Consider the following 144179-nt stretch of genomic DNA (forward strand, 5'->3'; position numbering starts at 1 on the left):
TTCCCTAAGTACCATTAGCCGGAATTACAGGGGAACAAACAGCTTGTTCTCAGGAAGGTTCCCGGGAGCTGAACCTTGATCAGCCGCAATCTCAGAGACTAAATCAGAATCAATAGAGGAAATGATTATACTTGGAGGCAAAATACAAGCAGGATCTTCCTCCGAAGGAGGGCTGGCCATGAAGCTACGCGATGGTGCATCAGCCTTAATATTTTTAGACCCAGCCCTAAAGGTAACCAAAAAGTTGAATCTGGTAAAAAATAACGCCCATCGAGCTTGTCTCAGGTTTAGCCTCCGGGCAGATTCTAGGAAAACCAGATTCTTGTGGTCGGTAAGGACCGTTACCTGGTGCCTAGCCCCCTCCAGGAAGTGGCGCCACTCTTCAAATGCCCATTTAATTGCTAAGAGTTCGCGGTTGCCAATATCATAGTTACTCTCAGTGGGCGAAAACTTCCTGGAGAAGTAGGCACAGGGACGGAGATGGGTGAGGGACCTGGTACCCTGGGACAAGACAGCCCCCACTCCCACCTCGGACGCTTCAACCTCCACGATAAACGGCTCCATTTGGTTGGGCTGAACCAGCACCGGGGCCTTGATAAAGCACTTCTTAAGGACCTCAAAAGCCTGGACAGCCTCAGGAGGCCAGTGGAGGAGATCAGCACCTTTGCAAGTAAGATCTGTAAGAGGCTTAGCGATGACCGAGAAGTTAGCAATAAATCTCCTGTAATAATTAGCGAACCCCAGGAAGCACTGTAACGCCTTCAGGGAAGCAGTTTGGACCCATTCCGCCACAGCCTGGACCTTGGCGGGGTCCATGCGGAATTCATGAGGAGTGAGCATTTGGCCCAAAAATGGTATCTCCTGCACCCCAAACACACATTTTTCGGTCTTCGCAAACAGTTTGTTTTCCTGAATGACCTGGAGCACCTTCCTGACATGCTCAATGTGGGAGGACCAGTCCTTGGAAAACACAAGTATGTCATCAAGGTACACTACAAGAAATACCCCCAGGTAGTCTCTTAAAATCTCATTTATGAAATTCTGGAAGACCGCGGGAGCATTACACAACCCAAAGGGCATGACGAGGTATTCGAAATGACCTTCGGGCGTGTTAAACGCAGTCTTCCACTCATTCCCCTCTTTGATGCGGATAAGGTTATAAGCCCCCCGTAGATCAATCTTAGAGAACCATTGGGCCCCCTGAACCTGATTAAAGAGATCAGGAATCAAAGGAAGGGGATACTGGTTCCTCACAGTGACCTTATTCAAGTTACGGTAGTCAATGCATGGCCTAAGACCACCATCCTTCTTCCGAACGAAGAAGAAGCCAGCACCTACCGGAGAAGTAGAGGGGCGAATGTAACCCTTGGCCAGGCATTCCTGGATATACTCTCTCATGGCTTCACGTTCGGGACAAGAGAGATTAAATATCCTACCCTTAGGGAGCTTAGCTCCTGGTACCAAATCAATAGCGCAATCGTATTCTCTATGAGGAGGTAACACTTTGGAGGCCTCCTTAGAGAAAACATCAGCGAAGTCCTGAACAAACTCAGGTAGCGTGTTCACCTCCTCAGGGGGAGAAATATAATTAACAGAAAAACATGACGTCATGCATTCATTACCCCATTTGGTAACATCCCCAGTATTCCAGTCAAACGTGGGATTATGCAACTGCAACCAGGGAAGGCCTAAAACCAAATCGGACGATAATCCCTGCATTAACAGTACAGAGCACTGCTCCAAATGCATGGAGCCAACAAGGAGTTCAAAAACAGGGGTATGCTGCGTAAAATAACCATTAGCAAGAGGAGTGGAGTCGATACCCACTACCGGGACAGGTTTAGGCAAATCAATCAAAGGCATAGCTAGAGACATAGCAAATTCCACAGACATGATATTAGCAGACGACCCTGAATCCACGAAGGCACTGCCGGTAGCAGACCTACCACCAAAAGAGACCTGAAAGGGAAGCAAGATTTTATTACGTTTCATATTTACGGGAAATACCTGTGCGCCCAAGTGACCTCCCCGATGATCACTTAGGCGCGGAAGTTCCTCCGGCTGCTTATTCTTACGCCCAGGACAGTTGTTCACTTGATGCTTGTCATCCCCACAGTAGAAGCAGAGACCATTCTTCCTGCGGAACTCTCTACATTGTTGGGGGGACACGGAGGCCCCGAGTTGCATAGGTACCTCCGAGTCTTCCGTGGAAGAACGAAGCAACGGAACCTCGGGAGGCATCATGGGGGAGTCAGAGGAGAAAACACCAAGACGTTCAAGTCGTCGTTCCCTGAGACGTCGGTCAAGTCGTACCGCTAAAGCCATAACCTGGTCTAGGGAGTCAGAAGAGGGGTAGCTAACTAGCAGGTCTTTCAGGGCGTTCGACAGGCCCAACCTAAACTGGCACCTTAAGGCAGGGTCATTCCACCGAGAAGCTACGCACCACTTCCTAAAGTCAGAACAATACTCCTCAACAGGTGTCTTACCCTGACGTAAGGTCACCAGCTGACTCTCGGCAAAGGCAGTCTTGTCAGCCTCGTCATAAATGAGTCCGAGAGCAGAAAAGAAAAGATCAACGGAGGAAAGTTCAGGGGCGTCAGGAGCCAAGGAGAAGGCCCATTCTTGGGGCCCCTCCAGGAGCCGGGAAATAATTATACCCACCCACTGTCTCTCAGAACCTGAGGAGTGGGGCTTTAAGCGAAAATAGAGCCTACAACTCTCCCGAAAGGAGAGAAAAGTCTTCTGGTCCCCTGAGAACCGGTCAGGCAACTTGAGGTGGGGTTCAAAAGGTGAGGTGAGGGGCACTACCATGGTAGCATCAGGCTGGTTGACCCTCTGAGCCAGGGCCTGGACCTGTAGGGAGAGACCCTGATTTTGCTGAGCCAGGGTCTCAAGGGGGTCCATAGTAGTGTCAGCGACTAGGGTAGACTAGGTATATGGGCTTGTGAATATGTAATGATGGGGGTAGGGAAACAGACAAGTGAGCCCTAATCTACCCGCCACTCAGTCCCTGCCTACTTGCAACAACCCGCCCTAGGCGACGGGGTACAACTGGGCGACGGTCCCTACACTCAATAAGTGCACGACAGACAAACAGACAAGGGAACACAGAACCTAAGGGAAACGGGGCAGTTGCCCACGGCAACCTCGTGAGCAACAAGAGTAGTAAACGAGCCGAGTCAAACCAGGAAAGTACGAGGTGCCAAACGCAGAGCAGGAGAGTAGTGAACAAGCCGAGTCAAACCAGGAGAGCACGAGGTACCAAACGCAGAGCAGGAGGGTAGTCAGCAAGCCAGGGTCAATACGAAGCAGGGACAAATAGTACAAGAAGCTGCAGCAGGGCCAGGAAACCAACAGAGAAGATTCACAAGAAAGGAGGAACAGGAAAGGCAGGTATAAATAGACAGAGGGCGAGAGGTAGCTCCGTCTGGCCAGGCTGCGATAGGCTCTCCCACTCCTAAGCCTGCCATCCTGAGTGGTGGAAGATGGAGTCAGTCTCACAGACCTAGAAGCAGGTGCAGACTGATTACCTATGGGCGTTGATAAAGTAGCTGTGCCTGGCAGATCCTTTACACAGCGGGTGGGTATAATTATGTCCCGGCTCCAGGAAGGGCCCCAAGAATGGGCCTTCTCCTTGGCTCCTGACGCCCCTGAACGTTCCTCCGTTGAGCTTCTCTTTTCTGCTCTCGGACTCATCTATGACGAGACTGACAAGACTGCTTTTGCCGAGAGTCAGCTACCTTACGTCAGGGTAAGAGACCTGTTGAGGAGTATTGCTCTGACTTTAGGAAGTGGTGTGTAGCTTCTCGGTGGAATGACCCTGCCTTAAGGTGCCAGTTTAGGTTGGGTCTGTCGAACGCCCTGAAAGATCTGCTAGTTAGTTATCCCTCTTCTGACTCCCTAGACCAGGTTATGGCTTTAGCGGTACGACTTGACCGACGTCTCAGGGAACGACGACTTGAACGTCTTGATGTTTTCTCCTCTGACTCCCCCATGATGCCTCCCGAGGTTCCGTTGCTTCGTTCCTCCCCGGAAGACTCGGAGGTACCTATGCAACTCGGGGCCTCCGTGTCCCCCCAACAACGTAGAGATTTCCGCAGAAAGAATGGTCTCTGCTTCTACTGTGGGGATGACAAGCATCAAGTGAACAACTGTCCTAAGCGTAAGAATGCAGCCGGAGAACTTCCGCGCCTAAGTGATCATCGGGGAGGTCACTTGGGCGCACAGGTATTTCCCGTAAATATGAAACGTAATAAAATCTTGCTTCCCTTTCAGGTCTCTTTTGGTGGTAGGTCTGCTACCGGCAGTGCCTTCGTGGATTCAGGGTCGTCTGCTAATATCATGTCTGTGGAATTTGCTATGTCTCTAGCTATGCCTTTGATTGATTTGCCTAAACCTGTCCCGGTAGTGGGTATCGACTCCACTCCTCTTGCTAATGGTTATTTTACACAGCATACCCCTGTTTTTGAACTCCTTGTTGGCTCCATGCATTTGGAGCAGTGCTCTGTACTGTTAATGCAGGGATTATCGCCCGATTTGGTTTTAAGCCTTCCCTGGTTGCAGTTGCATAATACCACGTTTGACTGGAATACTGGGGATCTTACCAAATGGGGTAATGAATGCATGATGTCATGTTTTTCTGTTAATTCTATTTCTCCCCCTGAGGAGGTGAACACGCTACCTAAGTTTGTTCAGGACTTCGCTGATGTTTTCTCTAAGGAGGCCTCCGAAGTGTTACTATGTGTTATTGTTAAGTGTTATTGCGCTATCGATTTGGTACCAGGAGCTAAGCTCCCTAAGGGTAGGATATTTAATCTCTCTTGTCCTGAACGTGAAGCCATGAGAGAGTATATCCAGGAATGCCTGGCCAAGGGTTACATTCGCCCCTCTACTTCTCCGGTAGGTGCTGGCTTCTTCTTCGTTGGGAAGAAGGATGGTGGTCTTAGGCCATGCATTGACTACCGAAGCTTGAATAAGGTCACTGTAAGGAACCAGTATCCCCTTCCTCTGATTCCTGATCTCTTTAATCAGGTTCAGGGGGCCCAATGGTTCTCTAAGTTTGATCTACGGGGGGCGTATAACCTTATCCGCATCAAAGAGGGGGATGAGTGGAAGACTGCTTTTAACACGCCCGAAGGTCATTTTGAATACCTCGTCATGCCCTTTGGGTTGTGTAATGCTCCCGCGGTCTTCCAGAATTTCATAAATGAGATTTTAAGAGAATACCTGGGGTTATTTCTTGTAGTGTACCTTGATGACATACTTGTGTTTTCCAAGGACTGGTCCTCCCACATTGAGCATGTCAGGAAGGTGCTCCAGGTCCTTCGAGAAAACAAACTGTTTGCAAAGACCGAAAAATGTGTGTTTGGGGTGCAGGAGACACCATTTTTGGGCCAAATGCTCACTCCTCATGAATTCCGCATGGACCCCGCCAAGGTCCAGGCTGTGGAGGAATGGGTGCAACCTGCCTCCCTGAAGGTGTTACAGGGCTTCCTGGGGTTCGCTAATTATTACAGGAGGTTTATTGCTAACTTCTCGGTCATCGCTAAGCCTCTTACGGATCTCACTCGCAAAGGTGCTGATCTCCTCCACTGGCCTCCTGAGGCTGTCCAGGCTTTTGAGGTCCTTAAGAAGTGCTTTATCTCAGCCCCGGTGCTGGTTCATCCCAACCAAATGGAGCCATTTATCGTGGAGGTTGACGCATCCGAGGTGGGAGTGGGGGCTGTCTTGCCCCAGGGTACCAGGTCCCTCACCCATCTCCGTCCCTGTGCCTACTTCTCCAGGAAGTTTTCACCCACTGAGAGTAACTATGATATTGGCAACCGCGAACTCTTAGCCATTAAATGGGCATTTGAAGAGTGGTGCCACTTCCTTGTGGGTGCTAGGCACCAGGTAACGGTCCTTACCGACCACAAGAATCTGGTTTTCCTAGAATCTGCCCGGAAGCTAAACCCGAGACAAGCTCGTTGGGCGTTATTTTTTACCAGATTCAACTTTGTGGTTACCTACAGGGCTGGGTCTAAAAATGTTAAGGCTGATGCACTGTCACGTAGCTTCATGGCCAGCCCTCCTTCGGAGGAAGATCCTGCTTGTATTTTGCCTCCAGGTATAATCATTTCCGCTATTGATTCTGATTTAGTCTCTGAAATTGAGGCTGATCAAGGTTCAGCTCCCGGGAGCCTTCCTGAGAACAAGCTGTTTGTTCCCCTGCAATTCCGGCTAAGGATACTTAGGGAAAATCATGACTCTGCACTATCTGGCCATCCAGGCATCCTGGGTACCAAGCACCTCATTGCCAGAAACTATTGGTGGCCTGGGTTGCCTAAAGACGTTAAGGCCTACGTCGCCGCTTGTGAAGTTTGTGCTAGGTCCAAGACTCCCAGGTCCCGACCAGCGAGCTTACTATGTTCTTTGCCCATTCCCCAGAGACCTTGGACCCATATCTCCATGGATTTTATCACCGATTTGCCTCCATCTCAAGGCAAGTCGGTGGTGTGGGTTGTAGTAGACCGCTTCAGTAAGATGTGCCACTTTGTGCCCCTCAAAAAACTACCCAATGCTAAGACGTTAGCTACCTTGTTTGTCAAACACATCCTGCGTCTCCATGGGGTCCCTGTCAATATTGTTTCGGACAGAGGGGTACAATTTGTTTCATTGTTTTGGAGAGCCTTCTGTAAAAAGTTGGAGATTGATCTGTCCTTCTCCTCTGCCTTCCATCCTGAAACTAATGGCCAAACTGAGAGGACTAATCAGTCTCTAGAACAATATTTAAGGTGTTTTATCTCTGACTGTCAATATGATTGGGTCTCATTCATTCCCCTCACCGAATTTTCCCTTAATAACCGGGTCATTAACTCGTCAGGGGTCTCCCCCTTTTTCTGTAATTTTGGGTTTAATCCACGGTACTCTTCCGTTTCACCTGGTAGTTCCAACAATCCCGAGGTAGAGGTCGTTCATCGAGAACTGTGCACAGTCTGGGCTCAGGTTCAGAAGAACCTAGAGGCGTCCCAGAACATACAAAAAACTCAGGCAGATAGAAAACGTTCTGCTAACCCCTTGTTTATGGTCGGGCATCTGGTGTGGCTATCGTCTAAAAATTTGCGCCTTAAAGTCCCGTCCAAGAAGTTTGCTCCCCGGTTTATAGGGCCGTACAAGGTCATTGAAGTCCTCAATCCTGTCTCCTTCCGACTGGAGTTGCCCCCATCTTTTCGAGTACACGACGTGTTCCATGCCTCCCTCCTTAAACGCTGCTCCCCATCCTTGGCTCCCTCGAGGAAACCTCCGGTCCCTGTTCTCACCCCTGAGGGGGCAGAATTCGAGGTGGCCAAGATTGTGGACAGCAGGATGGTCCAAGGCTCCCTCCAGTACCTGGTACATTGGAGAGGATACGGGCCTGAGGAGAGGACTTGGGTACCCGCCCGGGATGTTCACGCTGGGATATTGATCAGGAGGTTTCACCTTCGTTTCCCCAGTAAACCAGGTCCACTTAGAAAGGGTCCGGTGGCCCCTCATAAAAGGGGGGGTACTGTAAAGGATCTGCCAGGCACAGCTTCGGGGTTAACGCCCATAGACAATCAGTCTACACCTGCTTCTATGTCTGTGAGACTGACTCCATCTTTCACCACTCAGGGTGGCAGGCTTAGGAGTGGGAGAATCTATCACAGCCTGGCCAGACGGAGCTAGCTCCCGCCCTCTGTCTATTTATACCTGCCTTTCCTGTTCCTCCTTTGCTTGTGATTCTTCTCGTTTGGTTTCCTGGCCCTGCTGCAGCTTCTTGTACCATTGTCCTTGCTTCCTATTGACCCCGGCTTGCTGACTACTCTCCTGCTCTGCGTTTGGTACCTCATACACTCCTGGTTTGACTCGGCTTGTTTACTACTCTTCTGCTCTGCGTTTGGCACCTCGTACTCTCCTGGTTTGACTCGGCTTGTTCACTTCTCTTGTTGCTCACGGTGTTGTTGTGGGCAACTGCCCCTTTCTCCCCCTAGCTCTGTGTACCCTTGTCTGTTTGTCTGTCGTGTACTTATTGAGTGTAGGGACCGTCGCCCAGTTGTACCCGTCGCCTAGGGCGGGTCGTTGCAAGTAGGCAGGGACTAAGTGGTGGGTAGATTAGTGCTCACTTGTCTGTCTCCCCACCCCCATCATTACAGTGAACAGTACTGTTATGGGGGGGCACTGTGTGGCCAGTACTGTGTTAAGCCTATCACAAGCCTGAGTGTTGCATGATAGTTGCTGTTAGTCTCTCTTTTGCGCTTTTTTAAATCTCCCTGTTATTCAAGTTCCAGAATGCCCCTGCAAGTTCTAGAACACCCCTCCTGACACAATATAAGTGCCCCCTCAGTAACCGTGCCCCCTGCAGATAACACCACACACAGCCCCCCTTGTAGATAGCGACACATCTCCCCCTTGTAGATAGCAACACAGCCCATCATTGTAGATAGACACACAGCCCTCCTTGTAGATAGCCACACAGCTCCCCCATGTTGTAGATAGCCACACAGCCCATCCTTGTAGATAGCCACACAGCTCCCACTTGTAGATAACGCCACACACAGCCCCCCTTGTAGATAGCGCCACACACAGACTCCTTGTAGATAGCCACACAGCTCCCCCTTGTAGATAGGGCCACACAGAGCCGCCCCTTGTAGATAGCGCCACACGCAGCCCCCTCTTGTAGATAGCCACACACAGCTCCCCCCTTGTAGATAGCGCCACACACAGCCCCTATTGTAGATAGACACACACAGCCCCCCCTTGCAGATAACCACACACAGCCCCCCTTGTAGATAGCACCAGTCCCCCCTTGTGGATAGCATTACACACAGCCCCCTTGTAGACAGCCACACCCCCTTTTAGATTTAACCCCCCTTCCCTTGTAAGTAACGCCACACAGCCTTCTCCCCCCTTCCCTTGTACTTACTGCGGAGAGCGGTAGCCTATCGCTACCACTCTCCGCTCTGCCTGACACGACTCACCATCAGGAGGAGGAGTGGTCTTGAAGTGAAGCGGCCCTACGGAGGATCACTTTTGACTGGGCTCGGTGACGGCACAGGACTGGACCAGTCCAGTCACCTTACCTCATGTCAGGTGACTGGATTGGTTCACTCCCAGCACCGACCTCACTTGGCAGCGGCCGGCCTGCATATTTTCAGTTTCCGCAGAATTTGAAATATGCCCGGCCGCAGCCTGTTATTCCTTTTTCACTGCGCATGTACAATTTTTTTATGGAAACGGCAGAAAAAAACACAAATTTTTGCGTACTGTCCATAAATTTATGGACGGTTGGCAACTCTGGTTTAGGCCAAAACGCTGCGGCCAAAAATTCCACAAACCAAAACTCTTCATACACAGTGGTTTGGCTTTTGGCATTTTTGTAGGGTTTTTGGGTGAGGCATTTTTTTTCTATCTTTTTTTCCCCTATAGGCTTCTCTAAAACACCAGGGGGAAAATGCGCCACTACGAACGCATATAAAAACTCCTTAAAAATAATTATAACAGATGTTGTTGTGTGGGTATAGGAGGCCTTAGATCACCGTTGGGTTCTTTGGTAACCTGTTTGGTTCACCTTGGTAACCTTTAAGTTCCTGGGCCTCAATGCAAATTCTGTAACCTGGCCCCTTACCCACCATGTCCCATTTATAATACTGATATCTTATGTGGCAGAGGGCCCTCAGGCACCATGACCATGTGCGACTGCTATCTCTGCACTTTCTATAGCTCTGCCCCAGCTGGCCCACCATAGGACATCTGATGGGCCTAAGTTTTGATGCTATAAAGTGGCCTAGCCACAAGGAGGCAATGCGGTCAGGCAATAAATAATCACATCCGGATCTGTTAGTCACTTTCTCTCAATAACAGATGAAGCAAAGTTTATTGTACCATTAATTCCACAAACCAAAACTCTTCATACACAGTGGTTTGGCTTGTGCCATTTTTGTAGGGTTTTTGGGTGAGGCATTTTTTTTCTATCTTTTTTTCCCCTATAGGCTTCTCTAAAACACCATGGGGAAAATGCGCCACTACGAACGCATATAATAACTCCTTAAAAATAATTATAACAGATGTTGTTGTGTGGGTATAGGAGGCCTTAGATCACCGTTGGGTTCTTTGGTAACCTGTTTGGTTCACCTTGGTAACCTTTAAGTTCCTGGGCCTCAATGCAAATTCTGTAACCTGGCCCCTTACCCACCATGTCCCATTTATAATACTGATATCTTATGTGGCAGAGGGCCCTCAGGCACCCTGACCATGTGCGACTGCTATCTCTGCACTTTCTATAGCTCTGCCCCAGCTGGCCCACCATAGGACATCTGATGGGCCTAAGTTTTGATGCTATAAAGTGGCCTAGCCACAAGGAGGCAATGCGGTCAGGCAATAAATAATCACATCCGGATCTGTTAGTCACTTTCTCTCAATAACAGATGAAGCAAAGTTTATTGTACCATTAATAGTGGACATGAGCTAATTCTATACAGCTCTAGAGTAAGCCCTCAGAATTAGGTTTACATACTTTTTCCAAAGACATGGAGCATTGGATTACTTTGATAATTTAATGGATTTAAAAATATATGTCTCCTAAATTATATTCACGCAGAGATTGAAAAAATTCGAAATGGTTCACAAACTTTTTAGCCTCACTGCCATGTATTTGTGAAACATAATTGAACAAGTTTAGTTATAGATTGTAAACAGGTGCATGTGCTTCATACTAAACCTACCTAGCGGAGTCATTACAAGTTTCTCATGAGATTTAAGAAGACTCTTGGTTTACAATAACAAACCACTATATAAAGTTTGTGTAGAGCGCTAATAGAATTCATATGTTATTACATGAAACCCTGCAGACACCGTCCAATCCAAGCTGGAAAAATGTTGTATCGTACATTTCTATTAGAATTCTATTAAAATTCTTCAGATGCTTTTACAGAGAAAACATAATCTCAGGCCAGTTCTCATAACTGGGACCATGATGTAAGCGGCTGTGGCCTGATACGTGACCAGATGCAGTTACTTCGAATTTTTCTGGTTCCTAAAAATAGGAGAGGATGTACACAGAAAGTGTGGAGAGAACTGGGGCTTATACATGTCCATTAATTCACTTAAATCTATTATGATTTGTGTCTCTCAAGAACATTTGTTTTTTTGTAATGTTTTATTTAGAAACAAAGCTATTTTTATCAGATAATGGTTTCTGGTACACGATGGGGAACTTGCTCAGTTTAAGTAATTGTTCATTTATCTTTTTGGACCACAAAATGAAGCGTATCTTAAACCTTTCATGCCCAGAGCAACATTTTTTACCAGTTGGAGTGCTGCATTCTAAAGCCAGGTTCACACACACAGTTTTTTGGTCCGTTTTTTTTTTTTTGTCAAACACAGTGGATACAAAAAAAGAAGATGAATCAGTCTTTTCTTTATACAGATATGTTTTTTCTGAAGGCGCTAAAGCAGAGTTAGAACAGGCTAAGGCTACATTCACTCGAGCGTTACGGATTTACGTGCGTTCCGTGTGCGTTGTGTGATTGCATCTGTGCAAAGCACATTTTTTTATTTTTTTATTTTCAAAAGAAATGATGTGCAAATCACACACAGCACAAGGATGTGCATCCGTGTACTGTACGTGGTTTTCACGCACCCATTGACATCAATGGGTGTACAGGTGCGTGAAAACACACCAATATAGGACATGCAGTAAGTTTCACGCAACGGACTCCCGCTGTGTGAAAACTCCTGCATGTATGAACAGCTTCATTGAAATCAATGGGTCCGTGTGCTGTGAGTGATTTCTATGCACATCACACGGACGAGTTTTACGCTCGTCTGAATGAGCCCTGAAATTAGTGGCCAGGGGGTAATTACTTTATGTTTGGTATAAAGTACAGTCCATTCCACCTGACAGGTACGTATTTATGCCTAAGCACCTGACGCCCATGCAAAACGCATTCATGACATGCAGAATCTTTAAAATTGGTGCATGTGGGTTCAGAGATGTGTGCACTTTTTTTTAGGGAAAATGAGTTTTTTATACTTTTTAAAAAAAAAAATCTTTCTCATTTCAATTGTTTGTATTTTATGTTTACATTTGACTGTATTTATATATTAATAAAACTTTTTTTTTACTTGGGTCACACAGGTTAGGCCCTGTTCACATCTGCGTTGGAGGCTACATTAGGGGCTTTTTCTGCAGATTCCACCGAAAATACAGCACATGCACAGCATAGGAGCATGGACCTGGCTGGTTCATTTAGTTTAATGCTGTGGCCTACCACCTTTGCACTTAAAAGCTGTTTTGGTGTCAGCATACCTCATAACCATCCCGGATAACGTGTCCCGGGCGGCTGGGGGTATGTTCTGCTGTCAATTGTATCCACGTCCGCAGGACACAGATACAGTTGAACCCAATTCTGAAGCAGGGAACCATCTGCTCCCTGCTTCTGAATTAGTTCAGAGCGGAGGAGCAGAGGGAGGTCCTCTGCTCGCCGAGGACTCCCCGGGCACAGCGCTACTTTAAGCGCTCTGCTCAGGGAAACCCTTGAAGTTACTGTCCATATATGGACAGTGACGTCAGTTGCTACTCCATAAGCGGAATCCCCGTTGTCGAAGATCTGGCCAGGGATTCCGCTCCTAAAGGAAACCCCTGAGGTCACTGTCCATATATGAACATTGACGTCAGAGGCTCCTCCTGGAGCGGAATCCCCGGCCAAAGTCGGCAACGGGGATTCTGCTCAAGGAGTAGCCACTGACGTCACTGTCCATACAGATGTAGCCATCTTTATCAGAACTTTTAATGCATTAAATACACAGTGGTGAGATGCTTTATCTTGACTTTTTCAATGACTTTTCAGTGGCTTTTTTTGTGTGATATCACGCTGCAGCAAGTTATCAGAGTCAAGATATCCATATGTGGACAGTAACGCCAAGGGCTTCCCCGAGCACAGCTCCCTCTGCTCCTCCACTCTGAACTAATTCTGAAGCAGGGAGCCGATGTTTCCCTGCTTCAGATTAGCGGCTATTCCTTGAGCGAAATCCCCGTTGCCAACGATCTGGCCGGGGATTCCGCTCCTAGTGGAAACCCCTCAGGTCACTGTCCATATATGTCAGGGGCTCCTCGTGGAGCGAAATCGCCGGTTAGAGTTGTCAACGGGGATTCCGCTCAAGGCGTAGCCACTGACGTCACTGTCCATATATTGACAGTGACATCAGGGCTTCCCTCTAGGAGCGGAATCCCCAGCCTATGCTCTGGCAGGGGATTCCGCTCCTAGAGGGAGTCCCAATGGCGCTATCTACAGGGGCAGGGTGGCACTATCTTCAAGGGGGTTGTGGCACTATCTACATGGACACTGTGGCACTATATAGGGGCACTATCTACAAGGGAAACTGTGGCGCTATGTACATGGGCACTATCTTCCTTGGCACTGTGTCACTATTTACAAGGGCACTGGCACTAGGGGCAGCTAAGGGGGCATTATACTGTATGGGGCAGCTATGGGGCATTATGCTGTATGGGGGAATTTGTTTGGGCATTATACTGCATGGGGGCATCTGTATCGGCATTACACTCTATGGGGGCATCTGTGTGGGCATTACACTGTATGGGGGCATCTGTGCTGGCTTTATACTGTATAGGTGCATCAACGGGGCAGTATACTGTATGGTGGCAGCTATGGGGGCATTATGCTGTATGAGGGAATTTGTTTGGGCATTATACTGTATTGGGGCATCTGTGTGGGCATTATACTGTATGGGGGCATCTGTGTTTGCTTTATACTGTATGGGTGCATCTATGGGGCAGTATACTGTATGGTGGCAGCTATGGAGGCATTAAACTGGATGGTGGCATTTAGAGGGCATTACACTGTGTGGGGCAGCTATTTGGTATTATACTGTGTGGGAGGCACTATGGGAGCATGATACTGTGTGGGCTGAACCGGGTGTGTATGGGCGGGGATTGGGTGGAATTAGAGGTGTGTCTTAAAATAGAAAAATATGTCCCTCTTTGTGATAGTTGAAAGTTGGGAAGTATGGTGTCAGCGTTATTTGTTTCATATTATCGTGTTAAAACGTGGCCAGATTAAATTAGCTTGTTTGGGTTTTCATCAGTCTGAAAGATAATGATTTTTTTTGGGGATCCTGGCATATCATTCCATTTATCACAAGCTTAAAAGGAAGCTCTGACTAGGTTTGGAGAAACTAAACCACCAGCATGCCATTATGCAGCTTGAATTTATTGTTTTAAACCTGCCCAGGTAAAAAGCACATTGCACACATGAAGTAGGGGGACAGTACACTGCGCATGTGTAGTGAAGCGAGGTGTACCATCCTGCGTATGCAGTTGTAAGTTACTTTACTAACTGTTGCCTAAATGGTTGACATGGACAGATTTGGAGCACTAACTGCATATGTGGTAACGCGGGCGCCGAGTCGCGGTGGGCGGGGCTCTCTGAGCTGAAGTTGGTATTCGCACCCTTTGGTCACGGTGGCGCACTTTCTCTCTCCCGCGCCTCGGGCCGCAGAACCAGTGAAATAAGTGATGCTTGTGGGATACACTGTTCTCTGTCCCCTGGGATGTTATGTGGTGTACCCCAAATAAGGATGTTCCAGGAGACGGGGTTCAATAAACTTTCACAGTAGTTTTACTGGGCACAATATGCTTGGTGGTTACTATTGTTACAGAGGCAATGTCTTTAAGTAGTATAAACATATCACAGGGTATTGCAAATGGTGGTACCTGCTTCACCTCCCTGAATCTGTCTGTAAATCCTCCAAGTGTGCTGTGAGTTCTGCTCCTCTTTCTTCTCTAAAGCCTAGAGTCCCTTGGGGATTCTAGGCTTTGTGCAAGCTCCTTGCTTTGCTCTAGGCACTCTCAGTAGTGTCCAAGCTCCTTGTCTGGCTTCTGTGCCACATGCAACACACACTGACCTGCACTCCTTTCACTTCCACATGGCTGTTGCTGATCCTCTCACAGAATTCCTCTCAGTTCCACATGTCTGCTGCAGCATCTCACTGAATCCAACTTTAGACACTTACTTGTCTGCTCTCCTCTGCCTGCACGCTGCTGCACACTTCTCCTCACTTCTGCACTGCTCTGCTCCACACACTGCACTGGTTGAGGTTTGTTCCTCTGTCCCCAGCTAGCTACACCCCTCCCCTCCCTCTGGAGAATACATCTTAAAGGTGAAGCAGCACATTTATGTTTCTGCTGAGTCATATAGGGAAGTGAATTCAGTAACAACCATGATTACAGAATAAAGCACATTAAAACCTGCATACTAAAGCAACAGTACAATGACAGTAAATAAACAGCAATTATTCTGGGTATCACATTCGTCCCCGGTAAAATCAGGGTCGTCCCCGACACTGTCTCTCCTGCAACAAAAACGGGACAAAAATATGCAATATAACATATTCACATATTAAAGGTAAACTTTGCATCATAACAGCAAATGTCCATAGTGCATTCCTGAAAGGCAAAAATATTAAGGCAATACTGTAAAACTAGTGTCTCACAATATATCCAGCAACAACGTCCATATGGCAAGACATCTTCTGGCGCCATTTGCAAGGCGCATGGTACAGCCGACAATCCTTGCGATGCACTTCAATAGACTCAATAGAGATGTGGCGCACCGTGCACAACATGGGTTTCAAAATAAAGTTCAGGACAGTCTCTTGGTCTCAAAAATCAAATCAAGGCTGCATGAGCCAACTAGGGGGTCAAATGTAACTATAGGGCTCCATAGAAATAGTCTGTAGCATAGACATGTCTATTCAGTCACAGTATCGTTCAGGCATTTTACCTTTGGTGGCTCTCTCCGACCTTCTAGGAGGATCAAAAGTAGTAGGGGGCTGAGAGTCAATAAGTTCACAATAGCTCGGAGCAACTTCTGGGTGGGACTCAATCGGCACACTTTGGCTAGGGACAACTTGTGGGACACCTAGTTGCATCCAAGGACCGAAAGGCCAGTCAAACAGGAACATATTACCTGCAGTTTCCATGGGTGACTCCAGTCTTCCCTCAGAGGGTGTCTCATCTGGAATGGTTTCCTCTCTAGAGTCCTTCAACAGGCAAAGTTTCAGCTGATTACAGTGTACCACCTTGGTACTCTCTACGTTTTATTTTCCAATCTCGTAGATTTCTATTTCTGGATGAGGAATGGCTTTCACAGTGTACGGCCTTGGTTCCCAATAGTCATCTAGCTTGCTGGTTCTGTGGTTCTTCTTTAACCAGACTCGATCCCCAACTTTCAAAGGTTCAGCATTGGCATTGGAATTATAGTCCTCTTCTTGTCTCTGACGTACGACTTTCATCCGGTTCTCAACCATTTCATTGGCTTCATTCAGGCGACGCTGATGCTCTGCTACCCAGTCTGTTCGTGGTAGAGGATTGATGGTATCGCTGACTTGAACTTCCATAGCTATATCAGACGGTAGTTTGCCTTGACGACCAAACATCAGGAAGTATGGCGTGTATCCGGTGGAACAATGGACTGTATTGTTGTACAAATAAGTTAGATCTGGAAGAAGAATGCGCCAATCTGCTCTTCGATGAGTAGGCACAGTTTTCAGCATTTCTATTCATTCTTTCGCAGAGTCCATTGCATTGTGGATGGTACGCAGTTGTTCGTAACTTCTTACAGCCATAGAGGGTGCAGAACTCTTGAAACAATTGTGACTCAAACGCAGACCCTTGGTCCATCAAAATCTGTTTGGGATATCCATAAGGTAGAACAAAGGTTTTCCAGAAGACTTCAGCTGTGGTCTTGGCTGTCAAATCCTTCACGGGCATTGCTACAACAAACTTTGTGTAATGGTCAATGATGGTCAGAGCATGGGTGAACCCAGTTCTGCTTGGCTCCAGCTTCACATGGTCAAGTGCAACTAATTCCAGCGTCTTATGACTCACAATAGGATGTAGTGGCGCTTTCTGGCCAGGTTGCTCTCGTCGGCTCACTGCACAAGCAGTACATTCTCGACACCATTTTTCAATGTCCTCTCTCATTCCAATCCAGAAGAACCGTCTTCTTATAGTGGCTTCAGTCTTTTGACACCCAAAATGACCAGACTGATCGTGGTAAGCTTCGAGGACTATGCTGGCGTCCTGCCGGGGCACCACAATCTGATTCACACGTTCATAAGTGATTGGATCTAGAGTGCGTCTGTATAGCTGACCCTTTCCTATGAATAGCCGTCTTCTCTGCCTTAACAGTTTGACCAACTCTGGATCGGCACTGATACGCTGACTCCTGCTGAGTTTTCTTCCAGATTCAAGAAGGGTTTTTAAACTTTCCAAGACTCTGCTTTCTTTCTGGACCTGAGCCCAATGTACTTTCTCTGTTTGTAGATTAAGAGGCACTTGTTTAGATGGGGGCGGGGTTCCTCTTCTTGTTGTTATGGCATTTTGGTTGGCAAATTGTGCATGACCACGCAGACCCATTCGTGTCCTGCAATAAATCATAGTCTCTGTACCTGGTTGCAGCAATATTGGTCGTCTGTCAGTCACTCGGACCTTGCAAATTTCTCCATCTGGATTGGCAAATTTCTGGTGTCCATGCGATAAGCGGAGAGTTTGCTGGATTACTCTTCTTTCTGACGATGGGGCTAAGCCCAGATCCTTCTTCAGGTCCACCATAAATTCTTCAAAACAGTTCTGCAGCACATTCATGCCTAGGACCACTGGGGGAAATTCGTCATCATGAACGTCAACCACTATCAGGCCTTGTTGTGGGAGTTCGGTCTGTCCAACTCTGACTGTTGGCTCCCAATATCCTTGATGGGGAATGATCTGTCCATTACTGGCTATAACATTAATCCATGTTTGTGGAGGTTTCAATAGCTGATCTAGCTTCCAATGTCATTCATAATGTGACACTTGTATTGTTGTCACCTGCAAACCGGTATCTAGCAATGCTGCAAACGGGATTCCATCTATCTGGATAGTGACCACAGGACAGCGCCCAATGTATCGGGGAATCCACTCTGACTGATATGGACCTATGCGCTCTCCTCCCGAGGGTTGGTCCTTGGCCTGGGGAGATTCACATTTAAATGCTGGCATTCTCGCTCAATGTGACCACTTTTCCTACAGCGCCTGCAAATGGGTCTTCCTTGGGAATCAAACTGGTCAGTGGGCCTTCTCCCAAAATTTCTATAACTGTTCCCACCGTGGCTGTAATGTTGCCTACCTCTCGGAGACCAGCGATCTTCATCTTGTCGGCGTTGCTGTTTAAGTTCTCTCAGCTCCCGGTACATTTCTGTCAGATCTTTAGCCAGTTCTGCAACCTGCACTTGCAACTCCTTTGCCACATCCTGCACCTGTGTCTGAGCGCACTGCGTGACAATTTCGTTGATGCCAGACATTGGCGCTGCACCGTTGGGGTTCTGTTCAGGGCGGGTTTGGACTGGGTTGGACTCTGATTCGGTCCCTAGGACTCTGATGGCCATCTCTTTAAAGTCTAGGAACGAGCTGTCCGGGTTCTGCAGTGCTAAGATTCTCAATTGCATCTTTGTAGCTTCTTTCCTTGCTCCTTCAACGAATTGATCCCTCAGGGTTCTGTCTGTATTCAGCACTTCATGTGGATCCACTTGTTTAATAGCATGCAACGCTTCCTGCAAACTGAGGGCAAAATTACGTAACGCCTCACCAGGCTGTTGCTTCGTGCCAAAGAACCGCATCTTTAGTTCAGAGATAGTCCGGTTATCAAAGGTAGTGCTCAGCCACTCAAAAATCCGTTCCACTGTCCGTTTTTCAGTGTGAGGCCAGGACTTCACCACCCTTAAGGCTGCTCCTCCTAACTGACTGATCAGCATTTCCACTTTTTGCTCTACGGTAACCGGGTACAGCCGGAACATGGCTTGCATCTTCTCCTTGAAGTCTCTCAGGCTGTTTGCATCTCCATTATAGTTGGGGAGCCAGGGCGCTCCAAAATAATACGGCATCGTTATTGGCATTGCGTGCGCTGTGCTGGGGTTCCCACTGCTGCCAGGCAGTTCATGATCTCCCTCCATCGACATCTTATCAGAGACCTTCCGGTCGTGCTGTCTTTACTTAACAACAGTCTGTCCCTGCAGACAATACGCAGCAAGAAAACAGTGCAGTCATCCACTTATTGTCACACACACAGAGCGATCTCACAGTCCTGCGCTCTCCAAGCGAATCGCGGCTTCCTTCACAAGATGGCTGCCGCAGAACCTCCTGTTTAAGGTCACACCTCGTGGTACATCCTGTTCGTGACACCAATTTGTGGTAACGCGGGCGCCGAGTCGCGGTGGGCGGGGCTCTCTGAGCTGAAGTTGGTATTCGTGCCCTTTGGTCACGGTGGCGCACTTTCTCTCTCCCGCGCCTTGGGCCGCAGAACCAGTGAAATAAGTGATGCTTGTGGGATACACTGTTCTCTGTCCCCTGGGATGTTATGTGGTGTACCCCAAATAAGGATGTTCCAGGAGACAGGGTTCAATAAACTTTCACAGTAGTTTTACTGGGCACAATATGCTTGGTGGTTACTATTATTACAGAGGCAATGTCTTTAAGTAGTATAAACATATCACAGGGTATTGCAAATGGTGGTACCTGCTTCACCTCCCTGACTCTGTCTGTAATTCCTCCCAGTGTGCTGTGAGTTCTGCTCCTCTTTCTTCTCTATACTGTGCTGGAAGGTGCGCTGCTGACTGTCCCAATCCAGTTGCACTATCACAGAGGAATGGTGTCCCTTGGGGATTCTAGGCTGTGTGCAAGCTCCTTGCTTTGCTCTAGGCACTCTCAGTAGTGTCCAAGCTCCTTGTCTGGCTTCTGTGCCACATGCAACACACACTGACCTGCACTCCTTTCACTTCCACATGGCTGTTGCTGATCCTCTCACAGAATTCCTCTCAGTTCCACATGTCTGCTGCAGCATCTCACTGAATCCAACTTTAGACACTGACTTGTCTGCTCTCCTCTGCCTGCACGCTGCTGCACACTTCTCCTCACTTCTGCACTGCTCTGCTCCACACACTGCACTGGTTGAGGTTTGTTCCTCTGTCCCCAGCTAGCTACACCCCTCCCCTCCCTCTGGAGAATACATCTTAAAGGTGAAGCAGCCCATTTATGTTTCTGCTGAGTCATATAGGGAAGTGAATTCAGTACCAACCATGATTACAGAATAAAGCACATTAAAACCTGCATACTAAAGCAACAGTACAATGACAGTAAATAAACAGCAATTTTTCTGGGTATCACACATACCCGCATGCTTGTAATTTAGTGGGTCCAAACCTATTTACAGGTTCCCTTTAAAGTAGATGAAACTCTTCAATAAGTGGCATCTCCCTTACTTTCCATCAGTCTGTATTTTCACATTCCCTGTCTGCAAGCTCTCTGTAAAATTCAGAATCAGTTCAGAAACATCTTCAGACTGGAACGAGCTTGTCTTCAGTAAGTTACAGTAACATGCTAAGGCCCCATGCACACGACCGTGCACGGCCGGCAGTGGACAGTTATCCACATTTGCAGACCATGCTCGCATTATAAAGTATGGGAGCACAGTCCGTAAAATAAAAAAATAGGACATGTCCTATATTTTACGGCAGGTTTCTACTACACGGACACTTTCCCGTAAATATACGGGAAGGTGTCCGTCGACCATAGAAATAAATGAGTCCGTAATAACGGTCCGTAATTACGGACAAAATCTACAGTTGTGTGCATGGGGCCTTACTAGAGACAAGGCAAAGAGGCGTGGAGGAGGGGGATGATACTGCAGTCTTTCTGCCGCAGGCTGCATGTGAGGCTTATGCTGTGAGAGGGGAGCAAGAGCAGCAGGGAGAGACAGCTGATTGGTCAGAGCACAGTTCTTACATTACACCAGAAAGAGCTTACTTGGCACAATTCTAGAGATAAAATACAGAAATGATGCAGATGGAAGGAACAAAGAACAGCAAATATGTAGGTTCTACATAACATTTCTGTCTGTAGTACATCTGATACACATCTACAGCTGCCTAAGGAGTGATTGGAATATTTGTTTGTAATGACAGACATTCTTTAACCGAATCCTGGCATATCATGAGATTCTAATAGCTGCTTCCTGTTACAAGGCAGCGAGGCTTTGAAGTTGCCTGTTTCCCTAAAGCATTATAAGGTTCACACCCAATCGTTGGCACTTGAAACCGTGCCCATATTATTATTGCCTGTGTAGGAAGTTGATTTTTTTTATTACACCAGAAAATAAATATGATGAAAAGGTTGAAATGGTCACTTTTCCAAAACCAACTACATACAACATTTGAAAAGGTAGGATGAACACTTCTCTATTATGGTCAGTGATCGAGCATTCTATGATTTGTTTCTCATGAATTCCTTATGAAATGTATGGGCCCATAGCAGTCTACCGGCACTTTATAATGGATCTACAGCCATGTGCATCAGCTCTAAACAAAATGCATTTTATATATTTCCCCACCATTTAACTTTTTCACTTTTTAACATGCATCAATTCCAAAAGAAAGAAGCACACTGCTATATAGGGCATACTAGTTGGTGCTACTGAATGTACCATTTGTTGAAACCTGTCACATTATTGATTGTTTCCCAACATATTTATACTGCTTAAAACCAGAATTTAGAGGAAATGCCATTGTTTACTTGTTACACTTACAATGGCTATTCCCATGTGACCGAAAAGTGCAGTCGTGGGACCTCAGTACAGGATCATGAGGGAGGAAACTGCTTTACAGGTTCCCAACCAGAAGTTGTTGGTATCATATTGTTATCTGTTTGTTCAAATACAGATATGTTGTCATGTTGTTACTATTCCTGCTGTTCTGTGCTAAAAACCACCCGTGGGTACTGATCGCTTGCATTGTAACAGACTGACCCCATTATAGCACAGACAGGTCGCCTATTGTGTACTGAATAATGGAGAATTGATACAGAAATAAAACAGGAAAACACAACCTTTAATAACAATCATCCAAATTTAATCTTTTCCTTCAGAAATCCAGGTTACAAAAAAAACCATAACATATCAAATCCATAGACACGTGCAAAAATAGGAATATTCTATAAATTGTTAATACAATTTTCAATATTAATTAAAATACCATCTTAAAGTTTGAAAATATATACAATATACATAGAATATGTTACCACTGAATAGCAAGATATTGTATTGCAATAAAAAGACCCTGAAATAAGTACATTTGACATAGAACAATGTTAATGTATATATCTTAAGACTGTTATTACTCTATAAATAAGTCATTTCTGACATCTGACATTAAATAAGTTATATATTGACCTATGAGTTTATATGGAATGAATATACACAACTGTATTAATTTAATGGAAAGTTTCCTTCCAGTTCACAGTGTAAGCTTCATGGGTCATTAATGTTGCCTTCGAAATTTCATTGTATATGAAAAAATGGTCACCTTCAATACTAAGATACTTCACTTCAAGTATTTAAAGGGAAAAAAAGCCAATATTTGGAAGTAGACACGTAACAAGAAATCATCTAAAGTGTCTTCATTCACACTATTATTAAAGAGTTTGTCCAGGATAAAGGGTCTACTTTTTTTGTTGCTTTCTAGAAACAGCTCCACACTTGTCCATGGGCTTTGTCTAGTATTGCAACTCAGCCCCATTCTCATAAATAGGGATGAGCTTTAAAGATAAATATACTGTAGCCCATTGACAAGAGTGACACTGTTTGAGAAAAAAATACTTTTTGCATCCTGGACAACTCCTTTATTCTGTCATGTTTCCATTGCTTTTTGACCACCTGTATTGTGTAGTCTTCTGTGGTAATCTTTTCTGTAAAAACAAAAAAAGAAAACCTAATAGTAATGTGACTGACCCCATTATTATAAGTCAATGGGATCAATCTGGATCCATTACATAACGGATCCACCCTAGCTGTGGCTCCATTAACAACAGAGGCTATGGTGCTGGTATAAACAGCCTTAAACGGCATCAGTTTATCACTACTGTATATCACTTTTTGGTTTTGTGAAATTAAACCAGTGCCCAGATTAATTTCACCCCTTAAAAATACATCATCAATATATCCAGAATCAGAACTCTTGTATCACTAATGGTGCTTTTCAGCTTTATCTTGTGTATCAAACATATGGCTTGACCGCAAAAATGTTAAGCTGGCCAGACATGATCTCTTCAATCAAAAGTGAAGGCAACATAAAAAACAAGGTTTTAAAGCACAATCCTGCAATTCCACATATTGCATTCCTCTAAACTGTCCAAGGCTTGTGCCTTCAAATACCATCAAGCAAAATAAAGAAAGCCATGGCTTAAATAAAATAATCTGTTCCTTATTAGTAAAGCATTAAAACCATCATAAGGGTTAGGGTTAGGATTATTTACCCCTTTCAGACAGCAGGTGATTAGTAACAGGTCTAAAAACCTTAGGTCAGAAACGTGTCCCAGTATGCTTATAATGGTTTGATAATGATAAAGAGTTAATTTTATTAAGATGCTGACTTTCTTCAATCTCCTCACTTATGAATCCAATGTTCTACTTAATAGTTTTTCAGAGGTGGTTCCCCTGATCCCACTACATCCTAGGCTTAAGGCTGGATTCACACGAGCGTGTGCGTTTTGCGCGTGCAAAAAACGCGGTGTTTTGCGCGTGCAAAAGGCACTTGACAGCTCCGTGTGTCAGTCCCGTATGATGCGCGGCTGTGTGATTTTCGCGCAGCCGCCATCATTATGACACTCCGTTTGGATGTTTGTAAACAGAAAAGCATGTGGTGCTTTTCTGTTTTCATTCATCCTTTTCACTGCTGTTGCGCGAATCACGCGCGTCCCACGGAAGTGCTTCCGTGTGGTGCGCGTGATTTTCACTCACCAATTGACTTCAATGGGTGCGTAATGCGCGAAATATGCACAAAGAATGGACATGTTGTGAGTTTTTAACAGCGGACTCACGCTGCGTAAAAATCACGCAACTGTCTGCACGGCCCCATAGACTAATATAGGTCCGTGCGACGCGCGCAAAAATCACGCGCGTTGCACGGACGTATATCCCGTTCATCTGAATAAGCCCTAATGGTCATCCTGTCTCATCATACAGTTCCTACAAATTCTATAACTGATATCTTCTATACTATCTGATATCTGATAATTGGTGCTTTAAAGGGGTTCTCAAATTGATAAATCCCACTTTCACACTTCATACTTCTAAGTTATGTTCACATCACGTTTTTTGGCCTATGTTTGGCCTAAGTTCCCAACGTATATGTTAAACGTAGATTGTAACAGATGCCTAACAGCAGCATTCGTCACCCATAGGCTTTAATGTTATCTGTTTTAACGCATACGTCATGAAAAGCTATTGAAAAGTTCATGATGACTGGACTCTGCAGGATGGAATAGTGTTGTCTACAAAGCAATTTCATATTTTTTTTCAGTATACTGGCCAGACGGAGGCCAAAAGGACAATCCTTTGGCCTGTGTCTGACAATGGATCCCTATGGACATTATTTAGCATGTACATGACCTTTTTCAATGTACACTCTAAAGGTAGGGCCAAAATGTCATGTGAACACGGTCTTACGAAGAGGGCATGTTCAAAGTGGACATGCCCTTTAACTGTTGTAGTTATATTTTATGTGTTTACTGCCTAAGGGCTCATTCAGACGAGCGTATATGTAGTCAGTGTGACGGCCGTTAAAACAATGGCCAGTACATGGACTCATGTACTTCAATGGGGCCGTTCACACGTCCGTTGTTTCAAAAGAGCGTGTGAAGAGTCAGTGAAAAAATAGGACATGTCCTATTTTACTGCATGTCACTCATCCTATGGTCTATGGGGGATCTGTGACAACGCGCCCCGCACGGGTGCACCTCGGACGTGAAAAACTGCAGTTTTTCACGTCGGAGGTTAGCTACGTTCGTCTGAATCTAGTCTAAAGTAGATCCAGTATTTGGCCAGCCTTACTTCATGAAGAGTTCTAACCTTCTATAGAGCCCATCTTGAAAAGTCACCATGCTGCAGTCTTTTGTAGATCAGCAATATGTAATAATATATAGAGTACTTCCATTCTGAAATTCTACAAAAAAAAATACATAATCTCTCCATATATCACATTCTTTGTAATCTCATCTCATGGAGAGGCCTTCTACTACAGTATCACTATGCTGAATATCACATTGAGAGTTACATAAACCCTGGAGATCTCCCCTCTTGTTTGATACACCGGACCTCGAATGTGTGGTACAAGCTTTATAAAACCATGAACTGATCGGCTACAGTACGGGGTCTTTCACTTACACCACAAAGCAAATACATACGTGCACCATATTCATATTTCCAGCATATTCTGCACAGTTTTTTTTTAGAGTTGGATGACAAAGTCGTTTATTTTATTAAACTGGAAAAACATTAAGTCATGCCCCAAGTCTGCAGATTTCTGAAGAATTCCATCGTGAGTGTTTACACTGGTTCTGTTTTCTGTCAATCCCATTCTTCCTGTCCCCTTTCCACAAATATTCTATTTAAGGACTTGTTTATTTTGGATTAGTGCCTTTACTAAATCAATCTGAAAACAAGCCACGTACAGGATATTTATAGGTCCCCCATGGTTCAGACAGTTTAGCACACTTAAAGGAGATATTGAAAATCACTTTGATATCAGTATAGTGACGTCATCACCTTTTTTTTGTCAATAAGACTATGGAAAGGGATACAGAAAGTACTAGGGCTGCACGGTAACTGGCTACACCGATATATGATATTCAGGGAATGTTATTGACTCTCAAGTCTATCTATTGAAACATGAAACGGGTTGTTAATATTAGAAAAAGTTTTATATTTTATTTTTTCAGAAACGGCATCAATCTTGTCCATGGGCTGTGAATTTCAGCTCAGTCCTAATCACTTGAAAGGAGCTGAGCTGCAATACCAGACATAGCCCATGGACAAGAGTGGAGCTGTTTGTGGAAAGAAAAAACAAACCATTTTTAGAATCCTATAAAAGCCCTTTAAACCTTTGTCTATACACACCCATATAGTGTTGGACTATAACCATTCTGATATAGCTTCATAAGGCCTTATTCACATGAGTGTGTTTGTCTTCAGTGTGCTGTTTTAACAATGAACAGAACATTGACCCATGCAATTCAATGGGGCTATTCACACATCTGTGTTTTTCCATGGAGAGTGTGTCTATTGCGAGAAACTTACTGCATGTCCTATTCTGGTCTGTTTTTGCGGAACAGACTCGCCCCTTGCAATCTATGGGTTTATAAAACTAAACGGACAGCACACGGACGACATCCGTGTGCTCTCAATTTTTCACGCATAAGTTGCTAAAGAAATGCAGAAAAAAAAAGAAACATTGAAACCAAGAAGTGGTTGCAGAAGAGGAACAGTGACAAGAAAAACTGATGACACACGGAAATTACACTGACGCAACGCGGACAATCCTATGCAAGGAAAACTGTCCATTTTTTTGCAGACGCAAATCGGACACGCTTGTGTGAATAAGGTCTAAATATGCTGATTCTAGCTCGGCCCAAAAATTTTCACATTAGAATTAAAATGTTGATCGAAAGTGATCGTCAGTGAAGTGATCAGTGAAGTAAATGTTGATCCTTTAAAAAAGCCGAATAGGTCCTTAGGGCTAGTTCACACAGAGTTTTTTGCTGGAGGAAAATTCCTCCTGCAAAATCTGCTCCAGGCGTTTTTTTTGCACAGTGGTTTGACAAAAACGTGTCAAAACACTCGTCGAGGCGTTTATTTTCCTTCTCCCACTGATTGAAATGGGGTTTTGGAGGCGGAAACCGCCTCAAGATAGGTCATGTCGCTTCTTTTTACCGCGAGGCACCTCCACCACCCATTGAAATCAATGGGAGGCATTTTCGGGCGTTTTTTGACGGTTTCCGCGCCAAAAAAACTTGTCAAAAACTCTGTGTGAACAGGGCCTAATATTGTGTTTTACGTTTCAGAATATCATAATTGTGTGGGAGTGTACACATATTTACAGAAGTGCTATCAAATGTGATTAGTAGGCCAGCTATTAGAGGACCAGCGTTGTATAGGAAAATGGCAGTTCAGTTTTCAAAAATGTTGAAAAGTGAGTCTGTAATTTGAACATCAAGGCTCCCACAATTTCTATCATAACTAGCCACAATAATCTAGAATGATGATATCTAAGTGAAATACAAAACCTAGCCTGAAGATATTGGAGGCGCCCTATATTTATGTCCCATCATACATGGTAAACGGCTTAATTCACACCTTTTCTTCAGCATATTTCTCAGTGCATTACCATCCAAATATATACTTTTAATTAAAATTTATATTAAAATATTAAAGAAATTATGTACAATCAACCAAAAAAACATACAAAAGTATAGGTTATTTTTAAATATTTGCTGGCTTTTTACAATACAATAGTTTTGAGATACGGCTGCATAGGATGCATATATGTACATTATAGACAAACTTTTCAATCTGGAAATAACTATTACCATTGAGGGTTATTAACAAATCTGTTCCACTTGTAACTGCGTGGAATATGAGATATTGTCCATAGCAACCAATCAGATTAAGGTATTTTCATGAATTTAAAGCAGGCATCTGATTGGTTCCCTAGACAACCCAACTTTTTGATATGGACACTTTAAAAGTGTTTTCACCAATAACTTCATCTTGTATGTGAAGTTTTGATGCAGCGTATTTATGTACAGTATACACTTATATATAATTTTTCTATTTAGTGCTCATTGTGCCTGTATATAATTATTTCCAGTATCTAAAGAACGACACCTCAGTGAGCCCTGTTTTGGAATGGTAAGTGAACAAGCACCATTTACCAAGAGTGAAGTTCTGCTCAAGAAGCCAAAGTTCTTCTTAATCCAAGTAGAGAAAAGTTCACTTAAACACTACCATGATACAAACAATGAAATCAATGGTGGACTTCTGGTGACCTGTAGCTACATGTGGCCACCAAAAAGGTCACCTATGACCTTCTGTTAAATAATCTTACAGAGTTGTTTTATTTGGTGCTCATCCAAGTGATTGATCATGATGCCATCACTCTGCCCCTGTATAGGGCCATAGGACAATGAGGTTATATAAAGCATAGTTAACCAACCATAGATAAAACTAGAATAGTGATCTGGTGCTTCCCAGTAAAATCCTTACCTTCTGAAACTTATACAAAGATATACTATGCGGCCAATGCGGAATTAACATATCCTATATGTATTTATGAAGAATCTAGGAAGACAACATGAAATCCTTTTATAAATATACCTTTTGTCCCCATTCAATAAAGATAAGGTGATCAATCAACTGATCAATACACATTTTATGGAGATTAGGCAGACATTTCTAACCAGACGCATTGCAGTAGGGTCTGATGCAAGCTATACCGCCATGGTTTTACCTGTTTGGTCATATATGCTGCCATACATTTGCAAGCACTAAATAATTTAATAAAAATAGCTAAGATTGCATAGAAAGAATTGGCCAAAGCTTCTCTAAATACACCACAACCATTCTAACTCCATATTGTGAGAACCAAACAATCTGATTCACTCAGATATATATCCGCTGCCAGTTGGAAATGACTCTATCAAAAATATAACTCTATATGAACAGGCCTTATAGAAGTCCATGGCCCAAAGAAGGCTTTCAAAATTCTGTAATGGCTTCCATTGACCATAAGTGGTTCACTCCAATCCTCAACCCCAATCCTATACATGATACTCCATATACATGGCAGATCCTCCTCGCTCTTTCACTGTAATATAGCAGCTCAATCGGTAAGGTGCATTATAGCTACCAAGCAAATGAATACCATATGGAAACCAAGTTACTGGAATTTAAAATGTGATGTTTCCTATGAATTCGATATTCGGCATGTTCCATTGTTTTCTACTTTACATATTCTCATTAAAGCAAATATAACTTTCCTAATTTCCAAACCTGAGATTTTAATTTAAAGCAAGTTCTCCATATACGTGATGTCTGTTTTTAGAAAAGATAACGTAACCCTAACCCTTACAGAATATGCTGCAGATGTGGCCTAATCGGAATAGAAACGCTATGTTCCTCAGTATTATATTCATTATTGGCTTGGGTATTGTCAACACTGAAGCATGAATGCAGAATAATCTTTGAACATTATCTCTTCCATCTTTGGACTGGTTTATTTCAGGAACATAAATGGCTTCCGATACAGTAGAGAATAATAAGAATGTGGTCTGCACTGCTCCATACAACCACAGCCATTTCTCCAGTCTTTCCAGGAAGAATATTCAGTACCTTTGATTTTCAATCACAATCTTTGAGAACGATGGTTTGAGTCATTCTTATTGGGTAACGCTACTTTCTGTTGTACAATTTTTTCTTCTCTGTTTAGAGGTCCGTGAAAAGTGAATTTTCCTATTGCAATGTTCTCCCTTCATAGTAATGTCTTTTCTCTGGGACACAAGGTCTCCAGTGAATGTGTTGGTCGCTCTACACTCGTAGATTCCCGAATCGGCTTGTGTTGCGTTCTGGACAAGTGCGGTTAGAATCGTAGAATACTCGGTTGTGATTGAATTTCTTTGCTTACTGATGCTGTGGTTTATTGTTCGATTCCCGACTCGCCTGCGTAAAATCCAACTAATGTTTGTGTAAAGGTATTTGTTGACGGAACATGTTAATGTCATGTTTTCACCTTCTTTTGCCAACCTGTCCATGCTTATATGAAATCCACTGGGTACATCTGAAAGAGTAAAAAACATATATAAAACCTATGTAATATTGCGGTCATATCACATTAATCATCAATACAAGCAGAATCATCAAAAGGGCAGAGTCAATTTTGCCCCGTGATTGTCCGCTCCATGTTATAGTTCATTCATGAAGGCGGTGTACGCAGAGTATTTACATATAGTAATTATTTGTTTTTGTGATCTAAACTACATGGCAGTAAGATGGCTCAGTAGTTATGGTTCCTCATCAAGACCAACAAGTACAATTTTATGATCTTCCAACCAAGGTTTTTGGTATTTCGACTAACTAAACTAGTGGCATAAAAATGTTGACAAGATGCAACGTTCGAAAATGGCGATTGTAATTACCTGGGTCATAACCATTATTGCAGCATGTAAAGCCACCCTTAGGCTTTATTTAATAACGGACAGCACACTGACCCATACAAGACAATGAGGCTATCACCCATCCATTTTCTATCAACAAAGTGTGTCCATTGCAAGAAACTCACAGTATGCCCTTTTCTGGTCTGTTTTTTGCAGACCAGATTTGTGCTTTGACTTCTATAGGTGAAAAAAAAAAGGACAGCATCTGTGTGCTGTCCGTTTCCACGAATGAGGTGCTAACGAAATGTACAAAAAAAATGAAAAGTGAATCCGGGAAGTGTTTACAGAGGAGAAAAACGGGCGAGAAAAACAGATGACACATGGAAACCACACGGACGCAACTTCAGACATTCTTGTATGAAATAGGCCTAGGTCTGATGCTTGACTGTAAATTGAAAAGCCACATACAGTATATACGTCATATGTAATTATTGTCCCTAACTTGTCACATTTCAAAATACACTTTAAAATTGGATCTATAACGCTTTACGCCATAAAAATACAATAACAAACCATGATAGATATTCCTGACAATAATTTGTTCAAATAATTGAGTCCCATTATTTAGGTGTATATATATACACATATATGTATATACACACACACACACACACACACACACACACACACATACACACACACACACACACACACACACACACACACACACGGTATTAAGATTGTGAGCCCCGCTGTGGACAGTAAAGGAAGACCACTTTTTTACAGTGCTTCAGAATATGTTATAAATATGAACATAAATGAATATAATATGAATATAAATAGCAGAAATTATTAAATTCACATGCTACAGAAACAACAACATTCAGATGTGTAGAAACACATTTTAAGCCGCATAAAATATGCAACAAGATTGACGCGTGTGAACGTACCCTAACACAACTACACTGGGTGAAGACAGAACAATTACTAATCTATAACATTCTTAAAGTGTAGCTATACGTTCGACAAACTTCTGACATGTCATAGTGAAATGTCAGAAGTTTGGATTGGTGGGTGTCCGAGCACGGAGACCCCCACCAATCGCTAGAACGAAGCAGCTAAAGTGCTCGTGTGAGCGCTCAGCCGCTTCGTGTCTGTTCGGCTTTTTCCGGAAAGCCGATGTATCGGAGTATGGGCTCATAGACTTTGTATTGAGTCCGTACACCGATACATTTATTTCCGGAAATAGCTGAACAGACACGAAGCTGCTGAGCGCTCACACGAGCACTTTAGCTGCTTCGTTCTAGCGATTGGTGGGGGTCTCAGTGCTCGGACCCCCACCAATACAAACTTCTGACATGTCACTATGACATGTCAGAAGTTTGTCGAACGTTTAGCTACACTTTAAGTTTAAGGCCAGGATCACACACACAATTTTGATGTCGTTTTTGGTGCAGTTTTTTTGAGCCAAACACCCTGAGTGGACAAAAAAGAAAAGAGATACTTCAGTCTTTCTTCTTTTTGGAAACACTTCTAGCTTTGGCTCAAAAAACAGCCAAAAATTGCACCAAAAACGGCATCAAAACTGTGTGTGTGATCCTGGCCTAACTCCTGGACAAACTAACACTTTTCTTCAGAGGTCAATGTGATAATAAATTATATTTGTAAACAGTCTGTGATTCACAGTTAAGTTTTAACCACTTTTTGGAATTGGGGTAAAACTTTCTGGACTCAAATCAAAGAATGTACAAAAAAAAATGGCATTTGCTCAAGTTTAGTACACCTTAGGCCAGAGATCAATGTGATGCTTAGCTGCACGGCCGCCACAGTGATGTATAATCGTTTTATTTACTTAAGTGATTTGAAACTTCCTGTGGAAATAGCTCCCAGGTTTCCTGATGGAAGATGCTGTTTATCTTTGCCAAGCACCACCAGGAATCTCAAAATAAAATGCAGTTTAGTGACATTGGGAAGCCAAGGAGATAAGACTGTTCTGTTCCTGTTTCACCCTAGGTAATTGCACACACCCACAGTCATGCTGCGTGCCAGCAAATGGAAAAGGACGTTTCACAGGTTACTTCAGTTTGATGTACTTGGACTGCCGTCTCCCTGAAATTCTTCAGACAGTGAACAATTCGGACATGTTTAAAATCCCTGTCCTATTGTGAGTCTGGACTTATACAACTGTCAGACAGACTGTTACATGACCACCTACAAAGACACGTCCTGTAGCACATGCTGAGGTAGAGTAGCGCAGTCAAAACATCCATATCCAGCGGAAAACAGCAATTTGGAGTCAAAAGGAAGACCTTCAACTATTGGTACCGAGTGGGAAAACATAACAATATGAGAGACGTGAAGTATAAGGGTATGTTCACACGGGCTATTTTCAGACGATTTTTGTTAAGACTATGATAAGACTATGTTAACACGCTTTACAAAAAACAGCTGAAAATACGGAGCTGCTTTCAAGGGAAAACAGCCTCTGATTTTCAGACGTTTTTTAAGCAACTTGGGTTTTTTGCAGAGTTTTTTACGGCCGTTTTTGGAGCTGTTTTTCTATTGAGCTAATGACAAACGGCTCCAAAAACGGCTCAAGAATTGACATGCACTTCTTTTTACGAGGCGTTTTTTTTTTTAGACAAACGGCTGCGTAAAAAATGCCCCGTTGGAACGGAATGTCATTTTTCCCATTGAAATCAATGGGCAGATGTTTGGAGGTGTTGAGCCCCCGCATATTTAGCCATTTTTCGGGTCGTTTACAGCCTAAAAACAGCCCGTGTGAACATACCCTAAAAGTAACTCGCTCATTTCCAAAACCAGACAATTAATTTGAGAGGAACTATATAGAAATGTTTAAGCTTCTATGGATTTCACAATTTTAGAATAATTATAAAGTCTTGCTTTTATTATAAAATTCATCTTTCCAAAATAAAACTAATAAAATTTAAATATAAAAATAAAACTGATTTTACTTTAAAAAATATTATATGTTTAAAACATTATGATTGTCATGCAAAAGAAAGTGCAATAGGCTCTTACCGGTGACATAAAAGTGTATATCTCTTCTTTCAATTCCTAATTTATTGGCGGCTGTGCAGGTATAGATACCAGAGGCCGATAAATCCTCTATGACAAGTATTCCTGCAGTCTGAAAAAGAAATGTATTATTACATTAACGTCTAGCTGCCAAATCCTTCCATAAATCATGAAACCAATTTTTGTATGTAATATTTATCTCTACTTTGTCGAAAGTTTTAAAAAGTAAAAAATATCATATAAAGAAAACATGATTTACAAAATGTTTTCCTCGGAAATATTCACAGTGAAGACTATGCTGATCTGGAAGGAGATGGCAAGATGTCCAATTCTAAGAAGATGTCGGTAAGGACATTAGAAGGCAAAAGACTAATCCTGCAGATCAAAGCAAGGCCTTGGTGATAGGATTATAGTCAAATTTAGGTGGATAATTGGATGTAAAATGGAAATTAACGATGGAGATTAAGGCAGCACTCGATTTAAAAGATCCCTTTATCTCTTCTTTTATATCTTCTCAAATCTAAATACGGGACTGTGGATCAGGTTCCTTAAGGTGTGACCAGACTATATTACTTCCCAGTGCGGATTAAAGTGGATCTGTAATTAGACTGCTTCCCTAAGGGCAGTATATAACAGGGACAGGTCCGCTCTCCTTAACTTAAAACGGCACAAAAAAAAAAATATTGTGCCATTTGGCTAATAGGAACGCTCAAATAATATACCGGAATTATAGTATTGCGTCTGGTGTAGGGGAACGCTCCCACCACCTCTCCTCGCCTCCCCTTACCCTCCCCACAGTAAATGATGGGCTGATGTGTATGTAGCAGCCAGGCGTCAATCCCCTCTGAGTCCAGTATATTTTTTGAATACTTACAGTGGAGGAAATAAGTATTTGATCCCTTGCTGATTTTGTAAGTTTGCCCACTGTCAAAGTCATGAACAGTCTAGAATTTTTAGGCTAGGTTAATTTTACCAGTGAGAGATAGATTATATATAAAAAAAAACAGAAAATCACATTGTCAAAATTATATATATTTATTTGCATTGTGCACAGAGAAATAAGTATTTGATCCCCTACCAACCATTAAGAGTTCAGCCTCCTCCAGACCAGTTACACCCTCCAAATCAACTTGGTGCCTGCATTAAAGACAGCTGTCTTACATGGTCACCTGTATAAAAGACTCCTGTCCACAGACTCAATTAATCAGTCTGACTCTAACCTCTACAACATGGGCAAGACCAAAGAGCTTTCTAAGGATGTCAGGGACAAGATCATAGACCTGCACAAGGCTGGAATGGGCTACAAAACCATAAGTAAGACGCTGGGTGAGAAGGAGACAACTGTTGGTGCAATAGTAAGAAAATGGAAGACATACAAAATGACTGTCAATCGACATCGATCTGGGGCTCCATGCAAAATCTCACCTCGTGGGGTATCCTTGATCCTGAGGAAGGTGAGAACTCAGCCAAAAACTACACGGAGGGAACTTGTTAATGATCTCAAGGCAGCTGGGACCACAGTCACCAAGAAAACCATTGGTAACACATTACGCCGTAATGGATTAAAATCCTGCAGTGCCCACAAGGTCCCCCTGCTCAAGAAGGCACATGTACAGGCCCGTCTGAAGTTTGCAAATGAACATCTGGATGATTCTGAGAGTGATTGGGAGAAGGTGCTGTGGTCAGATGAGACTAAAATTGAGCTCTTTGCCATTAACTCAACTCGCCGTTTTTGGAGGAAGAGAAATGCTGCCTATGACGCAAAGAACACCGTACCCACTGTCAAGCATGGAGGTGGAAACATTATGTTTTGGGGGTGTTTCTCTGCTAAGGGCACAGGACTACTTCACCGCATCAATGGGAGAATGGATGGAGCCATGTACCATCAAATCCTGAGTGACAACCTCCTTCCCTCCACCAGGACATTAAAAATGGCTCATGGCTGGGTCTTCCAGCACGACAATGACCCGAAACATACAGCCAAGGCAACAAAGGAGTGGCTCAAAAAGAAGCACATTAAGGTCATGGAGTGGCCTAGCCAGTCTCCAGACCTTAATCCCATCGAAAACTTATGGAGGGAGCTGAAGATCCGAGTTGCCAAGCGACAGCCTCGAAATCTTAATGATTTACAGATGATCTGCAAAGAGGAGTGGGCCAAAATTCCATCTAACATGTGTGCAAACCTCATCATCAACTACTAAAAATGTCTGACTGCTGTGCGTGCCAACAAGGGTTTTGCCACCAAGTATTAAGTCTTGTTTGCCAAAGGGATCAAATACTTATTTCTCTGTGCACAATGCAAATAAATATATATAATTTTGACAATGTGATTTTTTTTAAATTTTTTTTATATAATCTATCTCTCGCTGGTAAAATTAACCTAGCCTAAAAATTCTAGACTGTTCATGTCTTTGACAGTGGGCAAACTTACAAAATCAGCAAGGGATCAAATACTTATTTCCTTCACTGTATATTATCAAAATGGCAGAATTTGTTTTGCCCTGTTTGGCTAATAGGTGAGTGGACCTATCCCCACACAATGCTGGCCTTAAGGCCCTTTTACACCAGCCAAATATCGGGCAAACGGGAACAGGGGAACGATCAGCTGATAAAAGAGCAAACACTATATTATAATATTTGGATTGTAAAATCAAGGTTTTCCAACAATACAAAGTAGTAGAATCAGCCTTCTTCTAGTATCAGCCACATTTCCAGTGATTTTGTGGCTGCCCTACATTGCTTTTGTTATTGCCAATTATTTAGTCCAATAATAAATAGTAGGGTCCAAAATAGACATATCCATCAAGTTCAACCAGGGACAGGGGTGGCATTGAGTGTATCCTTTAACGTTGTGGATACAGATTGTATACCTCACTGGAGCAGGAGCCCCACATCTGTACTAATATACAAACCATCTAAAGCTATTTTAGAAATATTAAACTCACACAAACTATAAGGGGGTGGGGGTGGGGGGTTAGCATTAACAACTTTTTTCAATTCTAAAGAATAAAAATAGATGACTTCCGCTTTATAACTACTTCTACTTCTACTACTACTACTACTACTACTACTACTACTACTACTGCTACTACTACTACTGCTACTACTACTACCGCTACTACTACTACCACTACTTCTACTACTACTACTATTGCTACTACTACTACTACTACTACTGCTACTGCTACTACTACTACTACTACTACTACCGCTACTACTACTACTACTACCACTACTTCTACTACTACTACTATTGCTACTACTACTACTACTACTACTGCTACTGCTACTACTACTACTACTACTACTACTACTACTGCTACCACTACTACTACTTCTACTACTACTACCACTACCACCACTACTGCTACCACTACTACTACTTCTACTACTACTACTACCACTGCTACTACCACCATTACTACTACTACCACTACTACTACCACTGCTACTACCACTACTACTACTTATACTACTACTACTACTACTACTACTACCACTGCTACTACTACTTCTACTACCACCACTACTACTACTACTACTACCACTACTACTACTACTACTACTACTACCACTACTACTACTACTACTTCTACTACTACTACTACTACTACTACTGCTACTGCTACTACTACGGCTACTGCTACTACTACGGCAACTACTGCTGCTACTACTACTACTACTACTACTACTACCACTACCACCACTACTACTACTTCTACTACTACTACTACTACTACTACTACTGCTACTACTACCACTACTGCTACCACTACTACTACTACCACTGCTACTACTACTTCTACTACCACCACTACTACTACTTCCACCATCACTACTACTACTACTACCACCACTACTGCTACCACTACTACTACTACTACTACTACTACCACTGCTACTACTACTTCTACTACCACCACTACTACTACTACTACCACTACTACTACTACTACTACTACTACTACTACCACTGCTTCTACTACTTCTACTACCACCACTACTACTACTACCACTACTGCTACCACTACTACTACTACTACTACCACCACTGCTACTACTAGTACTACTGCTGCTACTACTACTACTACTACTACTACCACTGCCACTACTACTACTACTACTACTTCTACTACTACTATTACTACTACTACCACTACTACCACCACTACTACTACTATACTACTACTACTATTACTACTACTACTATTACTACTACTACTACTACCACTACTGCTACTACTACTACTTCTTCTACTACTACTACCACTACTACTACTAATACTACTACTACTACTACTACCACTACTACCTCTACTACTACTACTACTACTACTATTACTACTACTACTACTACTACTACTATTACTACTACTACTACTACTACTATTACTACCACTACTACCTCTACTACCTCTACTACTACTACTACTACTACTACCTCTACTACTACTACTACTTCTACTACTACTACTACTACTACTACTACTACTACTACTACTACTACTCTTCTACGCTCTTAGTAATAATAATATAATAAAGACTTTTTTTCCATGTCTAAGAACGTTTTAAAAATGAAGCATGTTATAGTTAGATTCACATTATGACCCTCCAGACCCCTGGACTCAACAGATGTAGTAGAGAAGAAGGGAAGTACATATGTTCATTATATGAATTACAGACAATACACTTCTCGTCACGTATCCACTGGACACTAAAATTAGCCGAAGCTAAAAGTGAGAATATTGATTCAGATATGAGACGTGAGAATATAAATGTTTAGGGTGTGGGAACTGAGTCATTAAAGAAAAGTGGAAGTTAATATATTACAAGTAAGTACAACACTTGTGTCAGTAACTGTTTCAATGATACACTCCAATGTGCGTCCAGAAAGCACTCAGCGGAAATCTCAGTGCAACACTATAGCTGTCAGTCCTGAATGTTTTTAATGAGTTAGTGATAATAGGACACATTTCCCGTCCTTCACATGCACCAGTCTATATGAGATTTTTGGCCAGTTAACACCAAAAAGGTCAAAAATTCAAAGTGCAAATTAATACATAAAGTAGATGCTTCCATCATCCAAAGGGGTAGCGTTAAGAGGATGTTGCACTTTAAATGGACTTGTTGGCTCTCCTGACATGTCTGTTTAAGTAAATACTTGCATTCCGAAAAAAAATAAAAAAATAATAATTCTGTAGCATCGGTTTTTAGAACTCTGCGTTGTGCCGTTCCTCTATTATTCCTCCTGGAAATGTATGAATAAATTGACAACTGGGTGTCACCATTTCCCTTGTCAAAGGGTCCTATCCCTATAAACTGTATACTGCATCATATTGATAAGGGGAATGGGACCACCTTGTTGTTCATTGATTCATACATTTTCAGGAGGAATAACAAAGGAGTGACACAATGCAGAGTACTTAGAAAAGACACTAAAATTGTTATTTCTTGGGGAATACAAGTATTTACTAAAACCGACATATCAGGATGGCTAACAGGTCCTCTCGAAGTGTAAGGCTTCGTTCACATCTGCGTCAGGGCTCCGTTCCGACCATAGGTTTCCATTTGCATCACCATTGACTTCAATGGTGACGGATATGGTGCAAATGGTTTCCATTTGTCTTAGTTGTGCAAGAGTTCTGTAGTTTTGACTGAATCAATACCGTAGTCGACTGCGTTATTGATTCTGTCAAAATGACGGAACCCTTGCACAACTGAGACAAACGGAAACCATTGGCACCGGATCCGTCAACATTGAAATCAACGGTGTTGCAAACGGAAACCTATGGTTTCCGTTTGTATCAGTCAGGGCTCCGTTCTTATGGGAAGCTCAGGTGGAACGTCAGAACGGAGCCCTAGCGGATATGTGAACGAAGCCTAAGAAGCTTCCTGGTCACAAGTCACATTACAGTTCCAAACCCAATGACGCAAAGGTATATATTTAGTTACAGAATTACTGACTGTCCAGTAGGGGGCGCACATTAAATGAAATACTTGAGGCTGAATAGCTACATGCATTTAATTTGAATAATAATAATAATCTCTATGTATATCTGTAATATAATATTTTGGTTTATTACCTTGTTTCTTCCCTCAATCAGGCGTGTCCGTTCTGTGATACTATAAATCTTATTTCCCATGCTACTACTGTTTTTTCCAATGATTAGAGGAACTGAACTGTCAGAGTGGAAATCGCACCTGTTAAAGACAAGAAAAAATAGATCATACACCAAGCACACACATTTACATAATGGCTTGATCAGTGAGAGTATCTTCTCTTACTTTGGAGGACTGATACTCCCAGGCAATAGGAGAACATGTGCTGTACTTCAACACTACATTCCTCTTGACTGATTGGACAAGAAGGATCACATGACTAGCTGCCGGACTTGTGTACAAGAAGTGGTGTCCATCATGTTAACACTCTTTACAACCCCATAACCGGGAGTTCAGGGGTCTGTGCAGTAGGTGCATTTATACTTAATAGGTTCATATTAACAGGTGCCCTGGTGACAATTTGTCTTTAGAGGGATTTTCCTTTTTGAACGATCCCTTTTTGTTAGAAGGGTCGACAATGATAAAATGATCACGGATCATCAAACTGTATGGGGAACACTAAGGAAGTGTTCAATTCCCTTATAGCGTCATCACAGTGGATATTAAACATTACAAAGTTCCCATTAAATAAAATAGGCTATCCATGTAATGCACAGACCAACCGGGTCCTCCACAGTAAGAGACTCTTATTGCAGCCGTTCCCTGCTCTGGCTAAGGACCTGTTCACATCAGCGTTGACTTTCCGTTCAGGGGTTTCGTCGGAGGTTTACGTTTGTCACCATTCCGGCAGGTTTCCATTTTTTCAACGGAATCAATAGCTCAGTCGTGTCCGATTTGCGCTCGTAAAAAACGCAGCACTTTTCCTACATTTCATGTCCGTGTGCATTGTATCGTCACCAGTGTGCTTTGCGTGTGGCATGTGTTTTTCACATCCGTGCAAGCACTTTTTTTATTTATTTCTCTGCTTTTCTACTAATACTACTACTACTATTACTACCACTACTACTACCACTACTACCTCTACTACTACTACTACTACTACTACTATTACTACTACTACTACTACTACTACCTCTACTACCACTACTACTACTACTACTACTACTACTACTACTACTACTACTACTACTACTACCTCTACTACTACTACTTCTACTACTACTACTACTACTACTACTACTACTACTGCTGCTACTACTACTACTACTATTACTATTACCACTACTACTACTACTACTACTACTACTACTACTACTACTACTATTACTACTGTTACCACTATTACTACTACCATTACTACTATTACTGCTGCTACTACTATTACTACTACTACTATTACCACTACTACTACTATTACTACTACTGCTACTACTACTATTAACACTAGTACTACCACCACTACTACTACCACCACTACTACTACTACTACTACTACTACCACTACTACCACTACTACCACTACTACTACTACTACTACTACTACTACTACTACTACTACTATTACTGCTACTACTACTACTACTACTACTACTACTACTATTACTACTTCTATGCATAATTGTATAACCAGTGTATTCAAATTATTATGCTTATTGCTTGACTAAATTATATATCAACTGCATATGTAACTAGTGTCAGCTGCATGAAAAATTGGGAATTTAACCCATAAAGTTTATCTTGCTTTTGTATTGAGCATAGCACCTTGACTCAATATTAAGCAAAATAAACATTCAAAAGCTTCTTAGCAACTAAATGTGCAAAATCAGAAGTAGGAAGCAAAGGAAATAATGGAAGTGCATGCTATATGGAAATGTACCCAATAATCCCCCCTGGGAGTCAGGTGGAAGCACAGTGATGAAGTTACCAGGAAGGGCTGGTCTGAGACTGGCTTCATGTATGAATGGAACGAGCTGTTCTTTCCAACGCTGCCGCATCAAACCATTACTCAGTAGCAATAAGACCCAGTTTACGGAATCAACCACAGTCTATTTCAGAAGTCCTGACGACTGCCTGATCTTATCAATGAAGACTATGCAAAACATGGAATATTTATAGGCTGAGGTCTGAAAATCATCATAGACTGGGGCATGTAGTCACTATCTCAAATATTTATGGCATATCAACTGGACAAATGTCTGATTAGTGGGCGTTTGACTGCTGGGACTGCCAACATTCCCGAAAACGGGGATGGCTAGTAATGCATCCTCAGTGCAGTCCCTCTCCGTGATAGTGAATGGAAGATATAGTAGAAGACGAGTCATGATCTCCACTGGTTTATGGTAAATTCAGATGATAGATGTCTGTCATGGGAAAACTTTTAATACTGCAAGATGTGCACCACAAATACATGCAGACCATGAAGTATCTACATTGCAGTTCCCTAACAAGAGCATGAGTCACTGATATACCAGGTCTAGGGGCTAAAAGTGACTATTTTGGAGATTCTTTAGGGGCTTTCCCTCTAATTCCCCCTCATATGAAGACCCAGGAGGAAAACCCATTATTTTATTGAAGTGATCTGTAGGTGTCTAGAGAAGAACAAGGTAGCAATCTCCATGCCAACTTCAAAAAGACTATGATAACTACAGTTGAATGTGGTCTGTGCTTTGTAACCACTTTGTAACTACTTAATATGTCACACATTGGGCAGTACTGTTGCCTTGTAGAGCTGGGGTCTTGGATTTGAGTTCGGCCATGGACAACATTGTATGGAATTTCTGTTCTCTCTGTGTTTGCGTGGGTTTCCTTTCAAACGCCAAAAATATTATGATAGGTCAACTGGCTACCTATGAAATAGACCCTAGTGTGCCTGTGTGAGATAGGAAAATAAGCTTGTGAGCCCTATTGGCGACAAGGACTGATATAAGTGATGTCACATTGATACAGAATACGTTGGCACTATATAAGCGACTGTAAATAAATAAACCGTTGCTAAGCTTGTCTATTATTTTCAACAGTCTTCTCCCTGCTTGCAATTTATAGGAGCCATGTGTTGACAGCTTGAGGTAACAGAGGTCGTATATTGGAGAGTAGGACCCCTCATTGTCTACTGCCGAGTATGAAGGGTGATGTGGAGAATCTTCGTTGTGTTGAGCGTTTTATCAACATGATTTTTACAGTTACAGCAGAGGATATCCACCCGCATTTTCGTTTTCCGTAAAAAACAAAAGATAGGACATGTCCTATCTTTTGCGGAGGCTTTCTACAGCCTGGACACCTTCCTGCAAATATACGGGAATTTGTCCGTAATTACGGACACATTTTATGGTTGTGCATGGGGCCTTAACCAGGGAAACACAATAATACTTTCATGAGCGTTATTGTCCTTCCAGATCCATTATTGCTTTCCATCTAGAAAAGGTTAAGAAAGTCATAGACCTCATTATATTTACAAGGATAACCAAGCCACTGAATTCCTTCCTTGTTGCAAAGCCTTTCTGGGTTAGGAGTACTTTGAAGGGGAGGAAAGTGGCTTGGGATTTGGATTATTTATTTTTGACTTTCCGACAGCCTGTCCTTGACCATCGCCTTATGTTTTTCTTTCTGTTTGCCATGAATGAGGAGGGATAGACTTTAACAGAAGTCATCATTTCTATTTTAATATTATAAACCAAAAAGGAGGTGAGGAGGAGGAAGACGGCCATAAATCTGGCAGTACACAGTAGCAGGAAGCCAAGAGCCCCTGCAATTATTTTTTCAAAATTCTTAGAGCAATTCCACACTTCCACCAGGAATTCACGTGTTAACCCTTTGATGATAAGGACACTGTGAATCTTCCATTATTTGGCCATTAACCTTAAATATTTCATGAAAAGGTGTTCAGTACCATTAGACTTTATCACTAGACTGTGGTGAGCAATCATAAAGGTGAGTCCCCTGACAAAATGTAATTGTGCTTCCTAGTTTCTGTGTCATCACTGCAGGGGTTAATGCAAGATTGGGGGACATAACGCGACCCTTAAGAATACATAAAGCTTTTAAGGAAGTAAATTGTGCCATGTTTGAAGATGCAAAGATAACAGCAGTGCTGGGAACGGTCTTGTATTGGGGAGGAAGCCAAACAAGAAGAGGAAAGCAGCATACGCTCCTGATTTCGCACAGGAAGCTCAGAACACCTCCTGCCAAAGGGAGATAAGACGGCTCCCATGGCCTATTCTGGACCGGGCCACTGTTATCAACCTTTCGTTGTAACACTGTCCTCGAGATACTTCACTCAGTTCACTCCCTGTGTTCTCAGCCATTTTTAAAGCTACGGCTGCCATTTCTAGACAGCATGCCAAACACAATAGAATGATATAATTATAACTGCTGAATGAAAAGTGTTTCCGGGGCAAGCGTGTACTACATGACATTTGTATACAGTACTCGTGCGCTGTTATAAATGAGACTAGTGGTCGAGCTGTGGTAAGCAGTAAACAGTTACACAATAATGGACACGCTCAATGTGATTCCTTCCATTCCATTTATGTTAGAACTACCAGAGGAATAACTTGAAGCTCCTGAGTTCCAATGCAAAATCTGTACCACCCCCCCCCCCCCAACTGTCACGTTATCTATATGGTACTGGCCTCCTCATATGAAGCAGAGGGACCTTTTAAGCCCCTCAGACTCCAGGGCCTGGGTAATCTAATCCTGTCTCCACAGCAGTCTGTAGTACAGGGGGGTAGAGGGCATGTGTCCCGGGTGCTTGTTGGCTGGGGCGTAACAACAACCCAGGGCTACAGAGCTAGGGCAGCAAACTGAATCTTCGTTCTGAGTAAAGGAAATACTAACTACTACTACTTACTACTATACTAATGATTGAAAACAAGCGGACAAGGTGTCACTTATTTTAAAGTTAAAATTGACAACATCCGGCATGATATTATCTCCCAGTCCGTAACATCGTTCCCCTTCCCTCCCGCACTCCCTCTTCTTCACTCTCAGCATTTGACCCAATAACAGAAGAAGAAGTCTCTAGGCTCCTCTCTTCTTCTCGTCCTACTACCTGTCCAAGTGTTCCTATCCCCTCACACCTCCTCCAGTCCCTCTCCCTGGCTATCACTGGTCACCTGACTAAAATATTTAACCTCTCTCTTTTCTCTGGTATCTTTCCCTCCTCTTTTAAACATTCCATTATAAATCCATTACTGAAAAAACCAACTCTTGACCCATCCAGCGCTGCTAACTACTGACCAGTCTCTAATCTGCCCTTCATCTCCAAACTCCTGGAACGCTTGGTCTACTCTCGCCTTATCCACTATCTCTCTGCCAACTCCATTCTTGACCCCTTACAATCTGGTTTCCGCACTCAACACTCCACAGAAACTGCCCTTACTAAAGTCTCAAATGATCTCTTGGCGGCTAAATCTGAGGGTAAATCCTCTCTCCTGATTCTTCTGGATCTCTCTGCAGCCTTTGACACTGTAGACCACAAACTCCTACTTAACATGCTCCACTCTATTGGCCTCAAGGACGTGGATCTCTCTTGGTTTTCCTCCTATCTCTCTGACCGCTCATTCAGTGTGTCATTTGCTGGTTCCACTTCTTCTCCTCTTCCCCTTGCTATCGGGGTTCCTCAGGCATCAGTCCTAGGTCCGCTCCTCTTTTCTCTCTACACAGCCCCTATTGGACAAACCATCAGCAGATTTGGCTTCCAGTACCATCTCTACACTGATGACACCCAATTATATGCCTCTTCCCGTGACATCACCCCTGCTCTAATACAGAACACCAGTGATTGTCTGTCCGCTGTCTCTAACATCATGTCCTCTCTCTATCTGAAATTGAATCTTTCTAAAACTGAGCTCCTCGTGTTCCCACCATCTACTAACCTCCGTAAACCTGATGTCTCCATATCAGTGTGTGGCACTATCATAACTCCTAAGCAGCACGCCCGCTGTCTCTGGGTTATTTTTGACTCAGATCTTTCCTTTACTCCTCACATTCAATCACTTTCACGCTCCTGTCATTTTCACCTCAAAAACATCTCCAGAATCTGCCCTAGATTCGAACCTCCCACTCCCGTCTCCAGGATTTCTCTCGTGCTGCACCAGTCCTCTTTAAGAATAAAGGTTACTCAAGGGGTCTTAAGTAAGCTACTTACGCGAAACGCGTGTCGGGGCGCTTGTCTGGCATACCGTCATCACATCAAATGGGTAAGGCAGTATTTAGGTCTGAATGAGTAACCTCATACCCAATACTTCACATTACATAAGCACCTGCAGTTTGTAATGACCTGATACTTTGTGACGTCGTTTTAACCACTGTATAGCCGTAGACAGTTAAATCCATTTGGATCTTCCATGTTCTACTTTGAATTTTAGCTCTTTTTGTGCTATGATAAAGATGTTGTTACTTCTTCATTAGTACATGACTCCTTGTCCTCTTGTTTTCAATATATTCTATTTGGAGTTTTTTCTATATGTGTTACTCATAATGACTTTGGAGGTGTAATGCCATATTGTGAGGAAACACCTAACCACTATACTGTGTCCTGTGAGACTTCTGTTCATTACTACTATACTAGAAGTAGGAATTAAAGGGGTTGTCTCATGAAGATAAACCCTGTCCATATGCCCTAAAATAGCATCTGGACATCATAGATGGGGATCTCCCCCTCCAGACCCCCAATATGAGCTAAAATGGAGAGCCACTCCAAGTGAATGGCTCCCGTTCTCTCGGACTCGAGCCATCCTTGCATTACAAGGGTGGTCATTCATTTGAATGGCAGCCAATGTACTACAACAAAATACAATGCCTGGCTGGCCACGGTTTCTTCCAGCAAAATAAGCTATTTGCTGGTGGTCAGGGATGGTCAGCGATTGCCCGAGGGGCCGCATTTTGATCTTTGTTTCTATGAGTTACAGTATAAATCCTTATTTCTAGAGTAACACCATATTCAGCAGGACTGTATTCATCTACAGCCGCCATATTGGAGGCATACATCTTTGGCAATGTATTTGCTATTAAATATGCTTTCAGTAATCATTCATCATGAGACCTGAATACATTAGTATTAATTAAAAAATTAATATATAATATACATAATTAAAATTACAATATGGAATAGGAATCCTATATCAGAAACTTCAGGTAAATTACTGCAGTTTCAGCACCGTAGACAGCCACCTGCCTATACACTTCCTTGCTAAACGAAATGCAACAGGATAATAATAACCTTTTAAAATGACTTAATCAGTAAGTTATTGTCTTGCTTGGGAGAAAATTTGTTTCTTTAACAAATTTTGCAAAAATAGCAAGTCCCTGGGGTAGCATTTTTATATGTCAATTCTTTAAAGTGGCTGTCCATATTTTTTAACTGATTCAGGATCGCCCACTGTGTATATACGGTGGGCGGTCCATGTCCTTAAAACCCACGGCATAGTATATTTACGGTGTGGGCTTTAGTAGGCACCCCCGAGCCATCTGACAGCTGAATGTTGCGTGTTCACAGCACTGTGTATGGAATAGTGGCAGCGGCAGCCCTTAGTGGGAGGCTACTTGGTCAAACCAGCCTCAGTAACAGTGGAAAAACATGATGTGAAAAAAAGTTCCCTCGGGGTCTTTTCTGACCTTTGAAAAAAATGTAAAAATAAAAGTTAAAAAAAAATAAGTGAAATAATAAATACACATAAAATACCCACCCCCAAAAAAAATCTCACACCAATCATTGTCGTAACACTAGACCTGACCCAATTACCGTATAATAGACATGTAATAAATCAAAATTTACTGTTAACAATGACGATCACTAATAGAAGGTCTGTTTTAGGGTAACACTATATTATCACCAGAAAACATTAGCTAGAAAGTAAAAAAGCATATTTTTTACTATTATTTTCAAACTATGAGCCTAAAAATTCTAAAAAATTATGTGTATCAAAATGATAAAAAAATAAAATAAACCAGCATTGTGACCGAAAAAAACGTAGCAAAAATCCCAAGGAATAAAAAAGTTATAGCCACTAAACTAACACGTGGCTAAACGTTTCCTGGTCCTGAAGGCTCAAAATTGCCTGGTCTTGAACCAAAACTGGTCCAAAATTCTGACCTGATTAGTTTCCGAATATATCTTTATAATGGTCAGGGCTCAATTTTTCAGATACAGAGCTCAAAATCCTCAGCATAGACATAGAATGAAATGCTTACATTCTGGCTGCCAGCAGCCACCACTAGAGGGAGCTTAGGCGTTTACTACATACATGTATTCATTGACTCCAATAATAATTGTCCTCTGCTAACAGACTCTTTGGACAAATGTTTGGAAATTGACTTTGTACTGCTGGAATGCTTACCCCAGTTAAAAGGAACAGATCCGATAGAGAAATATTATTAATGCAACTCCCTAAGAGGCCTCTGGAAAATTAAATATTGTTTCCTGTTATTGTAATGTTTTGTTTTGTTTGTATAATATTGGAAACATTGACAATTATATAATCACAGGAGTTGTAGTAAAAAAATAAATAAAAATAAAAAATATATATATATTTTCTCAGCCGCACACATTAAAACCAGATGGTAAATTATGCAGAGATGTTTTTGTTTTTTACTTCAACATCAAATTCCAGTCCGGACTTAAGGGCTTAATATCCCATTATAAAGCTTTGTCTGTGATATAAGAAAACAAACCACAGCAAGTCTCCATCTCATCCAGTCATTGTCAGCATGGAACATTACAAATATTTATTCAGCATTTTGATTGAATGAATATGCTTGCCTAGTGGCTAACCCATGCGCTACATATGGTGGTCATGTCATCAATATGATGTATGCGAGATAAAGATAGCGACCATTCATGATGTAGTGAAATAGAAGACAAGACTACGACAAATTGAAGCATCAACCACCCCAGACGTTATTCCAAGGCACTGTCATACAAAATGCTAATCCAAAGAGAGATGATCTATTCTATTATATGAAGAAATACAGATAAAGGATAGATATGAATTGAGGTTCACGATCAATAAATTCTATTGCATGTTACCAGCTGTAATTATGGATAAAAAACAACACAAACCAAAGAAAAATGTTTTTCGTTTTATGCATAATTTGATCTTAGTGTCTTACAAGGTTATAATTGTACTACTGAGATTGAATGGTGCGGTAAATTTCCCCTATTATAATACCCGTAGGCCCCATGCTCATGGATCTATGTTGTATAGTTCTATCGTACAGCACCCAAAAATTGCTTTAGGAAAAGGAGATTTGTAGGAATCATAGAATGGACCATTATTTACCATATAATGAAGATATTCTCCTCTAGAGGCTTCACTTCTAGTGGAAGCGCCCTACAGAAGCATCATACGTCAGCGCTCAGAGTTCTCACGACCCTGTAATAAGGAGCCATAGGGAGTCTGTATAGACTTTGATGTTTGTACGAGCCTTTAATGCAATGTTAGCGGCCTCAGAGCCATGAGGTACAGTAAAGAAAAAATAATATGTTCTATAAATGGACTAAACAGAGGACTGATGCATAAAAATGAGTGCAATAGAAATTTGAAAGAGCTGACACAACCAATCAGATTGCTGCTTGGATTTTTTTAATCCCTTTTAGAAAAATGTCATCCACCACTGTCTTTATCTTCTTAAAAAAAAATTCCCCTAATACATTCACAACATGCTGCATCTAGCAGAAACTAACCTTGAGCCAAAGTGATTTCGAGTGCATGGCCGCCAGGTCCAGGTTATTCGTGGTGGTGGAACTCCATATACTGTACATGTCAGTGTTTGCCTGCTGCCCAGCGTGTATGGTTGTGGTTCTTGGATTGACATGGATTTCTCATAAATCTGGGGCTTCACTATTGAATAGAAGGACAATTAATTTATAACTCATGATCAGAGCACATTGACCAATACCATAGGTGACAGAACAAATAGAGCAAACTACATACCATTTACTGTAAGGGTCATGGTTACATTTTTGATAAGGTTCCACTGTTTCAGTTTCAGGGACACTATGTATTCTCCTGCATCTTCTTCAGCCACATCCTTAATAGTTAGGATATCATTGTGTATTATGTACCGGGCGCATTTGTCTGCCGCCAATAAGTTATTTTTCCACCTATAACAGAACGTGAACGTAAGTACACAGCTGACAAGACATTTGTCATAAAGCAAATAAGGTTGGGATATCATGCTGAAAGAATTTCTCAGACTCTTCCGTCGGTTTTTGATACCAAGAATAGGATAGTGTATAGAACTATTCTTGGAAAATTGGACCCCATTCGAACCCAAATTTAAGTCAATGTGATCCATCAGGATTTGTTGAAATCTTTTTGAAAACAGATCGGTCATACAAGTCATGGCGTTCTTTACAAGTTTATTTATTCATTTCAAGAATTGTACAAAAAAGGACATTGTTTATGTGTGGAAGAAAAGTGGTTCAGTTATCAATATAGGAAAGGGTTCTTTACAGTTACAGTGTATTCACTTGCGGCAAATCAGTTCCATTCGTCTGAATGGGGTTGTTTCAGCAGCAAGTGTATGGTTTCTCCAAGTTCCATTCAGATGAATCAAACTGATTTTCAGTCACAGAATTTTCTACAACAAAATCAGTCGCGTGTGACTGCACCCTTAGAATAGTCCAACTTTGGAATTCACTACCCAAACAAGGCATAGTAGCTAATACGTATATTGGCAGCATTTAAAACAGACCTTTATGTAATGGCTAATGGTATTGAGAATTATAATTAATAAAGTGGATAAATTATGTTTAAATGGGTCAGGAAGGATGTTCTTTCCGGTGCGGCAAAAATGGCTACAATTGGCCAGAGGGTTTTGTTTTTCCTTCTTTTGGATCAAATAGTTAGGTCTTAAGCTGGCCATACATATATGAGAAAAGTCATTCAAATCTGGCGATTGTGGCAGGATCTGCCAATAACTTTACATGTATGGGGGCTCCTGACTCTCCCTGGCTGCAGAAGTTTGGGGAAAGAGGGATTGGGCATGTTGGATTCCAACATGCCTGGTCCTTTGTTCCTGCAGGAGATGAACTGCTGCCAGAGGTACTTTTTCCCCGATCCCGTTTGAAATAAACATGCGCGCTTGGCCAAACTGGGCGTATATGTTTACAGTGGAGAAATCAGTATTTTGCATGTGTATGACCAGCTATAGAGAGGATGAACTTGGTGGACCTATGTTTTTTTTCCAATCTGTGTGACTATGCCATGTTGCTGATCTTCTCCAGTCCATGTTTCTATAAGGTTTTAGCAAAAATCAAGATGATTTTTGCTACAAAAAAAAAACCAATACAAAGCTTTAATGACTTTATGCCTGGAGATATCCAAAACTCTTGCCAACTTGTCCTCATGCAGTTCTACTTTGCTACTAAGCCAGCAGATGACCCGAAACGATAATGAAATTCCATTGTAAAACATAATTCTGTACTGGCATTATAAAAAACCTTATTTGTTTAATATGAATATAATGTTTCAGTGCTCTACCTCGAGAAAATTATCTATTTATAACAGAGTTCAGCCGCTAAGACGACCTTCAATCTGCTGGTGGAAATTACAAACTTCTAGTGTACATAAAAATAACCCAGGATATTTTTAGAACATGGAATTCAGAACATTTGTGGAAAATAAATTTGTTATTTTCACATAAATCCGCTTCCTAACCCCTAATATTATGACCCTTGCATTCATTGCATGGGAAATAACTTATGGGTATGATTATGCGATACAGTGTTTAGATGTCTATTTTCTTTGGTGAGATCTATAGATAAACATATGTGACACATTTTCTTCCTCTGGACTTATAAAAATATCTGAGTGAACAGCTCAAGCAAAATTCACCTTTACTATGGTGAAATGTGAACGTTTTAAAACCAAGGTCACTGACAAACCTAAAGTATAGAGTCAGTTTGTCTGCTTTGGTAAATCCCTGTTTGTTAGAAGGGTCCCGTGAAAATAAGAGGCTCACAAGACATCCTGATGTTAGACCCCCATTGATCAGCTATAATCTGTTAAGGAACCTGGCAGCAAGTGTTCCTTTTCCCTATAGCACCACCACAGGTGAAACAAAGCATTACACCATTGTCATTGAAACCAATGGACTGTTCGTGTAATGCACGGATGTGTGAGGTCCTCCAGAGCAATGCTCTCTACACTGTCTAATAGAAGAGCTTCCTCTTCCTGAACAGGGGACCCCCTTCTATAAACTCAGTATTTCTTAATAGGGAATTTGAATATGGGTTTTGCCTATTGCAATAAAAGGCTGAATCATCGGGCCCTGAACAAAGAGAAGGAGTTTTGATGCTTAGTTATATATAATAGTAAAAGCTGCATAATCACCTGTTTTGCCACATATTAAAATATTTGTATAGTTTGAGGTACATTTAAAAAATGTCAAACTCACATATCTTGTTGCTGGGAGTGTCCAGGAAGGGCTTGAGGGAACTGGGAGGTGGAGGCCCCGTATAATTGCCCCTTTTTCCCCTCCCTTAAATCCGGCCCTACAAATAATGCCTTGGACCCTTGATTCTGAGCTATTCAAGGTTTCTCTGTCTTGGTTGAAATTTTTTTAGGCCAGAATCACACAGAGAGTTTTGATGCACTTTTTGGCTCAGATTCTTGAGCCAAAGCCAGAAGTGGATCCAAAAGTAAGGAAAGGTATAAAGATAAGACTGATGATCTCCTTTCTTTTCTGTCCACTCCTGTGTTTGGCTAAAAAAAAACTGCATCAAAAACGGTATCAAAAACTGCATCAAAACTCCTGGCCTTAATGTCTCCCATATAATAAGGGGAAACTGAGTTTCCCCAAGGAATTCTGTATATAAGATAGGCATGAAAAAGGGAGTGGAAAGGTAAAGATCTATGAACAATAAAGATATTTTGCTAGATACTGATCCCTATAGACACCACATTGGGCACAAGAGAGAACTTGATATAAAGCCATCAAAAGGACTTGAGTTTCAATTATGAAAAGGGACAGGAAAAATATCATTAATTGTTCAGAGCTAATAATGATGTGAACTGGAATACCTTCACTGCAGCAGAACCTTATGGGAAACATGAGTCCATGACCTTAGAGCAGGATTAACAATTGATTGTCTTCCCTTACTAATTCAGGAACTCAAAGTATGGAGGCTATTCACCTTCACTTTATTTGTTTTCCAAATTGGATCTGTCACGCAAACCTTTGTTTCAGGTTTAATACATTCGGCCAGTCGTAGTGCTGCTAACTTGCAGATCAGCCCCATAGATATCATTGTTAATTATAGGTGTTTTACATCTTATTTTTTAATTTTAGAATATTCTGCATTACTGCCAAGAACTGACTACAATAGTTAATTTAGGTAGACCACAAAAAGAATGGATGCACAATACTAATGACGAAGGTTGAAAATGGTGATCCTGATCAACAATTTATTAATTGACTAGTATCATATTCCAGGGCTCCACGGTGTCATGAAGTCTTGTGTGAATAAGGATAAAATCATGATTGTGATGTGACTTTAATTGTTCCCTATAGGAAAAAAAGTTGCAAGCGACCTTGTGACAGGGTCAGAAGTTTTGCAGTAGTCGCTTGCGATCCTATAGGAATTAAATGAAGTCACGTGGCAACTGCAAATTTACTAAAATTTGATTGCAATGGAGCCCCATGGGGTTGTCCAGTTTCAGCAAATGGATATAATTTTTTGTATAATGGAAAGTTCTACCATTTTCCAGTAAATTTTCTGTATTCATTTCACACAGTTTTCAAGATCTCTGCTTGTTGTTATTCAGTAGGAATTTTACTTCCTTGGGGTGAAATTCTGTACTTGGTCACGTGATCGACACACAGGTGCACGGCTCGTTACAGTAAGGGTATGTTCACACGTTAGGCTGGGTTCACACGACCTATTTTCAGACGTAAACGAGGCGTATTATGCCTCGTTTTACGTCTGAAAATAGGGCTACAATACGTCGGCAAACATCTGCCCATTCATTTGAATGGGTTTGCCGACGTACTGTGCAGACGACCTGTCATTTAGGGTATGTGCACACGATGAGAGGCTTTTACGTCTGAAAAGACAGACTGTTTTCAGGAGATAACAGCTGCATCGTTTCAGACGTAAATGCTGCTCCTCGTATTATGCGAGGCGTCTTTGACGCCTGTAATCTTGAGCTGCTCTTCATTGACTTCAATGAAGAATGGCTCAAATTACGTTGCAAAGAAGTGCCCTGCACTTCTTTGCCGAGGCAGTCAATTTACGCGTCGTCGTTTGACAGCTGTCAAACGACGATGCGTAAATTACAGGTCGTCTGCACAGTACGTCGGCAAACCCATTCAAATGAATGGGCAGATGTTTGCCGACGTATTGTAGCCCTATTTTCAGGGGTAAATCGAGGCATAATACGCCTCGTTTACGCATGAAAATAGGTCGTGTGAACCCAGCCAATTGCGTCGTCGTTTGACAGCTGTCAAACGACGACGCGTAAAAATACAGCCTCGTCAAAAGAAGTGCAGGACACTTCTTTCAGATCTAATTTGAGCCGTACTTCATTGAACTCAATGAAGCACAGCTCAAAATTGACGGCTGTCAGAGAAGCCTTCGCAAAATGCGAGGAGGAGGAATTACGGCTGAAACGAGGCAGCTGTTTTCTCCTGAAAACAGTCTGTCATTTCAGCCGTAAAAGCCTCTCATCGTGTGCACATACCCTTAGACTAAAAACGTTTGAAAATACTGAGCTGTTTTCAAGGGAAAACAGCTCCTGATTTTCAGATGTTTTTTAAGCCACTCGAGATTTTCGCTGCGTTTTTTCGCAGCGTTTCTTACGTCCGTTTTGTCAATGAAAAATGGCTCCAAAAACGTCAATGAAAAATGGCTCCAAAACGTCCCAAGAAGTGTCCTGCACTTCTTTTCATGGACGTTTTTTTACGCAGCCGTTTTTCAAAATGGCCGCGTAAAAAAACGGCCCGTCGGAACAGAACGCCATTTTTCCCATTGAAATCGATGGGCAGATGTTTGGAGGCTTTCTGCTTCCGATTTTTCAGCCATTTTGCAGGCGCTTACGGCCCGAAAAACGGCCGAAAATAGGCCGTGTGAACATACCCTTACAGTATGTGTATCAGAGCTGTGTCTTCTAATGATCCCAGAACCTATGTTTCCATCACATGACCATGGGTACAATTTTGTGCCCAGCATACATTCTTATATAATTCGATTAAGATAGTTGGATCAGTCTCCCTTGATGCCCTGCAGTAAATGTTTGCTTTGTGTGAGAGTAAGAAGAAGGTGCTATGAGTTGGTAGAAAACTTTGCAAACTCCTTGCCGTAATGAGAACTTTCACTATTTTATAGGCATAGAAATATATTCACTGCTAATCATTTACTCTCATCCAGTGCCTATTTCTCGATCTTCAGCTGTTCTTGCCAGTATTGCACCTGTACTTGTAAGGGTATGTTCACCCGGAGTTTCATGACAAGTTTTTTTACGCGGAAACCGTGCCCCAAAACTCGCCAAAAACCGGCCGAAAATGCCTCCCATTGATATTAATGGAGGCGGAGGCGGTAAAACCGGCTCGCGGGAGAAAGAAGGGACATGCCCTATCTTCACGCGGTTACGCCTCTGACCTCCCATTGACATCAATGAGAGGCAGAGAAAGCGTATTTCGCTGCATTTTATGTCCGCAGCGCTCAATGGCCGCGGGCAAAAAACGCAGCGAAAATTTGTAACACCAATAGTAAATCTGCCCCATTATTCCTGCTACAGAGGCGTAACTAAAAGCTCCTGGGCCCCTATGAAAAATCTGTACCAGGGCCGCAGCCTACCATGTGCTATTTATAACACTGGTGTTCTCTTCTATGGCAGAGGGGCAACTGCTACTTCTGTACCTTCTAAAACTATGTCCCTGCCAAGATTCAATTCCAGTACCCCAAAGCTGCAGAGAAGAAACGGTGCTAACCATTGAGCCACCTGAGTGATAAACCTGACAGGTAGTTATATACAAAAAGACAAGAATTCATTATTTTACACTATTTCAGTTTTGACCCATAATATTCCTGTTTCTGACACGATTCTCACATTCTCAATGCACGGATGAAATAGAGTAACTTGTTAATACCACAATCTCGATGTTGCTTCATGATTAGTTTCAACCTCCTTATCTTTTCTCACAGAATCGCAGCCAGAGTTTCCTTCACCCGGGGCAAAGATTCAGTTTGCAATCCTAACCCTGTATCTAAATACCCTGCCCCAGTCAAAATAGCTTGTTGGCACTCCTCTGGCATCTTGTACCCAGGCACAGACCCTGCCACCCCCCAGCTATACCCCTTTTTATAAGGACACCTCAACCTATCACATAAAGATTTTTTGTTTCATATTTCTAATCATATACATGTACAGGTCACTGCCTCTGACATAATCAGTAAAATCTGCTGCTGTGATCATTTTCATGTTCAGATTGACTAATGTGAGTTCAATTCCTACCTACTTCATAGCAGGTGAAAGTGAATGGGAGATAAAGTTTTAGGCTTGCCGGTTTTTCCTATACAATAGTGTGATTTCCTATAACCCATGCGTACCGATCACTGAGCACAAAAAACAGCGTTACAAATTAAAATGCAAAACAAAATAATGTGATCCATAAAAATTTTACTTTGTGTTTTGCAGCTAGAAACAGCTACTTGGCAAGGCAGCGCAGGGAAAAAATTGAATCAGCATCTCCTACAGCAGAAAAAGCCCAAAGTGTAAATATAGTCTGGCAATCCCTGCTAAAGGACATGACTCATTAAAGGGAAAGCCCGATGTGGTGTCTATTCATAAGCTATACAGGCCAAATTGCTTAATATTACAGGGAAATGAGGGTAAACCACAATGCCAGTTACACTATTAGAAAAATATCACTTCTAAGGGCTCATACATACTCCAGAGCTGTGTGCACAGAGCCTGTATGGCAGCGAATGGAGTTCCATATGGCGCTCCATGTTCTACCACATGGCACCTCTATATGGCACTGTATGATGGAGCTATTCTCCTTGAGAAGCAATGCTTAGGGGAGAATAGCTCCAAAATACAGCATCCGATGAACCAAATAGGAAAGTCTCCGCATTAAATCGGAGGCGTACGGAGGCACAGTATGACTTACGGAGCTTGAATGGAGTCATTACAAGACGTGAGACTACTCAGAATGGTAAGAGCGATTTTAAAGTAAAAGAAGGAATATTCTACTTACCATGTAATTGCTGGAGGAGGAAATGCTCTCACTTTCACAGCAATCCTATAAGATTTCTGACCCACCACAGCTTCTAATACACCGGTCTTTCGAGGCTTAACATTAATGTAAGGTGCAGCTAAAAATGGATGTTAAAAAAAAAAGTCAGTTGGGACCATTTATCAAATGAAATATGGTAGAAAAGTGGCATAATGGGCATTAGATAAATAGGGCAAGTGATGTGAACCATATTTATAACAGACATGCATCACTTCTAATCTTAACAAACAACATGTATCACGGATTTGAAAAAAGGGGCTAAACAACTCGTGATGGTTTTGCTAAATTTATTATTGTCATGCCCCATTATTTGGATCAAAATGCTGGAATACCCTACATGGTATAATGGGGGCAATGCTCTCTGCTTAGATATGGTGCCTGTCTGAATGTTGCCTCTGACACACAACTCTTTGTTCTATGAGCTAACAGGGAACATTTGGCTAAAAGACGGCGTCCTCTTTTTCTTATATTTTAATAATTTTAAATTAGAGACCATTCTACTTGGACCTTGGCACTGGAGAACCACAGATCACTTAAAAACAAGCGGCACTATATGGGCCCATAGAATTCAATGGATGAAGTAGCTGCCCACTTTCCATATGCCCCTTTCCATATGCCCCATTAGGACATATAGACGACATGAAAGGGGGTCCAATGCTCAGTACCCCCTCTTTTAGACAAAGTAGAGAAATCATAAGTAATCGCATGGTCGTATCACATTGTCGACCATTCATTTGAATAGCGGCATTTAATACTACATTTCCAGATCATGGATCCCACGGTAATAAATTAAGACAATACCTTTAATACCTGCATTAAAAACCTTTGTAACAATTCCTGGAAATTTCTGAATGGCAATAATAATTATTATAAAACAATGAATGCAATAAATGGTGGATAGCATTATTGTATTTTACATGTATGTTCCAGTATGTATTGTTTTTGTTTTTTTGTATAAATCAATACGGAGCATATATAACACATCTTACCGTGAACACGAAGGGTTGTATTGACAGATTTGGTTGATGGACCATTCTTTGCAGTGCAGGTATATAAGCCTTGGTCGATGCTCCTTACTTTGTGAATAAATAGCTTGCTGTACACCACTGCTTCTGAGTCTGATAAAACGATCCTCTGTTTTATGGAAGCCAGTCTGCCAATTTGCTAGAACAAATGTATTTTAGTTATAAATTGGGGCTGGTCATTTACCTCAGCAGATTCTCTATATAGATAGGAATGTAACGCTGTACGCTGCTTGTTATGTATAGCATTTTCTTATATTTATTTTGGATTTATTTTTTTTAGTTGGTAACGTTCTGTTTTTATATTAGCAGCAGACACCTCTTTGTAGCTTTTTGTTTTTCACATGGCAAAATATTTTCATTTTGATAAGAGAATGATGTGAACAATATGTCCATTGCACAGTAGCTGGGTCACGTCACCCATGAGATACTGACTAACTGGATTAAGTGATAGATCTACATGCATGGGTGGGGGTGCCTTTTACAATTATCGGGCAAATCAGTGTTCACATGATCACTCGTCCCCGATCATTGTCCCAGGGCAACGATCAGCCGATGGACGAGCAAATGCTCGTTCATCGACTGATCGTATAGTTTATGCTGCATTAAATATTATCGTTGTCGGCAGCACATGTCCCCTATCTTATGTGCTGCCGACATGATGGAAATGTATGTGGATGAGCGATCGTAGTAATGACTGCTCGTCCCCATACATAGTTCCTTGTGAAAGGAGCAAATGAGCGCCGATCAACGAGACAGCTCATATCGGGCCATGTAATAGGACCCTTACTGTCTGGCAGCGCTGAGAGAGGGAATGATTGCTCTTAATAGACACCTTCTGTGTTCTCTATAAGGATACGATTCCACGTAGCTGTGTCCGATGCGGCTGAAACCTGGCTCACATGGGCTGGCCAATGGCTGCACAACTTTGTCAGTAATACCCGGTAAAATTGTGTGGTCATTGGCCAGCGCAAGTGAGCAGGGTTTCGGTCGAATGCAGACACCACTACAGAGTACTATAGCCTACGGCCTGGATACTCATGTCATCACAGGTGATACCACATAATTTAAAGGGGTATTTCGGTTTCAGAGAAATAAAGGTTATTCATTGTATAAAGAAAAGTAGTTTCTGTATACATTTTTCATGGTTTTCAAGTTTTCTGCTTGCAACAGGAAACTTCATGGAATTCTTCCAGTGGATAAAAATCTGTTCTGGACATGTGATGATCACAAAGGAGCAGGACTGATTACAGTTACTAGAGGTGTGTCTTGATTAGGACAGATTGAAGTAAACAATTAAGGTCCCTATTGAGCATATGCAAGCAGAGATCTTGAAAAATCCTGAGGAATTGATACAGAAGGTATATTAGAAAATTGTATAGTTTTTCATTATACAAAGAAAGACCTTTATTTGGTGAATACCCCGTTTGGTTTGTGTTATGGATATTTTGCCATAATGCATTCAGTAATATCTTGTGGAAAATGACAGATGTAGATTTATAATGAGGACTATAGAGAGGGACAGTTGGTAGATTTCTTTCTTACCATTCCTGGATATCTCCACTGTATTTGAGCTCTTGAATTCAGATCTGTAGTGACAGTACAATTAATGGCTAGGGTGGCGTTACGTAGCAGTCTGATGGAACTTGGAACATTGAGCCGCACATTATGGATTGCACTGGCTGCAAGAAAATTCATAATTTTATGAAAAGTGTAAAAATAAAAAGGAATGAAGCATGGTATACATAGAAGAGAGGGAGCAAAGAAAATATCAAACTGTGCTCCCGATTTTTTGCCACCCAGGACAGAAGTTCACCCACTACGCATTTTCTTTGACCCATGGGGCACGAACCATCCCCTTGTTTGCTAACAATTCAGCTCCTCTGGAGAGGCCGGTACTGCACAAGTTCTCACCACCCAATAAAGGGAATGGGACCAATGAAGACTTTACCCAAGGACTTGATAGCAACCACAGAGTCTGCCTCTATAATATATAAGAACTTGAAAAAAACAACTTAAATGTTACTTACATTCTCTGTTAGTAAAGTATATTGATGTGTGCGTGACTCCATTCACTTTAGCTTCACAGCTTAAAAGGTCGAAGAACAGATTCGTTGGTTTTCGAATAATAAAGCCTTTTTTATTATCCCAAACAATGTTCTTGTTCCCAGGAACAGATAATACACTTCCATATCTCTAATGGGAACAAAGGGGAAATATGTTGATATACTGTAAAATATCAGGTAATTACTTGTACAGTGAAGATCTGAAGGGAGGTTGTCAAGAGATAATCATTTGATAAATCACAGGTGTGCCGGTCCATGGAGAGACAATTTTGTATGACAAGCTCACGAGTAATCATGGGTAGCCAAACATTACTTCAACCCTTGTTCCTGGCATTTGATCAATTGTCCGTTTCCAAAGGATACATTGTTCAGAAAGTAAAAAAAGTCTTATTAGCGCACACAACTACATTCTAAAACAAAAAAAAGGTAAAGACTTTAGTCATGGGATGGACCCATCAACACGGCAACAGCGCCTTTTTGTGCATGCGATATGAGGATGTCCTAAAGTGAATGCCCACCATTGATCACCATTTGTTTTTTCAATCTAAATAGGTCCAAACATTTTTGGAGATAATTAAAAATATATATATTATTAAAGGATAACTAAACGTTCAACAAACTTCTGACATGTCATAGTGACATTTTAGAAGTTTTGACTGGTGGGGATCCGAGCACTGATCACTAAAACGAAGCAGGAGAAGTGTTCGTGTGAGCCCTCAGCCGCTTAGTTTCTGTTTGTTTTTTTCTGGAAATCAATGTAGCGGTGTATGGGTTCAATAGAAAGCCTATGAGCCCGTACTCCGCTACATCGGCTTTCCGGAAAAAGCCGAACAGAAACAAAGCGGCTCAGCGCTCACACAAGCTCTTCTGCCGCTTCGTTTTAGCGATTGGTGGGGGTCTCAGTACTCGGACCCCCACCAATCAAAACTTCTGACATGTCACTATGACATGTCAGAAGTTGTTAAACGTTCAGTTACCCTTTAAAGAAGAGGGAGCTCCATTTTATTGATACAGAGCTCCAAATCCCCTGCATAGACATAGAGTTAAAAGGTACAATTCTGTCTGCCTGCAGCCACCACTAGGGGGGGATTATTTAAAGAATGAATTCAATACATTGAATTCATGCCACTGCAATGAGCCTCCGTATAGCTCCATATTACTGCGCCATCCAATGTCATAATTTTTGCTTTGTAGAATACATATGTAAACCAGAAAGAACCTGTATGCCGTATGTATACAGAGGAGGTGCAGAAGAGCCCTTACAACTTGGTCATAATGCGAATATATCAAACTAATTTTTCATTCATCTGCACTGCTAAAAAATGTTTTAAATGGATTTCCCGAGCTTAAACTCTATCTTTAATCTTCAGACTACAGGGAAATAATAGAATAAAACAGACTTTAAAACTAAGACTAAATAATACAAAAGGTCAACTTAACTTATCAGTTGAGGTGCATGGAAAACATGGGCACCGAGTCTAACCCCGCTATAAATAGGAAGTTGTGAAGAGTGACATGCTTTTATTCCCAACTTAGGGCAGTTTCCCGTATAGTACGGCAGTAAATTAGTCAGGGCAAACCAACGATGTTTCTTTAACTTTAGAAAATGTTGGAAGTCCTGGACTTCCTAAACCTATAAATATACTTATAACATATATGGGAACCAGTCTCAAGGTCTAATCTTCACAATCGTTACGTTTTCCACGCAAACAATTGCTTGTATACTTCTAAAGATATAACAAATACTATTTTTAGAGCTTTTATCTGATTATAAATAGAATCTCGACTGTTTTTAAAGAAGGAGATGAAGAGTTTTTAATGATTTACAAATTTAGAGGCCACAGATCAGGGGATATTACGTCAGGTGCATCATATGGGCTCCACATGAAGGATTAAAGGCTTTTCTCTGATTCTCTGATTAAGGGCATGACCACACATGGCGGAATTCCTCCGCAACTGTCCGCATCAATGCCGCACCTAATCCGGGTTGCGGATTACGGCTGCGGATCTGCACAAAATGTGCAGAAAATTGATGCGGACTAGCTGCTGCGGACTGCGGGAAAAGTGCTTCCCTTCTCCCTATCAGTGCAGGATAGAGAGAAGGGACAGCACTTTCCCTAGTGAAAGTAAAAGAAATTCATACTTACCGCCCGTTGTCTTTATGACGCGTCCCTCCTTCGGCATCCAGCCCGACCTCCCTGGATGACGCGCCAGTCCATGTGACCGCTGCAGCCTGTGCTTGGCCTGTGATTGGCTGCAGCCGTCACTTACACTGAAACGTCATCCTGGGAGGCCGGACTGGAGACAGAAACAGGGAGTTCTCGGTAAGTATGAACTTATATGTTTTTTTACAGATACATGTATATTGAGATCGGTAGTCACTGTCCCGGGTGCAGAAACAGTTACTGCCGATCGCTTAACTCTTTCAGCACCCTGGACAGTGACTATTTACTGACGTCTCCTAGCAACGCTCCCGTCATTACGGGAGCCCCATTGACTTCCTCAGTCTGGCTGTAGACCTAGAAATACATAGGTCCAGCCAGAATGAAGAAATGTCAAGTAAAAAAAGCAAGACGCATCCGCAGCACACATGACATGTGCATGACAGCTGCGGACTTCATTGCGGAACTTTGAATCTCCATTGAAGTCAATGGAGAAATTCCGCCATGAGTCCGCCACTGCTCCGCAACAGACAGAGCATGCTGCGGACACCAAATTCCGCTCCGCAGCCTATGCTCCGCAGCGGAATTGTACGCATCGTGTAAACGAACACTGCTAAATTAAAGTGAAAGTCAATGTAGAAACGGCTCCGCTGCGGATTAACGCTGCGGAGTGTCCGCAGCGGAATTTAAGTGCAATTCCGCCATGTGTGAACCCGCCCTAAGTGTAAGTTCACACGTAGCAGATCTGAGATTTCTGCGACTGAAAATCAGTTGCATTCATCTGAATGGAACTTGCAGAAATCCATGCACCTGCTGTAGAAACAACCACATTCTGATGGATAAAACAAAGTTTTAGTCACAGAAATTTCTGCAATAAATCTGCCGTGTGTGAATTTACCCTTACTGTGCAAATATATTCAATTTGTGTAATACTTGTGCTTTTATGAGATTAGAAAATAAATATCTGCTTGTTTTTCCCATACACAGTGCCACTCTTGTCCATGGGCTGTGTCGGTATTGCAGCTCAGCCCCTTTTAAGTGAATAAGGCCGAGCTGCAATACCAGATACTGCCCACGGACAAGAGAGGTGCTGTTTTTTGAGAATAATAAAAAAAAAGTACAGTACAGAATTATCACAGTGCACAAAATAAAAAGATAAATGACAACCTCAGTTCTGCTTCATGTATGTTAACCTAGTAAATGGCAAGAAATGCTCTGATGGCAGTTTAACTAACCATAAACCCTGGACTGATCACTACAAGTTATACTATCATCTGTGGGTTCGGAGTTTGGTCTAATCTGTGGCACCCAGTTTTTGTTTTTTTTAATGGGTATCGTGAATTTGCCATCACCACCACCTTTTCCAAAGAGACCATAATCTGACTATCCTTCCATTTAAGCTTCCCTTCCTGTACTGGTAAATCAATATTTTACGCATAAACCTGCGGATTAGATGAATTTTTTATTTAAATTGAATATTTTATTTCATTTTATTTGCATCATTTAACAATAATAAATTGTTCTATATACCATGGCCATAGGTGGGGAGGGGCATTTGCTTCGGGTGCTAGGTGCACCAACAAGCCCAGAAGCGTAACCTAAAAACTTCAGTGGTCATACTGCCTCAATCAGACATATCTAATCGCTATGCCATTAATATCTGGATATTGGCTTTGTAAGGTCATGAGGCAAATGATCTACCATCTAAAATGAGTAAGCTAGAGTATCTTTATATCGGCTGGATTTCTTTATAGTGGTCAGAACGCCATTTTTCTAATACAGAGATCTAAATTCCCTGTGTAGACATAGAGGGGTCCTTAGAAATTTACTGCATGCAGTTTTATTATAGAGTTTGTATATTATTCAAATGTACTAAGCTCCTTAACTGCCCCTAGTGGCGACTGCAGGCAGCCAGAATGTTATTATTTGACTCTCTGTTTATGCATGGGATTTGGAGCTCTATATCAGTAAAACTGAGCTCCGACTGCTATCAAGATAAATTAAGAAATTAATTAGCACAGAATCTTGGACCGATTTAGACTAAAAAAACAAAATGATCATCAATTGTTCTCATTAACTCAAAAGTGCAAAGTGACCCCATGTATGATCTCTTATGAAACCTAGCCATGTTGCACTTACTTAATGGCCAATTTATTTCCATGCATTCCATAATTACATAACATAAGCAAAAACTGAAGGGATGTTCTGTGTCTTTGAACTAAGGAGGTGACTTGACAAGTGTGTAACAAATGAAAATGATCTGAATTCCTGTCAGTACGAGATCTAACAGCCGTAGACTGATTTGGCGACTGTGAATAACATTTCCATCTTACTTCAGAACTTCGAGAACAATGACAATCGTCCTTGAAGTTAAACCTGGAGAAACTTCCAGTATTGCTGCAAATGAATGACTTTATGGCTGGGCATAAAGTGTGACCACAAGTTTTCCAAGCCTAGCTATAGAGATTCTATATGTCTACTGGGAAACACAAGTGGAGATGCAAAAACAAAAGATATTCTACAAATTTATCCTAAGTATAATTGTCATATTTCAAAAATCATAGTGATTTATGAGTCTAAAATGACCATCAACCCTCCAACTTGTGTCTCTCCAGCTGTGGCAAAAAATCTCCAACACTCAGTGGCCGTGAGGGTATTTTTGGAATTGTAGTTTTATATCAGCCACAGGTTGAAGACCACCGCAATAGAGAGCCATTAAAGGGTAACTAAACTTTCAAAAAACTTTTGACATGTCATAGTGACATGTCAGAAGTTTTGATTGGTGGAGGTACGAGCACTGAGACCCCCACCGATTGCTAAAACGAAGCAGCAGAAACACTCGGGTGAGTGCTGTGCCCCTTTGTTTCTGAACAGCATTCCGCGGAAAGCTGATTGAGCAGTATACGGGCCCATAAACGTTCTATTGAGCCCGTACACCACTCACTCAGCTTTCTGAGGAAAATCGATCAGAAATTTAGCGGCACAGCACTAACCCTAGCGCTACTGCCGCTTCGTTTTATCGATCGGTGGGGGTCTCGGTGCTCCGACCCCTACCGATTGAAACTTCTGACATTTCACTATGACATGTCAAAAGTTTTTCAAAAGTTTAGTTACACTTTAAACAAAATTCGAGATAGACAAAAGTTGTTCTTCATCTGTGTTTTTCTGCCTGAGTAACAAGCTGGCAGATATTTAATATTTTTTCCTTTGTAGATATAAGTCTTAAAATATGCCGTTACCATGGATATGATTTGAAGACTAAGAGGCCCTATATTCATGTTTACGACCAGTAAGCCTTATTTGTACAATAGGTTCACACTTTGGAGATAGGTTGAACTAGACCACCAGCATACCAGGGGATCCCCTGGTGGGCCCAGGCTCTGATACAATAATGGATCCAGCAGAAGACACCCCCAATTGGAGCTGACTTGGGAACCCATCACTTGCTACTAGGGTTTATTTATGGGTGGATTCACAATTAACCGATTAAATATTATTAATGATGTCAGATGTCCTGTATAGATGGAGAATGGGCCCTTAGAATAATTTCCTCTGGTGGGCACAAGGAACCCTGGTGTGATACTGGATATGGGTAGCATTAGTCCTTGAAATTGCAGCCATTTCGATTTATAATTTTCAATAGAAGAATCGTAATATTAATTTCCAATGCTATTAAGAAGATTAATGTTTTTGTTTTGAGATACATTCTTGCAATCATCAGTTCTATACATCAAAGATAAAGGATAATATTCAATTCTTATTTTTTTTTAGCAGAACGTAAAAAAGAAATAGATTATGAAATAAGATGTGTCTCCATATTGTACAGTACCTGTCTTAATGTGACCGTGATATTCGGTGATGTAACTCGGCAAGGGATAACCAGTCTCTTTCCTTCTGTTATGGTAATTATTTTGGGTTCTCTGTCATGCATTTCTACGAATGCACTGTTCTCATCTGTAAAATGATAATAATAATGGCGATGATGAATGCAATATTCAAATTATACAATAGGGTTATCTATAAAGCAATTGTCGTTTACGCCTCACATTGTCCTATATAGATAATAATGAAAATAACTGTATTCCCCTCCAGAACCTTCTTTACTTTCTAAGCATCTCTCAGGAGCATAGCTATTGGTGGCAGAAGTAGGAGTTACAACTGGACCCTGGTGCTTAAGAAGTCCTGATGGCCCCTCTGCCACTTAAGAAGACACCAGTATTATAAACTGGGGCGGACATACCATATGTGCAACATGTGCAGCTGCATGTAAGGGGGCCCGCTGCCACCCTAAAAGCAGCTGTTAGAGAGATAAGGCAGGTGATCTATCATGAGCTATTGGAGACCATGGGGCCCTTTGCAGTCTGTGTCGGCCCCTTTTAATAGAACATGGTATGTGGGTGGCCCTGGTATAGATTTTGAATTGGGGACCAGAAGCTTAAAGTTACGCCTCTGGTATCTCTAGTACTATTATGAACTGTATTACTGTTCTTTCTACTTTTATTAATATAATATATGTATATAAAATGCATAAGACAAAGAGTAACGCAGCTGTAAAATGTTTATGGCGGGCAAAGTAAAGAACTGACCCTAATGCACAGATGACTAAACCAACGTGAGAATAAAGTCATTGGGTTCAGTCCTATACTTTAGAGAATAGTTTAATGCAGCCGTCCCCTGATTGGTGAATCGGTAAGTGTGATGAGTGCACACCCACTCAAAAGCTAAGCTGATTGGTGACTGATATCAGCTCATCCAAACCTTAACACAAAGAGAGGAAATTGCCCTGCAATACCAGAGAGGAAGTGCAGACTATTCAGCTGTTCTATTTTAGTGACTTCTGAAAAATAGTGATTTTAATTATTACAAAACCTTGACTGTTCCTTTAAAAAATAGCTTTTGATGAAAATATCTTTAAATGGACATCTCCTTTAATTCTCATTATAATTCAGGGCCGGTATCAAAAGATGCATTAGTAAAGGGTCAAATTAATTTTAGTTACTTTTTTAAAGAAGTTCTTGAACAGCCATGGATTATTATTTATTACCCAATACCCTTATTTATATGGCACCCTTCAGTACAGTATAGAGCAATACCTCTCAAACTGAGGTGGACCTAACTGGTGAGGCGCCCCCTAGTTGTTGGTGAAGCACAGTTGGGGTGACAATTTTGCCAGGAGTGATCATACAGTATGTTGGTGCTTTTGCTGCCATTCTCTGGCTACAGCAGTCTCTGATTTACTCTGCGTATTCTTATATTATACTGGGTTCATGAGACAAATGAAAGCAATATTTCAGCGAGGCCCAAGCACCGCAATTCTCTGGCTGGTGAGAAAAAGTAGAAAAAGATTGAGAAGCCCTGTTAAAGAGAACGCTCTAACATTGGACTTACACCTCCAGTGCAGTTCACCATCTAATATACCTACCTCAAGCACATCATACACGCTATGGCTAATTTCGAGGAAATCCAAATAACTCAAGCATATTTTGGTCATAGCGATATATTGAAGAAAAAAACAGGGAGAATATACAAACTCTGTGTAGATTTAACATGGTGGAATTTCTAAGGGCATAACTTGGTGAGGGCTGGGAGGGCATGTGCCTCGGGTTCTGCATTTCAGGGGAGCAGCAACAAGCCACTTCTCCTTGTTTGGGGTATGTAGATACCAGGCTAGGGCAGGGAACTGAATCTCTGACCCGGGTGAAGAAAAGCCAGGTAAAGGAAATACTACATTAAAAGGTAGTAGTGTCAACTATACCGAGGCTGTACTGACCGGGCTTGCACAGACCATTGATCTGGCTTGGTCAACCTCTAGTTCTCAATCTTGGTCATTGTGCTGGAGTCCATCTAGATGAAACCTCTGGTAATGTTAATAAATAATAAGTCCCGTACTACACTAAAGGGAAGTTGTAGTCATAGTTTAAAGTGAATTATTTCTGAAACATGAAGCACAGTAACCATGGTTTCCATATTTTGGTAATATGCGCAGAATAAGCAGCGCCAGCAATTATTTCCTCCTATTTTAAGGACGCTGAGGGACTTGTGTTAAGCAATTGAAAAACAACCTTGTTTTCCAGGGTTGGTAGATGTGTGAAGAGGTCAAGAGTTCTAGACTTTTAATCATCTGTAGAAATGATTACTACAACTCCCCGAGGGATATAGTCATGAAATTAATATAACAATTCCAAACTGTGCAAGTGTTATAGAGCAATTTCCTGTATTCTACCGTAGATAACACGAAAAGGTGGATAAATTGCTGCGCTCCAGACATAATGTCACCACTCGCTGCTGCCAGATCTTTAAAAGGCCGGTCAGTGCAAGTCACAAACGTCAAGTTTTGTTTAAGGCTTGGCCTTATCATTTGATATGAGAAAGTAATTTAACGTGAGGTTTCATTGTTGTCTTAACAATACAATTTCAATATGACTTGAAAAAAGGCTCAAATTAAAATTGGTCCATGGAAAAATTACCAGTCATCTATGGAAACAGTCCTACAGGTGAAGAAGAGATGGTGTAGCCTAAGCATACATGATTCTGTGAACTAAGTGATCTGTTGCCTATAAATAGGGAAATGCCACCTATAATAATACTGAATAGCCAGGGAATGGTGGAGCAGGTCAGAAGACAATTGGATGTATGTTCATTAAAATGACTGACTACTAATATAAAGTGAAGCTCCAACTTTTATTAAAAAATACGTGGTCAGAAAATGTAAACTCTAGCATCATTATCATATATATTCATTACCTTTTATGTTGTTCCCTCCTATTTTTTTATTATTTTTTTATTTATTTTTAGGAAAAAAAATCATGGTACTACCTGGAAACTATCAACAAGCTGCTGTTGACAAATCTGTTATTCTTATTATGTCTCCATTTAGTATTGTAAGCAAATAACGGCATCTTTTTGGGAATGAGTTGTGGGTCTTATTGGGTCACTTACCCCTGTCCATAAGCACTATAAAGGATATGGATGTCATAGAAGGGGGTCCCCTTGCTCAGGACCGCATAGGCTGCTGCAAAGAAGGTTGCCTAGATGAAAATACCCTTTCTCTCCAGTAGGCCTATACATTACCCCTTTAACCCTTTAGTGACCAGCCTATTTTGGGCCTCAATGACGGAGCAATGTTTTTACGTTTTTTCGGGAGCATTTCAAAAGTCAAAACCTTTTTTCTTTTCATAGACATAGCCATGTGAGGACTTGTTTTTTGTGGGACAAACAACATTTTGGGGTACATATAATTTATTGATTAACTTCTATTTTTTTTTTGGGGTGGGGGGTAATGGAAAAAAAAACAGGACATTTTGTCATTCTTTTTTGTTACCTAAATTTACCCTGTTTACTATATGGTATAAATAACATAATAACCTAATTCTCCGGGTCGTTTCGATTACAGCGATACTAAATTTATATTGTTTTTTTTTAAATGTCTTATGGGCTTTTTTTTCATGCTAAAGCATTTTCTAGGGGGAGAAAGTGGGTTTTTAATTTTTTTTTAACTTGGTATTTTTCATTCATTCATTTATTTATTATTAACTTTGTTGAACTATATTTAACTTTTTTTTAGTTCCACTATGGGACTTTACTATGCGATAATTTAATCACTTTTATAATACACTGCAATACTTCTGTATTGCAGTGTATCGTGCCTTTGGCAGGGCCTAATATGCATACACTGAAGGCAGACCTGGGGGCTTTAGTGAGGCCCCTGGCTGCCATGGAAACCATCGGCATCCCGCGATCACGTCACGGGGTGGTGATAGAGTGACAGAGGGAGCCTCCATCTAAATCCACTTAGATGCTACGGACGCTATTGACCATGGCATCTAAGGGGTTAAATGGGCAGGATCAAGGCAACTTTGATCCCACTCATTAGAGCAGGAGCCTGGCTGTCTTTAGCCCGACACTGTCTCTAGTCAGCACAGTTGTCAACCGTGCCAGGTTTATGCAACCGCACCGCCTTTTCATGACAGTGTGTACCCTTAATAACCTCCGTAAAAAAATATATGGGCGTCATTAAGGGGTTAATAATCTTTCATATCTGCTGAGTGCATAATCTATGTTACTCGAAAGTGTAGCTTCAGTGTAAACATACCAAGTAATATAAGGTATTGAATAATATAGTAATATCATAGGGATCAAGTCACAAGACCCTTGAAAATGTAAAAGACCTGTAAAATAATTTTTACTTCCTTTTAATCCGTGTCTGTAGTCTGTTTGGTCGAAATGAAGAAGTTCTATTTTTCAGCAATTATGTAATTATGAGAACTGCTCCTGTCGGGAGTGAGGTCACCGATGGAATTTAAAATTTCTTCTGGTTTTACCATCAGCAAACTATAAAATGCTTTACAACAGTCTGCAGTCTGCTCACGATTTACAGTCCATTGCAGAAATTCTAAAGTTGGCAGTAGAGTGGAAGAAGCTCTCATGGCAAGAAGTTACATTTCTTACACTATGTCTCCTAATTAACAAATGTATAATTTCCTTTAGATACGAACACAGCCAGAAGACCTTGGGATAGATTATTATTGCAGGAACTGTTGGCGCCATCAAACATGAAGAGGTGAAGAATCTGCATCCTTCCACTCAAACAGCCAAATCATCGAATCCAATATTGTTTTCCAGGAATATATTTGTATCCAGTTTTACCTCAGGTCCATCACACTTTGGGTTTGTATTTAGTTGATATAAGCCATTTGGATAACATCTGACATACTTATCCTCCCCAGTTTGTTACTTCCTAGTCCAAAGAGACTGTCAAAGGGGTTGTCTGGCCCACAGGAAGTTGGGAGTTCCAGAGGATGAGACAAGGGTACAAAAGTTCAGCCAAGAACTGTAATTTAGACATCGGCAGGCAAACAAGGAAACAATAGTTCAGAAAAGGGAGGATAACCATTTTCAGTGTAAAAAATTTAAAAAGGATAGAATTTCAAAATGTTTCCATAAGTTCATATTATTTCATTTTTTGGAGTGTCCAGTAGACCTTTCTTCAGCAACCAGATTTTTTTGGACGTTCAACAAGTTCAGGTCAACCTTAATCAGATTAGGTTTTCTGAGACTAAAACATTGATGACCTTTACTTAGAACAGAACATTAATGTTAGATCGGTGGAGGTCTGACCCCCGGGACCCCGTCCATCATCAGAACATAGGGTGTGTAAAGGCACCAACAAAAATGGCCACCATTATAGCTGTCAATGACTAGTTACATAGTAATACAACCACTGCTCCCTTATAGGAGTGAGTAGAAAGCTCCTATGGAATTATTATAGTGGCCATATTGCAAATGAAAAATTACATCCAGACAGACAATGTGGCTTCAATGGGGCCCCTGGAGATAAGGGGCCCATCCCATTTTTCCTTAGGACAGCAAGAGCTTATTCAAGACTTTACTCTTCACAAGAATTGATTTTTTTGCAAGCAAGGAGGTAAGGAACTGGCCCAAGGATCATGGAAAGGATGTGGAGGGGGAAACTAACCCCCAGCCCTTCTGTCCTGGGTGACAAAATCCTGCACCATAATTTGACTGTCTGCTATAGGGACCCCTCTCTGGTATGTACTCTACTAAGAAACAGATATAACTAAGAAACAATTGAGTAGGAAGTAGGAAAACTTTAGGAATAATATGCACAGGTGATTTTCATTTCTTTTTTGTAGAAAAAAAAATCCAAACTTAAATTTACTTCAGAAAACATATGGAGCGCAGATTTACCTGTAATAAATATATAGATACCAGATGGGTTCTTGGATGAGGTAAAGTATTCGTACTGGCAACTGTAGAATCCAGTGTCACTAAATTGAGCTTTGTGCAATGTTAAATTTCTATGGCACACAGTCTTGGGGGTTCCCTGGCACGAGTTATCGGTTATATAGAACCTTTCACTTTCTTTCCTGGAAGCAGCTGGAAATTTCCAGAAAACTGTTTGATCACCTCTGTAAAATGTAAGAGATAAGCTTGATGGTTAGGAAGGTAAACATGGATATCTTCTCTGTGGGTTACAAATATGCATTTTATTTTAAATAAAAATTTCAGTCAACCTCATTAAGACCAGTGCTGCATGGTGACACATGCCCCAGGGCAAGATGTCCTCGACTTGCGGTATCTCAGCATTACCACAATTTGTGGGCCACTTTATTGCTTCTCTATTAGTAAGAAAGTTGGAAATGACTTAAAAAAAATTGCAAAAATTCCAACATGGTTTCATTTCTTACCACTTTTCTTCCCATAGGGAAACGGCCGTAATGCTGCAATTTTACAACAAATCGCAGGCACCTCCCTGTCACAATTGCCTTTAATTTAGGAACAGCAATTTTTTACTCACCCCCCTACTGCAAATTTTTAAGAATATTAGCAGTCCTGATTAGTTTTGTGACCATATAACAGCATGAGGCTGCAGGTCAGTTATTGAACGCCTCTGTGATTTTAATATTCGTAATATTTATAGTCGTGATACATTATTCCTTATAATACACATTTCAGCTGCAGAGCCTCTTTTTGAGGAGGAGGGAGGAGCTTTATGTCAATCACTGATTAAATGACATAAATGGCTTCTTGTTCAAAATGAGAATCTGCAGCAGCTAAGGTGTGTATTATGGTAGATTCACACAAGATATATTTTTTACGCCATGGATTTGACCACAGTGAATCCACCACAAAATTTGCATGTTTTACATACGGATTTTGATGTGGATTTTGATGTGGATTAGCGGCGTAATTGCTGTGGATTTCACCCTTTAGTAGTAACCACAGTGCAGCCCTGACACGGTGCCCTCCAGAGTGTGTCCTCTAAACAGTGCCAGCCACAGTGTATGTGCCAATACCGTGCTAGACGCAGAGCAAACCACAGTACGACTTCCATACAGTATCAGCCACAATCCCCCTCACCCCAGTGAGCGCAGCCTCACTCCTAGCCGCCATAAGAACAATACTTAACAACCTCAAATTGCAGAACATTTCTAAGCCCTGCCCTGAGTGGGAACACCCCTAAGGCTGGGTTCACACGACCTATTTTCAGACGTAAACGAGGCGTATAATGCCTCGTTTTACGTCTGAAAATAGGGCTGCAATACGTCGGCAAACATCTGCCCATTCATTTGAATGGGTTTGCCGACGTATTGTACAGACAACCTGTAATTTACGCGTCGTCGTTTGACAGCTGTCAAACGACGACGCGTAAATGGACTGCCTCGGCAAAGAAGTGCAGGGCACTTCTTTGCCACGTAATTTGAGCTGTTCTTGATTGAACTCAATGAAGCACAGCTCAAGATTTACGAGCGTCTCAGAGCGTCTCAGACGCCTCGTAAATTACGAGGAGGAGCATTTACGTGTGAAACGAGGCAGCTGTAAACAGTCTGTCTTTTCACACGTAAATGCCTCTCATCGTGTGAACATACCCTAAAACTGCAAGACAGCCCCAGTTAATGAAAATTTCTATGAACACTTTTGCGACCTGGGGCTGTTGGCATCTCACATGTAACGTCCTCTTCCTGCTCTTCCTATGTGAGAGATCGGCCCAGGAGAAGGAATTCACAGCAGGAGTTGTTTGTATTATGTTCTGTTCACCTCATGTTTGAGCCCTATGTTTGGCGTATACGCCAGGAAAATCTACCGGCGTATATGTCAAACATATCCATAGAGCCTCATTTACCCTGACAGAGGCCAAATGAGTATCCTTTTGGCCTCCATCGGGTTGGTATATGTTGGTATATCTTTTCTTTTTACTGTATGTAAAAGCGTAGTCCACTACGATTTTCTATGCAGAGGCATCCCGCAAAAAAATGTATAATGCGTGGTATATATCACATTTTAACATGGGAAACTATAATGACGTATGCATGTATATGAATATACAGTAGCCTACGTCAGAGATATACATCTGGAAATACTTCCAACATACTGTATACGTCTGACGGGAAGCTCAAACGTGATGTGACCAGTGCCTTAGATTGTTTCTAATGGGGGATAAATGAGCGCCACCTATATACTGCTGCTCAACACTGTATAACAGTCCAGTTTTGACGATTTCTACCCTTACTCAGCATCAACCGCTTTAAAAACCAATCTTACCTGCATGAAAGGTGTACTGGCTGGCCGACTCGTACTACTTTCTCCTTTTCCTTTATATTTAATACAGGTGCTTTTAACTTGGAGCCAGAACTTTGACCTGGGAGACAAAGGAAATAATATTCAGAAATGCAGTCATTTTCTTATAATGAGCAATGAGTATTAAATAAAAGATGGCGGCAGGATTGGTGAAGGTTTCAGATGCCTAATCTGATCTCACACTGTAAAACAAATGCCGTTTCTGCAGAGCAACTACAAAGGAAGATCTTGTGTGATTGTGTTCGCATTACAGATTGACGCTTTTTGTGACTTCCATTATTTGGAGCACCAGACGGAAATACATATTTAAAGGCGTTCTCACAAATAAATCTTTTAAGGCATCAATACTAGTACATGTGTCACTGTCACTATACATACACTTCATAATGACCCATCTCCCATCAATGAGTGCAACATGTGAGAACAGAGTAAGGGTATGTTCACACGCAAAACCAAAATCAGCTGAAAATGACAGAACTGTTTTCAAGGGAAAACAGCCTCTGATTTTCAGCCATTTTTAAAGCTGAAAACATCTTTTGAGGCGTTTTTTCTAGGTCTTTTTGGAGCTGTTTTTCTATTGACACTATGAAAAACAGCTCCAAAACCTGCTCAAGAAGTGACATGCTCCTCTTTTTTACGCGCCATTTTTTAAAACAGTTGCGGTAAAAAAACGCCCCGTGTGAACATAACGCCGTTTTTCCCATTGATTTCAATGGCCAGAAGTTTGTAGGCGTTCAGCTACCATTTTTTCAGGAGTATTTCGAGGCGTTTACACCCCGAATTATGCCTGAAAACTCTTCGTGTGAAGATACCCTTATGTTAGGTTCCCACGGGACGGATAGGCTGTGTAAAAATCACGCAGCGTGTCCGACCTGGAACCCGCAGGACATTCCGTCCGAAAAAACGCACCACATTGTGGTGCGATTTGTCTGACGGACATTCCACTGCGGAGGAAAGCCGTTCATACTTACCCACTCCCTCCTCTGACGTCCGCTTCGGGCTTTCTGGATGGCGTTTAAGGCCATGTGACGCTGTAGCCTGTGATTGGCTGCAGCGGTCACATGGGTACACAATGTCATCCCAGGAGGCTGGACTGCAGGAAGAAGGAGGGTGTTAGGGTAAGTATGATTTTTCTTACGGCGTTGCGATTTTTGCGGCGTAAACGCTGTGATTATGCTCTGAAAACCACAATGCTTGGCTTTCTGTTGCAGGTTTTGCATCCTCATTTAATTCAATGGGGAAAACCCGCAACGAAAAATTAACAAAAACGCAGCATAAATTGACATGCAGGTCAAGTTATTAGGTCAAGTTATTAACGTTTACTCTGCGTTGTTTTTCCCGCAGCGTGGGCATGAGATTTTCTAAATCTTATCCACTTTGCTGCTACTGTAAGAGCTGCGGAATTTCCGCACAGAATTCCGTTGCGGAAGTTCCATTGCGTAAATTCCGTAGCGTTTACTCTACGTGGGAACCCAGCCTTAGAATTAACACCATTTTACTAATAAATAATATATAGACACAATCTATATAAAGGTATGTAGTCAATTTGAAAAAAACGTTACTTTATTTGCACCTATCCTGAATTACATAGATGCGCCAAGTTGCAGACTATTTCGACCACAGATTTTACACCGAATCCGTGGCAAAATCTGCATGTGTAACATGCAAAATTTTCCTTACATTTTCCTGTAGTGTGCAGCGAATTTCACCCTATCCATCGCTAAGGGTGGAACCCACTGTGAAAATCTGCAGCATTTCCGTACCAGAATGAGAATGCTGCGGATCTGAAGTTCTCCACATTTTTTTTTTGCTATGTGTCAATGAGGTTTTTAAAAAAAAAAACATTCAAATGTATTTTACTGCAAATTGCAGTAGATTTATGGAGCACTAAAAATCTAAGGCCATTCCACTACTTCTGAACGTTTATTCTGCTCCAGAGCTGAATTCATAGAGCTTGACTGTGATTTGTATTCTGAACAGTATACAGCGTTCAACACTGACCTCCTAGAATAACACAGAGCATTGTAATATTAAAAGCTTAGCTAAGCTGTTAATAGGGTGTCTGTTGACAAACTTGTCGACTGTTTCCAATAGCAACCACCGAACTCTGTATTATGATACACGGAGTCAGTACAAGATGAGTAAAGTTAAGTATCCACAAAATGTATCCTCCACTTTTTATGCAGATTATAGTTATGTAAACTGTACGTCATAAACTCTGTGGGACAAGTCTCTACTAGGTTATAAGAAAGTTGTTAAAGTAGAGCTCTGAATGAGACACATCAACATTTCAAATCAGTCCTTATGTTTAACTTGATATGTCTTAGGCTGGATTCACACGACCATGTTACGTCCGTAATGTACGGAACGTATTTCGGCCGGAAGACCCGGACCGAACACAGTGCAGGGAGCCGGGCTCCTAGCATCATAGTGATGTATCATAGAGTTGACTCTCTGGCGCACGGACAACAGGAGATGCGCCTAATTTATTAAGAGACATGCACCTCTTAATAATCGGGTACATCTTCCTCCAGTGTATTTTAGATTAAGACTGGCGTGTGAAACGCCATTTTTAATAAATTCTCCCCATTGTGGTTATAACTCAACTATCTAGAGGGCTGAGGAAGAAATCTTTAGGGTATGTTCACACGTAGGCTGGGTTCACACGACCTATTTTCAGACGTAAACTAGGCGTATTATGCCTCGTTTTACGTCCGAAAATACGGCTCCAATACATCGGCAAACATCTGCCCAGACACTTCTTTGAAACGTAATTTGAGCCGTTTTTCATTGAATTCAATGATTATATATTATATTATACAATGATTATATACAGAAGACTGAAAAACTGATTTATATGGGTTCTCTAGTTTTGTATGAATTGATATATCATTTGCGTACATTACCTTCTGTCATAATCGGATTCCTGAAAAAAAAACCTGCTCCATAAAAGGACAGAGCTCTTTATTTACATTGAGCTTGTCTAGGATGGGACTTGTATTCTATAGATAACTAGCTTATCCATGGGCGTAGCTATAGGGGGTGCAGAGGTAGCAGTTGCACGCAGGGCTTGGTGCCTGAGTGGGCCGATAGTCACCTATGTCACATGAGAAACCACCAGTATCATAAATGGCACATGGGAGGGAAGGCCTGTGAAAGATTTTTGCCTTGCGGCCTAGGAGCTTGAAGTTAACGTATGCCTCTGATCTCATCACAAGATTACAAAGTTTGAGCACATGATTTCAATAACCTTCACAAAAAATTGCTTTTAGAGACAACATGAATCCACCACTACAATAAGTAATAAAACACAAGTTGCCATGTCTAACTTCTTTTCTTTATGTTCTTCAGTCAAGACTTTTAGATACAAATTATCATTATGGGAAAAATCAGCGTTCTTTATTGTCCTCGGACCGGGGCACGCTGCTATGGTCCAGGAGTCCACCCCCTTCCTCCCAAAATGTATGGAAATACTCCATTTCTTTATATGACACAGTAATGATCATTTGTATCTGAATGTCTTGATGGAAGAAAATAAAACAAAGAAGTTAGAAATGGCAACTCGTGTTTTGTTCCTTATTCTAATGGACTGAATTTACAGGCGGCGCACGTGGAACCGCAACAACATGAGCGACAAATGATAAAGAGGGTAAGTTACACGGAACAATCGTATTAACATAAATCCACCATGACTTAACTACGTCTTAAAAAAGTTATAATAATATTGCATAAGCCCAGATGATGTAACCCTTCCTGTCAAAACGGGACCAATTAATAATTATTGTAAAATCAGGACTCTTTTCTTAGAACTCTACGTTGTGCCGTTCCTCTGTTATTCCTTCTAGAAATGTAGGAATACGTTAACCACTGGGTGTTACCAGTTGTGGATGTGTCCTTACACAGACCGATACTGTCCAATCTGTGCTGACAGAATTAGGTCGGGTTCCCATGTAACGTAAATGCTGCGGAATTTTCTTAATGGAATTTTGTGCGGAAATTCCGCAGCATTTACAGTAGCAGCAAAGTGAATGTGATTTAGAAAACCTCCCTGCTGAAAAAAAAAACGTACAAAAGTTGTGCGGAGAGTGTTCTGCGGTGCGTTTTTCAATTCCGCAGAATGTCAATTTATGCTGCGTGTTCTGTGCGGAGATGCTGCGTGTTTGGCCCATAGACTTCAATGGGGAGCAGAAATTCCTCAACAGGTTTATGTTGTTGCGGTTTTAAACAGCATTTACGCAGCAGAAGCGAGGTAAAAACCGCCGGAAATCTGCAGGTGCACATATACTTTGCTATAACCAATGTTTATCACAAAATACACAGGTAAAACCGCTGCAGTAATATGAGCAGAAAAAACACACTATTTGGCGCTGATTTCTGTCACAGATTTACCAACGTTTTTCTTAAGATTCCGTTGCTGATTTTCTGTTGCAGAAAATCTGCAGCATATCCTGTGTGTGGGAACATACCCTTAGACTGTGTAGGGACACACCCCTTTGAAAAGGGTAATGGTAACACCCAGCTGTCAAATTATTCATAAATTTCTAGGAGGAATAACAGAGGAACGGCACAACAAAGACTTTTAAGAAAAGATCCCCCAGAATTGTTATTTCATGGGGAATACAAGTACTTACTAAAACAGACATGTCTGGAGTGGTGACAGGTCCTCTGTAAAATCGACACACATCTAACTCTCTACTATATAATGGAGCCATGTTATTTCTATAGAGTCTGTGGCTTGTAGGTTGCGTGAGACTGACATACTGTGTTAGAGAAGATAGATGAGAATGGTTCCTGCAGTGTCTACATCAATGGTGCCCGTTACAACTGGACGTAATTGGCCATTAGGAAAGAGATTAGCGAGGAATCTGTACAGCGTGTTATGCCGGCTTGTCAAGATCAAAGAAGCCCAAAATCCTAATACTAAATGAAAACAGCATCAGTGGGTTTGCTGAGTTCTGCTCACATAAATGAAATGTTCACGGAACATCTGGAACACTGGACTGCAGCGAGCTGAAAACATCAGGAACACACCAGCAGTCACAAGGTGCGCGGCCGAAATGTTACTGTGGCTTCTACAAAGTGCCCTATTGTGTCAGCAATATCCCAGGACACACAGTGTAAGCTGCTTTTATACAGGGGGGATGTACTGACTCGAAAAAAAACACACTGCACGAATAGAGCAACAAAATATGTTAATTATTTTTTTTTACATCTTTATTCCTTTTATTTTTATCTGTTTTTAAGTCATTGTGTTTATTTTTTTATGTTCTATGAGTCTTTACTTATATTTGGGTTTAATGACCAGCATAGTATATAGCCTGCTATATAAAACATGTCAGCTGTTAGTTGTATTTGACTCGTACTTGTTTTTAGTCTCTGGACATAAGAATGTTTCCATTCACTGACAGCAGGCATAGATCTTGAAAGTAATCTGGTATATAATCTATAGAATCCATTTTATAGGGGTTTTATTGCATTTGCCTCTAATAGAAATAAACATGCCTTGAAATCCACATAGAAAAAGCACGCTTGCGTTTTTTACATTCAATACAGAACTTTTAGCCAGGACAGACCCATTTAAACCATAGCATCTGTTAAATGCCCTAATATCTCTAATGAACCTTTAATGGTTCTCTTCCCTTTGAATTTAATGGGTCCACCCGAACCTTTATTGTTTACATATATATAGCGCCTCATCCCTACGATGACTGTGCCTGGTACTGCAGCAAGTCCAATTCACTTGAATACTGAATGGGACGAGCCAATGTGCTTATATAAATAACTAATGGCCATGGAGCTTTCTTGGAGTTGATGAGCGGCGGTCCTAGAGATCAGACCCCACCTATCAAACATTGATCGCCTGTCCTAAGGATTGGCCATCAATGTTATAGTCCGGTAGAACCCATTCAAACCTGGGCAGCAATAGACTAGTTGAGATAAAATACAGGTTGTTTTATAATACATTGAAACAATTAATAAATATTAATGACATATACATGACGGATGGACCATTTCACAAAATGGCTGATAACAGAATGCAATTGCTTGTATTCATCTGCGCAAAGGTATGGTCTGTACTATGAATGGCAATGAAAAGGGAAAGGCGGTATATCCAGCACTCTTGTAAAAAAAAATCGTTTTATTCGGTCACATTTAAAATGATGATCCCGGGACCAAGCTATGATCAAGAACCCTAGAGGTTTGAAACGCGTAAGCGTGGTCCCGGGATTATCATATTAATTGTCCTGTTTTTAAATATGACCGAATAAAACTAATTTTTTTTACAAGAGTGCTGGATATACCGCCTATCCCTTTTTATTGCCTTATATACCTGATGTCGACTCAGGACTTCTCTTGCGATATCTTAGAGCGCCATCATCATTCACAACGTGGTCTGGACAAACGCATGGATTAACGCAGTGGAAACGCGGAGAGCGAACCCTTGTATATTTTTCTATTTTCTCTGTACTATGAATACTAACGCACCCAAAAGAATCACTGAGAGACAAAACATAGAAACCAATTTCAGCAATGCAAATCTCAAACTATTGCAATGTCTCCTGAACAACACGAAGCAGCATACCGCCTGTAATAACATCATGAGAAAGCTTCCAGGAATCTGTTTATTACTGATAAAGTCATATCATTAATTACAACTGCGACCGACACCACAGATTCCACAAATAGCGGAGGATGTTTCATTACAAGAATAGAAAAGAATTAGCTCATCTCCAAACCATGAAATGAGGAGGGGGATAAAGGGGCAACACTTAACTGACACGGGTCAAAGCTGAAAATCTAGGCTAAAACAGGGTTAGCTAATTAGGATTCAGTCTATATCTTCCTATCAGTTAGACAGTATTAGAAAATATTTAATTGCTTGTTTATACATTTTAGACATTTTTACATTGACATTTTTTTTATTCATTTATTACATTAATGAGATTATTATAAAGTGTTCAATTTCCTCAATGTTTTTCTACTGGGAAGAAAGTCGCGTGATAATCCCCAGAGTTACAACATGGTCAGAAGACGTTGAGGCTGCGAGACAATTTTACCATGACCCCGACGAAACCAAAAGTTGAGCTGTTGAGCACTAACCTGACAAGAAACTCTGGACTCCATAATGAATAACTTTTACCTGCAATGTTCATGCTTGTAATAGACATCGCAGATTATTGGTACAAGGTTCTGATTACCACTAGCACTTTTGGACACCATTGGCCCAGAGAGGAAGATGCCAGCTGGAGCATTGGTTACTGGGTAACATGCTTAGCAAGCGTAGGGGATCTCATACCAGAATCCAAGTGCGGCCTGCATTGCGTTACCCAGACAGTCCAGGAATATAGAAGATAAACAATAACAATTATAGATATGACTAATGGAATAGTGCAAAGGTCCCAAATTCTTCCTGAGCTTCCACAGCTAGAAACGTGAAATCTTATACTAAGCTGAGCTCTGGATTTGAGGAGCAGTATCCATGGTTGGAGAAGATAAAAGTTCTACTTTATGACTATGGGGCAGATGTAATAATGCAGTCTAAGATTTAGACAGTGTAAACTTAGAGAAGACAGTCAGAAAATGCACCAAATTTATCAAAGTGGTGAATGCTGTATGATAAATTTGGTGCATCTTACTTGACCTGCTAGACACTTTTCTCCTTCTTATACAACCTTTGATTTAGCTTAGCTTGCAACAGAATTTGTGCCCGTATTTTTTGGCGCTCGATGACGCATCTTGAGCCACGGTTCTTTTCAGTTAAGCCACGGTCCTTTTCAGAACACTTTTAAAAAGTGTCTAGTGAGATACAAACATCTGATTTAACAAAACATGCACTAAACTGCACCAAGATGGGCCAGATTTTGGCGCAACTTACGACATATTAGAGCTGCAGACATATAAGTACATCCGCTCCTACGTTCTAAAAACATTTACTAATTTTTCCTACAGGACTGAGAAATTGAATTTGTCTACGTGACTGCAAAAATTTGTGTCCACAGTGTTGGACTGAGGTTCCTTGGGTCGACCAGAGGAGATGATTCTGAGGGCCACCCTCCATCTATACAGAAAACATTCATGTCCATTTTTAATTGTATCATAAAATGTGTTGTTATCACGGCACACACAGGATATATCCTCAGGATAAGAGGCTATAGAGGCAAGTGATTGGCCCCAAGGTCACCTCCAAATGAGTTTTCTTCTTTTGGGCCTTTGGAGTCTGTAAGGAACCACTACAGCATAATCCCATCTGAGGATTCTTTGATACTCTCATGGGTCAATCTGACTCTGTTTCCTGGTTACTGGTTGAATTTTTTACAAACCGACAGGGAAAGAGTCCCCAGCAGAGGTTAATTTACTTAAAACAATACTCCAGAAGGAACACAAGTTCTTTGCAGGGTCATCCTTGTGTCTCTTCAACAAAATCACTAAATATATCTATATCTAAATACAGCTGTGTTTAACATTACCTTTGCCTGAATTTGGTTAATAACTCCAATTTCTCATGAAACCCTTTCAATACAATATCGTGACATGCTAGCAATTCACCTCACAACCACACATATAGCATAGACAGAGTATTGTGAAATCATGTTTTTTTTTCAAAACTGGTCATCTCGCACCACACATTTCAGGATATGTTGAGATAAGAGAAAAGGTAAGGAAGGACACATCTATTCATAGCAATCCACTTTCCAATACTGGTGACTTATGGCCATCTTATTCATTGGCTCACCTGTCACAGCCATAGCCAAGATATGGTAGAAATGGGGTGCTTCTAGCGCAATGTGTTCTACATCCTGCTTCGTATCCTTCCCCCTCTGCTCCTTCCCTTGAGTGACCCCTTGGTTGTCATTACAGCAATTACTCTTACAAGTTACTCATCGGACCTGTTGATAAGTAATAACCATATTCGGGCTACAGATTTGCAAATAGTGGGGGTGAAAAATTATTTATTAGGAAGTCTCTTTATATCTTAAACTTACTAAATTGCCCCAAAAGTGCCAGGAAGATGGAGTGTTAAAGCATGTCACAAAGTCTGACAAATAAATTTGACGGATGCTCCTGATGGCTCCATAGCCATTTAGCAAAGCCATGAGAACGCACACATCAACTCCTTTAAAGCAAGTCCCTAACTAAGAGAAGTCACTGGGGTGAGACATCGCAATCCCAAAAATGTTCTATATATAGGGACTTCTCCGGTTGTCCTGGTTAAACCTTTTAAAAACAGGATGTCCAGTGAATATGAGTAAATCCTGTAACCATTGTCATAGCAAGTATACCTTAAGATCTCTAAAGACATAACAATTTTGACCTAACTAGATATCTACAAGTCATGTTTTTATGATCAGGACTTAAAGGCTATGTAAACCTCTGAAAACTTTAAAAAAAGCAAAAAACAATGTATCATGGCATTTAAAACAACATTTTAATTGTTTTTTTTTAATTAAAAAATGTTTTTACTTTTTGATATACAGCTTCTATGTATCCTGGATACATAGAAGCCGTATCTTGCGCTCAAACCCAAATCCGTCAGGTCTGCGTGTCTTTGACTCGTAGGATCCACCTGTTATTGATCACGTCTAAGTTATGATCCACGCAGGACCTGCTGTCACTGAAGTTTTAATCCTGCTGACCTGACGGATTTGGGTCTTGAGCGCAAGATATAGCTTCTATGTATCCAGGATACATAGAGGCTGTATCTTAAAAAGCAAAAACAATTTTTTCTAAAAAAAAAAACAATTAAAAAGTTGCTTTAAAGGCCATAATACACTGTTTCATAACAGTGTCAGCATCCCATAGGTACACTAAATAGACCACTATAAATAATAGCCTATAGTCCTTCAACGGTAACCACATGGAATTTGATTTCTCTGGCTTCCCTTACTCTAGGTTAAAAATTGTAAAGAAAAGAAAAGAAAAAAGAGAGGGAGATCTGCCTGAGGAAGACACCAGTCCGGCGTTGAAACGCGTAGCAATCTGTTTACCTTGCTTTTATGCAATAAACCAACTTTTATCAGCCAAGCAGCGCCTACAGTATCCCTCTCTTTTTTATTTTATTTTCTTTACAATTTTTATCAAGGCAACTCCTTTAGGTGTTTGCGTTTGGGGATCGGCAGCAGCTTGCACCTCTTTGCATTTACCTGCCAGTATTTGCAATTTGGAAAAGGAAGCATATATTTTGTTTCCCTGGAAAAACAAACCTCTTCTATCACTTCCATCTGGTGCCATGTCCTTTTTTCTTTTTTCCTTTTATCTATCATTACTCTAGGTTCAGATATGGTTAATTCCTACTCAACTGATGCAAAATTCTCCCGAATTTTCCTGGGTTATGTCTAATTTTTTGGGCACATCAGCCAAAAAGATCTGGTGTTTTGGAATTCTACAGAATGTTTTTCAAAAACTGATAGGTGAATTAATTTATGAAATTAGTGACTCATTTAATTTCCAATGTCTTTGCGGTTTTATCACGAACTGCTGTTCTGCATTTTGTTTTCCTATTAGACCACAATTCTTGGTACTGCAGTGTCACACACTGTACAAGAATCACTCCTACACTTTCTTGCCGGATTTACAGCAATGTGCTGAAATCATCTTCGATCGCCCCCAAGTTTCCAAATGTGTTACTGAGGGGGAATTTAACATCACCCACACTTTATTATGAGTGGAAAAAACTTTTGACTTGACTGGAAGTCACAAACACTCAAGTACACCAAACTTTGAACATTGCCTCCATGGCTTCCTTAATACAAGCGTTAGTGAGTAGACAGATTACACTGATCTGAGTTGCTGCTCCTTACACTTTGATGTGAGGGAAGCACTTGCCAAGAAATAAAATAATTTCTCTTCACATTTGCCCTGACACAGAAATTACGGTACCAAGGAGACATCTTAGGCATCTAAATAGGGACCTATGACTATGGATAGGTGGTCCCCAGTTAGGTTGCCTCAATCCCCTTACCCATGGGTGGTGTGCAGGGCCCAAGCAAGCAACAAGGAATAGAAAAGTGAGGGACAACCAGTGCCCACAACTGGCATCCAACTTAGATTAAAGAGTTATTCCCAAGTTGAGTAATTTTTTTTTAAATGCATCCTAAACCTAAATAAAATTCGAAATCTAGTGTTGTAATTTTTATTTTTTTAATTCCTTCCCTAACTACCTTTTTTTCCAATTAGATAATGCAGCTAGTGCTGGTTTTCTAAAAGGGGACGTGAGTGGCTCGATGTCAATCAAGCCGCTCTGCTCTGCTAGTGCGCGCTCCCGACGTTGCTAGATGATCTAGTTCTAGCAGCATCAGGAGAACAATCGTATCAAGCAGGCATGGTAAGCGTGGTTGAGACGACCCCCCCCCCCTATTCCCTTTTATATTGTTTTATAGTGCCACTTTGTATTTCACTGTACCCCTGCCCCACCTCTCTGCAAAACCCTGCCACTCTTCGCTGTAACCCCCTTCCCCATCTCGCGAAAAGCCACTTCCCCCCTCTCGGCACCAACTCCAACCATCGCAATAAGCTACACACCCCCTCCTCGCTGCAACTCTTCCCCCCTGTGTGAACACCTACCTAGTAGGCCGACCGCTGATGCATCCACCTGAGAGGTGGCCGGGCCGGCATCTAATGCGCATGCGTGTATAAGCGCATTCACAAGCACACTGACATCCTCTCCTAAGGATGGAGAGGATATCATTGCGCAAGGGCGGCCACAGCGAGAGGAAAGCAGTGGTGGCCGGATCCCTAGACAACGAGGAATAAACAAAGACGCATTGAAGAAGACTTTGAGAGGAAATCCCAGGAAAATTACATCATTTAGAAAAATAAAGGTAATTAAAAAAAATTATATCTTTACATGGTTGAGCAAAATAAATAGATTTATAAAGATGGGAATAACCCTTTAAGACCAAGTTATCATTACTTGTGAACAGAGCATTTGAAATGAGAGTCTTATCTAATATGAGGGCATAGAAATTAGATAAAGATTCTTTCATGTCCTCCCCAATCTGGTGTGTATTACCAGGAATGGTTTTGGTAAGATTTTTTAATGTGACAATTTACTAATCACTATAAAGATCAACCACCCAAATGAGTTGACATTTCATTCCTGGTGACAATATCCACGTCATACTTCTATTGCTCTAAATATAATGCAGTCATGAGATAATGAACTTCCACATAAATAAGAAAAGCCAATAACAGTACAATAGTAAGAATGAACACAAATAGAACTATTAGATTGGCCTGTAAATGTGATGTTATCATGGTTGACCTATTCATTTCAGTAGTACAGTCTCTTCTATATGTTATTACTCAAGCACGGACATTACAAGTACCCTGGACATTGGAAGCACTTGAAAAGGCATTGTGAATCAATATTTATAAGATCATGTCCTTATAAATATATGCAAATACATTAGACATTGCAATGATTAAGCTAAGGATCCTATTAGATGGCTAAATATGCTTTTATAAATGAGAGACGAGCGATGATTTAGCAAGTCGTTTGCGTTCGAAAGACAGTCTATTACACGTGACAATAACCAGCACCCAGTGAACATGGGCAAGTGCCGGGGCCCACTACCCTTGGGGGGGCCCACTCGGCCGCCGGTTGCTGACACTGCCGTCGTTACGGCATCACTGTCCATATATGGACAGTGATGTCAGGAGGTGAGAAGGACTCCCAGGCAGAGCGCTATCGGCTCTGCTCCAGTACTCCGTCTCTGGGGAAGCCCCTGACATCACTGTCCATATATGGACAGTGTTGTCAGGAGTAGAGCAGTGTCCCAGGCAGAATGCTAGTAGCGCTCTGCCCAGGACATTGGCTCTGGGATTGCCCCTGACATTACTATCTGTAAGTGGACAGTGATGTCAGGGGCTCTCCAGAGCCGGAGTACCGGAGCAGAGCCTTTACTAGACCTCTGCCCTGGACTTCAGCTCTTCTCCGGACATCACTTTCCATGCATGGACAGTGATGTCAGGTGCAGAGGTGGAGTCCCAGGCAGAGTGCTAGTATTGCTCTGCCCGGGACTATGGCTCTGGGGTTGCCCCTGACAACACCGTCCATATATGGGGGCTGTGTGGCACTACCTGGGAGGAGGGGACTGTGTGGCACTACCTGGGAGGGGCTGTGTGGCCCTACCTGGGAGATGGGGGCTGTGTGGCACTACCTGGGAGGAGGTGGCTGTGTGGCACTACCTGGGAGGAGGGGGCTGTGTGGCACTACCTGGGAGGGGGGCTGTGTGGCACTACCTGGGAGGGGGGCTGTGTGGAACTGTCTACAGAGGGCACTAAATTTATGGGGGTACAAACTGGGGGCCTAACGTCTATATGGGGGAACAAAGTGACGTTTTCTACCATTTTACTGCCGCCTTGAGTTCCTTTCCAAAGGGGCCTACTAAGTCTATGTAGCCCAAGGGCCCACATAAACCTGGAGCCGGCCCTAACTGCTAAAGATTTTCACTGTTCAGTCCTTACTGCGATCGTTGCTTGTTCACCCACACCTCATAGGTGATCTACTAAGAAATGGTAGATTTCAGATTAGACGAGGGGGTTTGGCCACGATGAACGACAATCTTTCACTGAGGTAGATGTGTCCGATCCACGGAAACTGAACTATTATTCATTGTTCGATCGCTGCATGCTATTACATCGTTACGTCTAATAGTGCCTTAAAGTCTATGCACAACTTTGAAAGCATTTTTTTCTTTATAAATGTATCAGTGTGTTTTGTGCAACTTTATAATTCGTTTTTATTAAAAAATATTTTTACTTTTTGAGATACAGCTGCTCTGTATTATGTATACAGAGCAGCTGCATTTTACTCTGAATCCTGTAACCGTCAGGTCAGTGGGACTGACTGGTTCAGTGTCAGTGGGTCCTGAGTGTCTCTGACACCGAAGATCCACCTGTTATCCATCACATCTAAGTTCATAACTTAGATGTGATCGATTACAGGTGGATCCTGCGTGTCTCTGACCCCCTTAGGGTATGTGCACACGATAGCAGGCATTTACGTGTGAAAAGACAGACTGTTTTCAAGAGAAAACAGCTGCCTCGTTTCACACGTAAATGTTCCTCCTCGTAATATACGAGGCGTCTGTGACGCCTGTAATCTTGAGCTGCTCTTCATTGAGTTCAATGAAGAACGGCTCAAATTACGTTGCAAAGAAGTGCCCTGCACTTCTTTGCCGAGGCAGTCAATTTACGCGTCGTCTTTTTTACAGCTGTCAAACGACGACGCGTAAATGACAGGTCTGCACAGTACGTCGGCAAACCCATTCAAATGAATGGGCAGATGTTTGCCGACGTATTGTAGCCCTATTTTCAGGCGTAAAACGAGGCATAATACGCCTCGTTTACGCCTGAAAATAGGTTGTGTGAACCCAGCCTTACACTGAACACTTCAGTCCTGCGGACCTGACGGATTCAGGTCTTAGGGCATGATACAGCTCCTATGTAAACAGGATATAGAGCAGCTGTATCTCAAAAAGCAAAAACAATTTTTAATAAAAACTAAATATAAAGTTGAACAAAACAGACTGAATGAACTTTTTATTTAAAAAAAATGGCTTTAAAAGGTTTACAAAGCCTTTAAGGCTACACTGAGACTTTGTGTAGCACTACAAATTGATTATTAACTATCGAGTGACAAGCTGTAGCTTGATAATTAAAAATCAATCAGTAGCACAACAAAAAGTCTAGGTGTAACCTTAGGTGGCAAGTTATAGGAGCAAATTTAATAACACCATAGTGACATCAACCCCTTTATCTACAATCCCACACAAGACTAGGGTGCTATTAAATATATAAAGCTTCCATGACACAATGTATTGCAATATAATAATCCAATTAAAGTCAATTTAGGACTAAATCCTGGATTCTTCTGGCTGGGCAAATGTGACCTTATTCTAGCTTGTAAGTTTTAGTCATGATATTAATAACCACAATCATCAATATAGCTGTAGATTTAGAAATAGCACTTTTCACATTTTGTTATGTTGAGGCCTTGTGCTAAAAAAAAATTTAAATTAAGTATTTCTCCATCATTCTGCTCTCAATACCCCATAATGAGAAAGTAAAAATAGAATCGTAGAAATTTTTGCAAATTTATTAGAAATGAAAAACGTAAATTTTCCATGGACATAAGTATTCAGACCCTTTGCTATAACACTTAAAATTTTGATTGGGGGTTTCCCATTAATCTAGTTCATCTTTGAAATGTTTCTACACCTTGATTGGGGTCCACCTGTGGTAAATTCATTTGATTTGACATGATTTGGAAAGACAAACCCCTGTCTATATAAGGTCTCACAGCTGACAATGCATATCAGAGCAAAAACCAAGCCATGAGGAGGAAAGTACTGCCTGTAGAGCTCAGACACAGGATTGTGTGGAGGAACAGATCCAGAGAAGGGTACAAAATGAACTCTGTTGCAATGAAAGTTCCCAAGAGCACAGTGGCCTCCAGAATTCTTAAATGAAAGAAGTTTGGATCAGCCAGGGCTCTTCCTAGAGCTGGCCACCCCACCAAACTAAGTAATGTGGGTGCTCTGGACCTTAAACTGGACCAAAGGTTGACCTTCCAACAAGACAAGAACCCTAAGCACACACCCAAGACAACACAGGAGTGGCTTGGGGACAACTCTGTCAATGTCCTTGAGTGGCCCAGCCAGAACCCTGACTTGAAGCCAATCGAGCATCTCTGGGGAGACCTGAAAATGTCTGTCCACCGATGGGCCCCATCCAATCTGACAGCGCTTGAGAGAATCTGCAGAGAAGAGTGGCAGAAAATCCCCTAATCCAGGTGGGCACACCTTGTGGCATCAAACCCAAGAAGACTGGTGGCTGTTATCGCTGCCAAAGGTTCTTCAACTAAGTCCTGAGTAAAGCGTCTGAATACTTATGTCAGTGCAATATTTTAGTTTTTCCTTTTCAATAAATTAGCAAAGATTACTGACATTCTGTTTTCACTTTGTCATTATGGGGCATTGAGTGCAAAATGACGGGGAAAAACTTTAATTTTTTTTTATTTTAGCACAAGGCCTCAACATAACAAAATCTGAAAAAAATTGTATCTCACGGATTTATACGAAATCTGTTAGAAAAAAAACTGCGTCATGTTCTATCGCATGCTGTATTACGCAGGTATTTTGCCCTGAAGGTTTTGCTTCTAGGGGAGCATATGGTGCCTCACAGAGGCACTGTACATTGGCACATGGAGCGTCTTCATCTCCGCAATACACAGCTTTGCCACGTGCATAGACCCTAAGCAAAATTATCTACTAATAAAGACTTAAAAAGTTGTTGAACCATAGACCCAAGTCGTGTACCTGCAACAAGCAACATGACAACGGTTAAACCATCAACACAAATGACAATCAACAAAGTTTTGCGGTCCAGAAATATAGTTTCCATGATGTAAAAAAGAGTAAAGCAGGTGGGAAGTTTGACTTCCTGCATCTCCTATCCCAGGAAGGTTAGTGCAAGATATTACATAAAAGAAGACAGGTCTGAGTATCATGGAGTGTTAGAGGAAATCAAACTGGAAACACACAGGGGACAAAGAGCAATGCACTCAGGTAAGAGGAAGGAGATGAACTATTTATAGGTAGGGGACTGGGAAGAACACAGCCAAGGATATGGGAAAGTCATTTCCTTTTGATATCAGGGAAAACCTATTTAAGGTAATTAGGAAAAACAGGGGTGTCCACTTGCGTAGAAGGGACAGGAACCGAGGAGAAGTCGGGACAGACTGTGACATGAGAGAACTGGGCTATAATGACAGGAATCGGAGGTGTGGCTGGAGTAAGAGGCTTCCCATGACTCATCGATCAAAACCAATGTAAAAAGTAGTCAATTGCAAAATTCTTAGGATATTTTGTGGTTTTACCACGTCTGTTTGTTTGGTGGATACACTGTCTTGAAGACGGGATCTAACATTACTTCTTCTTAGGCATACTGTATGTGTTCTACACACCAATGCCAATTTTCAACAGGGATGTAGCGTAGCGGGCCGGGGGAGAATGTGATTGGTGACAGGGGGTCGCCATTAAGGGTTTAGGAGAGCAAACTGAATCTTTGTCACAGGTGATAGAAAACCTATGTTTGTAATTTTAATAATAATCATGTTAGAATGTTCCAGAGATTAAAACCTAGGCAAAATAATCACAAATAATATAACACTTATAGCCCATGCGCACATTCGTATTATAGATCAGTGTTGTATAGATATGTAATATGGCATCCATAGACCGCTATGTATCCATACTGTACCGCCACATGCCGCAGATTTTACAATAAAAAAAACACATGTTCCATCGCATGCTGTAGTGCACAGGAGCATATGGGATACTTAGGGGTCCATAGTACAGACCCATAGGGACTCTAGGTGCAACTGCACAGGGTACATGCATGATGCTTGGCCATGTACATGCATGGATAAAGATTATATTTGCTCATCAAAACCTGAAAATTCAGTTGTCACTACAAATAGCCCCGATATCCCATGCCCCTCCATGTCACACTTCCGAGGGTCCAGGAACATGAAATATGAGACATTATTTGGCAGACCCTTACACTGGAGAGATCTGGATCTAAAGGGTCCAAAAAAATCTTCCAAGGTCACAATTTTTGAGTTAGAGAAAATCACTACTAATCCAAGTCACTTTCCATAAGGTGAAATTCACACGAACGTGTGCGTTTTGCTCTCGCAAAAAACGCAGCGTTTTGCGCGCGTTGCAGTTCCGTGTGTCATAAGTGTTTGGTGCGTGGCTGCGAATCACGCGCGGCACACGGAAGTGCGTCTGTGTGCCATGCGCGGTTTTCGCGCACCCATTGACTTCAATGGGTGCGTGATGCGCAAAAAACGCTCAAGTATAGGGCATGTCGTGAGTGGACACACGTTGCGTGAAAATCACGGACTGTCTGAACGGCCCCATTGAGTTACATAGGTCCGTCCGCGCGTATCACGGACGTGAAACACGTTTGTGTAAATAAGGCCTAACTCAGCTTTCTAGACTCCTGAAAGTGTAATATTTGGTGGTGTGGGAATGGGGTTAGTTGGAGCTCAATTTTGCAGATAATTGGTCGTATTGCTCTTTATTTATTTCTGTATTTCGCTCTCTTTAGATCAGTGATCTCTAACGTGGCAGTCCAGCTGTTGCCAAACTACAAATGAACAACTTTCCCCTTACAGCACATGCTGGGAGTTGTAGTATCGCAAAAGCTGGAGAGCCACAGGTCGGAGACCACTAGATTGTATGACCCTAATACAAAGCCTGTATGCAACTGATATGTTCTAAATTTCGCTTAGCATTCCTTTTGGAAAAATGAACAAAGTCAGAAAGCACATACTTGTCTGTATCTACTTGGCACCTGTACTATTACACTGTAACAAAATAACCCACCACAGGGAGATGATCTAATAGACCAGGAAAAAAGGCACCTTACAGCTCACTGAACTCTATGAACTAATGCAATGGAATGAACCACAATGTTCCCTTTGACTGAGCAAACTGTAACACATCCAACGCCGGGAGACTACCGCTAGCATCTCTGATAGAAAACATGATTGTGAGCTGTATGTACGGTATGGAACCAGAAAACTTGCTTTCTCCAGCTTTCGACAATACCAAATAAGTTACAATGAGCCAAAAGCAGTCATTAGACTTTGTTAGGAAAATGTCTTTGTGATTAAATTATAACTGGAAACATTCCGTCCGCTTTGTGTCTGGCATTGTGCTGTGTGTGCATGAAAAGTGACTGGATAATTGTAACGCATGCTTCTGAATAAGCACATCCAGAGCGGCTCTTTTCCAGGGCTCATAAAGATTTGCTTCGAGATAGCTACAACACTTTGGGAACATTGTTTATATCATATTCTGGCACAGTAATGTCTATGTCTTCAATGGAAATGTAAACGGACTAATCTATACAGATACACTCGGCTTCCTCTGAATCAAAGCTGCTTATCTGGTACAGCAGACAGTGACTATTACATGGGTGTAATAAAGAATTCTCTAGTCAGGCTATTATAACTACATTGTTCAATGGCAAAATGCAGTCCTGGAAAATGGGAGATGTCTCAGATTCAGCTCGCTGCCCTAGTCCTGTATCTATATAAGTTGGCAGAGTAGGTTGTTGGTGCCCCCCCTAGCGCCCAACACATGGGGCATATCCCCCGCCAGTCACCCCATCGATGTCCCTGTCTCATCTAATGCTACAGCTAGCCTATACTGAAAAGAGATAGTGATCAGACTACATTATAGCATAGACATTTACCAATATGTCAGTAAACCTTCATGGATCATAGTGAGAAGCATTCAATTCTCCCAACCAGTTGCTCTCCAGATGTTGTGAAACTACAACTTCCAGCATAATAGGCGTTGTAGTTTCACAACAGCTAGATACTGTCATACACAGCCAGATTCTCTCTACATTGTAGGATTGGTTTGTGTAAGGGATCGTCCACACGTATCGGAAATGCCGCGTTTTTTTCCGGCCGGAATTTCGGTACAGTAGCAGCATAGTGGATGAGATTTAACAAATCTCATCCACGTGCTGCCTAAAATTTCCGAGCCGAAATTGACCTGCAGTGCATATTTTTCGGACTGCAGCATGTCAATTCCTGCTACGGAAAGCGTGCAGAATTGCTGCGTTTTTCATAGGAGATGTCTCCATCTCCTAGCATTGGGAGAAACGCAGCAATTTACGCACTGTGTTATGCCTTTGACTTTCAACTGAATTGCTGCAGAAATTTTCTACAGCAATTCCGTTGTGTGTGGACAAGCCCATAGGCCGTCTTATGTCCCAATGGACTGATCTCTGGAATTCTCTAAGTTGCCATATAACTGAACTTGATATATTCTGGGGTTATTTAAGGTACAAGGAGTAAGGCAGAGGACTAGGTCTAGGAATGTCCGCTTTGTGCACGCTCCTTTGTATTCTATGACACTACTTTGCTTCCTCTATAAAATGATAGGATAACATAATACCATAGACAACAATAATAATTATCATCATCATCACAACATTTATTACCATCATCTACTTCATAATGTACATCAGTCAAATTAATGTCTAATTATTAAACCCAAGTCACCACGAATGATGAGTTCCGGAAATTTTGCTAGCCAAAATATGAATGAGTTGCTGCTAGTATGGGTTGACAGACATGTTTCGGTTACATTTCCAATAAAATCCAATTGAAAACAGTCCAAATTTGCCGATCAACCAGTATCACAAAAAAAGTTTATGTCAATATCTGGAACAGTCCATACAATGAAGAAGACTACCTGAACCTGGCCAGGTGTGAACAAAGATCTTGGTATCAACATCCCTTTGTCCCACAAAAATAAACCCATAAAGACTGTACACTATGTGGCACTTTGTAACAATCATGTATATAAATATGTTCATTTCATGTTTACAGAACCCAAAACAAGTAATCTTTGGAATCTCAAAGCTCCTCATTATCAAGTTTAGGATGGTTTGGGAAAACGAAAAAAAACCCTATCAAAATCAATTTCTTCCATTTGTGGTGTCTGGTTGGGTGAATTATCATGTTTGGTTCGGCAGCCCTTTTGATGGGAATGTACAGGTTGGCATCCTGGCTGATTAAGGTCATGGATCTACTAAACTCTATAGAATTATTGGATGTTCCAGAAGCACAAGGCCCAGTTGAGGTTTATAAAATCTGCTGTATAATGTCTACTCCCAAGTTGTCTACTCAAGAAGCTCTGGGACTGTCCATTGTGCATCTTACTGGCTTGTACTGGTTCCTGATTCTATGTAGAAGGAATAGACCGTAGGCACAGGGGATAGTGAATTTGTGTTAATCCACCATTACGTCATAGAACAATAAGAAATCTTTATTGATGGAGTACTAAACTTGGATAGAGCTAAGTTTATATAATGTCTTGTATTCTGTACTTAGATAGATTATAGATAGATATATAGATGGATAGATAGATAGATAGATAGATAGATAGATAGATAGATAGATAGATAGATAGATAGATAGATAGATAGATAGATAGATAGATAGATAGATAGATAGATGATAGATAGATAGATAGATAGATAGATAGATAGATAGATAGATAGATAGATAGATAGATAGATAGATAGATAGATAGATAGATAGATAGATAGATAGATAAGAAATAAAAGTATATAGATAGCCTTCAAACACAAGATGTACAGTAGTCTGACATCTTAAAATATTCAATATTTCTAACACAATCTAATAATGAAAAACAACCATGGAACTAACCATTTCCAGACTTGCAGAACTTAACATTACAATCAATGGTGATAACCTGATCCAACATAATCAGTCACAGGAATACAACATAATCCATGATCTAAAAAGACAAACCCTGATAGCCTTCCCCAGCCACATTCTAGAGGTACAAATGATCTTTATTCTTATAGGACTACACTTCATGTTAGGGGACAAACATCTTGACAGTTTCACAAATTTATTCTAGATACAGAGTTTAGCGGGAGGCATACAGACCTGCAATTCCTGGTACCACATGAGGCACAAGAAAGGATGCACTTAACTCATGACAGCAATATGCCTTATTCTCCACCATATGTTTATAAGCCATCAAAGGATCAAATCATACCTTGTAATGTATCCAGAATTATACCATGAAATAGATCCAGAATCATGCCATGTGATGTATCCAGAATGTTACCATGTAATGTAACCAGAATAATTCCATGTCACATATCCAGAATTATACCATGTAACATATCCAGAATTATACCATGTAATATATCCAGAATTATACCATGCAATAGATCCAGAATCATGCCATGTGATGTATCCAGAATGTTACCATGTAATGTAACCAGAATAATTCCATGTCACATATCCAGAATTATACCATGTAATATATCCAGAATTATAACATGTAATGTATCCAGAATCATATCATATAATATATCCACAATCACACCTTGTAATGTATCCAGAATCATATCATATAATATATCCAGAATCACACCTTGTAATATATCCAGAATAATACCATGTCACATATCCAGAATTATACCATGTAATATATCTAGACAAACGTCTTACTAGTATCACAATATTTATCAATACAAGTTTAGGTAACATTTAACAATTTACATTTTGTGGAACTACAAATCACATATAGACATTATTATTAGCCATAGAACCTAACGTGACATTAAATCCTGTGGTAAGGCATGCTGTGAGTCGTAGTTTCACAGCTTTTGAATAGCTAAAGTTTGCCATGGGTGCAAGAATAATACAATAATAACTATTTGCAATGCCAAAATTTGGATATAAAAAATAAATTTGCTAAATAATTCTATACATTTGTTCCATTGGGCTTAGCCCCCTCCCCAAATGTTCTGACATATGCAGTAATAAAGTATTTAGTAATGGAAGCATCAGCATATAGCTCAGAGGTGGAGGAATGCACCTACCTGTCAGCATCAGGCATCCAAACACCAAGCAAAGCATTGCCACAGTAACACAGCTTAACATCTCTATGTGAGCACTGGTATCTCTGCCCTAGATCCCACAATGATGACTTCTGCAATGCTGGTGGTAATGATCAATCAAATGATGAGCCTCCAGTAAGAAGTGTCCTCCCTGGTCCCCAGGCTGGGAGTGCTGAAAGTTTATCCTGCACCAGAGAGCTATCCAGCAAGCCTCAGAGCTCCTCTCTCCTCACCAGCTTCCTGCAAAATGACTTGTACTCAGCAATGTGTCCTTAGCTGCAGAGTGGGAAGGAATATCCTAAAGGACAAAGTGCTGGAACCCCAGGGAGATATCCATTCATTATGTGCAGCCAAATTCTCACACCCCTAATATAACCTCTTCTAAGTGATGGCATCTGCAACCACTCCCTGCCCGTGACATCACTAAGCCCCTGGTATAAAGGCAGCTGGCCCTATCAGATGCAGTCCCTAACTGGTCACAGCTGCAGGGGCCACATCTCGCGGTCATGATTGAGCTGTAACAGGATTGTTTCATTTACACTTCACTAGGGTCACACGCACAGAACAGACTTTATGCAGGAATGCCAGAAGTTTGTTGTCCCCTGCAGTCACTGAGGTCTCAACGACCCACTACCCCAAGGCTGCTGCTATTATAGGGTCTCTACGCTACACAAAAACACGGACAGACTATTTTTTTATTTTTTTTAAAGTGATTTTTCATTGGCTTCATGTAAATGTACAAGGTTTGTATAGTCAGTAATAAAAGAAATTAAAGAATATGTTTCTGAAGGTCTGTTAACTGGAAAGTTTACGTTATACAAAAAAATATATGTCAACATAAAGCTGTGCTAGTTGTAATGGGTGAAAAACTGCATTCAATGACTTTATAATACATATCAATTCAAATAGAAAAAGTTAAAGGGGTTTTCCCATCAGAGACATTTATGACATAGCCACAGGATATGTCATAAATGTCAGATAGATGCGGGTCCCACCTCTGGGATCCGCACCTATCTCTAGAACGGGGTCCCCTAAACCTCGTTCTGCTGCTCTGTGTTGTGGCTGACGCGTGTGATTCCTGACCATGAATTATGTAAACAGCGTAACTTGCTGAGCTATGCTGTTTCCGTAACTCCCATAGTAGTGAATGCCAGTTACGAAAGCAGCGCAGCAAGCAAGCTACGCTGTTTCTGTAACTACCATTCAGTTCTATGGGACTTATGGAAACAGCATAGCTCAGCAAGGTCAGGAATCACACGCGTCAGCCACAACATAGAGCGGCAGAACGAGGTATAGGTGACCCCATTCTAGAGATAGGTGCGGGTGCCAGAGGTGGGATCTATCTGACATTTATGACATATCCTGTGGCCATGTCCCTGATGGGTTAACCCCTTTAACCTGTTAGATTTGTAGCTGTATGATAATTTCCCGTGTATTGTACAGTACTAAATGGAATACTACTACTACTACTACTACTACTACTACTACTACTACTACTACTAATAATAATAATAATAATAATATTAATATTAATAATACAATTTTTAACTATTACACTACAAAAATTTGTAGTACTAGTAATTTTTGTAATTTAAATAATCTCTGAAAACTCTAGATTATTTTAAAGGGTTTTTCTCAGAAATTCTTAATGTGCACCAATGAAATGAATTAATGGGGGTATCTCAACATGACAAACCCTTTTCAGTTTGACGGTCGCCTGGCGATAAGCTGGAAAAATGTGGCCGGTCTTACATTTCCCTGCAGTGGTCACTATAGGGGAAATGTAGTATTGCATGTTGGTTGTTTAAATGATGGCCAACCATGTAATCCATGAACAAGTCAGAAAAAGATCTACTCCATGTTAGCAGCTCTCCACGCCGGCTTATAGAGGGGACTCAACTCCATGACATCCACATTGACTTTAAGAAGCATGATCAGCGTACCAGCAGTAATTTTGCCTGTCATCCCCATTGTGCAAAACACGTGGCCATATTTGAACCACACAGCCACGAGTAAAGGTTATCCTTGTGATGTCACGCCCAGACGGTCATGTGATCACATTATTTACATTGATGCAGTTACATGATAATATCGTGGTATGACGTCACAAGGACATTCTTAAACCATGGGTGTAATTTTTATAGATTACTTTTATAGTGGGCACCTGGGTTAACCAACGCAAGTTCTATTGGTAATTGACTTCATTTTTAGTATTACCAGATTTTATTACTATTACGCCCCCTGCCATAAAGTGTACCATTAAAAATAATACCTAGAGTATCTGGTGTAGAGTCCCAGCTTTCCTCATCCTGAGAGCTGGAATTAGAAATTCTGTTGCTCAGTAAAAAGTGCAGATAAAAAAAAAATTGATTAATTAGAGGGTCAGAAAGACTAATGGATAAATACCTGGTGGGAAAAAATAAATCTATTTTTAGATGTAGTTATGGGGCATGTATCAATAGTGTTGTCTGGAGGAGACATTTTTTTGGGATGCCCCTGCAGCTGCAACATATTTTTGGACACCTCATAAATTTATTGCAACTTGAGCTGGAGGAAAGTCTACATGACGGATAATATATTATGAGGCTGCCTTTAAGTATGTAAGAGGTGACCAGGAAGATCTGCCATCCATAACTAAACAAGAAAGGGGTGAAAAATATATGAAATGGGACATAAACTATAGGCTTAATTTTGCCCCAATCTTGCACTCGCTTTCTTCCAAGGTATACTCACAATGGTCCGGCACGGTTTGGTAATTATAGAATGAAATCTGACAGTGACCACCTTGTTCTTTCCACATGGTGAAGGCTTCTGGGAATATTAGAAAGGGGGCACTATGTGGGATTGTGCTTGCTTGAACCTGAATTTCCAGGTTGAGCTTGGGTACTCTTTGAGGCTAGCTATGCATGTAAGGATTTTTTCCCAGATACAATAAATATCTATTGTTAACAGTAATCATGCAATGTGTTTAGTCAATTGGAAAATCTATCTCCTTTCTACATGTTGATGTCAATGCCGTTTAGTCTGTCAAGGACTGTGATCAGTACTAATGTGGGGTAAACTGACGGCGGGTTCACATTATGTAGAATGCCTACCTGATTGATGAAGATTTCTGGTGAGGATTCTGCACCAAATATACCTACCGAAGGTAAAATTTATACAAGGGGATCAAAGTCTGAGCTGAGTTTAGAATATGGTGTGGTAATTAAAATCCATAACATGGTCCTATGCTTCACGGAAAGTTTTCGCAGAAAAGGCATAAAAAAACATTAAATGGTTTAAAAGCCATGTTGACTAAAATAAGTTATGATGTCTGGATTTCTGAGGGACTAAAACAGTCTTCTGGTATTGAAGACCATAATGGACTGCATCCATATGCTCTATTGGGGGGTGAATAGCATCTATAATATATGTGAAGCTTAGTAAAGATAAGATAAGAATATAAACAGGGCAATAGAAAAGCAATGAGGCATGAGGGACATGGAAGACCTTTAAGTTTTGCTTCCTCCTGCTTAGACTTATGCCTCTTGTAATGTGTTTAGCAGGATTGTAACTAAGTGTCAGCATCCAATTTCCATCCATTTCATTGTGCCCATAGTTTTAGGACAATAGCTAATAAATGGACATGTATAGCCTGTAAGCCGCCCCACCTAACTATCTACAGGCCTTTATTTTTAGTGCCTGCTAATCGCAGCCACTTCTGAAGGCCTTTAAGTCTCGGTTTCCCGGTGTGGATTAGTAATAAAACGGGAAGAGCACGATCCAAGTTAATTTCTAGCCCAGAAAGGAAACGCTGTTTCCTGTATTGTACTAGCTGGTGCCAACAAGACGGACACAGAGCTCTATTGTCTTCCTAACAATCCCATGGTGGGGAGAGATCCTTGAGAAAATCCACCTTCCTTCAGAACAGGCTTTTGATGTCCATGAAGAGGGTGACATGTGTGATACCTTCTATGTGACATGAAATACAGGGACACAGGGCATGAGGAGGAAAGACCCCTGTGGCTAAGATTATCCTTATCGGCTTAATTGATCAGGGCATTGACTACCATAGCAGGGGGGATCTGTGGATAACCCTTTGTGTGCTGGGCTTATTCAATTAAATTGCACCCCTCTATAGTTCACCGCTGGTACACTCATTAGAAAATAAAGTTTAGGGAATATACTAAACACAATGGAATATGGGTTACAAGAGTAAGGCTAAGGTCCATGACGTAATCTTGTGAGTATTAGGTAGTAGATTAAACTAGTTTGGGCAGAGATCTATCAGAGATAGTAACTTGTCTTGGACGTTGACGATGAGCATAAAAGGATGGTCAGATGCTTTCACCCCCACAAGGTCTTTCATATTCAGTGTCAGATTGGCCCACCAGAGTACGGGTCCTCTTACACGACCCGACATGGGGCGTGCGAATGAGCTCGCTGATCGGCGCTCGTTTGCTCCTTTCACAAGGAGCTGTGTTTGGGGATGAGTGATTGTTACCACGATCGCTTGTCCTTATACATTTCTATCATGTCAGCAGCACATCTCCCTGTTTACACAGGGAGATGTGCTGCCGACAACAATAATATTTCTTGCAGCATAAACTACATAATCAGCCAATGAGCAAGCGTTTGCTCGTTCATTGGCTGATCGTTGCCCTGTTTACACAGGGCAATGATCGGGAACAGTCGTTTGCCCGATAATTGGCCCGTGTAAAAGGGCCTTAACAGAGGATTCTCTAGTGGACCCAGTCTCTGACAAAATATTGGGTCCCAAAAGTCCAGCAGAAGACAACCCCATTTAGAGCTGAATTTGCAGCCACTTGCTACAACCATATAGTTGCTTAGCAGTGATTAATAGTCATAATAATTTATAATTTGCCAAATATTTCTGATGTAATGTAGTTATTTCAACTTCTGCAAAAAAAACTGCCTCCTTAGTACATAAGGAAGATGATATCACTGTTCTAAAGAAGACACTGGTGTCACAGGATGAAGGGAAATTATTACTTTCATCTATGAGTAGTCATGAGCAATAATACTCACTTATGTATATCCTCTATAATAAAATTTTATCTCAGCTTCTGTTTTTATTACTTTTAGGGTAAGTTCACACAGGGCATATCCACCCTGGCAGCCGCAGGGTGGATGTTTTCAGATGTTTTTGCTCGCTGCGTGTTAACATACCCTAATTGTTGTTGTTTCTTTAGTGATCCCATTCTTTTTAGATGGTTTATCGTGGTTTTGGTTTATCACTAGAATTTTTCATTATTTACATTTTTAAGACTTAAGACTTTTTCATGGTAATCTCTCTGGCAATATAGAGCACTGGTATAATGGTCAGGATGTACTTGATTTCAGAGCATGTGAATACAAACTTCTTATCCACTAATTCACTTGTTATACAGTATACTGAAACATTCAGATTTTGGGGTGTCGGTATAATATTAATTTTATGTTTTAAATCCAGAATCAAATTACTTTAAAGGGTAAATCCACTCGAAGGTAATTTTCTTACATGTCACGTCAAGCTTGCTGTCCAATCTGAGGGCAGCATGTTATAAAGCAGGAGAAGTGGATCAGATTGATATATACTGTAGTTTTGTGGGAAAATGTTCAGGATAACCTCTAATTTATTAATATAAATCCCTGCTCACTCTGGGCTAAAGAGTCCAGTGGGCGGTCTCAACCATTGATTGACAGCCTTAGTGTGCATACAGAATTTAGTTTTTTTTACATTAAATCAATCTTTTATGTGATTCTAAACATTTTCTGAATTGACTTTTATTACAAATTTTGTTTCGTTTTTCCAATACAGCTTCTATGTATTGTCTATACATAGAAGCTGTATTGTTCACTATTGCCGATTCCGTCAGTTCAGCTGAACTGATGGCTCGGCTGAGATCAGGTCCAGTGTGTGTCTAATCCCTAAACACCTGGAAGAGAAAGACTTGGTGCTTTTTACGCCCCATCTCCATTATCTCCCTTTCATCAACTTGTGATCAATATTAATGTGGCCTGTGAGATACATAGAACCCACTCTCAGCCAAGCCGTCAGTTCGGTGCACTGACGGATTTGGCTGATAGTGAACGATACAGCTTTTATGTATAGAGGATAGAAAGAAGCTATATTGGAAAAACTAAACAACATTTTTAATGAAAGTCAATTCAAAAAATCTTTAGAATCAGATAAAGCATTGATATAATACTAATAATACTAATAATAATAATAATAATAATAATAATAATACTAATAATAATTTTAAAAAAACCTTCAAAGGTGTACATAGCCGTTAAGCCCAGAGTGAGCAGGAATTTAAATTAATAAATCATGGGTTATACTGATCTTTTTTCCAAAAAAACTATACACTAATCTGTTCACCTCCTCCTGCCTGCAGATTGGACAGCATGTTTGAAGTGTCAGATTCCCTTTAAATCCTTGAGGGATGCCGCTATAGAGCTTCACAGACTCTTCCTCATGGAAAGTAATGGTGGCTCAAGCTCACTGACTCCACCAATGTATTAGTCAGAGTAACTTCTGACTAATTACATTTCTGACTTAACTTCCCCATTGAATATATTTTTTGCCTTCACTTGTTTATATTGTATAACTATTTATATTCTATAATACCACAAACATTGAAAACATAGATTCCCCTGGCAAAGCCTAAAATTATAGACTGAATACCAGAAAAGTGAACTTAAAATTAATGTTACATTATTCTCCCCTTTTTCAGTACTTTGATAACACAACGCTTGTTTTATCCTTTGTTCTGCTTTTCTATGTTCTAATTGCTTTTCCATGTTGTCTCAGTTCATACATGATAAACATGGATTAAAGATGGTATTCTTCCGCATGATTTTAAGTTACTTAGGTTGCGTATAGAATTAGTTGTCCCTACCTTTTTTTTTTTTTATATGTTACATATATTATTGTATAGGACCACCACTGCACTACATATTTATATTGAGGCTAATGCCCCTTTCACACCTAATATTATAGTCTACCTTTGATGTATAAACACCAGGAAAAGCTCCCAATGTTTATGTTAAACTGATGCCTGTGACGTATGCCATACATTGACATACTTCATCCATAGGCTCCCAAGTTAAAAAAAACATATAATGTGCAGTATATGTTTTTTGCTGGATGACTTTGGATAGAATAGCGTAGTTACTATGTTCTAGCTAGCAAAAAGTTGATATATCAGACCAATATCGCATGAAGGGGGTCAAAAGTAAACTCTTTTGGCCTCCGCTGCTATAATGGGAGCCTTTGGGTACATTTGATGTATGTGCCGGGAGCGTGCAGGAAAAATGCAGAGTAAAAAAAGGCTTATTATTGCCTTGCAGCACTAACATACGGGGTTCATCTAAGTTCTTCCCTTTCTCTTTTCATTATATGTTATTGTCGATTATATTCAATAAAGTATTTTGTTTGCATTTTTGTATATTATTTTAGTATACTATCTTTCTTAGGGCTATGTCCCTTTATGGTTCATTTTTAGGTTGTCATATTTGTATGTTCCTCTGTGTTCTCTGGTTTCCTCCCATATTCCAAAAACATACTGACAGGTTTGGTGTGTAAGTGAGTGCGTGTGTATGCTCTATGCTGCTGAACATTGGCTAGTCTAGATATATTATCACTACACCAACTCATGTAATGGGCAGTCGGTGGCTCAGTGGTTAGCGCTGTTGCCTTGAGTCCTGAGATTGAATCGAACAATAGACATCTGCATGGAGTCTGTATGTTCTCCTCGTGTTTGCGTGGGTTCCCTCCGGGTTCTCCGGTTTCCTCCCATATTCCAAAAACATACTGACAGGTTTGGTGTGTAAGTGAGCGCGTGTGTATGCTCTATGCTGCTGAACATTGGCTAGTCTAGATATATTATCACTACACCAACTCATGTAATGGGCAGTCGGTGGCTCAGTGGTTAGCGCTGTTGCCTTGAGTCCTGAGATTGAATCGAACAATAGACATCTGCATGGAGTCTGTATGTTCTCCTCGTGTTTGCGTGGGTTCCCTCCGGGTTCTCCGGTTTCCTCCTGTTCTCCAAAAATATACAGATTTAGATTGTGAGTGGTGACAACTTCTGTACAGCACGGTAGTATATGTTGGTGCTTTTTAAGCAACAGAAGTAAATGAAATAAATATGTACATATTACAGTAAATGTATTATAATTTTGCTTAGCCGGAGATTTATGGAGTGTATAAATAAACTAGATTTACTGGGAGAAAGAGTAAGTAGATATTTCTTGGTGCAGAAAGTATCTTGAATGGAAGAAATCCATGACCTAAGCACTCCAAAATATCAGTACTAACCACCGGTCACCAGGTCACCCAATTATCTGCAAAATTAGAAGACTACACAAAACAGTCCAAAAACTTAGTTCTACATGACTTCCCACTAACAATGTTTGCAGGTGGTAGGAACATTACACTGCAGGTTCTCTATGAATCAGCTTTCTATCAGGAGGAATTATATGTTGGATTTGTGTCATTGTAATTATTTTTACATAGAGACTTGAAATAATAAATGAAAAATCAAGGCACTGTATTTGCGGCACAGAAACTTCCTCTACCCACTTGTTCCTCTTTCAAAATGCCGCCCATTAGGGGAAACATTATTTATACCATATGATGAATTACATGCTCAATGATTCAGCCACCTATTTAACCAATTAGATGATTTAAATATTTTTGTGCCTTTATGATTTTTGTTTTTACCTGAAATGTAAATACATATCTATAATTATTATTTAAATTAAGAGCATACGTATCATAGGGGAAGATCATGCGACTGTGATGCGCCCCTGGAGACAGGGGGCACAGACCAGGTTATCTTCATCCATTATTTTAATGGGTAAAGAGAACCCGTGCAATGATCTCCTCTTTACAGGTTTTACAAACAAGACTGTGGGGGATTAAAAGCTATGTTAACCTTTTGTATTTGTAGATTTTTTTTTTTCCTTTTTAATGAAATGTATGTGTGATGTGTTTAAAAACATTTTCTAATTGACATTCATTAAACATTTTCTTTACCTTTTGTGATGCAGCTTCTATGTGTAGCGTCCATGGCCATTACTCACCTCCCGACGCCCGCAGCCATGGATCCGTGAGCGCTGGTCCCCATCTCCTTCCTAGAAGATGCCAGCGCTCACTTTCTCTCCGGTCTGCTGTGTCCCGTAGGGTGCGCGCGCACGCTCGTAAAATCAATCAATCATCATCATCAACCACATGATTTCCTGGCCTATAAGATGGCCCCAGCCCTTCTGATCCTTGCCTGAGAGTTGTTAGTAATTCCCAAGTCTGTCTTGCAAATGGTCCCTTAGTGTTTCCCGTTCCAGTTGTTACCCGTGCCCTGTTACCTGTTCCTGTATCCCGTGCTGTGTTCTTATTCCTGTGCCTTCTAGTTGGAATAGTGTCTACTGCACCTGCTGTGGCCTTGCCACGTCCTGTGTCATCTGCCTCGACCAGAGGGATTTGCCACGTCTGGCGCAACCTGCGGTACCTGCTGTCTTCTGCCACATCCTGTGTCATCTGCCACACCCAGAGGGATTCGCCACGTCTGGTGCAACCTGCGGCACCTGCTGTCATCCGCCACGTCAGGCGTTACCTGCTGCACCCACCTCCATCCGTGCCAGAGCTGCGGCCATTGTCTGGACTATCCAGGTACCCTTGTGCGGGACTTTGTATTTCTGGGGTTCCTGTTGTTTGGTCATCTGCCTCCCGCTACGGCAGTACAGCCTAGTGGGTCCACAAACCGTGACAGTACGCTCAGGCCATGGCCCCCTGTGGTCAACCTGAGACCTTGACGACACAAGCCATGCTGACCGAGATGGAGGATCTCCAGTCACGGCAAGACCAACTCCTGTCGGTGAACGCCATTGCTCATCGGCTGCTTGCTCCAACCACAGTCGTCTCCACACCCATTCCTGCTGTTGCTCCTGCTACACTTCCTGTCTGTACCAGTGCCGACCCCCTGTGCTTCTTGCCGCTACGTTCATGCTATAACGGAGACCCGAGGTCCTGCAGGGGATTTTTGAATCAGTGCCTGATCCACTTCAGACTTCATGCCAGGTCCTTCTCTTTGGATGACGTCAGGATCGCCGTCATCGTCTCTCTCCTTACTGGCAATGCTCTGGTATGGGCAAATCCTCTGTGGGAACCTCAGGGACCAGAGACCCGTGACTTGCAGTGCTTCTTACGGTCCTTCCGCTCGATCTTTGAGGAACATGGGAGAGTTTCTTCGGCTGATGCATCCTTGCTGACCCTACACCAGGGAGACCTCTCCGTGAGCGAGTATGCATTCAGTTCCGTATCCTGGCTGCTGAGTTAACCTGGAACAATGAGGCTTTGGTGGCCACATTCTGGCAGGGACTGTCTTCAGGGATTAAGGACGAGCTGGCTGCTCACGATCTGCCATCCACCCTGGACGATCTTATCCTACTCACCACCTGGGTTGACATGAGGATTCGGGAGCGTTCCCAAGAGGTTCTCCGGAAGAGAGAACTTCCTAGGCGGGATTCTACTTTCCAGCAATCCTCCTCAGGCATCCCACCAGAGGATCCGATGCAGAGTAACTATGTCAAATTGTCTATCCAGGAGAAACAACGCAGACGCACTTCTGGACTTTGTCTGTATTGCGGCCTCGGAGGCCATATTGTGCGTCTGTGTCCCCAGAGGCCAGAGAGACCCCATTGCCTAGTATTGGTTGGTGAGACAACCCTAGGTGGATCGGTACCTAATAAAGCATTCTGTTCCAAGCTGACTATTCCTGTGACCCTAGTATCTGGCGAGAGGACGCATTGGGTTTCTGCCTATCTTGACTGGGTCTACGGCAAACTTCAACCAAAAAGAGCTGGTGGATCATCTTCAGTTGCCCACAGTTACCCTTGAGACATCTTTGGCTGTTGCCTTAGTAAATGAACTGCCTTTGCCTGATCTCATCATTTCTAAAACCAAGCCGTTGGGGCTCCAGGTTGGAGTTCTTCATTTTGAACTGATTTCTTTCCTTGTGTTGCCCAAGGCCATCAATCCAGTTCTGCTGGGCCTGCCTTAGCTTCGACTACATGAACCAGTCCTGGACTGGAATTCTGGAGAGCTTCTCCAATGGGGCTCTAAGTGCCTTGGTCGTTGTCTGTTGCAGATCCATCCTGACCAGCCTCAGTCATTGGCGGGACTGCCCCCCCAGTTTGCTCAGTTTGCAGATGTTTTCCGCAAAAGGGAGGCCGAGACGCTGCCTCCACAATGTACTTATGACTGCCCCATTGAACTGGTTCCAAATGCCTCTCTCCCCCGTGGCCGAGTATATCCTCTCTCCTTGCCTGAGTCTCTATCCATGTCGACCTATATCAAGGAGAATTTAGAGAGGGGTTTCATACGAAAGTCTTCCTCCCCGGCCGGGGCTGGATTCTTCTTCATTAAAAAGAAAGACGGATCCCTTCGACCCTGCATTGACTACTGTGGTCTCAACCAGATCACGGTCAAGAACAAATACCCGTTGCCACTTATATCCGAGCTGTTTGATCGCATACGTGGGGCCACATTTTTTTCTAAGCTAGACCTGCGGGGGGTTTATAATCTAATCCGGATTCGCCGGGGTGACAGATAGAAGACGGCATTTAACACCTGGGACGGGCACTACGAATACCTAGTGATGCCCTGCGGACTATGTAACGCTCCCGCAGTGTTTCAGGAATTTGTTAATGATATCTTCCAAGATCTCCTCTATGTCTGCTTTGTTGTTGTTTATCTCGATGATATTTTGATTTTCTCCCCAGATCCGATGACTCATCGGAGGCATGTCCGTCAAGTTCTACTACGATTAAGGGAGAATCGTTTATACGCCAAGCTGGAGAAGTGTGTGTTTGAGAGGAGTTCTCTCCCCTTCCTGTGCTACATCATCTCGGATCAAGGTCTCAAGATGGATCCTGAGAAAGTGAGAGCTGTCCTGGAGTGGCCACGTCCTCAAGGCCTAAGGGCCATACAGCGGTTCCTGGGATTCGCCAATTTCTACCGGCAGTTTATTCCTAACTTATCATCTCTGACGGCTCCCATCTCTACCCTTACCAAGAAGGGTGTGAACGCCAAGGTGTGGACCCCAGAGGCAGAGTCCGGATTTATTAGCCTCAAGAAAGCCTTCTCTTCAGCTTCGATCCTCCATCATCCTGACGTATCGCGGCAGTTCTCATTGGAGGTGGACGCTTCCCCTGTTGGTGCAGGTGCACTTCTGTTCCAGAGGAGCTCCAAAGGAAAAGCAGTAGTATGTGGCTACTACTCTAGACTTTTTTCTTCTGCTGAGTGAAATTACTCTATTGGAGATCGGGAGCTACTGGCCATCAAATTGGCTCTGGAGGAGTGGAGACATCTTCTGGAGGGTGCAGCTCACCCCATCCTGATCTACACCGACCACAAGAACCTTACCTACCTTCAGTCAGCTCAACGACTAAATCCCCGTCAAGCCAGGTGGTCGCTGTTCTTCACCCGTTTCCAATTTGTGCTCCAATACCGTCCCGCTGACAAGAATGTGAGGGCCGATGCCCTGTCCAGATCGTTTGAGACGGAATACACGGTGGAGTCCCTTCAGACTATGATAGGCCCATCCTGCATTGTCACTGCTAATCCTCTGCAGGTTAGAGGCATCCCTCCGGGAGGACTTTTGTTCGGTTGGCAGACAGGAGAAGAATTTTCTGCTGGGGACACAGTTCTAAACTGGCTGGGCACGCTATTGTCCATAAAACCCGAGACCTGATTGCTCGTCACTTCTGGTGGCCCAAACTACCTAAAGATGTTCTGGACTTTGTCTCTTCTTGCACGGTGTGTGCGTCTAACAAAGTTACTCCCTCCAAGCCTGCCGGCCTGCTTCAACCTCTGCCTGTACCCAATACCCTCTGGCAGCACATTGCGATGGACTTTGTCACAGACCTTTCCCCCTCAGCAGGATGCAACACTGTCTGGGTGGTGGTGGACCGGTTCTCTAAGATGGCACATTTTATCCCGCTGACCGGCCTACCTTCTGCTCCCCGACTGGCGAGTCTCTTCATTCTATACATCTTTCGCTTGCATGGCTTGCCTCTTCACATTGTGTCCGACTGGGAGGTTCAATTTACCTCAAAGTTCTGGAGAGCCCTCTGTAAACTCCTGGATGTGAGATTGGACTTTTCCTCAGCTTATCACTCCCAGTCCAATGGGCAAGTCGAGAGAATCAACCAGATCTTGGAGAATTATCTCCGCCACTTCATCTCTTCACAGCACGATAACTGGGTTCAGCTTCTTCCATGGGCCGAGTTCTCGTACAACAACCACACAAGTGAGTCCACCACTTCCACTCCATTTCACATTGTGAACAGTCAAGATCCTAGAGTCCCTCTTCCAGTGTCGACTACATCTCAGGTACCCGGTGCTGACTCTGCATTTGGGGACTTTGTGCAAATCTGGCAACAGACCCGGTCCCCTATTTTGCTAGCAGTTGATCGCATGAAGCAAAATGCAGATACAAAGAGAAGAGAGCCGCCTCAGTATCTTCCGGGTACCAAAGTCTGGCTATCCTCTCAGAACATTCATTTGAAGGTGCCTTCATACAAGTTTGCTCCCAGGTTCCTTGGTCCTTTCGAGATTCTGCAACAAATAAACCCTGTCTCCTATAAGCTGTGGCTGCCTCCTACCCTCAGAATCCCCAACTCCTTTCATGTGTCCCTCCTGAAACCTGTGGTCCTGAACCGCTACAGCAAGACTTCTGGTTCCACAGTTGCTCCCAGCGGTTCTTCTGATGTGTTCGAGGTGAGGGAGATCCTGGACTGCAAAAGGGTAGGAGGAAGGACTTTCTATTTGGTGGATTGGAGAGGGTTTGGTCCTGGGGAGAGGTCCTGGGAGCCGGAGGAGAACCTCAGTGCTCCTGCTCTCATTAAGAAATTCCTCTCTCGCTCTGGCCCCAAGAAGAGGGGAAGTAAGTGGGGGGATACTGTAGCGTCCATGGCCACGGGCCATTGGATTTACTCACCTCCCGACACCCGCAGCCATGGATCCGTGGATCCCTGAGCGCTGCTCCCCATCTCCTTCCTAGGAGACGCCAGCGCTCACTTCCGCTCCGGTCTGCTGTGTCCCGTAGGGTCATCAACACCATGATTTCCTTCTGATTATAGCCTGAGCGTTGTTAGTAATTCCTAAGACTGTCTTGCAAATGGTTCCTTAGTGTTTCCCGTTCCAGTTGTTACCCATGCCCTGTTACCTGCTCTTGTATCCCATGCTGTGTTCTTGTTCCTGTGCCTACTAGTTGGAATCGTGTTTACTGCACCTGCTGTTGCCTTGCCACGTCCTGTGTCATCTGCCACATCCAGAGGCATTCGCCATGTCTGGCGCAACATGCGGCACCTGCTGTCATCAGCCACGTCAGGCGTTACCTGCTTCACCCACCTCAATCCGTGCCAGAGCTGCGGCCATTGTCTGGACTATCCAGGTACCCTTGTGCGGGAAGTTGTATTTCTGGGGTTCCTGTTGTTTGGCCAGCTCCCTCCCCGCTACGGCGGTGCGGCCTAGTGGGTCCACAAACCGTGACACTATGTATGCACTACACATAGAAGCTGCATAGCGCTGTTTTAAGCCTAATCAGCCAGTCAGCTGGACTGACAGCTCAGCTGACATCGGCTCCTGTGTGCCTCTAATACACAGAATAACCCTAATACTGATCACATCTAAGTTCATGAAAAGGAGATCGTGGAAAGTAGATGGGGCAAAAAGCATCAAGTCTTTCTATTCCAGGAGTTCAGGGATTTGGTAGTCCAGACAAGGGGGCCCTATTTTAATCTTTGATATGGGGCCGCCTCAAATCTATATACACCACTGAATACAATTTTAGTATTAACACATAAGAAGTCTTAATTCTAAATGTGCCACATCTATACCGCATTGGTAGTTCTGGAGCGGAACTTTCAAGCAATGCATTTAAACACAAAGAGTTGGTATACATAAGTATATATTTTTGGTTGTTGTTGCTGTAGCAGACTACATTTTTCTATACAGAAAGTTACCATGTTTTTTTATACAGTACGTTTCTTTTCTTGGAGCCTATGTGCAATGTAAGCCGCTGTATGCCCATACAATGGCATACATCGCAGCCTTCTGTTATAGGCATACGTAAGGAAATCCCAACGACGTATACCTCCGACGGAAGGCAATAAGGCTTTGTGAACAGAGCCGAGTACTTCCTTTGCTCTACTGTTTTAACCTTTTTTTTAACCTAGTACTGAAGGTTTAAGAATAATTTTAATCAATTGTAAGAGTACAGGGCTTTTTTTTAATACAGGATTAGACACATGTTGATTTTAGGAGCCATTCAAACGTTGTCAGAAGGATGTAATTAGGAACCAATGCAAAGTGTGGAATAACTTCCAAAGTGTTGAACTTGGGCAACTTGGGCCCACCAGAGGAATTAATCCTTCGGGCTTAGAGACATCCTACAGCTATAACGAATATCTACAATGTATAGAAAATGTATAGACTTTAGTGTATTTTGCTGGAACACATGGGCCTGTTGGGACTAAGCCCCATTGATGTGTCAGACCCTCAGCCCAACAGTTCCCTGTTGGAGTAGCCGAACCTTGCCTCCAAAAGTTAATCAACCACAGCCAATTTTTAGAAATATTGATTTATTTTCTCCCAAGATAGCCTAATCTTTAATATGATATGGAGCTAATTAGAAGAATGATTGATACATATTACTGAAAGAGGGAAAGTATTAAAGGTAACAAGAAAGTATGTTCATCTGGAAGTACACAGGGTTAGAACTTGTTTTAACATTTAGGGCACGGCCAGACGTGGCAGAGTTTTTCCGCTGCAAATGTTGGTGCAGATTTGGGGCAACTAGGCAACGAATCTGCACCAACATTTGCATATTTGACAGGTAATTCAGACGTTGCAGAAAAGACAGCGGACTTGCCACAGATTTCAGTTTTTGCATTGCAAAGGCTGAAATCCGCAGTGAAATTCCGCTTCTTCTCCGCAACAGACAGTGCATGCTACGGAGGGAAAATTCCGCACCGCAGCCTATGGTCCGCAGCGGAGGTTTCCGCAATGTCTGAACTAACTTGCCTAAAAATGTATTGGAACAAATGTAAAAAACGGCCGCTGGAGAAATCCACTGCGGACTGTACGGAGCGGAATTCCACAGTAATTCTGCCACGTCTGGCCATGCCCTTAGTGGCCACCACATATGTTGTAGCCACTTTCAGCAATTTAAAGAGAAAGTGTCACTAGAAGAGTTTGATATAACTCATGGGCATCATGAACTACTGCTGATTTGCCAAGACCCTGGTTTGTACCTAATCGAAGCGAAATAAGTTCAGGTTGTGGCCAACCAGAGCACAGTTTAGTTGCCTATTTTTTTTATTGCCTAATTATCTCATGTACCATTAGCAATTGTCCAGCCAAAATTAATAGAAGGGCTCATGACTGTATTACAGATTCGTGTTGGGTCCATATCGTACCTCTGCTTGCCTCACAGATGAATTTTCAGTATGAATCCGTGAGAGAAAAAAAAGGGGCTTGTTCCATTACATGCAGGTCTTAGTCCTAATAAAAATAAACGAATCCCAGATCTTAAGGAGAACTTTAGATGGCAAAAAAGAGTATATAAATAGCAATATTTAACCTCTGGAACAAGGACAATAGCATGCATTATATCTAATAAAAATGTATATATATATATATATATATATATATACAGTGAAGGAAATAAGTATTTGATCCCTTGCTGATTTTGTAAGTTTGCCCACTGTCAAAGACATGAACAGCCTAGAATTTTTAGGCTAGGTTTATTTTACCAGTGAGAGATAGATTATATTTAAAAAAAAACAGGAAATCACATTGTCAAATTTATATATATTTATTTGCATTGTGCACAGAGAAATAAGTATTTGATCCCTTTGGCAAACCAGACTTAATACTTGGTGGCAAAACCCTTGTTGGCAAGCACAGCAGTCAGACTTTTTTGTAGTTGATGATGAGGTTTGCACACATGTTAGATGGAATTTTGGCCCACTCCTCTTTGCAGATCATCTGTAAATGATTAAGATTTCGAGGCTGTGGCTTGGCAACTCGGATCTTTAGCTCCCTCTATAAGTTTTCGATGGGATTAAGGTCTGGAGACTGGCTAGGCCACTCCATGACCTTAATGTGCTTCTTTTTGAGCCACTCCTTTGTTGCCTTGGCTGTATGTTTCGGGTCATTGTCGTGCTGGAAGACCCAGCCACGAGCCATTTTAATGTCCTGGTGGAGGGAAGGAGGTTGTCACTCAGGATTTGACGGTACATGGCTCCATCCATTTTCCCATTGATGCGGTGAAGTAGTCCTGTGCCCTTAGCAGAGAAACACCTCCAAAACATAATGTTTCCACCTCCATGCTTGACAGTGGGGACGGTGTACTTTGGGTCATAGGCAGCATTTCTCTTCCTCCAAACACGGCGAGTTGAGTTAATGCCAAAGAGCTCAATTTTAGTCTCATCTTAAAACAGCACCTTCTCCCAATCACTCTCAGAATCATCCAGATGTTCATTTGCAAACTTCAGACATGTGCCTTCTTGAGCAGGGGGACCTTGCAGGCACTGCAGGATTTTAATTCATTACGGCGTAATGTGTTACCAATGGTTTTCTTGGTGACTGTGGTCCCAGCTGCCTTGAGATCATTAACAAGTTCCCCCCGTGTCGTTTTTGGCTGAGCTCTCACCTTCCTCAGGATGAAGGATACCCCACGAGGTGAGATTTTGCATGGAGCCCCAGATCGATGTCGATTGACAGTCATTTTGTATGTCTTCCATTTTCTTACTATTGCACCAACAGTTGTCTCCTTCTCACCCAGCGTCTTACTTATGGTTTTGTAGCCCATTCCAGCCTTGTGCAGGTCTATGATCTTGTCCCTGACATCCTTAGAAAGCTCTTTGGTCTTGCCCATGTTGTAGAGGTTAGAGTCAGACTGATTAATTGAGTCTGTGGACAGGAGTCTTTTATACAGGTGACCATGTAAGACAGCTGTCTTTAATGCAGGCACCAAGTTGATTTGGAGCGTGTAACTGGTCTGGAGGAGGCTGAACTCTTAATGGTTGGTAGGGGATCAAATACTTATTTCTCTGTGCACAATGCAAATAAATATATATCATTTTGACTATGTGATTTTCAGTTTTTTTTTTTTTTTTTATATAATCTATCTCTCACTGGTAAAATTAACCTAGCCTAAAAATTCTAGACTGTTCATGACTTTGACAGTGGGCAAACTCACAAAATCAGCAAGGGATCAAATACTTATTTCCTTCACTATATATATATATTTATCGTGCATATCTACAGAAAACATTTTAATAAGTAGCTGGAAATAAAGTATCTAGTGCTAGAGAAAGGAATCACATTTATCACTTGTTTTTGAAATTATTACTTATTAGATACATAAATAATAGGCTGTGCTCAGTGTCACATCATAGTCTGTTCTTTTCTTACATAACTACGTGTGGATGTCCTACTTCCTCCTCCCCTCACTCTCTGATTTCCCTCTTACCCTTCATCCTTCCCTTTCCCATAAACTTCTTAAAATGTAAAAACAAACTTGTACAAACAGTGGACTTCAAAGTATTGTTACCATTTTCATACCAATACCAATCATACAGATTCCTTTAGTGATCAAGAGATATGTAAATACATTGTAAAAATAATACTTATGGATCGAAAAAAAATCTCAAATCAGCTCCACAATTTTATCCACAAGAATTATCGTTACAATTGTTTACCAATGTGAAAAGGTAATTTTATGAGAATAACATTTCTGGATGCTTTATTACCTGGAGTAGGTTTGAGGCTTCATGAACACGACCGTGCCCGTAATTACGGCCGCGGACAGCCGGCCATTTTTACGAGCCGTGCTCCCATCATAAAGTATAGGAGCACGGTCCGTAAAATAAAAAAATAGGGCATGTCCTATTTTTTTGGGCAGGTTTGCGAGCTTGCTTCCTTTTGGCCAAAATGATTACTAATAACCCAGGTATTTTTCATGCTTACTTGCATTATATTTGCTTCTTTTGGACACAGCCAGGTCTTTAACCCCTTTAGGACACAGCCTGTTTTGGCCTTGTGGACACAGATGATTTTTTCAAATCTGACATGTGTCACTTTATGTGGTAATAACTCCGGAACGCTTTTACCTAGCCAAGCGATTCTGAGATTGTTTTCTCGTGACATATTGTACTTTAGGTTAGTGAAAAAATTTGGTGGATAAATTAAATATTTATTTGTGAAAAACTTACAATTTTAGCAAAAATTTGCAAAAATTAGCATTTTTCTAAATGTAAATGTATTTGCTTGTAAAACAGATAGTAATACCACACAAAATAGTTACTAGTTAACATCCCCCATATGTCTACTTTATGTTTGCATCATTTTTTTTCACGTACTTTTATTTTTCTAGGACGTTACGAGGCTTAGAACTTTAGCAGCAATTTCTCATATTTTCAATAAAATTTCAATAGGCCATTTTTTCACGGACCAGTTCAGTTCTGAAGTGGCTTTGAGGGCCTTATATATTAGAAAGTCCCCATAAATCACCCCATTTTGAAAACTGCACCCCTCAAGGTATTCAAAACCACATTCAGAAAGTATTTTAAGCCTTTAGGCGTTTCACAAGAATTAAGGCAAAGTAGAGGTGAAATTTACAAATTTCATTTTTTTTGCCAAAATTCATTTGTAATAAAAAAATATCTGTAACACAGAAGGTTTTACCAGAGAAACGCAACTCAATATTTATTGCCCAGATTCTGGAGATTTTAGAAATATCCAACATGTGGCCCTAGTGTCCTAATGGACTGAAACACAGGCCGCAGAAGCAAAGGAGCACCTAGAGGATTTTGGGGCCTCCTTTTTTTAGGAATATATTTTTGGCACCATGTCAGGTTTGAGGAGGTCTTGTGGTACCTAAACAGTCGAAACCCCCAAAAAGTGACCCCATTTTGAAAACTACACCCCTCAAGGCATTTTTCTAGGGGTATACTTAGCATTTTGACCCCACAGTTTTTTTGCAGAATTTAGTGGAATTAGTCTGTGAAGATGAAAATCACCTATTTTTCTGTGGAAACATAGAATTTTTTCATTTTTACAAGGAATAAAGGAGAAAAAGCCGCCCAACATTTGTAAAGCAATTTCTCCCGATTACGGCAATACTTCATATGTGGTCGTAAACTGATGTTTGGACCCACAGCAGGGCTCAGGAGGGAACGAGGGCCTTTTGGATTTTGGAGCGCACATTTTGCTGGATTGGTTTTCAGTGCCATGTCGGGTTTGCAACGCCCCGGAGGGACCAAAACAGTGGAAACCCCCCAAAAGTGACCCTATTTTGGAATCTACACCCCTCAAGGAATTTTTCTAGGGGTATAGTGAGCATTTTGGTCCCTCAGGATCTTTTTTAGAGCTAACGTGACCAAAAAACAGCGATTTTGGCGCTTTAAATTCTTTATTTATTACAGCGTTCACCGTGCGCAATAAATTACGTTTTAATTTATTCTGCCGGTTGGTATGATTACGCCGATACCATATGTGTATAGTTTTTTTAAAGTTTTGCAGCGTTTGCACAATAAAATTACGTTTCTATAAAATTATTTATTTTCTGAGACACGCTATTCTGAGCCGTAACTTTTTTATTTTTTCGTCAAAAAAGCTGTGGGAGGTCTTGTTTTTTGCGGTACGGGTTGTAGTTTTTATTGGTACTATTTTGGGGTAAATGCGACTTTTTGATCACTTTTTATTCTATATCTTGGGAGGGGTGGTGACCAAAAAATAGCGATGCTGACAGTTTTCCGTTTATTTTGTTTGCGGCGTTCACCGTGCGGAAAAATTTACATTATAGTTTCATAGTTTGGGTCGTTACGAACACGGTGATACCAAATATGTGTACTTTTTTTTAACGTTTTCATTTTTTCCCTATAATAAATGACTTATTATAGGAAAACAAAACCTTTTATTTTTACACTTTTATAAAACATTTTTATTAACTTTTTTTTTACTTTTTACACTTTCTTTTTTTGACCTGCAGCTCTGATCGCTGCTAGAATACATTACACTACCTAGGTAGTGTAATGTATTCCAACTGTCAGTGTGACGTCACAGTCACTCTGACAGTTGGTCTACGAGGATCAGCAGAGGCTGATCCTCATAGGCTGACATACATGGCAGACCTGGGGGCCGTTGTCTGGCCCCCGGGTGCCATCACAAGCATCAGAAGCAATCGAGCCCCGCATGTAACGGGTTAATTGCCGAAATCAGCGGCGATGAGCCGCTAATCGGCAACACTGGAGTGTCAGCTGTCGGGGACAGCTGATCTCCAAGTTCCCGATGCACACTGTCGCCGACAGTGTGCCATCGGGAACGACACAGTGACTTCCTGTCACTCTGACAGGAAGCCTATCAGGACCAGCCGAAGGTTGGTCCTGATGGGCTACCGTCCATGGCAGACCCGGAAGCCATTGTTTGGCTTCCGTTTGCCATAGTAACTATCGGCAAACCCCGCGATTTCGGACTGGGGTCTGCCGATATGTTAGAAACCCCCAAAATTCGTCGATTGCACCCGATCGCCGAATTTAAGGGGTTAATTCGCCGAAATCAGCGGCAAAGGACCGCTGGCCGGCAAGAGGGGAGTGTCAGCTGTCGGTGACAGCTGACCTCCCGGTTCCCGGTGCACACTGTCGCCGACAGTGTGCACCGGGAAAAACTCAGTAACTATACGTCCTCGTGCGGGAAGTAACTTCCCGCAACGACGGACAGTTACGTCCTGGTGCGGGTAGGGGTTAATGCTGGGAGAGTATGGTGTGTTGTTTGGCATAGCAAGCAGGGTAGCCCGCTCAATGTATTATCAAGGCGTTACAAATAGGTTTCTACCTGGCTATACACGCTGCGCCTCATGACTTACACATTATCCCTCCATGTTTCACACACTTGCACCCACACTTTATGCATCATTCACATTTCTGACCCCTATGCACTATACTCAGTAGTGCCCCCTATACTTTACATATTTTACACATGGTATTCACCACTTGCACATTATTCACTATTCATTCATTTTTATTTAGGCACTATACTCATTACCGCCCCCTATATTTCACTCATATTATTATCACTTGCACATACACAATTCATTTATTATTTTTTACTACACATCCCATGCACCACACGCCACTCCCCTCAAAGCTAGTGGGAGTGGCTATTATTATTTAATGCACCTGTTCACTCTCCTTCATCAGCTTTTATGACCTGTCTGTGTCCTTTTGTAAGTATATATATATATATATATATATATATATATAATGCTCAACATTCTCTATGCCACAATCTATCGACCAATCTATGCCAGGTAAGACCAGTCTTACATCATAGGGTAGTTTTGGCAATTTTTGATGATTTGGAGCACGTAATGTAAAATTGTACCATGAAAACTTGTCAGCGAACTGACACTTTTTATAAATGGGTCCCATTGTATCACATGAGTATCCTGTTGTTAACAGCCAAATTTGTATGAGCCCCATCGTACAAACATTTATAGAATAACACAATGGGGAGGGGAAGGAGGGAGATTGGTGTTTGACAACTGGAAAACTATCACAGACACATTAATAAGAAACAGAAAATTAACACAAAAAGAAGAACTATTCATACTATTTAATAAGCTTGAATATTTTAGTAATTTTTGTAATTTACATTTATTTACATTTAATATACAGTTCTGTTCATTTTTCACTAAACCATAGATATGTAATATAGTGATTGCTTGCTAGTATTTTAAATTTATAAACTGGATCTATATCATTATTAGTGCATGCCATTTCCACTTTTCCATGGTTGGTCAGCACCAGTCCATTCTTTGGATCGCTGGGGTCCTAAAAGCTAAACTGCCAGTGACCAGACTTTTATGACAGGCTTGATTGACATTATAAATTTAATTTTGGGACAACACCATTACAGAGGGTACAGGTCCAGAACATATTTATGTGTTGGTGGTATTAAAGAACACAATTGAAGGACTCTTACTTATCCTTATGAAGCTACGGCGAAAGCCCCAGCAGACCTGCTCAGAAGAAAGCAGGCCTGCATTGCAAGAGGAGGGCACGGGAACGGGTTTAGGTGAGTATGTAAAGTTGCTTTTTTTTCTGTTAGAAAGTGTGAGGGGCTATATATAGAGCACTATCTACAGGGGGGCTATATGTGGAGCACTATCTACAGGGCTATATGTGGGGGCTATATGTGGAGCACTATCTACAGGAGGACTATATGTGGGGGCTATATGTGGAGCACTATATACAGGGTGGCTATATGTAGAGCACTATCTACAGGGGGGCTATAGGTGGGCACAATCTACAGGGGCTACTATCTACAGGGGGATCTATGTAGGGCACTATCTGCAGGGGCGCTATGGGGGGCAGTATCTACAGGGGGCTCTATGTGGGGCACTGTCTACAGGGAGCTCTATGTGGGGCACTGTCTACAGGGGGCTGTATGTGGGCCACTGTCTACAGGGGGCTGTATGGGGGGAACTATCTACAGGGGGCACTATGTGTGTGTGTGGGGGGGACACAGTGTATGGTGCTATTATCAGGGACAGTGTATGGCGCTATTATAATTAGAGGTGCATTGTATGGTGCTATTATGTTTAGGGGTGTAGTGTGTGTATCACCTTAAGAATTTTATCTTCGTGTATAGGTGCAGAAAGGTTTGAAAAGTGAGAAGCTGAAGATATCTGAACGACAAACTGCAGAAATGGGCTGTGGCCGAGAGGAGTCATCATAGAGGTCTGGACCGGATGGAATAGAAAAGAGAAAAAGAACAACTAGAATCTGAGAAATCGTCACTGGTTGGTCACTTAATGTAAATGTTTATTCTGCCTCTAATCAGTAATAAAGTCACTGTATGATCTGCAGCGAGATGTTGTGTGGTATGATTTTTTTTTTTTGTGAGGCTGCTAGTGATGTAGAACAGCCAGGGGAATGTCAATCAAGACCTGGGGAGCACCATTTAAATTTTTGCCTCAGCAGCAGAAAAGCTAGAAATGCCATTCTGGAAACGTCTTCTGTCCTCATGTAGACGGTAGACCACAGTGTACGCGGCAGCAGAAATCTGTGTATGAGTCATCTTTCCCAAGCAGTAATGTCAAGCATTCTTTTCCAGAATAAAAATTCTCATGATGAGATATATTGCAACAATTAACTAAAAGTCAAGAAGAGTTATCTTTATAGATAGCTTTAATCCAGGTCACCTAATCATAAAGGGTAACTAGATTTTTAAAAAATGTTTGACATGACATAGTGATATGTCAGAAGTTTTATTGGTGGGGGACCAACACTGAGAACCCCACTGATTACTAAAAGAAAGTGGTAGAGACACTCGGGGTTGAGCGCTGTGCCGCTTAGTTTCTGATTGGCTTTCCTCAGAAAGCCGAGCGAGTCGTGTGCGGGCTCAATAGAAAGTCTATGAGCATATACACGTCTCGCTCAGCTTTCCAAGGAAAGCTGATCAAAAACTAAGCCACACAGCACTCATCTAAACACTTCAGCCGCTTAGTTTCCGTGATCAGTGGGAGTCTCAGTGCTCAGACCCCCACCGATCAAAACTTCTGACATGTCACTACGACATGTCAAAAGTTTTTTAACATTTTACTTGGGGTGGTCCCTGAGCTGCCTGATTCTGCCGCCCTCCTCTAATGCTTGGTAGATTTCTACTCACTCTCTGTCCAAGTTGGAAGTCAGTGCTGGTAGTCATGGTCCATCCTCCTCTTATCTAATAAGATGTAGAGGCTGAGAAGGGGAGCCACAGGTGCACACTGCTGAAGTTAGCCGTACTCGCTCTTGTCAGCCTTTCTCTCTGTACCGTAGTCCGCGGTGGCAGACTGTTCTGCTCTTGAGGATCAGCCTACTGGCTGCCCCTCTGCTGGGATGTGCTGCTCCCAGGAATAAAATCTAGGGGAAAGGAGTGTAAAAAACCCAAACAATGGTATCACGCAAACACTACAACTTACATAAATTGAAAAAGTGGGATGGGGGCAACAGAGACATCAAACCCCAGATTAGACTCCAAAATCAATTCAGAACTCAGACCACACCCCTAAATACATTCAGACCTCAGACCATACACCTAAACTAATAAAGATCCCAGACCAGGACTCAAAATTAATTCAAATCCCAGACCAGACCCCCTATGTAAATCAGATCTCAGACCAGACCCCTTAAATAAATCAGACCCCAGACCAGACCCCTTAAATAAATCAGACAGACCAAAATTAATTCAGACCTCAAACTAGATCCCTAAATAAATTAGACACCAGATCAGACCCTATAAATAAATTATACCCCAGACCCCTTAAACAGATCAGACTCAAGACTAGACCACTAAATATATAGGACCACAAACAATAGCAAAAAAAACAACTTAAATTCAGACCCCAGACCAGACCATGACATTTACTTAGCGCTCCTCACTCCCGGGTGTAATGACGGGGTAGGGAGACAAACAGGTGAGCCCTAATCTACCCACCACTCATTCCCTGCCTACTTGCAACGGCCCGTCCTAGCCAACGGCGTACAACTGGGCGACGGTCCCTACGCTCAATAAGTGCACGACAGACAAACAGACAAGGGTACACAGAAGCTAAGGGAAATGGGGCAGTTGCCCACGGCAACACAGTGAGCAACAAGAGTAGTGAACGAGCCGAGTCAAACCAGGAGTGCACGAGGTACAAATCGCAGAGCAGGAGCGTAGTCAGTAAAGCCAGGGTCAAAAATGAAGCAAGGTCAATAATCATAGCATATATAAACAGAAGGAGATCAAGGAGCTGGATAGCCAAATATAGGAAAATTAAATACCTTTATTAACACATAAATACACATAAAATGTTAAAAAATTACAAAAGGACAAAAGGACTCTGTAGTTCCAAATCAGCACAACAGGGGAGACTTCCTCAAAAACGCGTGTTGGGGTTCAACAGCACACTTGATCGACTCTCCCGGTCCATTCACTATGGGTAAGACGACTTTTTGAATAGAGGAGTGGTGGCTGATTTTTCAGTCTGTGGACCTGCTTTTTCCGATGACTCATCTCCACTCTTCACCCTGTTCTTTGTATGTGAAGGTTGCACTTGTATTAGGATATAATTATTCAGCCGTACCATTAGACACTGTGCCCTTGTCTCATACTTTGTACCTAGATTGTTTGTTTACCTTGCCCTGGATTACTTCTGGGAGTCTCCCCTGTTGTGCTGTTTTGGAACTACAGAGTCCTTTTGTAATTTTTTAACATTTTATGTGTATTTATGTGTTAATAAAGGTATTTAATTTTACTATATTTGGCTATCCAGCTCCTTGATCTCCTTCTGTTTATATATGAATCCATAGGAGTTGCCTTTTCTTGGTATTTAGGGAGGATGCTTTTACTACATAGCACCTAGCCCCTTATTGCAATTGCCATATGAGCCCCTTTTTTTGTGTGTTCAATAATCATAGCAGGAGCAGCAGAGCCAGGAAACAGAAAAGAATCACAGGCAAAGGAGGAGCAGGAAATGCAGGTATAAATAGACAGAGGGCGGGAGCTAGCTCCGTCTGGCCAGGCTGTGATAGGCTCTCCCACTCCTCAGCCTCCCAGCCTGACTGGTAGAAGATCGTGTCACTCTCTCAGACTTAGGAGCAGGTGCAGACTGATTACCCACGGGCGTCGACACAGAAGCTGTGTCTGGCAGATTCTTTACACCGGGTCCTTTCTCCTCCATGCGCCGTTGTCGCAGCACTAAGTCCTGACACTGCCCAACGTCCTGGCACTGTTTGGCATCAGGACCCATATCAGTGGGGATACCGGGAGGAGAAAAGACCCAGGACCGGAAGCTGAGTTGACGGTGATAGTGGTATATATTGAATTTAATTTGCATGATGATCTAATCCTGGCTTGGTGATATGTTAATGCAGCTTTATAAACATTCTCATTGCAGATACAACGGACAGATTACCTGGATAAAATTAGCACCTTGTACCTATTTTGTCACTCCTTCCAGTACATTTAGATTGTAGGCTTCTATGGGCCGGAATCTATTTATTTTATCTTATTGTTTGTTCATTTGTTTCGATCATTTGCCATTTTACTTATTAATTACGTTCCCAATTGTAAAGCGTTGCGGAAAATGTTGATGCTACAAAAATAAAGATTAGTATTATTATTGGCACTGTGCCGACAGAAAAGCTGTTTGGCAGCAGTATTAACATGGATTTTCCTATGTCAGCCTGTTCATTAATCAGATTTTTCTATGAAAAAACTGTGTAACTATATATTTATATGGCTGTGAGGGCTTACTCAGACGAACGTGATATACGTCCGTGCAACGCGCGTGATTTTCACGCGCCTCGCACGAACCTATGTTAGTCAATGGGGCCGTTCAGACAGTCTGTGATTTTCACGCAGCGTGCGTCCGCTGCGTAAAACTCACGACATATCCTATATTTGTGCGTTTTTCGCTTATCACGCACCCATTGAAGTCAATGGGTGCATGAAAATCACGCGCAGCACACGGAAGCACTTCCGTGTGACGCGCATGATTCGCGCAACAGCAGTAAAAATTATGAACAGAGTGTCATAATGATGGCGGCTGCGTGAAAATCATACGCTGCTGAGACACGGAGCTGTTATGTACCTTTTGCGCGTGCAAATTGCAGCATTTTTTGCACGCACAAAAAGCACACGCTCGTGTGAATCCGGCCTAAGATTGTGAATGTGTTCTTTAAGTTGTAATGTTCAACTTTTTTTGAAAAAGAACAGGATATTTCTTCTAGCAAGTTAATGACTTCCACTCCAGGACAGGATATTTCTGCTAATTTTCATTCTAAGGAGTCATGTGTTGCACTATTATTTCAAGAATTAAAGGGTAAGAGGGTGTCGCAGAATCCTTAGTATCAAGATGCTCCAAAACCATTCGATTTATAAAAAGAAAAAAAAAGTAGAGCGCCACCAGTATAGAAACAATGGGAGGGTTCCTCCAGCTCACCTTATTATGTAGATGTATGGAATCGTTCACGCACGGATCCCCGTGTCGGCACACGTACAAGCATAGAAAAAAAAGAAGAAATTGGATCCAGCGTTGAGTCCTTTTGGTCCGTTTAAAATAGGAAACTTCTTCCAAGTTTTATTGACAAGAGGATAAAAACAAGTGCGGTGAAATAAAATTATTTCCAGAGTACAAATAGAGGGATAATAAAGCAGTGTGAGCGGTGCCTACGCGTTTCTGACGCTGACTGCGTCCTTAGTCATGGCTTCTGGTGTGTCTCGCTCGCAGTCTGTCAATTTATATCCGGTCTATTTTTAGTAACTATTGATTGCGGTTCATCTGGGGAACTCCTGGGAGTTCCCTGGAACGCAAATCACTTCCTGTATTGCAGGCGGAAATTTTCATAGAACAGGTGAACAAGAAAACTGAGTCTCTCGCATCTGATCTTCAGGTATATGGTTTTTGATCCTGATTTTCTATTATTGTATAATTTTATACAGATATTATTAACTATGTACCTTGATTGTCATTATGTTTTTATAATATTCGTAAAGAACTTTATTATAGACTTTATGAAAATTGCGTCCCTAATTGTAGTCTTGTACCGGAAATGTAGACTGGTTAAAAACAATTGTGAGTGTGTGTAACGTGAGTGTAAAAAATTGCTCTTTCCATGGGAGATATTATCAAAGACAGTTTTTATTGTATTTCTTATAGAGGATATATGTAATTATTATATGTTTATATTTATGTGGAATACAAGTTTAATCCATATCATGCACTATAACTTGTTTCCACAATGTTTAATTGTCTGAGAACTTTGTTTTGACTTCTAGTATATATTCGGTATTGATTATATTTTACCGAAATTATTTTAAAGTATGCATGTAAGATTTTGGTGAGATACACCATTTAATAAGAGGGTTTTTAGTAGATTGATTCCTTTGTTGTTGTTTTTATTTTCAAGGTATCCGGTTTATTGACTCCGGTAGAACTGAAGACAAGACAACGTAAGTATCAAATTAATTGAATCAATTTGCCACAGTTGTAATGTATATAATAGAAGATTCATATTACCTGTGTTAATTACTAATGTTTTGTATATGGTCTCTAGTCTCTAAAAATGTTTAGGAATATATTTATGGATTTTATTATATTCTTCTGATATTAATCAATGTTTGTGTTATTGATCTGATTTAATTGTATTGGGGAATACAAATAGTTATTCCGGATGTATACAATCCAGACTACTTGTAGGTGTTGTTTAATAATGAAACATTAATTATTTTCGTAGGTTGAGGCCATTGGGTACTCGTGTTCGTAGTCTGTATATCCAGTAGGCTTCTCTTGTATGTGTCTTATGTTTAATGTCTCCTCCCCTTTTAGGGCTGTGAATTTTTTCAATGGCATAGCACATGAAGCTATTGATTGATCTATTGTGATGGTGAATAAAATGTTTCGCCGCATTTGATATATTCAGTATATTTGGATTCCGGATATAGCACAAATGTTCTAGTATTCTGGTTTTTAGCTTGCGGTTTGTATATCCTATGTATTTAAGACTGCATTGTGTGCATTCTATAATGTATTTCACAGATTCCGAATTACAATTTATATAATTATTGATAGTAAAGGTGATAGTATTTGTTGAATCCGAGAATGTTTTTCTTGGGGCAGCATACAGACATGTTTTACAAGGTTTATTACCGCATCTAAAAAAAACCTTATGCTCTAACCATGTCGTTTTGGATATGTTTGAGCTAAAGAAAGAAGGAGACAGGGAGCCACCAAGAGAAGGGGCTTTGCGTGCCACGAATCTACATCCCTCTTTAAGGATGTCTGCTAGGATGTCGTCCTCCATTAACATGGGTAGACGTTTTGTAATAATTAGAGATGAGCGAACCGGGACAACCGAACCCGGTTTCGGTCCGAACTTCCGGTAAAGTTTGGTTCGCAGCGAATCCGAACTTCACCGGGTTCGGCCGAACCCGTTTTGACCGAACCCGGTCAAAAACATTATACAAATCGGCAGCCACTTATCTCTATCAATCACTGATAGAGAAAAGAGGCTGCTGATTAAAAATAAAAAGCATTTCATACGTACCCGGTCGTTGTCTTGGTGACGAGTCCCTCTTCTTCCTCCAGTCCGACCTTTTCTGACGCGGCAGCCTGTGATTCGCTGCAGAGGCCTCTGCAGCCTGTGATTGGCTGCGGAGGCCGCGGCAGCCTGTGATTGGCTGCAGCGCTCACATGGGCTGCATCGTCATCAAGGAATGTCGGGCCGGATGTCGAGAGGGACGCGTCACCAAGGCAACGGCCAGGAGACCGGACTGGAGGAAGCAGAAAGTTCTCGGTAAGTATGAACGTCTTTTTTTTTACAGGTGCTGTGATCGGTAGTCACTGTCCAGGGTACTGAAACAGTTACTGCCGATCAGTTAACTCTTTCAACACCCTGGACAGTGACTATTTAGGGTATGTGCACACACACTAATTACGTCCGTAAATGACGGACGTATTTCGGCCGCAAGTACCGGACCGAACACAGTGCAGGGAGCCGGGCTCCTAGCATCATAGTTATGTACGATGCTAGGAGTCCCTGCCTCTCTGCAGGACAACTGTCCCGTACTGTAATCATGTTTTCAGTACGGGACAGTAGTTCCACGGAGAGGCAGGGACTCCTAGCATCGTACATAAATATGATGCTAGGAGCCCGGCTCCCTGCAGGGTGTTCGGTCCGGTACTTGCGGCCGAAATACGTCCGTCAGTTACGGAAGTAATTAGTGTGTGTGCACATACCCTTACTGACGTCGCCTAGCAACGCTGCCGTAATGACGGGTTCACACATGTAGCCACCCGTCATTACGGGGCCTCATGCACACGACCATAAAAACACCCGTTATCACGGGTCGTAATTACGACCCGAAATAGCGGGCCCATAGACTTCTGTTAGCCACGGGTACCTTCCCGTTTTCTCACGGGAAGGTGCCCGTGCCGTTAAAAAGATAGAACATGTTCTATTTTTTTATTTTATGGGCCGTGCTCGTAATTACGACTCGTAACTACGAGCACGGCCGGCCGGCCACGGGCAGCCGGCCGCTTTTGCGAACCGTGCTGTCATTATAATTATAGCAGCACGGCCCGTAAAATAGAAAAATAGAACATGTTCTATTTTTTTAACGGCACGGGCACCTTCCCGTGAGAATACGGAAAGGTACCCGTGGGTAACAGAAGTCTATGAGCCCGTTATTGCGGGTCGTAATTACGACCCGCAATAACGGGTGTTTTTACGGTTGTGTGCATAATGGGAGCACGGCTCGGAAAAACGAACGGCTGCCCGTGCTCATCTCCTGAAATAATCTGTGCTGCCTTAAACTCTGTGGACAGGTCAGGATCCTGTTTCTTTTAAATGCTGCTAGGGAACCCGCTCGATCCACTATATAAGGCTACGCTACAGTGCAGCATTTAAAAGAAACAGGATCCTGACCTGTCCACAGAGTTTAAGGCAGCACAGAGTATTTCAGGAGATGAGCGTGCAGATTCAGTGCTGCTGTGAACTCTGCTCTTACCATTACGTAGCTCTCAGTCTGTTACCTCTCCTCCACTCCTGTCCTCAAGAACACCTTCACATGATTGGCAAGTCACCACGTAATGGTAAGAGCTGAGTTCACAGCAGCACAGAGTATTTCAGGAGATGAGCGTGCGGATCTTGTGCGTGGTGGTGACTTGCCAATCATGTGAACGTGTTATAGAGGACAGGAGTGGAGGAGATGTAACAGACTGAGCTACGTAATGGTAAGAACAGAGTTCACAGCAGCACAGAGTATTTCCCGGAGAGGAGCGTGCAGATTCAGTGCTGCTGTGAACTCTGCTCTTACCATTACGTAGCTCAGTCTGTTACATCTCCTCCACTCCTGTCCTCTATAACACGTTCACATGATTGGCAAGTCACCACCACGCACAAGATCCGCACGCTCATCTCCTGAAATACTCTGTGCTGCTGTGAACTCTGCTCTTACCATTACGTGGTGACTTGCCAATCATGTGAAGGTGTTCTGGAGGACAGGAGTGGAGGAGAGGTAACAGACTGAGAGCTACGTAATGGTAAGAGCAGAGTTCGCAGCAGCACTGAATCTGCACGCTCATCTCCTGAAATACTCTGTGCTGCCTTAAACTCTATGGACAGGTCAGGATCCTGTTTCTTTTAAATGCTGCACTGTAGCGCAGCCTTAAATAGTGGATCGAGCGGGTTCCCCAGCAGCATTTAAAAGAAACCGTGTTTGTGTATGTGTGTGTTTGTGTATATATGTGTGTTTGTGTATGTGACTTTGTCTGTTTTTGTTTTTATATGTGTGTTTGTGTATATGTGTGTGTATATATGGATGTGTTTTGTGTATATGTTTGTGTATATATGGGTGTATTTGTGTATATGTTTGTGTGTAGATGTTTGTGTGTGTTTTTGTATATGTGTATATGTGTGTATATGGGTGTGTGTTTGTGTGTATATATGGGTGTGTTTGTGTATATGTGTTTGTGTATATGTGTGTTTGGGTATGTGTGTTTTTGTTTGTATATGTGTTTGTGTATATGTGTTCGTGTATGTGTGTATAACTGTGTGTGGGTGTGTTTGGATATGTGTGTTTTTGTTTGTATATGTGTGAGTTCGTGTATATGTGTGTGTTTGTCTGTTTATGTGTGTGTGTGTGTGTGTATGTGTGTGTCTGAGTATGGTTGTTTGTTTGTGTGTGCGTGTATATATGTGTGTAGGTGAGTAGAAGTATTGGTATTGTTCACATTGATAACTGTTTTTTTATGTTGTTGCAGATTTTGATGTACCGATTGGACTACGTCTTCGATTCGTTGGACTACTGCGTAGATCTGCGTTTTTTCAAATTTTAATAAAATGGTTAACGAGGGTTTTGTTGGGGATTTCTTATTTCAATAAAAAAAGAATTGTCTTTGTGTTTTTTTTTCAAACTTTATTAGTGCCTAGATAATGGTAGTTGGCTGATTGACAGCGTCCATTATTAAGGCGGTACTTAGTGTTAGCCGGTGCAGAGGCTAGCACTAACCACCCATTATTACCCCGGTACCCACCACCACCAGGGGTGCCGGGAAGAGCTTGGTACGATCCAGTACCCGACCATCTGTTGTGATGGTCGGGTACTGGGGCGGCCGTAGGCTGGTATTATGAGGCTGGGAAGGGCCAAAATCAGTGGACCTTCCCACCCTTGTAATGCTAGGCTGCTGCTGCTGTGTTGTATCGGGCTGGTTATAAAAATGGGGGGGACCCCCACGTCGTTTTTTTTTTTGAATTTAACAAATTTAGCAATAGACGGGTCCCCCACATTTTTAATAACCAGCCATATACAAGGCCGCAGCAGTCTGGCATTACATGGGTGGGAAGGGCCACTGGTTTTGTCCATTCCCAGGCTAATAACACTGTGTTGTATGTGGCTGGTTATGATAAATTGGGTGGAACCCCATGTCTTTTTAAAAAAAAAAAAATGTAAATAAATAAATAATTAAAAAAAATGACGTGGGGTCCCCCCCACTTTTATAACCAGCCAGATACAACACAGCAGCAGCAGCCTAGCATTACAAGGGTGGGAAGGTCCACTGTTTTTGGCCCTTCCCAGCCTCATAATACCAGCCTGCGGCCGCCCCAGAGCCCGACCATCACAACAGATGGTCGGGTACTGGATCGTACCTGGCTCTTCCCGGCACCCCTGGTGGTGGTGGGTACCGGGGTAATAATGGTGGTTAGTGTTAGCCTCTGCACCGGCTAACACTAAGCCTCGCATTAGTAATGGATGTTGTCACTCAGACAGCGGCCATTACTAAAGTGGTAATAATAAAATTTGAAAAGAAAAAGACAAAGATATAGATAAAATATTTTATTGAAATAAAGCACCCCCAACACAACCCTCATTAACCATTTTATTGTAGAAAAAAAAAAACGTCATCTAAGTAGTCCTCGAAACCGACGTAGTCCAAACACCAAACCTGTAAAAAAAAAAAAAAATGAAATAAAACATGTCGTAGGCTTAGATTCAGTTTAATGTGTGATACGGACTGTTATACCATGTATAGAAGCCTGCCGCGAAGTTGACTTAGATACAGGGCGCCAGCAGACAGTATCATACATGGCCATACATACATATATACAAATATACATACATACATATATACAAACATACATACATATATACAAGCATACACATATATACATGCAAATATACATACATGCAAACATACACACATATATACATGCAAACTATCATACATACATGCATACACACACACATGAAAACATACATACATACAAACAAACATGCAAAGATACATACATACATATATACAAGCATGCACAAATATACATGCAACATAAATACATGCAAACATAATTACATACATGCACATATATATAAACATACATGCAAACATACATGCAAAAATAAAAACATGCAAACATACATACATGCACATATATACATACATACATGACAACATACATACAAACATACATGACAACATACATACATGCAAACATACATACATGCAAACATACATACACACATGCAAACATATATACATGCAAATATACATACAAACATGCACATGTATACATACATGCCAACATACATGCACATATATACATACATACATGACAACATACATACATGCAAATATACATACATACACACACACATGCACATATATACATACATGCCAACATACATGCACATATATACATACATGACAACATACATACATACATGACAACATACATATATATATATATATATATATATATATACACACATGCAAATATACATACAAACATGCATACATACATGCAAACATACATTCATGCAAACACACATACATGCAAACATACATACATACATACAAATATACATACACACATGCACATATATACATACATGACAACATACATACATACATACATGACAACATACATGCAAACATACACACATGCAAACATACATACATACATGCAAATATATACATGCAAATATACATACAAACATGCACATATATACATACATGCCAACATACATGCACAGATATACATACATACATACATACATACATGACAACATACATACATGCCAACATACATACATACATACATGCCAAAAAATAATAATAATACGTTGATACTTACTTTCCTCCTGTCCGGCCTCCAGCGATGACGTTTCATCCATGTCGCCGCTGCAGCCTGTGATTGGCTGCAGAGGCGGTCACGTGGGATGAAGCGTCATCCTGACGTGCGTGACCGCCACTACAGCCTGTGATTGGCTGCAGCGGCGAAAGGGATGAAACGTCATCGCTGGAGGCCGGACAGGAGGAAAGTAAGTACGAACGTATAATTTTTATTTTTTTATTACATTTAAAATAGTATTTTCCGCGCGCCGAGCATGTACTGTGAAGGTTGCTGAAAGAGTTAGTGCAGCCCATTAACTCTATCAGCACCCCGGACAGTAGCATGCTCGGCGCACGTAAGTGACAGGTTCGGTCAGAACTAGTTCGGTCCGAACCGAACTTTTTTGTGAAATTCGGCGAACTAGCCGAACCGAACTTTTGATAAGTTCGCTCATCTCTAGTAATAATCCTCTTTATATCATTAAATTGGTTACTTTGTCCTAGAACCAACGTCGGTTTGTTAGGCTCTAGCCTAGGATTATGCTTTTGTGATAGAAGGACATCTCTAGTTTTTTTGGAGGTGATGTTACTTGCCCTTTTTAGTGACCATTGTGGATATCCTCTATTACACAATCTACTGTGGATTTGTTGCTGTTCTATTTTGAATTGTGTGTCTGAACTGCAATTCCGTTTAGCTCTATGAAGTTCCCCCACTGGGATCGAGGTGATGGTTTGCTTAGCATGATTACTACGAGCATGCAGAATTGTATTACCAGCTGTAGGTTTTCTAAACGTTTTGGTTTGTATTGTTGCATTTTCTATCCCTATTAACTCCAGATCTAGGAAGACCATGCTATTTTTATCATGGGCCGACGTGAATCTGAGGTTTGATGTATTAAAGTTAAGGAAACCAACGAAGTCCGGTATGGCAGATATGTCCCCCTTCCAAATAAACAAGAGATCGTCTATGTATTTGCCATACCAGTGTATATTGTCCCCAAATGGGTTGGACGTGGAGAAGATTGTAGTTTCTTCCCACCAGGCCATCACTAGGTTGGCTAAAGAGGGGGAGAATTTTGCTCCCATGGAGACCCCTCTTAATTGCAGATAGAAGATGCCGTCAAACTGGAAGTAATTATGGGTCATCAAAAACATCAATACATCTAAGATAAATGATTGGAGCTGATCACTATAGTTGCTGTGTACAATTAAATGATGTTTCACTGATGCATGGGCTATGTGGTGGGGAATACTTGTGTATAGTGATGTTACGTCGCATGTTAAACACGTGTAATTTTTTAGCCATGTTTCATTGTGAAAGGCACGGAGCACATCAGCTGTATCTCTTAGGGAACCCTTAGTATTTTGGGCTATTGGTTGTAACAAAGAATCAAGCCATTCGGAAGTTTTTTCAAGAAGGGAACCTATACCAGACACAATGGGTCTCATGGGAGGGGGAATGATATTTTTATGGGTTTTAGGGAGAGCATGCATTATAGGTATGATTGGATGATTCACATACATATACTCCGACTGTTTTTGTGTCAATTTCGCCACCAGTATACTTACATTGCGCTTGACTAGTCTGGTTGAAGCTGTTGAAGCATGCTATGAGTAAGAACACTTTGTTCGAAACGCGTTAGCGGTAACACCTGTGCCCTCTGGACTTTTAATATTATGTTCAAATAAAGCTCTTTTTATATTTTTTCAAATGTGGATGTGTTGAGGATTTTTTCTACATTTCTTCACTCTATTAGGTTTCATACGTCAACACTGGACAGGCTATTAAATAAACGCTACAAAGTTGTAAATTGATTCATGTGTTTCTTAACTTCTTGAGAGTTGCAAGAATGGGTCCTCTAAAACCTGGCAGTGATAACAAAACAATCTGATTTAACTTATGGAAATCTATTCCCTCAGTACAAAAATATTTTTTTTTATTTCTCCAATACTCCAAAAATGAAAAATGAACTTTGCAAATAGTCCTCATAAAAAAAAAATCAGGTTTGTTTCTACAGTTTCTATGTAGACCTATGCGTCTCCATGGTTACAGACAACAAAATCAACCATTTGTAGTCTGATCCTGCACTCATACTCCCCTCCATCTTTCCCCTAATTGCTAACTTACATTTGGGAGACCAAGTTCTAAAATATAAAGTCCTAACCACCTCCTTTTCCCCTTCTCTGCTTGAACTGGATGGACATATGTCATTTTTCTGTTTCAATATGTCTTTATTAAACAGTTGAGACATCAGAAAATATATGTGTATAACAGTTCTACTCGCAGGTAGAAGTAAATAGTTAGTCTCAAATAATAATTAACCTATAAGTCATATGTCATTTTTCAACCATACTATAAATGGGGAGATTGGGGAGCCTGACAGCAAGTGAATTCAATCATATTTATTAATTACATGTATAGCATTAGGTTATATATAGATGCAGGGCCGCCATCAGGAATTTCTGGGCCCCATACAGCCAAGATGTCTGGGGCCCCCCCTCCATTACCGGGGGTGGGCAACGGAAATTGTGGTGCTCACGTTTGTACGTTATACGCATTAACTGATTTTGGTGCCGATGTCAATTACAGTGAAGGAACAACATACCATGAGGGAGACAAGAGACAACCAAACTCTGAAACACGTCCCAATACTAGACATGCCATGCGCACAAGTATAATATAATGCCAATAGGGTATACAAAATATATGTATATGAGGTTACATCTATAAAAGAAATGCTGCCCGTTGCAAAATGTGCATAGCAAGTGCCCGCTAAAGATCACTGGCGCAGATACAGACAAAAGTTACAGATATATGCCAAAAAAGGTGGTGTGAAAACGGATATACCTGTGGACATGATGGCAGCACGGGACGTGGAGAGATGGCACAGGAACGCCTCGACGCGCGTTTCGCCTGCGACCGGCTTCGTCAGGATTTTTATCTATTTTGATCTATTTAGCTAAAACATATCCGACTGTATGGCATACAGTGGGATACGTCACCCAGGGCCGCCATCAGGGGGGTATTAGGGGTAGTGGTGTGAGGGGCCCGGCCAAACCTAATTGAAAGGGGGGCCCGGCCACTGCTGCGACTTGTCTTTGGTAGAAAAAAACGGGCCCCTGCAAAGGGGCCCATTTTTTTCACCAAATGAATGTCGTGAGTTGCGGGCCCCCCCTCTCATGGGGGCCGTCAAACACCGCCGACCGATCACGCGCACCCGCAAACTCGCGACCGTCCGAGCACGCACCCGGCAAAAGCGCGCAACCGTGACAGCAGGGGCGCTCGCAGAAGCAACAGCACGCACGCTCGCAGCCTCGACAGCACGCGCGCACTTGCGATCGGCCGCGCTCGCACCCGCGAACGAAGCGCGCGCGCACCCGCGAACGAAGCACGCGCAACCGCGGACACACATGGACCCAACTTACCTGGAGCCTGGCTGGAGGTGAAGGACTGGACGTCTGGACCGAAGACCTCGCCTGGAAGACCTCGCCTGAAGGACCTCGCCTGAAGAGGACTGGAGTGGGAGCAGCAGCTCTTCTGACACGGTGGGTAAAGTGTGTCAAAGTGCTGTTTAAGTTATGGCCCTGTTCACACAAAGTATTTTGCAGGCAGAAAAAAAATCTGCCTCAAAATTCCTTAAAGAATTTTGAGGCAGATTTTGATCTGCACACACTATCTTGCCGCGTTTTTTTGCTGCGTTTTTTGCCCGCGGCGATTGAGGACAGCAGGCAAAAAACGCAGGGAAAAATGCATTTTCTGCCTCCCATTGATTTCGATGGGAGGTCAGAGGCAGAACCGCGGCATGAAAGTACGTGCTGCTTTTTCTTTTTTCCGCGACTGGCTCCCATTGATTTCAGATTAAATCAATGGGAGGCGGTTTTGGAAGTTTTTTGGTGCTGATTCTGACGCAGTGTCCGAGTCAATATCAAGGGCCAAAAACTCTGTGAACTGGGCCTTATTGTTAGGGCTTATTCAGACGAACGTGTAATACATCCGTGCAACGCGCGTGATTTTCACGCGCCTCGCACGGACCTATGTTACTCTATGGGGCCGTGCAGACTGTCAGTGATTTTCACGCAGCGTGTGTCCACTGCGTAAAACTCACGACATGTCCTATATTTGTGCATTGTTCGCGCATCACGCACCCATTGAAGTCAATGGGTGCGTGAAAATCACGGCCAGCACTTCCGCAGCCGTATAAACTATCAATGAAAACAGAAAAGCACCGCGTGCTACAAACAGAGTGTCATAATGATGGCGGCTGCGCGAAAATCACGCAGCCGCGCATCATACGCTGCTGACACACGGAGCTGTTATGGACCTTTTGCATGCGCAAAATGCCACGTTTTTTGCGCGCGCAAAAAGCACACGCTTGTGTGAATCCGGCCTTAGGGTAGGAACACACTAGGCATGAACGCTGCAGATTTTATGCAACACAATTTATTGTGGAAAATCCACAGCGTATTAGTCGCAGCAGAGTGGATGAGATTTGAACAAATCTCATCCACAAGCTGCAAAAATAAATGGACCTGCAGTGTGGCTTTTTAAGCAGCAGCGTGTCAATGTATTCTGGGGGATCGCCGCTCCTCTGTTGCGGAAATGCTGCGGTTCTGCCGCAAAAATCACAAATGAGAAGAAAAAAGAAGGTACTTTTTTAAATTGATAAAGTTTAGACTTGCCCCGGCCGTAGTCCTGGACACGCGATCCTTAGCGCAGCCCCGCCTCCTGTCATGACGTTTCATCCCATGTGACTGCTGCAGTGGTCACATGGTCTACAGCGTCATCCCAGGAGGCGGGGCTACGTTCAGAAGAGAGAGTCACCTAAACTACGGCCGGGGCAAGTCTAAACTTTTTTTTCCCTGCAGGATTCCCGCAGCGGACACGCCTCACCAAACCTGCGCCACTATTTGGTGCGGTTTTGCTGGCAGAATTCCCTGCGGCTACCGGGGCGGATAAGCTGTGTAGTTTTACTCAGCATATCCGCCTAGTGTGTCCCTTATGATGTCGCTCCTGGAGCTGCTGCCGGTCTCTAAATAGGCAGTTGGTCCAGTAGAATTTGGAATTATTTTTTTTTGTGAACCAGCTTAAAAAAATACAAAACTTTTGTGTTAGGGCCTGTTCACATCACCGTTCGCTTCCGTTCCGGGGTTCCGTCTGAGGTTTCCGTCGGGTGAACCCCGCAACGGAAAGTGAAAGTGACAGCACAGCTTCCGTTTCAGTCACCATTGATCTCAATGGTGACGGAAACATCACTAATGGTTTCCGTTCGTCACCATTCTGGCTGGTTTTCGGACGGAATCAATAGCGTAGTCGACTGGTGCTAATGGTGACGGCTGCGTGTATTTCTATGGGGTTATTCACATTGTCGTTGTTCTAACAGACCGTGTGAAGGGCCTGTAAAAAATAAGACATTTACCTATTTTTGTGCGTTTTCACGGATCCCTCAATAGACTCAAGTCTGTGAAAACGGGTCCCGCACGGCTGCAAATCGGCCGTTCTTCACGTCTGATTTCACACACGTTGGTCTGAATATCGCCAGTTTTGCACGCGCAAAAAACGCTGCATTTTGCGCAAGCAAAAGTTCGGTGTGGCATCAGCATATGGTGCGTGGCTGCGTGATTTTCACGCAGCCGGTATCATTATGACACTCTGTTTTGATACAGCAGAAAAAGGGGGTTTGGAATCAGCGCTGAGAGTGCAAATTCTGTTAAAAACGGGAATCTTCTTCCAAGTTTTAATGTATCTTAGTTAAAACCAGAACAATGGACTGCGAACAAATGTTGGTGACGGGCAGGTAATGTCCAAGGTACAGAGAGAAAAGAGGAGATAGGCGGTAGCATCAGCATATGGTGCGTGGCTGCGTGATTTTCGCGCAGCCGGCATCATTATGACACTCTGTTTTGATGTTACAACACAGTAAAGAAGGAGGGGCTTTTATGTTTCCCTTCTCTTCTTTAGCAGCTGTAGCGCGAATCACGCGCGTCACCCGGAAGTGCTTCCGTGTGCCGTGCGCGATTTGCACGCACCCAATGACTTTAATGGGTGCGTGCTGCACGAAACACGGGCAAAGTATAGGACATGTCGTGAGTTTTACACAGCGCACATACGCGGCGTGAAATTCACTGACAGTCTGAACGGCCCCATTCACTAACATAGGTCCGTGCGACGCCAGTGAAAATCACGCTAGTAGCACGGACGTATAACACGTTTGTGTGAATAAGGCCTTATATTGTAATTTGTAGTGAATTTTCAGTGAGCAATCCGCACCAAAAATAGGAGGCAAGTAAGTGGCCTTATTCAGACGTCCATGTTCGGTTTGTGAAATACGGAGCGTGTATCGGCCATATTTCCCGGACCGACCACAGTTCAGGGAGCCGGGTTTCTAGCATCACAGTTATCTATGATCATAGTCCCTCCCTTCCCGTGGGAATACTGTCCCCGGTCCCGTAATGAAAGTATCATTACAATATGGGGCAGTATTCCCGCGGAGAGGCAGGGACTCCCAGCAACACTGATAACTATGATGCTAGGAGTCCGGCTCCATGAATTGTGGTCAGCCTGGGAAATACGGCTCAGTATGTCACGGACCGAACGCGGCCGTCTGAATAAGACCTTAGTCTAGTTACACAGTGCGGTGAAATCCCATTTTTTTGCCACAATTTTTGCAAAATCGCGGCAAAAACGTGATTTGACCACCGCACTGTGAGAATATAGCCTAACAGCACTTTTCATGTCTTAAATCCTTTTTTTATGCAATTTTCGTAATTGGGGCACAAATCACGCGGTTTTGCCGCGATTTTTATATAAACGCTAGGAAAACGAAAAAATACCAAAAAACATTTTAATCAACTTTATACATACTACAAACGTGGTCAGGGGGATGGGAAGCAGGATGGATAGGGGAAAATACTCACCAGCCTGCAGGTCCTGTCGGCAGTGTAGAGGAGCTGGGGGGCGGGATCTCCACACACAGCTTCTGCACATGCTGCATCTTCAACAGGTATGCAGGGGGTGCCGCGAGCGTTGCTAGGGGGGTGCCGCGGGCGTTGCTAGGGGGGTGCCGCGGGCGTTGCTAGGGGGGTGCCGCGGGCATTGCGAGGGGGGGCTCGTGAGCGTTGCGAGGGGGGGCCCGTGAGTGTTGCGAGGGGGGGGGCGACGGCAGTCGGCGGGCCCCTTTTCTTCATCCATGTGGCCGGGCCCCTGACGGGAGTACCAGTAATACCCCCCTGATGGCGGCCCTGTATAGATGGGCCTCTATGATATCACCCAGCAGCATCCATCTTATATTTCACAACACACCAAAAAGGAATCTAATGCTCTGATTTGCTAATAGGGCTTCAGACAATATTGGTCTGCCTGTAGCATGAATGGAGGAGTGAGTAAATACAGTGATAGTCAATGATGATTGGAGAAATTAAATAGCACAGATATTTCCAGGGGTCGGTTATGCTGCATATATTTTTGGGAATATGTCAGTTTGCAGATTTTATTTGTAGCACTTGTCAGAACCAAAGCTTTCAGGCTCCAGAATCCGCCCGCCGCAATAAAATATGGCTGACTGCTTACTAAATCACTATAACACATCATATTAATGAAAGGTGAGGAAGGATGCTGGGTGCCTGGAAGGAATGGACTTTAGGTGTGTGATTGTGTCATATATACAGAAACAGCAAAAAAAAAAAAAAACAAAGCTTAAAGGCTATGAACATCTTTGAAAGCAATTTTTTTTTTAAATAAAAAAACTCAATCAGTGTGTTTTGTGCAACTTTATAATTAGTTTTTATTAAAAATTATTTTTATTTTTTAAGAAACAATTGCTCTGTATTCTGTAAACAGAGCAGCTGTATCTTACCCTGAATCCTGTATCCGTCAGGTCCGCGGGACTGATGGGTTCAGTGTCAGCAGGTCCTGCGTGTCTCTGATCGACCTGTTATCCATCACATCTAAGTTCATAATTTAGATGTAATTGATTACAGGTGGATCCTGCATTTCAGAGAGACGAAGGACCTACTGACACTGAACCCGTCAGTCTTGCTGACCTGGCGGATTCAGGTAGGCGCACGATGCAGCCGTAGAGTATACAGAGCAGCTGTATCTCAAAAAGTCAAAAGAACTTTTAATAAAAACTAATTATAAAGTTGCATAAAATACCCTGATTGACCTTTTTATATATATAAAAAATAGCTTTTGAATGTTTGCATAGCCTTTAAAGAACACTCTAAGGCCTCATTCACACGACAGGGTCTGAGTGTCGGCCGGGAAAATCGGCCGTTTTTGGCCAATTTTCCCAGCCGGCTTGCATCCGGTTTGCATCCGCTCCGTTTACGTTCCAGGCCGATTTGGACCCGAATTGCATCCGTTTTTTTCCGTGTCCGTTTTAAAATGAATTTCATTTAAATTTGTTGCCACACACAGCTCTCTGTAGATAATGCCACCCAGACCCCTGTAGGTAATGCCACCCAGACCCCTGTAGGTAATGCCACCCAGACTCCTGTTGGTAATGCCACCCAGCCCCCTGCAGGTAATGTGACCCAGCCCCCTGCAGGTAATGCGACCCAGCCCCCTGCAGGTAATGACACCCTGCCCCCTATAGGTAATGCCACACTGCCCCCTATAGGTAATGCCACCCTGCTCCCTATAGGTAATGCCACCCAGCCCCCTGCAGGTAATGCCACCCAGCCCCCTGCAGGTAATGCCACCCTGCCCCCTATAGGTAATGCCACCCTGCCCCCTATAGGTAATGCCACCCTGCCCCCTGTAGGTAATGCCACCCTGCCACTTGTAGGTAATGCCACCCAGCCCCCTGTAGGTAATGCCACCCAGCCCCCTGTAGGTGATGCCACCCAGCCCCCTGTAGGTGATGCCACCAAGTCTCCTGTAGGGCTTGCCACTAAGTCCCCTGTAGGTGATGCCACACAGCCCCATGTAGGTTGCACCTATCCCCCCCACATTCCAGGAGAAGTCACTGACTTCAATGTCCATATATGGACAGTGTAGTCACTGACTTCTCCTGGAGAGGAAATCCCTGCCACAGGTCGGGAATTCCGCTTCAGAAGTGAGTGACGTCACTGTGTCCATATATGCACAGTGTAGTCACTCACTGTAATGTCCGTGGCTGCGGGCTGTCAGCTCCAGCCTCCCGCTAACAGCCGCAGCCACGAGTCGGCAAGCGCTGGCCCCAGCCCCCTCCTCAGGAGATGCCAGCACTTGCATCCACTCACCTCCGCCGAAGCCCGCATCTTCAACGACCTTTGACCCGTGAGTACCCTGGGCTATAAGAGGGGTCCAGCCCCCTAGTTCGATGCCTGAGCGTTGTTAGTTTTCCCAGTCTGTCTTGCAAATGGTCCCTTAGTGTTTCCCATTCCTGTTGTTACCCGTACCTTGTTCCCTGTTCCTGTTTCCCGTGCTTTGCCCTAGTATCTAGTCGTGCCACGTCCTGTGTCATCTGCCACGTCCAGAGGAATCTGCCACGTCCTGTGTCATCTGCCACGTCCGGAGGAATCCGCTACTTTCTGGGTCATCTGCCACGTCCGGAAGAATCAGCCACGTCCTGTGTCATCTGCCACGTCCGGAGGAATCCGCCACGTCCTGTGTCATCTGCCACGTCCGGAGGAATCCGCCACGTCCGGAGGAATCCACCGCGTCCTATGTTATCTGCCACATCCGGAGGAATCCGCCACGTCTTGCGCAACTTGCGGCTCCTGTGTCATCCGCCACGTTTGGTGCCATCTGCTGCACCCATCTCATCTGTGGCAGAGCTGCGGCCACCATCTGGACTATTCAGCTACCCTTGTGCGGGACATTGTATTTCTGGGGTGTCCTGTTGTTTGGCCAGCTGCCTCCCCGCTGCGGCGGTACGGCCTAGTGGGTCCACTAACCCGCTTCGTGACAGTACGCTCAGGCCATGGACCCCGCTGGTCAACCTGAGACGTTGACTACACAAGCCATGCTGGCTGAGATGGAGGATCTCCAGTCACGACAAGCCCAGCTCCTCCTGACGGTGAACGCCATAGCCCATCGGCTGCTTGCTCCGTCCACAGTCATCACCGCACTCGTTCCTGCGGTTCCGCCTGCTACACCTCCTGTCTGTACCGGTACCAACCCCCTGTGTTTCTTGCCGCTACCTCCACGCTATGACGGAGATCCGAGGTCCTGCAGGGGATTTTTTAATCAGTGCCTGATCCATTTCAGACTACATGCCAGGTCCTTCTGCTCGGATGACGTCCGGATCGCCTTTATCATCTCTCTCCTTACCGGCAAAGCCCTGGCATGGGCCAATCCTCTGTGGGAACATCAGGGACCTGAGACCCGGGACTTGCAGTGCTTCTTACGGACCTTCCGCTCGATCTTTGAGGAACCTGGAAGAGTTTCTCCGGCTGCTGCATCCCTGCTAACCCTACACCAGGGAGACCTCTCCGTGGGCGAGTATGCCATTCAGTTCCGTATCCTGGCTGCTGAATTGACCTGGAACAACAAGGCTTTGGTGGCTACATTCTGGCAGGGACTGTCTTCAGGGATCAAGGACGAGCTGGCTGCTCGCGATCTGCCATCTACCCTGGACGATCTTATCCTACTCGCCTCCTGCGTCGACATGAGGATCCGGGAACGTTCCCAAGAGGTTCTCCGGGAGAGAGAACTTCCTAGGCTGGATTCTGCTGTCCCGCAATCCTCCTCAGTCGTCCCACCAGAGTACCCGATGCAGAGTAATTATGTTAAATTGTCTACCCAGGAGAAACAACACAGACGCACTTCTGGACTTTGTTTGTATTGCGGCCATGGAGGCCATATTGTGCGTCTGTGCCCCCAGAGGCTGGAGAGACCCCATTGCCTAGGATTGGTTGGAGAGACAACACTAGGTGGAACAGAATCTAACAGAGGATTCGCTTCCAAACTGACTATTCCTGTGACCCTGGTATCCGGCGACAGGACGCATCAAGTCTCTGCCTATCTTGACTCTGGCTCTGCTGCAAATTTCATCCAGAAAGAGCTTGTGGATCATCTTCAGCTGCCCACAGTTCCCCTGGAGACATCTTTGGCTGTGGCCTCAGTTAATGGACTGCCTCTGCCTGATCCCATTATCTCTAAAACCAAGCCGTTGAAGCTCCAGGTTGGAGTACTTCACTCTGAATTTATTTAGTTCCTTGTTTTTCCCAAGGCCATCAATCCTGTTCTGCTGGGCATGCCTTGGCTTCGACTTCATGCCCCAGTCCTGGACTGGAATTCTGGAGAGGTTCTCCAATGGGGCTGCAAGTGCCATGGTCGTTGTCTGTTGCAGATCCATCCTGTCAAGCCTTCTCTGCCTCAGTCTCTGTCGGGACTGCCTCCCCATTTTGCTCAGTATGCAGATGTTTTCAGCAAAAAGGAGGCTGAGACGCTGCCTCCACATCGCACCTATGACTGCCCGATTGAACTGGTTCCTAATGCCTCTCTTCCCCGTGGACGGGTATATCCTCTCTCCTTGCCTGGGTCTCTATCCATGTTGGCCTATATAAAGGAGAATCTGGAGAGGGGTTTTATACGAAAATCTTCCTCCCCGGCCGGGGCTGGATTCTTCTTCGTTAAAAAGAAGGATGGATCCCTTCGTCCCTGCATTGACTACAGAGGCCTCAACCTGATCACAGTCAAGAACAAATACCCATTGCCACTCATCTCTGAGCTATTTGATCGCATACGTGGGGCCAAAAATTTTTCTAAGCTAGACCTGCGTGGGGCTTACAATCTAGTCCGGATTCGCCGGGGTGACAAATGGAAGACGGCATTTAACACCCGGGACGGGCACTACGAATACCTGGTGATGCCCTTCGGACTGTGTAACGCTCCAGCAGTGTTTCAGGAGTTCATTAACGACATCTTCCGAGATCTACTCTATGTCTGTGTTGTTGTTTATCTCGATGATATTTTGATTTTCTCCCCAGATCAGACGACTCATCGGAGGCATGTTCGTCAGGTTCTACTACGATTGAGGGAGAATCATTTATACGCCAAGCTGGAGAAGTGCGTCTTTGAGAAGAGTTCTCTGCCCTTCCTGGGCTACCTCATCTCGGATCAAGGCCTCAAGATGGATCCTGAGAAAGTGAAGGCTGTCCTGGAGTGGCCACGTCCCCAAGGCTTAAGGGCCATACAGCGGTTCCTGGGATTCACCAATTTCTACCGGCAGTTTATTCCTAACTTCTCTTCTCTGACGTCTCCCATCTCGACCCTTACCAAGAAGGGTGTGAACGCCAAAGTGTGGACTCCAGAGGCAGAGTCTGCATTTAATAGCCTGAAGAGTGCCTTCACTTCAGCCTCGATCCTCCATCACCCTGACGTATCTCGGCAGTTCTCACTGGAAGTGGATGCTTCCTCTGTCGGTGCAGGTGCACTTCTGTTCCAGAGGAGCTCCAAAGGAAAGGCTGTAGTATGTGGCTACTACTCTAGACTGTTTTCTTCTGCTGAGCGCAATTACTCCATTGGAGATCGGGAGCTGCTGGCCATCAAATTGGCTCTGGAGGAGTGGAGACATCTTCTGGAGGGCGCTGCTCACCCCATCCTGATCTTCACCGACCACAAGAACCTCACTTACCTTCAGTCCGCTCAAAGACTTAATCCTCGTCAAGCCAGGTGGTCGCTGTTCTTCACGCATTTTCTGTTTGCGCTCCACTACCGTCCCGCGGACAAGAATGTGAGGGCAGATGCCCTGTCCAGATCGTTTGAGACGGAAGACACGGTGGAGTCCCTCCAGACCATCATAGACCCGTCCTGCATCGTCACTGCTAATCCTCTGCAGGTTAGAGACATCCCTCCTGGGAGGACTTTTGTTCGGTTGGCGGACAGGAGAAGAATTCTCCGCTGGGGACATAGTTCTAAACTTGCT

General features: G+C 42.3%; 1 protein-coding gene across 1 annotated transcript; it reads right to left on the bottom strand.

Moving 5' to 3' along the window:
* Positions 1-22127: 22127 nt before the first annotated feature.
* FLT1 (fms related receptor tyrosine kinase 1) lies at positions 22128-96452 on the bottom strand. The gene is made up of 13 exons (XM_075851675.1): positions 96116-96452; positions 73622-73718; positions 71267-71487; positions 65388-65512; positions 59361-59526; positions 58876-59012; positions 57298-57472; positions 56270-56387; positions 49000-49169; positions 48750-48906; positions 39151-39268; positions 33071-33179; positions 22128-29712 (listed from the first exon to the last, which is right to left on the bottom strand). The coding sequence occupies exons 1-13, from the start codon at positions 96174-96176 to the stop codon at positions 29315-29317; spliced, it is 2052 nt and encodes a 683-aa protein (XP_075707790.1). The 5' UTR covers positions 96177-96452; the 3' UTR covers positions 22128-29314.
* Positions 96453-144179: the final 47727 nt, after the last annotated feature.

Source organism: Rhinoderma darwinii, chromosome 2, assembly GCF_050947455.1.
Source record: "Rhinoderma darwinii isolate aRhiDar2 chromosome 2, aRhiDar2.hap1, whole genome shotgun sequence".
NCBI lineage: Eukaryota > Metazoa > Chordata > Amphibia > Anura > Rhinodermatidae > Rhinoderma > Rhinoderma darwinii.

Coding starts and splice junctions, on each gene's coding strand:
- FLT1 (XM_075851675.1), bottom strand. CDS start 96,176: ATGTTAAGCTGTGTTACTGTGGCAATGCTTTGCTTGGTGTTTGGATGC. Junction 59,013..59,360: donor ATACTTTACTAACAGAGAAT/GTAAGTAACATT, acceptor ATTTTCTTGCAG/CCAGTGCAATCCATAATGTG. Junction 33,180..39,150: donor TGATTGAGGGAAGAAACAAG/GTAATAAACCAA, acceptor TTTCTTTTTCAG/ACTGCAGGAATACTTGTCAT.